We start from the raw sequence: 141579 nt of genomic DNA on the forward strand, positions 1-141579 counted from the left end.
GCCCATTTATTTCTCTTCCTCAAGAGAAATGTTAAGTCTTAAAGTCCTATTAAAGTGAAATTTTTCTTTTAAAACTTTTGACTCTTCTATATTTCCCTCCTACGGAAAAATAGAACTTTGGGAGAGAGGTGTAAGGAGCTGCTATTTCTTAAGAGTCTATAAATGTATATTTAAACAATATGCCAGGACAGTCTGGAAGAGTCTAAGCAGTTTCTGTCTTCTTTTTGCTTATCTGTATCATCAAAGTATGATTTTAATTTTGCTTATCTTTAGGTTGAATGTTCAGTTTCCTAGATGAGGCCGAAGGACCCCGAGAAGCGCGCTCCCCAAAGGGCCAGCGCGGTTCCTGGGGTCGCGGCTCTCTCTGGGGCCTTCTTCCTCGGGAATGCGTCAGGGCTTCCAAGCCTCAGTATACTTAAGGGCGAAAACGCCATCGTCCAATTAAAGTGCAGAAGTTCAAGAACTCTTTGCAGGCGATTTCGTCACAGCGGAGAGCGAGGTCTGAAGGAACCCACACGGAGCGCCGCGGAGGAGGATCTGCCGGGGTGAGGGCGGGCCTGCCGGGAGCTGGGGGAGCGCGCATGCGTGGCGAGGGGGCGGGGCCGGCGTGGCCTCCGGAGCGGCGGCGGCGGCGGCGGCGGCAGCGGAGGCGGGGTCGGAGCTGCAGCGCGGGCTGCGGGTTCGCGGCTGGGGTGCGCCCCGCGGGCCGGGACAGGGACCGACACCTGGAGCCAGACCGCAGCCCAGAGGCGGCTTCGCGACCCAGAGGCGGCGCTGCTGCTGCGGGGCTCGGGCGCACGCCCCGGCGGGACCGAGGACGGCGGGGACGCAGGGCGCGGGCGCCGCGGGCCCGGACGCGCCAGGTAGGTGGCCGGGCCGGGAGCATCGCGGCGGCCGGGAGCCGCCGGAGACCGGGATGCTCCCAGGGCGGAGTGGGGGCGCGGCGCACGTCTCGACGCCGGGCGCGCCGGACGCGGACGGCGCCCGCGGTTGTCATGGAAATCGTACAGCCTAGCGGTTCCCGGGCGGTGGCGTCTTTGGAGAACAATCCGACCCCAGCGACCCCCAGCCGGATGACGCCTCGGGCCACCTGGGGCTGAGGGGAGCGCGGCGCTGGAGTGGGCGGTGGGGAGCCGGGATGCGGGGACGCGGCGCCCCCGAGGCCAAGCAGGTCGCGGCGCCTGCTTGGTGCGTCTCCAGGTCTGGATCCAGTAACTCCAGACGCCGAGGCCTCGCGGTGTTTCGGGTGTAAACAGAACAGGGTTAAAATAAACATGCCCCTCGATGTAGGAAATCTGGTCCCATCCTCCCAAACTCTGACCTTTTCTGCCGGTTCACAGCCCCCGACAACATTTCTGACATCTTTGCTTTTGATATTTTCTTTCTTCATGGCTTTGCTAGTCAATGAATTGAGGCCTGAAAGACCCGCAGGGTTTCTGTGACCGGCTGTTGAAAAGCCAGTCCTGAATGTGTAGGCCATAGGAGATTGAAACACTCAAAACGTCAGCGGTAGTTTACGTCTTTGTGGGCTAAGGGAGCGGTGATGGGGTCTGATGGGCTCGGCTCTCCCTCCGCTTGTCGCCTGCCCTCTGACATTACATAATCATGTATTCCTCCTGCCCTGAGTTCATCCATAATGACAGGTCTTGAAAATAATTCTCTGGGTAAGAAAAAAGTATAGGCAGTTGTAAAGCCTATCTTGTCTTCTTGCTTTGCCACTGAATAGGTTTTGTGTTGGGAGACTGCTAAAGAGTGGAATTTGGTTTGCCACTTGCCCATTTGGGCATCTAAACCGAGGGAGCAGGGGGTGGGGTGGCAGTTTGAATGTTGCAGTGAGATTCTGACTGATTCATCTCTATTCACGGTGGATGGTATGGACTGTGGGCAGTAGGGTTGGCGATGGAACGAGCTATCTTGTATGCCAGTCCTGCATCTGCCAGTTGCTAACTGTGTTTTTCAATTTTCTCATCTCTGGAAGGTGAGAACAAAACCTACTGTGCTGAGTTTGTTTTGGAATCTGGGTGCTGTTGGCATTGGTAAGTGCACATAGGCTAGCTATAGGTTGTCCTAGAATGAAGCCTAATTTTTATTTGAAAACAGACTTTCTTTATCAGGAATTTTTGCCTTTGGATTTAGGCTAGGACCTTTGTTTGGGAGGGTTCTTTGTGGAAATGCTTATTTCTGGAAGAGTCAATTCACTGGTTTCTTGGAATAAAGTTGAAGTGATGGTGCCCATGTGGGAAGGTTGTGTAGTTGTGTAGAGGTTTGGTGTCAGGAGGCCGAGGTGCTGTCCCAGGGGTGTCATTGCATGTGAGTGGAGTCCACAAGGCCTTGTTCTCTGTGGTGTCTTATAAACAAGCCAGAGTTACAGTTATAAGGAGAGTTTACCCTGAAGACAGGGCTTAAAGAAATAAACGCTGGAAAAATTCATAGAAAGGAAGGCTGTTTTTCCAGTGAGATCAGTGGTAGAATCATTTGTACATGTTTTACTAGCTATTTTATTTAACTTTTTCATTAGGCTTAGGCCATCTCAGAATGTCAATTTGCTCAGGTGCAAGTACTGCTTCCCACCTAGACCCAAAGCTAAGAGTAGACATTATATCCTATTGTTTTTGGAAACTGGATAGTTTGTTGTATTGCTGGTAGACTTTAAGCCATTAGTAATTTAAAAAAAATCAATTTAGGGAAAGGATGAAATCAAATAATGTACATGAGAGGTTGTAAGCGGTAAAGCACTCAAGAGACAGGTTGTATCTGATGGAACTGCTGGCCCTTCAGGTCCCTTTAGGCAGCTGCCTGCCTGGGAGCATTGTCCTCAGCCAGCAAATCTACAAATGCGACCAGGGAATGGAACTAAAAAGCCCGTGGGACAGACTGAGCCTCCCACCCCCAACCCATGGCGTAACATGTCAAGAATTCAGTGAAAGTAGAGGTGGAGACATGGGACCAAGACTATTTTATCCTGGTTTCTTATGAAAAACTCCTTTAGAGATGATGTATTCCAGGAAGGGCCCTGTACCATCATCAGCTGCTCACAGCGTTGGGAATCTTTGGCTTTCACCGAGGAAAAGTAGCACACGTTTGCAGAGAAGGCAGCTTGATTACATCTTTGCTGCTCCTGTGGAACTTGATTAAGGAGCTAGTCCTAGTCTTAAGAGATCCTTCAACACAGCTTTTTCCAATGTCCTGGAGCAGAAGCTTTGTGAGGAAAGCTGATTCTGGGGAGACCAGTATTAACTCTGGGGCAGGCCGGCTTCATTTTGTCTCTCTGTACTTTTAAGAAAAATACCATCATGAACTTAACCCCGAGGAGTTTACCTGTGTTTCTGTGCATATGCACACATTGGTCTCTTAAAATCTTTTAATGTATTACTTCTGATTCGCTGAAAAATCGTGAGAATAATCCAGAGTTCCCCAATACCCTTTACCCAGATTCTCCTGATGTTGACATTTGCTTTATCCTCTCATGTTTGTGTGGGATCACTCTTCTTTCAGGACTTCCTAGGTGGCGCTGATGGTAAAGAATCCTGCCTATAATGCAGGAGACGCTGATTCAATCCCTGGGTGGGGAAGATCCCCTGGAGGAGGGCATAGCAACCCACTCCAGTATTCTTGCCTGGAGAATCCCATGGACAGAGGAGCTTGGTGGGCTATAGTCCATGGGGTCACAAAGAGTTGGACACTACTGAAGTGACTTAGCACGATGCACAGAGTCTTCTCTGAAATGTTTAATGTTAAGTTGCAGACTTGATACGCTTTTGCTTTTACTTTATTGTGTGTTTCATATGAAATAAGGACATTTTCTTACAGGACAACAGTATGATGATTAAAAATCAGGAGATTAAGTGTCGACGCAACACTAATCATCTACAGATCTTTTCCACGATCTTGCCAGTGGCCACTTTAGAGCAAAAGGAAATCCACGGTTATGTGCTGTGTTAAACTGTACCACCTTTTTAGTCTCCTTTAACCCGAAACAGTTCCCGAGTCTTTCTTTGTATTTCCTGTGTTTTGGAGACAGTTACCTGTGTTTTGGATGATGTCCCTCAGTTTGGGTTTGCATGCGGTTTCCTCCTCCTTAGATTCACTTTATGTACTTTTGGCCGATGCGGCACAGGGGTGATATTGCAGGCATCTTAAGTGGTGGGAGGCAGATGCTGTTGATGAGTTCCATTCTCTAGTCCTAACTTTCATGACCTGATTAAGAGGGTGTCTGCCTGTTTTCCTCACCAAAAGTTATCATTTTCCCTTTGTTGTTAGCATGTATATCATAGTAAGATCGCTTGCGACTATGTAAATATGCAGTTTTAGAATCCATTGATGATTCTTACCCAGATCAGTTATGATAGTTGACAGATGGTGACTTTCTAATTTCATGTTTCTTTCCATGCTTATTAGTTGGAATTATACTAAAAGGAAGATCTTTACTTTCTCCCTCATTTACTCTAATTTACATCTCTGCACTCATGAATACCTGTTTTATGCAACATAGTTACTCTCATTATTCATTTTTTAAAAATTTCTGGCTGTGCCCGCTCTTCATTGCGGCTGGTGGGCTTTCTCTAGCTGCATAATGCAGGAGCTGCTCTGGTTGTGGTGTGTGGGCTCAGTAATTGTGGTGTGTAGGCTTAGCTGCCTCCCGGCTTGTGGGATCTTAATTTCCTGACCAGGGATTGAACCTGTGTCCCTGCATTGGAAGGGTTATTCTTAACTACTGGACCACCAGACAAGTCTCCTCTTTCTTTATTTTTCTGCTTAAATTGTCCCAGACTTGGCCTGCAGGAGCCCCTTCCAGCTGGCTCCTAGGTCCTTTTGACATGTCCTTCTCATTCTTTGGGAACTTCTTCACTTTCTGGCCCCAAACTGCCAGGACTCAGCTTGTACTTTCTAGTCCTGAATTCAGCCATTTTCCCTAAGAGTTCAAGTTCCTTTTTTTGGAGACTGGAATTTAAAAACTCAGATCTGGGTGCTAGGTGTGCTCCTTGTTGCTTCTAGACCTCCTTAGTGGACGGATGTTCTCACTTATAAATGGAGACACATTATACAAAATTTTCTTTGATTTGCTTTAATGCTATGTCCTGGAGACCTGTATGTACTGACATGAAATGTTTGGTCTGTATTCCAGAGTGTGAGTACTTTACCTAACTATCCTTTTTGATTAACATTTAGGTTGTTTCCAGTTTTCTGCTCTAAAAATAGTGGGGAATCTGTGAACAACATCATTGTCAACACAAATGTTTCAGTCTTCTAGATTTCCAGAAGTAGATTTTCTGGGTTCAGTTCAGTCGCCCAGTTGTGTCCAACTCTTTGTGACCCCATGGACTGCAGCACGCCAGGCTTCCCTGTCCATCACCAACTCCCGGAGCTTGCTCAAACTCATGCCCATTGAGTTGGTGATGCCATCCAACCATCTCATCCTCTGTTGTCCCCTTCTTCTCCTGCCTTCAATCTTTCCCAGCATCAGGGTCTTTTCTAAGAAGTCAGTTTTTCCCATCAGGTGGCCAAAGTATTGGAGCTTCAGCATCAGTCCTTCCAATGAATATTCAGGACTGATTTCCTTTAGGAGGACTGGTTTGATCTCCTTGCAGTCCAAGGGGCTCTCAGGAGTCTTCAACACCACAGTTCAAAAGCACCAGTTCTTCAGTGCTCAGCTTTCTTTATGGTTCAGCTCTCACATCCATACATGACTACTGGAAATGACTTTTACTATATGGACCTTTGTTGGTAATATCTCTACCTTTTAATATACAGTCTAGGTTGGTCATAACTTTTCTTCCAAGGAGCAAGAGTCTTTTAATTTCATGGCTGTAGTCACCATCTGCAGTGATTTTTTTTGGAGCCCAAGAAAATAGTCTGTCATTGTTTCCATTGTTTCCCCATCTAGTTGTCATGAAGTGATGGGACTGGATGCCATGATTGTCATTTTTTGAGTGCTGAGTTTGAAGCCAACTTTTTCACTCTCTTTCACCTTCATCAAGAGGCTCTTTAGTGCCTCTTCGCTTTCTGCCATTAGGGTGGTATCATCTGTGTATCTGAGGTTATTGATGTTTCTCCCTGAAATCTTGATTCCAACTTCTGCTTCATCCAGCCCAGCGTTTCTCATGATGTACTCTGCATATAAGTTAATTAAGCAGGGTGACAATATATAACTTTGTCGTACTCCTTTCCCAACTTGGAACCAGTCTGTTGTTCCATGCCCAGTTCTAACTGTTGCTTCTTGACCTGCATACAGGTTTCTCAGGAGGCAGGTAATGTGATCTGGTATTCTCATCTCTTTAAGAATTTTCCACAGTTTGTTGTGATCCGCACAGTCAAAGGCTTTGGCGTAATCAATAAAACAGAAGGAGATGTTTTTCTGGAATTCTCTTGCTTGGAGAATTTTGAGCATTACTTTGCTAGTGTGTGAGATGAGTGCAATTGTGCAGTAGTTTGAGCATTCTACAGCATTGCCTTTCTTTGGGATTGGAATGAAAACACCTTTTCCAGTCCTGTGGCCACTGCTGAGTTTTCCAAATTTGCTGGCATATTGAGTGCAGCCCTTTCACAGCGTCATCTTCCAGGATTTGAAATAGCTCAGCTGGAATTCCATCACTTCCACTCGCTTTGTTTGTAGTGATACTTCCTAAGGCCCACTTGACTTCACATTCCAGGATGTCTGGCTCTAGGTAAGTGATAACACCATTGTGGTTACCTGGGTCGTTAAGATCTTTTTGTTTCTGGGTTAATGCATAGTATTAAATGCATAACTTTGCTAAATTGCCCTCCTCACCCCATCCCATTTCCTAGAGACTTTATCTCTCTTTACATCAGAGCACAGATGATGTGTGAAATCGCCTTTCCCCCTTTAATTCGCCCAGCATTAAACTGAAGGGTACAAATATTGTTAATTTTTGCCAAACTAGTGGATTAAGAATATGTTACTTTTTAAATTACATTTCCCAAATTACCAAAAGTATTGAAAATCTTTTCTTTCTAGTTTTTATTTTAGCTGTGAGTTACCTGGTCATATCCTTTGTGGGCTTCCCTGGGGGCTCAGATGGTAAAGCATCTGCCTGCAGTGCTGGAGACCTGGGTTTGATTGCTAGATGGGGAAGATCCCTTGAAGAAGGAAATGGCAAGCCACTCCAGTAGTCTTGCCTGGAGAATTCCATGGACAGAGGAGCCTGGTGGGCTGCAGTCCAAGGGGTTACAAAGTCGGACACGACTGAGCGACTTTTTTTCCATCCTCTGTGGGTTACCTGTTCACATCCTTTCCTTATTAGATTGTTTATCCTACTGTGCTGTGGAACGTACGATAAGTTTGCACCTTATTCATGGCAGCCTTCGACATCTCCTTTAAGGGCAATGCCATTTTCATCCTTAATGGAGAATGAAACCAACATTTCCTGAGCACCCCTACATACCAGGCCCCCGGCAAGGTCCTGGGAGAGGGCGGATGGTGTTGAGGGGGAGGCTAAGGTGAGGTGTGGGTAAGGCACCACCTGGGGGTGGTTATAAGTGGTTGAACTGGGGTTTGAACCCAGGTCTACCTAGATCTAGCACCATTTCCACAAAATTACACAGCTTCCTTCACAGGACTTTGAAATGAACGCCTCTGTGTGTCAGTGTGGGGATGAACATTAACTACCTGGAGTCCCCAGTAGCAGCAGTTTCTGTTTTTGATGTGTCAGTGAAGGATTTTTTGATTCGGTCCTGTTTGGTGAGCATACACATCTCTCAAAACCAACTATTTTATTCCTGGAACTGTTGTGGACCCTCCAGTTGGCTGTGTGACTTTGGGGAAGTGGTGTCATCTTTCTGTGCCTGGTTTTCTCATCTGTAAAGCTGGGCTGAAGGCAGTGGCAACCCCAGAGGCTTGTCGCAGGGGTGAATGAGTTAAGACCCGTCGGGTGTGTGGAGTGGCGCCTGACACCGGCAGAGCTCCCCGGGACTGAACCTTAGGGCCGGGTTATATGGTGAGCATGTGCGGGAGCCCATGTGGAACTGGAAATCAGAGCAGCCTCTCGTCGGGTTTAATCGCTTACCCATCCCTTTCGACATAACCCAGGTGGTAAGTGGGAGCCCAGGGCTCCTGGGTGCTCGCCTCCTCTCTCTGTGGACCTCGCCTGTGCCCCAGCCTAGCCGGCCCTCGTGTCTGCCCAGCCCCTCACCTGGGGCAGCTGAGACACTGCAGGCCCTTCCACTGGAGTTTGCTCAGTAGGGGTCACCTGGCGAAGGTGCCAGAAGCAGGCAGTGTCTGGCGTTGGGGGGGGGGGGGCATGCTATGGGAATAGAGATGAGTGTCCATTTTCTGGAATAGGTTCAGGAAAACAGATGGGTGTCCTCTGGCCTCCAGGAGGAAGGGAGGGGACCGCTGGAGGCGCCAAGAGATCCACTCCCCCCAATTTCCTTCCTGAAACCTCTCAGAGCCTTTCTCTCAGACAACTGGTCATTGTCCAGACCCTGAGACCCTGCATTGCCCCACCTGTTCCACTTGCAGGCAGGATGCTGGGGTCTCCTGAAAGCCTCTCTCTTCCCCGTCCGCTGCTCTGCACCTCACCAGTGCCTTTGAGCGGCTGTTACAGTAGTCTCTGGTAAAACTCCCTCACTCCCAAACGTGGCCCTTCTTTCCTTCCCTGTCCTTCCCTGCTCGCATTTCAGCAGTGCATTCTCTAGCCCATTAATTAGAGCTTTCAAGAAGGATGACCTTGGTGTGCAGATCCTGGGAGTATGAAGGAAAGGCATGTGCGCGGGCAGGTGTTTCTGGAGAGCAGGCCCTGCTAGGAGATGTGGACGCCCAGTTCAGGAGTCTTCCTGGGGTTGTGGATTATGGGCCGAGTCGGTTGGAGTGCTGTCGTCTGCCAGATAGACAGTAAGGACGTTGAGTGTCTCAGCCGGAGCCCTCTCTAGCAGCAGTTTCATTGAGGACCTAGATTCCACATCCCAGGGTCAGCCTCCCAGCGGTTATGAGATGATCCTTAGGGCCAGCGGGACCGTGTGAAGGAGGCCTGCCAGCCGGTCCCCAGCCCCGGCGTCTGCCGGTGGGAGCGGTGAGGATCGCACGGACTCCCCAGACCCAGAACACGGGGCTGCGGGCTGACTGACCTAGCTGTGCTTCTCTGAGCCTGGTCTCCAGACCGGCAGCCCCAACACCACCCGAGACTTGTCTGACATACAGTCCCAGGCCCCAACCAGCCAACCGAATCAGAAACTCAGGGAGGGCCCTGCTGTCTGTTTATAGACTAGCCCACCAGGTGATTCTCCTGTAAGATCAGGTATGAGAATTGCTCTCTCAGACTGATCAAGGCCACCTCCCAATCCTCAACTGGAAGTGGGGCTGGCTGCTGTTTCCAGAATCCAGAGAGGAAAGTTCTCAGAAAAGGCGGGCAGCAGAGAAAAGTTGGGAGATCAGCCTGTGGTGTCAGCCAAGGGGCGTGCGAAGTGTCTAAGGAGCCTTGCCTTCCTTGGCCCCCCTGCCCCAGTGTATGGACCTGGCTGAGTGCCCAGCTCCTCCCGCAGCCTCTCTGAGCGAGACCCCGACCTTCCTCCAGGATGGTGTTGACGACAGCAGCCCCCGAGGGCGTGGGGACCGGGGCCCTGCTCACTCACTTCCCCCAGCAGGTCCCGGAGCGCGTTAGGTGCGTGGGGTGTGCACTCACTGCCGCTTCTCACTCGATTAGGAAGAAACGGACCCGTGCCATTCGTAGGGGCTTGGGGACTGTCGGAGGAGCTGGCCTGCAGGGGCGGTGACCTCGGGGGCCCTCTGAATGGTAGCAGGTCCTCTCCCTGGCGCCCCCCATGTGATCAGCGTTGTGATACCCCCAGGCACAGCCCCGCTGCACATCTGTGTGAGTGGAACCCCCTCCCCCGCGGGGTCCAGGTTTCTCCTGGAGCTGGAGAGCCGAGGTACTTCTGGATTTTCTTGGCTTCACCGGGCTTTCAAGGTCCATCCTAATATGTAAAAATGATGTACGGGAGCCGACTGAGGTTAAGTGCCACTGCTTTGGTGCTGATGGCCGAGGGCGGAAGAGCGGCTGAGGGACCAGAACGTGTTTGCAGATGCAGTGGTTGGTGAAATCAGCCTGAGATTTAAACTTTTCTGAAATAGAATACAGAATATCCAGTATCCAAGTAGATTTCCTACAGGGAGGGGAAGCTTTTTTTTTTTTTTTGATAAAACATCTAGTTATTTGCATATGGGGTGTGAGTGGGTATTGTGATCGTTTCTTCTTGTGGTTTGTTTTTTTTAAAATAAATCCAAGAGTCAAGCACAGAAAGCAGAGGGCGCCTCTGGACGTGCACACACACGGGGTCTCTTCCTGGGGAGGGGGCTCGGGGGGCCATGGCTCACCTTGGCTGGAAAGCCACCAGTCTGAAACGAGAGGGGCCTTTCAGTGGTGTGGGGGCGGTTGTGGAGCTGGCCACCCGAGGACCGGCCTTAGGCAAGGGCCTAAGCTTTCTGGTCTTACTCTGGTTTATTTTTTGTGGTGTTTGACCCTCCTAACAATGCTGGGGGTCATCAGCAGGGCCACGCGGAGACCAGAGCAGGGTGGGGTGTGCGGAGGCAGTGGCAGGGAGCGTTTCAGCTTGTCAGAGGTCCAGGATTTGACTCTGGATGCCTGACCCATCCTTCCAACAGGGCGATCAGCATATAGTGGCCTGCCAAGGGAGGGAGGGAACGGGGATGGAGGTAGAGATGGATGCGGACAGGTATTAGTGTCCGCCTTGTTTTGAGGCCAGCCCCACTTTGCCTGTGACACCCCCTCACCTTTGTGGCTTGACAGTGACGGGACGACGCCTAAGTCACCGTGGCTGCCATTGACAGCGTCACGGTTATTTCAGCAGGGGGGAATCTGATTTGTGTCACAGCCTCTGCACTCATGTCTTCGGGCCGTCTGTGTCTGGTTTTTGAGCAGGGCAAGTTGGAATGTGGGAAGAGAAAGTGCTGGACAAGAACCTGAGTCAACTCTCATGTGGCAAATGGGGAAGGCGCCTGGCTGATGGGGATAGGCTGGGGAGTGGAGTAAATAGTACGGGCAGGAGAGGTCTGTGCCCTGCAGCTCTGGGCCAGCGCCCGACCAGGGAAGGTACCTTCTCGCAGGAGGCCCAGCATCTTTGCAGTCTTGATAACCCCTTTTCCTACCGTGTCCCTGTTCTAAAACATGTATTCAAAAGGCTGAAGTGTGTCCCATCTCTTGAGTTCTGCTCAGGGCACCTCTGAGGGGAAATGTTGCAGAAGAAGGAGGTTTTGAGAGGCAGGGGACTGCCAGCAAAGGTCAGAGGAGAAGGATGTGGGCAGGAGGAGGAAGAGGGAAGTGGGGGAGGGGTCTGGACTCCTAGAGCTTCAGTCAGGTGGTCACTGACCCAGCTGTCTTCTGCTGACACTTTTTTTTCCCTAAAGTACATAGAAACTTGTGATTGTGTGCAGTGGAATGTTAAATATTTTCACATTTCTTACTGATTGCTTTGACTGTGTTCTGCATAAACACATGTTAAACAGTGATCACATTGCATAATTAGGTGATAATCAAATGACCTATAAAATGGAATCATTGACAGAGTCCAGTTAGAATGGGGCTGTGTGTCAGGAAATATCAAGATGCCCCAGATTCTTCCAGACCTTGTCACTGCTCTGGTTTGGAGGAGGAGAGGTGGCTGAGCTGGTTGGCCTTGGGGAAGCACCGAACTGGTCACCGCCCACCTGGGGTGGAGGCGTGATGCGGAAAGTTCAGCTTCTCTGCGCACTGGTGCTGATTAGAATCTCAAAGACAGTTTTGGGTGAAGTAGAAAAGGATAGCATTAGTACCTTGCCAGGCAAAGGGGGCTATAGCGGGCTAATGCCCCCAGAACCCTGTGTCCCAACTTGGGGCTGACAGTGAGAAGTTTTATCGTTACCGTGTGAAGAGGGTGTGATCAGCTTGTGGACCTTCTTCTAATGGGTTGGTGATGAGGTCAGTAGGAGTCAGCATCATCAGCCTTCAAGTTCAACTGTTCTGGGTCTACATGCTTGTGGGCTGCATACCGTCATTAATTGTTAATTTTTTCCACCTGGAGTGGAGTTCAGTATTTACAAAACAGCTCCAAGGTATGGTTGTGATACCCTTTGATGAGGAACCAGGACCTTGCCCCAAAGCGCCTCTTGCCTGTTGCTCCCTGGTCTTGCATTCCCTCTCCCTAATAACTGCTTGAATCTTCCCGTTGGAACTCAGGGAAGGTCATGGAAGTTGAGTGAAGGCTGTTTCTTATAATCCTAGAGATGTGGGACCCAAAGGCCTTGTGCCCAGGAGCCCCACAGGGCCCTGAGCGGGCAGTTGCGTTTTGCCCTCAGTTTGCAGGTGACTTGGTGAAGCTGGGCCTGAATCTTTGTCTCCTCCTTCCTTGTGCATATAGTGAAGGTCATTCCCAGCATTTCTGCCCCGTGGCCCCAGTCCTGCATTGTGGACTGTGATGGTGCCTGAGGGCAGTGTGGGCGAAGTCTTCTGTGTGCTTGATTTGGTTGGCCTGGGGCTCAGACACGCATATACATACAGTCTATTTAGGGAAGTGCGTCTTGAGTCTGTGGCCTTGGAAGTCCACCTCCTGCCTTGGGCTCTTTGACTCTCCCACCCCCTGCAGTGACTCAGCGGCAGCTTTCCAGAATGGAGAAGCTCCGTGTCAGAGACGCGTGTTAGTGGAGGTGGGAGCTCCCTGGGCACCACGCAGACCAGACTCCTCCTGGCCCATGTGGAGCGTCTGGTTCCTCCCTGCCTCCTCCCCCTGCGCCCTGTCCCGACACCGCAGCACAACTGCGCTATGTGTTGAAGCCCAGATCCTTGTCATTCTCTTTGGAGACCACTCTACTCCCTAAGAGTTTCCTTTTCTCTGATAATTTATGGACAGTTACTGTCTCATGCATCTCTGGATTCTCTCTGGCAGTGTGACATCCTTCTCTGACTTCTCCGACCTCCTTTTACTCTCTTTTTGGGCTGTTTTATTTCTTAGTAGACATTCTTGACCTTTAACTCAAAGGGTACATGGATTTAAAGTTACCAGTCAGAGCACAGGCTGATTGAAAAGAAAGAGCTTCAGGTGGTTACAACTGTAGGAGGACTGTCCCTTCTGGAGGAGCCCCCCTAGCTCAGGGCTGTGCCCGCTGGTGAAAGCTGTCACACTCTTCGTTTGCGTGTCTTCCTGAAACCCTGCAGAGCTGACGAGGACTGGACGCCATCTCACTTGAAAGCACTAACAGTCTTGGAAATAGTTGGTGCTCTTCTAGGACACGCGCTTCGTGATTGTCATTTAGGTGCCTTTGAACTGTACGGTATTTTGAATAACCCCAGCAGAAGGAGGGAGATCTTTGGATTTTGAGTCGACTTAATTGTTTAATCATTCTTTAATTAGTCAAATATCTTTACCGAACTAGGTATTCACCTTGTTGATCAAAGACAGAGGAAAAGCCAGCAGATGGGCTGGGAAGCAGCGAGGAGCCTTCTGCAGGGTTGGTTCACTGGCTCAGAGAGAAGGTATGCTCTATGATAGCAGGTTAAGGAGACCCAGGTTTTAAGATTACTTCCCGTCAGTTTCTAACCTGGGGCCACGTAGGCCTTTCTCACTGGGGACTAGCCGATTGGGCTGTGAGCCTGCGTGCGCCCTAACCCCGAGGCTTCTGGGGCTCCGGCCACACTGTCTGGTGTGCAGGTCTGTCCTCCTCACAGCTAGCACAGCCTCAGCCCCTTCTGTGGCAAAGAGGGTTCTCAGCTGTCGTCGATACGGTTCATTTCAAACAGGATCGGATGAGCTGTGATCAAATTCCTGGGATGTAAGCGCGGTCTCATTCCTTGGAACTGGCCATGGCCCGATCTGACCGCTGTCACACACCCGCAGTACCAGTGTGTTGGCTGCACGATAAACTGTTGGTGGTACCAGTGTTTGTCACGGCAGCTAGCAGCCCATGGCTTAGACTGAGAACCTGATTTAATGGATGAACTGTAATGAATAAAAACGAGGGCTATTTTTACCTCATAACCTAGATTTGTCTGTGCTGAATATGCAAGCCACGCTATTAAATGTTTGGGGCAGTAAACAGGAATTCGGTACATTAAAGCTTTTAAGCTTGCTACTCAAGCAGGCCTGGAAATAGAGTTTGTTACCTTTTTTAGGATTATAAGTGTTGGTTATGTTGGGAAGAAACTGTTCTATGAAATAATTCTAACAAAATGAATCTTCTTCTGCTTATAAGTTCTTGTGAGAATGTACTCACCCTAGCCTGGAGCCCAGGGTAAATTTGAGAATGCTTTGTCTAAAGTTCTCTTTCTGGGAAAATGGGACTGTTAATCAACTTAAATCTGAAATAGTATCCTTCCTCATCCCCAGCTCTCAGCACTCCAGGATGGTGACATTGTCCACCGTTGGATTTAAGTGGGAAATGGTAAAGTTGGTAAAGTTGTTAGAAGATTAGTGTCTAGCTGTGTGTAACGGCAGATCCGAAGGGAGAGAGGCTTAGTCAAAGGCGGTGTTTATTTCTCTCCTTGTACTGGAGGTGGGCAGTCAGATCGTGTGCCCTGCTGTCCCAGGGCCCAGCCCTCTTGTCCAGGAAGGCAGCTAGAGGCGCATCCAGCTTTGGGGCCTTCCAGGCTGCAGGAAGCTGAACTTCCTGAGAACTCCGCACCAAGCTCTGTCCTGGTGTCTTGTTGGCAAGAGCTGAACCCTTGACCATACCCAGGGAGGCAGGCGGCCCCATGCCAACCGAAGTTCAGGGTCCTGGGCCTGTTACTAAGGAGGAAGGGAAGAATGGACATTGGAGGCAACTCGCTGTGTCTTTCCTGCAAGTTGTTATCTGCTTCAAAAGGTAAGTTTTTGTGCTTATTGGGAAAGTGTTGACAAAATGTTGGGGAAATCTCTGTGGGGAAACGAGGTGTGGGCAGCTATTGTAACTAAACTCAAGGGCCTGAGACCTTCCTTTCTTTCACGTGGGTCTTAACACTTGAGCCTGAAATTGGTCCGGGATCCTTTGGCCTTAATTCCTCCTTTAAAGGACAGAAATGGTAGAGGTCTCATCTGAGTTCTCGGGTCACCGGGCGCGGAGGCTGCGGGCTGGATCTGCTTTCCCCACTAGGTCCTTGGGGTCTCTGGACCCCTGGGTGTGTCCAGAGGCTAGGGTTGCCCGGGGTGGGGCTTCAGGCAGAGTGTGAGATCCAACAAAGGCCAGTGGGCGAGATGCCCTGGGTGGGAAGGGGCCCGGAGTAGGGGCCCAGGTCGGGCGGACTGCTTCTCCCGCCAGGGCCGTCTCCCTGAGTTTGGGGGGCCGGCCTTACCAGCAGAGTTGAGAGATACCTGCGTCTGTTTGCATCTTTCCTGCCTCCTTCCTGCCTCATCCTGCTTTTCCTTTCAGAAGGGTGATCTCAAGTGCCCTGCTATCTGTCCAGTGAAAGGGGTCTGAGAATCAGTTTACTCTTGGTGACAGTGAAGTTGACTGTGTTCTGCTTTTACAGGTGTTTGCATTTCAGGAAGGATATATGTTCTTACTTAGTTGCTTCAGTCGTGTCTGACTCTTTGTGACCCCATGGACTGTAGCCCACCAGGCTCCTCTGTCCATGGGATTCTCTAGGCAAGAATTCTGGAGTGGGTTGCTATGCCCTCCTCCAGGGGATCTTCCCGACCCAGGGATTGAACCTGCGTCTCTTGTATCTCCTGCATTGGCAGGTGGGTTCTGTACCGCTGAGCCGCCTGGGAGGCGGGAACTACACTAGCACCGCCTACACCCAAAGCTTGTCAGATGGCAGACCCCAGAGTAGGAGAGGCCCCGGGGCCCTCCTTGTGCCACAGACTGCTGGGCATAAGCGTTTGTTTGCCTGCTGCAGGTCTGGTGTTGGCCAGACCCGCTGCTGCTGTTACCTTCCCCCACCCCGCCCAGCACCCGCGTGCAGTGAGTGCCTCTCACCTCTCGTGTGCGCAGTCAGCGCTTGCGCAGACCACTCACACTTGCACTTATATCTGCCGCTTGCACACATGGATACACACTCTTTATACACGCATGTGTACACAGCCCTCACCCCTTCACCACCCCGCACCAGGGAGGCTGTAGTCCCCGGAAGCTGCACTCCTGGGGGCCCCGTGTGTTGCTTTCTGGCTCATTGGAACCCCTGGGAACTAGGAGTCTGGACATGCACATGTTCAAGGATCTTTACCAGAAACATTCCCTGAGTTCATGCTTCTGAAATCAGGAGCTTCCTTTTGCGTTTCTAAAACTCATGATGAGAATCTGCTCATGGGTAGTAACAGCTTTTGCTTGCCTTTGAAAATGTCTTCACTTCCCATTTTGAAAAGGGAAGGACTTTGGCCTTTCCCACAGCCCTTCCCTGCCTTCTCTCCCTGGTCGACCCTGCAGGCCGGGGATGAACTCACCGTCTTTCCTCGCACCCCAGCATCGTCGCTGTGTGAGCTGGTGCTGATCTTCCAGATTGTTTTGCTGTCCAGTTCTTTCTCAGTGAAAACATAAATCTTTTTTTTGTGTTTGAGAGTAAAATATTCGAGATGCCCATCGAACTTCTCAGAACCACCTTTCCTCCTGGGCATGGATGGGAGTGTCCATCCCCATGTTATTTGGGACTTGCCTTCCCATTCCACAGGTGCCCTGGTAACCAGACGCTGCACCTGTGTTTCAGAGGAAACAAAGACTGCTGAGACACGCTGAGTGCTGAGTATTGCAGGGTGAATGGAAAGTGTGGCCTGGCCCTGAGGGAAGTGGTTCTGATTTCCAGGTTTCTGCTCCCACTCTTAAAGGGGCAGGCACTGTCATAGAGTAGGCGGCGGGGGAGGGGGAGGTGGAGAGACCTGAAGCCCTCGACTGCAGTGCTGTCTGCAGAAGGTGGTGGCCGGGCAGCCTGGCCAGGGACATAGCACTGGCATATGCCTGCCCAACATAGCGGGCACTGGGGAACGTCCCAGTCCAAGATGGCGCCAGCACTGGCCCAGAGACACGCGGGTGTGAAGGGGGCCTCCAGAGGACTCGGGGTGTGGGCCTCAGCCAGGCGCGCGCGCGTCCACTGGGATGGTGCTCCCGTGGGGCAGGATGGGCGGTGCAGGGGCAGGAGTCCGCTGACCTGTGGGGCTGGCTCAGCGTTTCACCCCGAGGCTGGGGGACCAGGCACTTGGATTGCCTGGCACCCCTGCCCCTCAGGTTGAGAGAGGGCAGGTGGTCTGGTCGCTCTAGTGACGAGCAGGCAGCTCTTGTCAGGAGGGAAGGGAGCGAGTGCCGGGCGGTGAAGAGAAGCCGCGTCAGAGTGCGACTGTCTGCCGCGGGAGCCCTGAGGAGCTGCTGGGGGCGCCGGCCGCCCTGCCCCGCTGCACCCTGCCTTCTCGGTGCAGTTCCTTAGGACTAGCTCCTTCAGGTCTGGAGGAATTGCCGAGAGGGTCACTGCTGCCTACTGCCTGTGTGGGGGTGCTGTGTTCCGCGTGGCATTCACCAGTGTGACGATTGTTCTCAGGGCACGTGCCAGGAACCATAATGGATCTGGGGTGTCCTGAGACGTCAGTGTTCTGCAGGGCAGGGCCGGCAGCTCAGCTTTCTTTGTATCCCCAGAAGCCTCCTACCGTGCCTGGCACACAACCAGTGTGTAATTGATGTTTGTTGAATGAGTGAAAGGGAAAGTCACTACATCATTGTCTGAAGGGAAGGGAAAGCCTCAGGCTGTTGCAGGAAGACACCCGTTTCCCGGAGGTCACATTGAGATTCAGTCTAACTTAGGAAAGGAAGGTGAGGGCAGAGCCCGTGGTCGCCCCAGTAAGTCCTCAAGGTGAAGCTTGTCCCCCTGCACCTGCTGTGTCCCGGGCGCCTGGCCCCTCACCCTCACTGACAAACCTGGGGCTGCTTCTGCACCTCTGGGAGGAAGGAGCCACGCCTCAGGGCTTGGTTACCCTGGGTGTTTTCTCCCTGAATTTAATCAACCTGAAAGAGGAATTCTGTTTCCATGTCTGCAGGCTTGTGAGTAGACTGCTAGAGACCAGAAGATTGGGAGGAGCTGGGAGGCTGGGGCGCACAGGCCGGGGGCCTCACGGGGCTCCATGGAGCCACAGCCATGTCAGGGCTGTGGGTGGGGGCTTGGGCTGCGGGGTTCAGAGAGAAGTGTGGGCAGGGTGGGGGTAACACACCAGGAGGGAGGCTTCGGGAGGCGTGGCCAACCCAGGATTTGAGACTGCATTCATGGCACACTGGAGTTCCTTCAGACTTTAAAATTCTGTTTTGCTTTTCTCTTATTTTGCTTTTCTCTTACTGATTGGTTGGTTGGTTGAATCATTGTTATTGTTTTAAACGATGAGAGCATAGTCTTCTAAATGGTCTGAGGAGGCCCTTTCTCAGATTGCAGCGGTTGTTACGACCACTCCTGTGTGCTAACTGCTTTTGTGGGCCAAAGCTGGCGGCCTGGTCTCCGCTCAGGGCTGGGCAGCAGGCGTGGGCACCTCTGTGCCCTGAGCCCCGCGTGGCCCGACTCTTGGTGGCCAGGGTGCCCAGCCACAGGCAGGGTGCCCTCAGAGCCTGCGGTGGTGGCACTGAAGCCGTGTCCCTGAAATGATGGGAACGAAACCAGCCCTGGAGAAGAATGTGATAAACCGCCTGTGAAGACTGGGCCATGAGGAAGAGAAAGCACTGGGGTGTGAACCCAGAGACGTGTGTTCCTAGAAGTGGGTCAGTTGTCTCCGAGTCCTCTCTCTCTGGTGGAACAGCTGAGTGGCGGCTTCAGCCTGCTGAGCCTTCAGCACCAGGGGCCCAGAGCCGCCAGGAAACGTGGTTGAGCCTGTTGGCCAGAGGCCACACAGGCGTTTGACTTGCGTCTGGGAAGGCATGCTGTAAGGTCCTGGGGCTCTGGGACCCAAAGCGTTTGTGTCCCCGTGCTGTACACTGTCGTGATGTGGTCAAGCCACGCCAGAGGCGGCCAGTTGGAGGAAGGGCAGGGAAGGCAGAGCGAGAGGGGCTGGGTGTGTTGCCAGAGACAGGCGTGGCCCTCCTTCCCCTCACCTGTCTGGGGACGCCACCCCAGAGGAGGACTCCTTCAGGCCCCATCCTGTTCTCGTGGCATGCGGGGGTGGGGGTGGTGGAGTCGCTCCACCGTGGACTGCAGCACGCCAGGCTTCCCTGTCCTCTGTCTCCTGGAATTTGCTCACACTCATGTCCTTTGAGTCAGTGATGCCATCCAACCATCTCATCCTCTTATCACTCCCTTCTCCTTTTGCCTTTGATCTTTCCCAGCATCAGGGTCTTTTCCAGTGAGTTGGCACTTTGCATCAGGTGGCCAAACTATTGGAGCTTCAGCATCAGGCCCTCCAATGAGTATTTAAGACTAATTTCCTTTAGGATTGACTGATTTGATCTCCTTGCTGTCCGAGGGACTCTCAAGAGTCTTCTCCAGCACCACAGTTCGAAAGCATCAATTTTTTGGCACTCAGCTTTCTTTATGGTCCAAACTCAACTTGGTGGGAGTCTTCAAAACCACCCTGTTCTTGGCTTGACTTGTCAAATTTGATGACAACATTTCATGTTATGTTACACAGCAGGTATTCACTTTGGATAAATGATAAGGCCTGTTGGGGTATATGATAAAGTCAGCCTCCTATCCCCTCTCCAGCCTCCCAGCCCCCTCCCTGGAGACCCCAGCGCCATGGGCTTCTCGTGTCTTCCCCGCAGGTGTTCCGTGTGCGAGTCAGCAAGGGTGTGTGTGTATTATGTGCAGACATGGTCACGGTGACCCTAGTCCCGCACGGCTGCCGTCCCGCCCTTGTGCGCTGGCCCTCCCCTCCTCCCCTGACTGTACCCTGGTGCTCTCCACTCACGGGGACATAGTTTCTCTTTGTTTGGCCCAGCTGCGTGGGGTCCTCCTGCCAGGCTGTACTATGGATTCTTTAAGCAGGGCTCCGTTGATGGTTGCGGGCTTTTGCCAGCCTGTGCTTGGCACGCGTGTTAAGTGCCCTGCCCTGCCCCAAAGCGTGGATGGAATATCCTGGCTGGATACTCCAGCCAGGGGGCTTAGATGATGTTTGGACATTCCTCCCCATTTCCTGCAGTTCTCACTTGGCCTGTAACTTTTCCTTGGTCAGATACTGTCACCTGTAAGATAGGCTTCTTTAAAATACTGCCCTCTAGTTACATACAGACCTTTCAGACTAACCCGTAGCATCCTGAATGAGGCTTGTCAAGGCCACCCGGACCCAGCTTCTAGAACAGTGGTTCTGAAGGGCTCTCCTCTGCCTGGCTCACCACAGGGCCAAGCACCAGGAGCTTCAGAAGGGTCTGCAGGGTCTCTTCTGATAGCCGGACCGCACTGTGCCTGGGGAGAGCGCCGATTTCCGGCTGCAATGTTGTCTGCCTGAGGCTGGCCCTGGTTGGGCCCTCCCAGGGTTTCAGCCGCTCCCACCGTCAGGCTGTGTGTCTGGGAGGGAGGGGAACGACCTGGACGTGGGCACTGTACACGTGGGTGGTGGGTGGTTGTCGTCAGCTTCTCCGTCTGCGAGCTGGCCCGGGTGGTTTGCCCTGCAGTGGTTATGTGGTGACATCGCTGAGCAGCGGTGTACAGGCAGGGGCATCTGCAGGGCCCCCCTTCAGTCCCAGGAGGTGGGGTGGTGGAGGCTACTGGCACCTGCCTGCCTGCGCGCGTTCCCTCCTGTATCCAGTGGGCCAGGGATGCTCCAGGGAGAAAGGCGCGGGGACAGGCCCCCCTCAGGGTTGTCCCAGGAGTGTGTTATGGGAGCCTGCGTACAAGCCCCCACGGGATCTCAGAGGATCAGGCCAAGCTGCAAAACCTCCCCTGGCAGCGAGGGCGGGCAGGTGTTAGACGCAGGCGCCCAGAGGCTCCCCAGGCCAAGGAGCGCTGAGGGTCTCTCCTCCTGCCGGCTCAGCGCCAAGGCCGCTGTCCCCTTTCTGGCCTGGTGGTGGCTGGTCGGGAGCCCAGCCCTTGTACCTGTAGAGGTCAGAGAAGAGGGGTGCAGAGAAGACAGCTCGGGGGCTGGGAGGGCTGCGCTCAGGAAGCCAGTGGGGTTCCTCTTTCTGTTCATTTTTTCTTTAGAACGGTCTTGAGGTTTGGAGGCTCCGCCCTGAGCCTGCTGTGGCGGGCTGCTCGGCCCGTGAGAGGGATGGTCTTCACGTCCCTTGCAGGCTGGAGTCAAGGTGGGGGACTCCTGAAAGGGGGTGGGGAGGGCAGAAATACCCCGGGATCTGGCCTCGTCCGTGCAGAGCCCGGAGAGCAGCCGCCAATGCCAGAGGAAGTAGGATTGCACATGGTGCATTTCGAAACTGGGACCCACCCCATCCCCAAGAAGGAAAACTGGGAGCGGGGCGCCATGGAGCCAGGCTGCAGAGATGGAGAGCAGGGGGGAGGGGGCCCGGTGTTAACGCTGCATCCTCTGCGGCCCTGCTGGCCCTTCTTCCGGGCTCTCAGGGCGGGGGTTACAGGCCCCACGCCAGGGACCCGCCTCTGGCCGCTGCTTTGGCAGCTGCAGGGCTCATGGCTGAGGGAGGTGCTCCTGCTGCGTTTGTGGAAGGTAAGGGGCCTGATCACCGCTCATGGTTCCAGTGGTCGGGGTCCTCTTCGGTGAGGTCAGCAGAGGTCTCCTGTGAAACAGCGGAGGTATGGCACTGAGTGTTTAAGGCTGCCGTCTGTGGCACAATTTTGTATTTATGTAGGATGAGCTAAGGATTTGGGCAGCCTTGGAAACTCCCTTTGAACAGTCAAGAGAGCCAGTATGTGTGCAGGAGGCTTCTGAGTGTCGGCAGGATTGAGACAGCATGTGGCTGTGTGCGCAGCTCACAGGCTGGCTGGTGGTCCCGCGCGGGGGCAGGCACTCCCTCACTGACCGAAGTCCTTGACTTCCTGCCGCGTGCCCGGCAGTGTCCTGGTGGCCTCACCGTATTTCTCATGTCGTCCTCTACGTCAGTGTCCTAGGCTCGCTCTCACAACTTCCCACCAGCTTGGTGGCTGAAAGCAGCAGAACTTCATTCTCTCACTGCTCCAGAGGTTAGGAGTCCAATCAGCATCACAGGGCCAAGACCACGGTGTCAGCAGTGCCGTAATGGCTCAGAGAGGGGTCCAGTTCGTGCCTCGTCCGGGGTAGCTGCTGGCTCCCCTCGGCTCGTGGGCCCCCGCCCCATCTAGGCCGGGCTCTGTGGCTTGGCCTCCGTCTGCTGTGTCACGTGGCTCTCTTCTTCTGAAATCTCCCTTCGTGTCTGCCTTCTCAGGACGCTTACACTGGGTTTAGTGCCCACCACATAGTCCAGGATGGCTTCCTCCTGCAGGGTCCTCAGCTTAGTCATGTCTGCAGAGTCCGTGCCGTGTAAGTAGCACCCACAGGCTGCAGGGACTAGAATGGGGACATCTTTGCAGGGTGGGGGGGCGGCATTATTTGACCTCCCACATCCCACAGCAACCTGCTGAGGCCGTCACTGCCCAAGATGGCTTGGCAGGCTGAGGCTGTTGGGCGGCCGTGGTTCTTCCTTCTCCTGAACCTGTGAAGCTGCAGGAGGGTCATTTAGACACTGAGATGCACTCGGTGATCAGATAAGTCCTGTACTCTTCCTGAGATGTTACACTGGTTTGGAAAAGAATGAACTTTGGATCAGGGCCCGTGCTGCACCTTGCTGGGGGCATGTGTGTTGATGCCTGGATTCACTGTTTTTCTGTGGCCTGATGGCTCTGGGCAGCCTCATTCTCCTCATCTGTACATTGAAGACAGAACAGCTCGTGGGTTAGATGATGTCACCTGGGTGAAATGGCCCAGCAAGGGTCAGTGCATGGGTTTCTCATTCAGGGTGAGTTCCTGGTCCCCACAAGGAGAAGTCACATGAGCAAGGTCAGGAGACATGAGGATGGAGTGTGTTAATACCCAAGAGAAACTGCACTGAGAAGTGTGCAAATAATTGACTCATTGATACGACATACATTTATCGAATGCCTGCCTGTGCCAGGAAGCTGGGCTGGGGAAGGGAAGGAAGGGCAACCACACACAGCACTCCTGCTGTGGAGGAGGGGAGCCAGACAGACATGTGAACGGTCACTTCCAAGTTGTGGGCTGAAATGAGGAGGAGTAGGAATGCCTCTCACACGTATTTATTTATATTTTCATAAGTAATGTGATGAAAATTCATGAGGGTCTCTGTTCCTGACTCTGTCCTGTATCGTCAGCTCATCTTCCGTCTCTCCCCCACTTGGTGGCTGGTCACGGGTCCCCAGACCCCTCAGTTCTTCCTTGTAGGTCCCTGAAGCCCCTCAGTGGTCAGTGGCAGAGCGGGGTCCACGGCCCTCTCTCCACACGGCCCCTCGCTTACAGAGCTGCACCAGACGGGCCAGCCACCGAGCTCACAGCTCGCGGGGACGCCAGCAGGTGACAGTCATCTGCGTTCTCCTGATGGGGACTCAGGGTTTTATTTCCCTCTCCCATCTCTCTCCCGAGTCCGGTCCCACAGCCCCACAGCGCTTACTCGAGTGTATTCCCCGAGCAGCCTGTGCTGTGCCCCCGCCCCCGCCCAGACCCCCCCCCCCCCCCCCCCCGTCTGCTTACCGCTCCCCACTCTGGGACCTGGATCTCTGCACCTCTCTCCTCCTCACCTTCCCTGTGTTAGCCGAGGAGACGGAGGCCTGCCAGCAGGGCCGGTGACGCGCCCACAGGGGCGCTGGGCGGAGGGAGGCCGGGGTCTCCCCCTTGGCGGTGAGCTGGACGGTAGGCTCCCTGCTGAGTGCTGGTTGTAAAACTTCTCTTCCTTGGGTGACAGAAATTTTGCATAGACCCCCCACATGGAAACTCACATGATTTTCTTGTATGATTATAACGTTTCCTATTTTAAATCTGTAAAAGAACAAATGTGTTAAGTGAGCATTTGCTTATTAGCTTGGAAACTTAAGTCTCATTTTAATGGTGATTTTATAGGAAAAGAAATATTGTCTAGGTTCCAGTTAACTTATAAATGGGCTTTAGGAAAGCAACCTGTTAGTTGAACTGCTTGTAAGTTTTTCACCTTGGTAGAATTCTAGAACTGAGGTTAAAATTCATCATCACTGGTAGTACTTTGTTTACTTTCTAATCCGGTGAGCTCATGAACTAATTTAACAGGTGATAACTCTTAAGTCAATGAGATAAATGGTACAATTTTGAGATTGGACAGAAAGGAGGTGAGAACCTTCATTCAATTCAGTTCAGTTGCTCAGTCGTGTCTGACTCTTTGCGACCCCATGGACTGTAGCACGCCAGACTTCCCTGTCCAGCTTACTCAAACTCATGTCTGTCAAGTCAGTGATGCCATCCAACCATCTCATCCTTGTAGTCCCCTTATCCTTCTGCCTTCAATCTTTCCCAGCATCAGGGTCTTTTCAAATGAGTCAGTTCTTTGCCTCAGGAGGCCAAAGTACTGGAGTTTTCAGCTTCAGCATCAGTCCTTCCAGTGAATGTTCAGGACTGATTTCCTTTAGGATTGACTGGTTGGATCTACTTGCAGTCCAAGGGACTCTCAAGAATCTTCTCAAACACCACAGTTCAAAAGCATCAATTTTTCAGCACTCAGCTTTCTTTATAGTCCAACTCTCATCCATACATGACCACTGGAAAATCCATAGCTTTGACTAGACGGACCTTTGTTGGCAAAATAATGTCTCTGCTTTTGAATATACTGTCATAGCTTTTCTTCCAAGGAGCAAGCGTCTTTTAATTTCATGGCTTAGGTGAGAGCCTTAGATACCTCATCTCAGTAAAGAAAATAGAGAATTTAGAGGTGCCAGGAGGGAAGGGTGAGGATGGAGGGAGAATAAAACCAAGTCAGTTCTGTGTGGGGAGGGGCTGGCTGCTCCCTTGCCTGCTCCTCAGACCTGTGGCGTTCGTCTTTTGATGGTCTCAGTCCTGACCCCAGTGGGATGTCACAGGTGGATGGTTCAGGATCGAAGGCTCACAGGTGTACATAATTCAGCCGAGATGGACACGGAGCTCCTCGAGGGCCCGGGAGACCTCGCCACGGGGACCTGCAGTGAGATGGCAGAGGAGGAGCTGGTGTGGCAGCACAGACGTGGGAATTCCCAGGAGAAGGAATTGGTGAGGTGGGGATTGGGGGGGAAGCAGAGCAGTGATGCGAGCCCCCGCCCCCGCCCCCGCCCCATCACACTCACCTGGGGCTTTCGAGGAGGAGGCCTGCTTTCCACTCCCTTGCCTCCGCCCACGGTTACCAGCCAGTAACGGGGGGTGGGGCCAGCACCGGTGTCTGTCACCTTTTCCACTCCATGACTCTCAGTTGCAGCTGGGCCAGAGAGGGCTGGGCCCCAGAGGTTCCGAACTGGACCGTAGCTGCGCCGAGCCCCACCGCCCCACGTCTCAGAGGCTGCTGAGGAGGGTGAGTGATGTGTCGGGCACCAGAGGCTCCATGGCAGGAGAGGCTGCCTGGTGTGAGAGGGCCGGTGGCAGAGGGCCTCCTGTCCGCTCTCCCTGCAGGCTCTCACTGGGTCAGACCACAGCCCTGGCTGTGACTGCTGCTTGGCGCAGTAGGAAGTGGCTGGAGAACCACAGCCACAGAGGAGGGTCTCTGAATTCACAGCCGTGGCGTGCCCGGGTCCATAGCTGGCCTTGGTGAGGAAGGAGGGTATGGGATCCCACCTGGGCTTGAACCCAGAGCTTCCTACAGCCCCTTCAAAGCGTGTCCAGAGTGGAAAGGTCAAGGGTGTGGACATCACAGGTGGTGGCACCTGGAGCCTTGGTTCCTAAGGCTGTTACGTACATGACACAGTTACACCCTGTCAGGGCATTTCTACCTGTGGCCTCACTCAGACATCACATGGGTGTGGAGAGAAAACCATGGTCCTCTCTGGTCTTCCCGCTCTCCTCTCTGGAGGTCTGACATTTCTGCGCGTCATCCCGTGGGTACCGTCTGCCCCATCTAGACGTACGTCTCTGAAGCGTGCATTCAGTTAACGAGGCTTGTTTGGAAGGCCATGTGCACAGGGTAATGAATCACTTGTGGTTTTCATTTCAGTCTCCTATTATTTCCCTCTTCGTATTCATGGTATCTGATATCACCCTTTTAAACTTCAGGTCAGCCTGATGCTGGGTGTCCGTGTGCAGTGGGGAGGGCTGCCTCCAGCCTTCTGGGGGTAGGTGAGGTCTGTGGCACATTTTTTATTTTTATTTTTTTAAATTTTTCCATTTATTTTTATTCGTTGGAGGCTAATTACTTTACATCATTGCAGTGGTTTTTGTCATACATTGACATGAATCAGCCATGGATTTACATGCATTCCCCATCCTGATCCCCCCTCCCACTTCCCTCTCCACCTGATCCCTCTGGGTCTTCCCAGTGCACCAGGCCCGAGCACTTGTCTCATGCATCCAACCTGGGCCAGCGATCTGTTTCACCATAGATAATATACATGTTTCGATGCTGTTCTCTCGAAACATCCCACCCTCGCCTTCTCCCACAGAGTCGAAAAGTCTGTTCTGTAAGTCTGTGTCTCTTTTTCTGTTTTGCATATAGGGTTATCATTATCATCTTTCTAAATTCCATATATATGTGTTAGTATGCTGTAATGTTCTTTATCTTTCTGGCTTACTTCACTCTGTATAATGGGCTCCAGTTTCATCCATCTCATTAGAACTGATTCAAATGAATTCTTTTTAATGGCTGAGTAATATTCCATGGCGTATATGTACCACAGCTTCCTTATCCATTAGTCTGCTGATGGGCATCTAGGTTGCTTCCATGTCCTGGCTATTATAAACAGTGCTGCGATGAACATTGGGGTGCACGTGTCTCTTTCAGATCTGGTTTCCTTGGTGTGTATGCCCAGAAGTGGGATTGCTGGGTCATATGGCAGTTCTATTTCCAGCTTTTTAAGAAATCTCCACACTGTTCTCCATAGTGGCTGTACTAATTTGCATTCCCACCAACAGTGTAAGAGGGTTCCCTTTTCTCCACACCCTCTCCAGCATTTATTGCTTGTAGACTGTTGGATAGCAGCCATCCTGACTGGCGTGTAATGGTATCTCATTGTGGTTTTGATTTGCATTTCTCTGATAATGAGTGATGTTGAGCATCTTTTCATGTGTTTTTGTGCCGTCTGTATGTCTTCCTTGGAGAAATGTCTGTTTAGTTCTTTGGCCCATTTTTTGATTGGGTCATTTATTTTTCTGGAGTTGAGCTGGAGGAGTTGCTTGTATATTTTTGAGATTAGTCCTTTGTCTGTTGCTTCGTTTGCTATTATTTTCTCCCAATCTGAGGGCTGTCTTTTCACCTTGCTTATAGTTTCCTTTGTTGTGCAAAAGCTTTTAAGTTTCATTAGGTCCCATTTGTTTATTTTTGCTTTTGTTTCTAAAATTCTGGGATGTGGGTCACAGAGGATCCTGCTGTGATTTGTGTTGGAGAGTGTTTTGCCTATGTTCTCCTCTAGGAGTTTTATAGTTTCTGGTCTTACATTTAGATCTTTAATCCATTTTGAGTTTATTTTTGTGTATGGTGTTAGAAAGTGTTCTAGTTTCATTCTTTTACAGGTGATTGACCAGTTTTCCCAGCACCACTTGTTAAAGAGGTTGTCTTCACATTTTTTATTTTTAAAGCAGGTTGCCTGAACAGAAGAGTGTACTCCCAAGGGGGCTGGAGTTGAGGGGTGTGGTGTGCGGCATTGTGCTCTGTGTGACCTGGAAGTGCTGCAGAGATCTGAGCACCTCTGAAGAGCCCCAGGAGCAGGGAGCCCTGACCGGTCTGGCCCAGCCCTTCGACACAGAGGTCACCTTGGGGGCCAGGGTGAATCAGTGGCCTGCTGAGGGTCTCCTGGCTGGTGAGTGCCTCCGGGCCCGGCCCTCTTGTGTACGGCAAGCCCCCGGGGGGTGGCAGAGCCCATGTCAGCCAGACCACTATCTCTCCGACAGGTTGCAGCCCCAGCACCATTAGTATCATCCTAAGTGAAGTGCAGGAAAAGCAGTTTCATCATTTCATAGTCATTTTATTTTTTAAGGTAATCTTTTTCACTGATAGAAAGCATTTCCAAGTAATTTTTCTTCTGTGCTGAATTTTTCTTGGGGCACTGTGTAAGCTTTTCTGTCATGCAGTCTTTTAAGGAAAGCTAGTTTGGGGGTTTTTCAACGGATCAGTTTTGTGCTCAGTATGGAAGGGTTAGAGTTGAAGATGACGCAGTGCCTCTCCTTAAGGAGCTGGGGGAAATGGATTTGCAGTGTGTTAAAGGTGTTTTCTTTGTGGTATACAGAGGACTGTATCATTAAGAGCAGAGAATGTTTATTTCTGGCCTTGAGAAACTTCACAGAGGAATTGCTGTTTAAACCTGTCTTGAAGCAGAAGCATGAATTGCCTGCAGGACAAGAACAGAAGGGCATCAGAGGAGGGGACAGCCTGAGCAAAGACCAGGAGGCCTTCTTGAGAGCCTCAAAGAAGCAGTCTGTAGGCATGGTTCTCAGAACCCTGGGGAAGGTAGGTAGGTCAGCAGGCCCCACCTCTGGGGTGAAGGACCTTGGACTGCTTCCTATTTGTGCTGAGAATGCGGAGGAAGGGATTTAAGCCAGGGAGTCAGTTCCTCAGATTTCCAGGTTACAGAGAGTCTGCTAAAACCTCATGGTTCAAGCTCCAAAGTCCAGGTATGTAAACTCATCTCTGTGATCCAGGATGATAGATGAGATGGGAGAGAGAGGCTGGCCTTGGACAGAGCAAAATCATGGATAACATGGAAGGAGTCAAAACTTGGTACAAAATGAGTTTGATCTGCCTAAAATTATGTGTAAAATTTAGCAGCATGTTGAAGTTTTACAGATATATTGTTTTGTACTTTAAGCCTCAATATTATATTACATGACTGAAAATGGTCCTGGTGGCCTGTCATTGGCTGTGGGGCAGGAACTCAGCAGCCCACCCCTGAAGCCATTTACCTCAGACTGGGACTCGAACCCAGCCACAACCCAGTTTGGGACTTGATCCCACGAGGCCAGGACTCAGACCTGGCCAGAACCCTGCTTAGAACTTGAACCGACACGGCCAGGACTCAAACCCAGCCAAAACCCACAGTCTTCCAACTGAGATCACAGACCTGGTTTCAGGACCAAATGAAATTCAGGTTCTTGATGTCTCATCGCAGAAACAATTCAGTGAGAGACTAAGTGATAGGTAAGAAGTGGATTTATTCAGAGAGACACACACTCCACGGTAGAATGTGGGCTGTTGCAGGGGTGAGTGCAGCCTGTGTGGTGTGGTTAGCGATTATGGGCTGGATAATTTCATAGGCTAGTGAGGGGGAGGATTATTCCAACTATTTTGGGGAAGAGGCAGAGATTTCCAGTGGTTGGGCCACTGCCCACTTTTTGGTCTTTGATGGTTGGCCTTGGAACTGTCATGGCGCCTCTGGGTGTATCATTTAGCTTGCTGAAATGAGCTTGTACTAAGGATCAAGATCTAGTCAAGTTGACTTGTCCCGGTTCTGGACCCATTTGGTTCTGTTCAGTTTATGTTGTGCCCTCGGGCCGTGTCATTCTTTCAGAGGTTGTGCCCTGCCCCCTTCCCTCCTGTTTCACCCCTCCTCACCACTTCCCCTGCGACTGGGGTGGTGATGGGAGAGATGGCCCTCTATAGGGGGCCCTGTATGTCCCCCTTTGTTGCCAGTAATTCCAAATAACAGTATGGAGTGCCCTTACCATGGTAATTCCCCGCCCCCCGAAAGTGTATCCCCCCCACCCCCGCCCCACACACAAATGCACTGTCTTCTCATTGTTTACCAAGGCTAGTCCAGCAAATGTTTAATCCACCCACCAGTAGTCAAGGTTTGAAGGCAGAATCTTACTAAAATCAACCCTAAATAGCTTGGTGGTAACCAGCCTTCTTTGCAATGAGATTTTGCCCACGTTTCTCTCCTTTAATGTAATGAGTCACACTTGCCACTTGAAACATTTTTAATCTCAGAACTTTGTAGAGAAGTTAATTAGAATGGGCGCACAGGACAATGAGGATTCATAGTGGAGAAGCTTTTTAAAAAATATTTGAGTTTCGATAGTTTCTGGAGCTTGACTTTTGCTTCTTCGGGGCCTGGTTAGATAGGTAGCCCCGAGATTCAGGTCGGGTCTTGCTGGGACAGGTGCCAGTGCTGACTGCCTGCTCGCAGTGGTGTGCCCGGCTCCATGCTGAGTGGGGCGCCCTGGAGCGGGAACCCTCTGTGCCCTGGGGATGAGCCTCTTCCTTCATCACCACTCACCCTGCCAGGTGTCCAGTCCCCGGCTCTGGAGTCCGGGTGGCCCCACTCTGGGTGGAGGGGGTCGGGGAGAGGCTGCTGCAGCAGGAACCCTGGGGAGGGCGGGCTTCCCTGGGAACTCCTCTGCTCACAGGGGAGTGGGGCCCACCAGGTCTGAGCTCACGGTTACCGAGGTGGCCCCGTGGTGCCCTGTCACGGGCCTGGTCACGGTCGCCTGGCCTCTCCACTTCCTGCCGTCTGCAGGTCCTCATGGGACTCGGGGCCATTCCTTTCCGGGCCAGGTTGTCAGTGCCGGCTTTGAATAGAAATGTTGCCCTTCATCGAGGGCTCACTTCCTGCTGCAGGCCTTCCTGTTCTCTGTACTCTGAGCCCCTCCGTAGTCCTGGATCCAGCCGCTGGGCCTGAGCGCTCCCAGCACCTTGTTTCTGAAGGGCTAGGAGTCCCCGGCCCCGAGGGCGTGGGCCGGGCTTGCCGCTGTGCTGGTGGTGCTGATTGTCTGGGATCACTGGGCGACAGATGACAGACAGCCCGAGGCAGAGTTGCTGGTTACCCTGGGGTCAGAGGGGAACTGAGGAGCAGCGGGTTAAACGAGTTACCCTGACCGCCGAGAGGCAGAGCCGGGGCTGGAGCACAGGTGGCCTGGCTGCGGGCCTGTGAGGCGGGATCCCTTCCAGGGCGGGGCGGGCCTCGCTCCAGCTGCCACACCCGCGCCCCCGCAGACAGCCCTTGTCCCGAGCGGAGCCGGTGTGGAAGCACAGCCTGGATGGGAGGCGCCGGGGCCCACAGCGTCCCCGCTCTCAGGAGGCGACTGCTCCAGGCCCGTTGCCAGAATCGAGGGCGTTGTCCCTGTGGCCTCCGTCTGAGGTGCCAGAATCGGCAGGCCCAGGACCCAGCCCCCCGGGCTAGGGCTCGGCTCTGCCCCGTGTCCGGGGGTGGGGCGCTCTGCCCGGCCGGAGCCCAGGGACGGCACTGAGTCCCAGGGGAACGGCCGTCCCCGCCCTCCTTGGGGGTTGACTTCCCAGCCCAGTGGGGGCTCTGCCCCCCACACCCTCCTGTCCCTCCTATTTCCCTGTGCCCGTCCTGTTGGGACCTCAGCTGGAGGAGGGGAGAGGCTGAGGGCCCCCTGACTTGGCAGCCCGGCCCCACAGCGGAAGGAGAGGTCAGGCTGAGCAGGGACGGCTCAGGTGGTCCTGTAGCCGCTGGGCCTGGGAGTGGGCTGCCTGGAGGTGGTCCTCCTCTCTTATTCCCCAGTCCTGATCTTCCGGACGGGGGGCTATTTTGTGGCCCATTTAAAAGCTGCCTTTAATCTTCCTAAAATAAGGTGTGCTATTTTGGATGTTGCTGTCTGTGAGAGGGATGTGTGTTTAAAGCTAAAATAGGCTGTGCTTTTTAATTTGTGGGTGTTTCCTTTTTCCATGTCAGCCACATGGTGTCTTAAGTCACGGTGCCACCGTGTCCTTCCCCCCACCTGAGCGGGCAGCCCCAGGCCACCCTGAACCTGCAGACCCGGCTGCTGAAGGCACTTCCCCCTCAGGCCCTGGGGCTCCTGCTTGTCAGGGGGGCTTCTGCAGTGTCTCCCCTTCATGCCCCTGCCCGGAGCACCAGGTCCTTTGTTCAGGAGCGTGGGTGGGCCGAGGGCGCTCTCACAGCCCAGCTGCCCGTGGCTTCCCCCGACCTGGGCTGCAGCGAGAGTCCACTCGGGGTGGGCAGGCCTGGCCCCACTGTGGGTGCATTGTGGACAGCTGTCGCGTGTCACACACGTGTACACACGCCCGCCTTGCTTGGCTTTTATGCAGTTCATTTTGGCTGCACTTGGCCATCTTGCTGTGAGCGTGTGCGGGCCTCTCTTCGAGGCGACTCCACTTGTTGCCGAGCGTAGGCGCTAGACTCGTAGGCTTCATAGTTGTGGCCCTCGGGGCTGTTTGCCCCTCAGCGTGCTGGATCTTCCAGGACTGGGGATCGAACCTGTGTCTCCTGCATTGGCAGGTGCGCTGTTCACCACTGAGCCACGAGGAAAGTGCCTGTCTCGGCTTGTTTTGGTGGTCCCCAGCGGCTGTAAAGAGGGAGCCCGTAGGGGAGGTTGAGCTGGGTAGGGGTGGGAGGTTGGCGGGACTGCCGAGGACGCCACGTGACTACGCTGGTCTGCCTGCTCACTGTGTGCAGTCCTGCTGTCACTGCTGGCCCACACCCTGCCTCTCTGCCCTGGAGACAGTTTTCAGTTTATTGGAGAGGGAGGCCTGAGTTTTCGTAGAGCATTAGGAGTTAATTGGAGGCATTTGTGTGACGCTTCCGCCTCTTTCCGAGAGCAGACCCGATGTGCTTCCCCCAGCTTCAGCTCCTCCCAGTCACCTGGAGGACCTGTTCCAGGCCCTGCCCTCAGCGAGCTGTGATAGGTCCCGCCAACGCTGATGCTGACCATCCCTGGACCTTACTTCACGCTGTCCTGGAGTCCTGGTTCTGTCCCATCCCCCACTCAAGATACTAGCTTATTTTTAGCACTTTCCCTAAACTGGGCTACTTCTTTTAGTGTTAATTGATAGCAGCCCTGATTCAAGGACGGTGGGGAGGGCTTCCTGTCCCTGCTGTGATTGGCAGCAGTCCTCATGGGAGGGGAGGGGAACAGAACCTGCTGTGCTTTTGCCAGGAGCCCCTGTGTGTGCCCCAAGGCTCCCCCCCTCAGTGAGTTGAACAAAATGTTATAAAATCCAGGAGCCCCGATGTTTCGCCATGATGATTACATGCCAGAGCCTAGTTTATGGAGCCTCGGAGATCAATGAATGGTTTGATTGGTCTGGGGATCCCTGGTCTGAACCAGCTTGTCCCAATCACGGGGACTAGAGCCGTGACCCTGCTGTTTATGGCTTAGGATCTTCTCAGGAATGTCAGGAGGCCTGTCAGCCACGGTGTCTGACTGGGCATTGTGGCTGATTGGCAGGACACCATGTGGACAGTGTGTGAAGCTAAGGTTCCAGTTGGCTTACCTTGACTGAAGTGTAAAACGTCAAAGGCCAGCTTCTCTGAAACAGCTAACCGTTGCAAATGGACTTTGGGGGCAGAGGATAACAGACTTGTCCCCCTGTCTGTCTAGTGCAGCCTCCTCGGTTCCTGGTCAGCTGCTTGTGCTGTTCCCATGGGATGCTCTTTGGAGCCCTTGAGCCTGACCGTAGACTGGGCCCCTTCTTCAGGGTCTTCCTCACGCTGTATTTGGGTCTGAAACTGCCCCAGTGTGGGGCTTCCCAAGGCCGTAGGCATTGTCCCCTGACAGCCCGCTGCGGGCCGGGGCTGCCCCCAGGGCGTCTGGCTGAGGAGCTGTCCTCCCCGCCCCTGCCCGCTGTGCTCTCCTCTGGCCGCAGGCAGCGCCTTGGCTGACTGCCCAGCCTCTGCCCCGGCAGAGAAGCCTGCTCCCGATTCTGCAGGCCCCAGTGGGGCCCCCCTGGGGGCGGGGTTGTGGCTGTCTTGCTGTCTCACCCCAGAGGTGGGCTCACAGGCCAGTTGTTTTCAGGGACCAGTGTCTGACCCCCAGCACCCGAGGAGGTGGTTACACTCACTCCCCGTTGCGGGGACAGGGAAGGGCAGCTCAGAGAGAGGTGCAGGGGCTTGCCCAGAGTCCCCGGGTCCTGTCTGTGTCCCCTGGCCCACTGGGGCTCTCAGGTCACGGATTGGCCTGGGAGGAGCATTGTCACTGGCTGGGCCCCCCTGCTCTGTCAGCTCTGGGGCATCTAGGCCGGCTCACCCGGGATCTCTGCCCTCTCTGGCGTCCCGGCCTTGGTGGGTTTGCTGTGCGCTGGAGGGTAGACGGCCCCAGCGGCCGGCAGCTCCTGTGCAGAGCTGAATGCTCACTCCTGGCTAACGGATGGACCTCTCACGCAGCCCCCAGAGTGCCCAGCAGTCTCAGGCGCCCGCCTGGCCGGCTGCGGCCCTGGGAAGCCCCTGACTGTCTGCCCAGCTCAGCTCCCTTGCTCTGGACGTGGAGGGTGAGTGGTGGGCAGGGCCTGTGGGCCCCCAGCCACGGGAACAAGGAGAGGTGTGCTCTGAGCCCCATCCTCAAGTGCCAGTGAGGCCGGAGCTGCACTGGGGGCCCTCTGCAGCACACCCCTTCCCCACGTGCAGATGAAGGGACTGAGGCCTGGGAGAGGAGAGCAGAGCCCTGGAATCGGCAGGGTTAGCTGGTCTCACAGGTCTGCTCTTTGGTACCTGCTCGTGACCTTTCAGCCTCAGAGCGCTTTGGAGGCAGGGGTCCTCACAAACAGAATGTAACCAGTGAAATTTTCCTGCATCTGGTGCTTCTATCACAGGGTCATGGGTGTCGCTCAGTGTGAGCCCTCACCCCATGGACAGGTTGGAGGTCATGAACAGCAGGGGTCGGAGGGTTTTCTGGAGACCTGGTGGGACCTTCTTAGTTGGGGGAAGACATCTTCCTCTGACCTGCCCAGGAAGGGGAAAAGGGCGTGCCTTTCCCAAAGCCTGGCAGCTGGTTCAGTCACCTGTCGTGTTTGAAGTGGACCACTCTCAGCAGCTAGAACCATTTCTGATTGCTAGTGGCTACTGGATAAGCCGGTGGCTTGGCGAGGGTGCTGACTTCTTTATGGAGCCACATTTGGCTGCGTGTCTGGCATGTGCCCTACCTGGTGGACGTGGGTTTAGGTGTGAAGATCCAGTGACACAGTGCGCCATGTGATTTAATGCCGCAGGTCTTGGTGTGAGATGATCTTACTGCACTGAGCCTCATGAACAGACTTCCGGGGAGGCTTTGTTGTATCTCCAAGTGATATGGCAGGCTTGTGTGTGGGGCAGACTGTAAGCATTTGACGGTTCCCCGGCACACGGGGCCTCACAGAGCCCAGGAAGACTTGGGAACCGCCCCAGCCTGCAGGCTGGCGCTTGGCTGGACTCGAGGGTGCACCTCTCCCCCACCTCCTCCTCCTCCGGCTGGGCTCTCTGTTCTGTGGCGAAAGGTCTCGTCATTGGTACTTTCTGCTGCTTTTCCCTTAGCGGGACTCTGTTGCGGTTTAGTTAGGTTGTGATGTCCTTCTCTGGGTTAATAGCTCAACACTGTCTTTAAATGTCCTAAACTTTCAAAACTTGAAAAGTTTAAATAGGCAGATGCGGTGTTAAAGAAGGTGGCATGGCAGGTGATGTGAGGGGCCCTGTATTCCGGTCCCTTTCCTCTCTGCCTTTATGCCTGCAGCTGCTGCATGAGCAGATTTTAGGGCTAAGACTTCAGAGGTCTGGGCGAAGTCCCCACCAGGGACCACAGGTTGAATTGTTCCATTGACCATCTTGGACAGGTGTGGTTTAGCTCCTTAACACACGTCACGGGGGAGCCTTGATGGATGTCAGGAGTCGGCCACACATGGTTCAGGGGTGAGGACCCTGCAGGAGGGGAGGCTGGTGGGCCGCAAAACACGAGAAGTGGGCCCCTCTAGACAGGGGTGACCAGCTGTCCTGGGAGATAGACGGGGCAGGCTATGGGCAGCTGTGAGGGCCCCCACCCCCAGCGTGTCACCCTGCCTGAATGGGGTTGTCCCCCAGGGGGCCTGTCTCGGGGGATGGGTGCCAGCCTGTGCTGACGGCAGGAAGGTGTGCTCTGCATCCAGGGATGCGATGAAAATGATAGGTGGCCTCTGATCTAACCGGTAAAAAATATTTTTCTTACACTTACTTTGCTTTTTGATGTAATTTATTTTTATTACAGTAAAAATACTTAATGAGGTGATACCTCACATTGAAAGCCACAGGAAGAGTAATACGGTGAATGCTCACTCAGCTTTACGACGGTTTCACCTCCAGTGCTTTGAAACTTCCTGGTGTTGGGCTTCCCTGGTGGCTTAGACGGTAAAGAATCTGCCTGTGATTCGAGAGACCTGGATTCGATCCCTGGGATGGGAAGATCCCCTGGAGGAGGGCATGGTGACCCGCTTCAGTGTTCTTGCTGGGAGAATCCCGTGGACAGAGGAGCCTGGCGGGTTCCAGTCCGTGGGGTCGTGAAGAGTCAGACATGACTGAGTGGCTAAGCGCACACCCTCCCTGGAGTGCTGCTCTTGCCCTTGACTGCCTGGGGAATTCCAGCATCAAAGGCAGGTCTGTGTGTGATGTTGCATCACCCCTGTGTGATATCCTGGGACGCCAGCCCTCTGTGGTGAGGTGATCCCAGTGCATCCCCCCCTGTTGAAACTATACCCCTTCACCCTGAGGTTGCCATCAGCCTCAGTTTGCATTTTATTATTTCCATCTGCTTAACTCCCTGTATTTTGTGACCCAGTCTTTGCATATTTTTGTGCTGGGGGATGGGAAGCAGTTAATTCTCAGTTTCAGGCTTGGGATGCTTATGATCAGAAGCAGCTGGTTTTTGGAATTTAGGCTTGTTGCTCCCTGCTGTGCAGTGGTACGGGAATGGTCAAGGTCAGGATGGGGCCAGCTGTGAGGCTGGGGCCTGAGGATTGTGCTCCGTCCCCGTCTTGCCCCTTTGCCTGGCTGTGGCGTGTGCCGTGGTGGGCGGGCAGGCCTGGTTCCCAGCGCAGAGCGCAGGCTGCTGCGTCCACCTGAGCTGTAGACTTGGCTTCATGCGGCCAGGCAGTCTCTACCCTAGGGCATCCCCATGGTCTCTGCTGTAGACACCTTGTCGTTAATATCGCTCAGGAGCCCAGTGATTGCCATTTCGAATGTCTGCATAGTATACCCCCCACCCCCGCCAACATGACGAACCATGATTTATTGTTTTCTTGACATGCATTTATTTAGTCCGCTACTAAATCTTGCAGTGTATGTTATAAGACACGATACAGCGACGGTAATGCTGTGGCGGGCGTCCTTTCAGCAAACATCCTACCTCTCCCACCCCCCACCCCTGCCAGTGGCTGAGAAAATCCAGCTGCTGCACATCTGTCTTGTGGATGGACGGCCAGGCCTGAATGGGTGTGACCTCATTCCACGAAGAGGTCTTGCCTTCCTGCTATTGGAGACCATCCGGCCACTGCTAACCACAGTGTCCTGGGTGCTCTGCCAGCTGCCACATGTTATCTTGTTTGTTAGGCATAGTTAGGTCAAAATTTTTTAAAATGTGTGTGAAGAGTTGCTGTAGTCTTGAAAATATGATAGTCATCCAGCTCGGCAACAGCATGAACTATGTTTACAATTTAACAGTCAAGTGAAAAAGCAGGATACTACACTTCTGTACCCGCTGATCTCATCTATGTAAACTATGCAAATAAAAAACGCTGACTTTAGTTAAGGTGTGATTAAGGGTGGGGTTTCCCCTTTACTTTCCAGGCTTTCAGTGAGGGAGCCGTGGTGGTAAATTTTCAAGTTTCTCTGCTGTCTGTCCTTGGCCAGTACTGAGTCGGATTCCTTGAAAACCCCCAGGACGGTCTGGGGGTGACTTGGCTGCCAGGCAGGCAGAGTGTATCTGGTTGTCTGTGCACTTTGGGCCAACCATGGCTTGGGGACCCCTGCTGCAGCTCTTGCGGGGGTGGGAACCCGACTGTGGGGTCCTTTCTTTGGTTGATTTCAGGGTTGTCAGCGTCTTACTAACTTGAAAGTGTTTTATTGTAAGATGTTTGTGTTGCAGTGTGGTTGATTCACAGCGTTGTGTTAGTTCAGGCGTGCAGCATAGTGAAAGTCACACGGACTCGTGTAGACTCTCAGATTCTCCCCGTGCAGGCCGTCAGAGTGCTGAGCAAAGGCCCTCGGGCGACTCGGTGCTAGGTCCTGTTGGCTTTCTACTTTATGGATAGCAGTGTGTTCTTGTCAATCCAAATTTATCCCTCTCATGTATTTTGACTTTTAAGTGAGAAGTTTGGCAACTACTTCATTCATCTTCCTTTGAATAGTTAATCCAGAGTTTTTTGTTAAGAATCGAATGCTCTTGTCCTGAGGTAAATCGGTGGGCTTCCCAGGTGGTGCTGGGCAGAATACCGGTGGTGGTCAGGAATCGTCCTGCCAGTGCAGGAGCTGTGGGTTTGATCCCTGGGTCGGGAAGAGCCCCTGGAGAAGGGCATGGCAGCCCACTCCAGGATTCTCGCCTGGGAAAGCCCATGGACAGAGGAGCCTGGCGGGCCACGGTCCATGGGGTTGCAGAGCTGCACAGAACTCGGCACACACGCACGCAGTAATGTAACTGAGAAAACAGAAGTCTGTCGGAAACACCTTGTCTAAGGTACCTCAACTCGCTGTTTGCTAGCCACCTCCGTGAAATATTTCTCTTCATAAAGTTTTCAGTTCTATCAAAATGGTTATTACTTAGTAAAACAAGGGGAGGAGGCATCTTGATGAGAAAGTTAAGTTAGAAACAGGACTTCTGAGAAGTTTTCCGTCTCTGCCTTCAGCGAGAGGTGTGCTGTGGTCTTGCTCCATGGACCCCGGCTGATTCCCAGGGTCCCTGACCAGGCAGTTCGTCTTCCTCATCGCCTTCTCTAGTGGAAAGCTCAATTTCTAGCCTTTCCTCTTTTTTCCCTCTGGGTCTGTTCTTGGGTTACCGTAATTATGTTGATGGTTTGTGTTGTTTCCTAGAATCTCATTAGTAAGTTAGTCCGAGTTTAATGGAAAAGCGCATACATTGTGGTGCTTGTATAAGATGGTTAAGAATCGTATGTGTCCCTGTGAAGTTTGGGAAGCAGCGTGAATCTCCTGGGTTCCTAAAAGTCCGGGAGGTGTGACGCCTCTTCCTCAGTGTCCAGGCTGGTCTCCCTTCTTTCGTCTTATCTCCTCCTTTCCTTGCCCCTGGTCATCTTCTGAAAGAGGAGACCCTCCCGCTTCTCCTGCCTTTCTCATCAGCCTGTTCATCCCTCCCCTACAAGGCGGTGGTGCCTCCAAGGCCTAAAGCAGTTGGAGATGCTCAGAGCCGCCAGAGGAGGGGAGACCAGATGCGGGCAGGCGGGGTTCCGGGAGTTGTTCAGAGGCCCTGCGGTGCAGGTGGGTGAAGCCGGCCCAGATCACAGAGCTCTTAGAGCAGGGGGTTCCTGCAAACGAACTCTGTCAGAGTCTGGGACTAGGAGTCGGGTCTTAGAAGGCGGGGTGGTGTGAAGGGCAGGGCAGCTCTCTCAGGTGCCTCATTGCTCTGCCTCTGCCTAGAGGGTGCTGTCCTGCCAGGAGTCTGCGCCAGTGACCTCAGCCAGTGACAGGGAGTAGGCCTGGGGGCCTGGACGCTGAGTCCTCTCGGGAGAGAGAGCATGTAGAGTGTAGCTCACCATCTTTGTGCTTTTTAAAAAGAACAAGAAGGAAAGGCTGATTGATTCATGGCTAAGGTCATTTTTAAACTTCTGCAATAGCTTGGGATTTACAAAGACAGCAGAGCGAGTTCCCTTACATCCCTCCCCGTCCCCCAGCCTGTGCGCCCCCGCCCCGCCCCGCCCCGCCCCGTGTTGCCATGTCCTACGCGGCGGCGCTTCAGTCACAACCGATGAGCCCACACTGATGTATCATTCTTAAGTCCAAACTTCTAGATTTTCCCATTTTTTTCCTCTTGATTTTTTTCCTCTTCCTTTTCTTTTATTAACCAAATGTCGTTTTTCTGCCCTGGGACACTCAGTTATGCTTGTCCTATTTCCTTAGGGGCCTCTTGGTTGTGAGCGTCCTTCCTTATCTGTGGTGACCTTGGTGGTTTTATGTAGTAACGGTCCGCACTTGTAGAATGCCCCTCCCTCTGGGTATGTCTCGTGGTTTTCTCATGATTGTGCTGAGATGATCAGTTTGGGGGAGGAGGACCACAGAGATGCAGTGCATTCTGGTCACATCCTCGTAGCATCCACTCTTCCATCATGACTCGATCTGAGGTGCTGTCTGTCAGGAAAACTGTGAAGTTTCACTCCCACCTTCCCTAGAATGTTCTGTTTGGAAGGCAGTCACGTGCAGCCCCCAGGTAAGGGGTGGGAGTAGGGCTCCACCCCTTTGAGGTGACAGGGTTGTTCACATAAATTGGAATGAGGTTTGTTTCTTCTCCATTTATTCAGTCACTTATTTATATCAGAGTGGACTCTTAGATGTCTATTTTTCTACTTGGAGTTATAATTCAGTACTGTGTTATTTATTTGGTTGGTTAAATTGTTCCAGCTTTGGCCACAGGCACTCTTTCCGTTGGCTCTTATGTCCCTTTGACATGCCCCTATCATTATGGGTTTAAAAAAAATTTTTTTTTTTTTAGCATGTCTGTTCTTTGTTTTGTTTACTTTTTGGCACTGCAAGATGCCCTGGGCTCTTCTTGTACCTTTCCTGCCCCAGTCCTAGAATTGGCCATTTCTCCAAAGACCTCTCACTCCTTTTATTGGAGAATTGAATTAGAAACCAAGACCTGGGCACCAAGTGGTTAAATTATTGTTATTTCAGTGTCTGTGTCCTCAACTGAGCAATGAATGCAAAACACATACGTTGTGATACTATCAGGAAATAACTGAGAATGTGCATTACTGGCTCTGCCCCTCCTAGGGCTGCTCAGACCCCGTTCCACAGTTGTTAACCTGACGTGCACCTCATTCTGCATCCCGTCTCTGTAGCGGTGATGCTCTTACGTGCTCTCTCACTGTGACTCTGAAGCCATCCACTCTGCCCTTTCATGGTGGAGATGCAGTAAGCAGATCTTGAATGAATGCTTCCTGCTCTCTGAGTCCTGTAGGGGCTCTTGGTCAAAAGGAATAAAATCTTAAATTTGAGAAAAGAACCTGAGGGAAGAGAAGTTTGTGTGGACAGGAAGTACTGCTGAGCTCCTTAGAGGGAGCTCTCCAGCCTGAGGCTGGCGTCCAGGGAGACGATCAGTAGATGGGGTTGGAGCTGGTCCTGCAGGTGGAGTGGGTGGGCTAGGTGCGGGGGTGTTGTGGGAATCGTACTGTGGCAGCTACAGGTGCAGGGGGCCAAACGGAAGCTGTCCTCCCCGACCTAAAGACCCTGGACCCTCGCCTTTAAGTGAGAGTGTGCATGCATGTGTAAGTCCTGTCATCTTTGCTCTCAGCCCCCCTGGGAGGCCAGATCACAGCTTGTTGCCTTAGCCCTGTGTGGGCTGGCAGTGGGAGTAGAGAAAAGAGGGTTATGAAAGCAGAGAAATCTTGAAAGGAGAGCGGTCGGAACCCAGTGAGTGCGCAGTGTGCCTGACGGTTCGGAAGCCGTGCCAGAAATGTTTGAGCTCCTGAGAATGGTGGGCCTCAAAGGGAGAGGATGCAGGAGAAGCCAGTTCTGAAGGGAATGTGAGCTCAAGTTGCAGTGGGTGACTTGTTGACTTAGAAATGCTGGATTTAGCCTCAAGAGAGGAGGGGAGGGATTTGGCCATCATGTCCTGGCTGACTCTGTGGCTAAAAGTGTCGAGGTGCAGAAGGATGCAGGCGTACCCCGAGGACGGGGCCCGGCCTGCCTGTTGGCACGGGGCGCTGCCCTCATGCTGAGTGACGGAGGGACTCAGGCTCGCCCAGGCACCACGTCAGTACTGGGTGGTTGGGGGTCTTTTCTCCTGGGGCTTCTGTGCGCTGTGCTGGAACTCCTTTGACAGTCTCCTCCTGAGGGGGCTTTAACCCCAGTGCTCTCTGCCTGGCAGAGCGAACCCTGCTTCTCCCTTTGCTGAGGCTGAGAGAGTGCCTACGAATGTGCCCCCCACCCCAGCTCCGCATGTGACTTGTGTCTGGGAGGGAGATGGTGTGGGGGCATCTTGAGCTATTGAGTTTTGTCTTTGGATGACGTGGTATTTCGTGTAGGGCCTTTCCATCATTGCTCCCCTCAGCCGCCTAGCTCTGCCTGCCCTCTCCACTCCTGCTGTGTCTAACTAACATCTTTGTGGTCCCCACGTGCCTGTGGGCTGACGTGGACAGTCTAGCAAGGCCCAGGGTGATGGAACTTACCCAGAACTCGTGTGGCTCTGCGGGGGCTGTGGTGAGGGTGAGACGTGTTCCAGATCTGGGCGGGAGCGGGAGGGGCTGAGGTTCAAAGCAGGGAAGGCGCCCTGCTCCTGGCATAAGCTGTGTAGAGGGTGGGGTGCCGATGCTGAGATGGAGAAGACTGGGGAGAAGCAAGAGGGAAGCCGGGTCGGCGCCCATGGCCCCAGGGAGGGGAGGACATCCTCCTGAGGGGCTGGGTTATCCGGCCGGCTCCCTTTGTCAGACTGGGCAGCGTACCACACGGGAATCTGTAAAAAGAGAGGAGAGTTTTGCCTGAGTGTTGTCTTGGGGTCTGTGGCTGGGGGCTCATGAAACCCTCCTGTGTTAGGGAACCAGTTTTGAAGTCGGGAATGAATGGTGCCTGCTCTGGAGAATGCAGCCCGCGTGGGAGGGCCCGGGTCCCCCCACAGCAGTCGTCTCAGTTGGCCCTCACGTAGGCCCCCCGTCCCTGGCCTGTGGCGTCATGGTTACATATGAGGAAGAGCTTGGGTTTCGGGGAAGGGAGTTGGACACCTCACTGGTCTGACATGAGGTGCTTCCAGAGGCACTTGGGGTCAGTCCAGTCCTGACTTCTTTATCATCCTCATGGAGATGCCTGCCTTCTCTCATCATATTTGAAACTGGGACTCCACATCTTCTTGCCCTAGAATCAACATTAACCCTTGACACCAGTGCCTCCTAGTCAGTGAGATGGGAACCTAGGATGCTTCACCTCCTGCCCCTGTTGGGGGCAACAGCAAAGTGGTGGGTGGAAAGATTGGGCTTGCAATGGCTGAAGAACACATTGACATGAAATATTTGGTACCTTGGGTGACAGAACAGCTCATGGAGGGCTTGTTTTCCAAAATTATTGTTTTATAGTACTGTGTACTCTTAGAACAAAATAAAACTTTCCAAAGAAGAGAAGCATTTTTATGCCAACTTATTAACTAAAAAAAAAAAATATGGTGGTGGAAAACAAAGTTGCATTTCCTTACGTGATGGAGAAAAAAAAAGCCCAAACTGGATCACATAGACAATAGCAGGAACAGTGAGTGCCATCCATAGCTAATTGCAGCTGAGACCTAGTTCATCACAAACAAGTTGTGTTCCCACGAGGGAATGGGACGTGATCTTTGTGCACTTCCAGAGGTTTTTCACACATGGTTGTAGTCACGTGGCAGGGCTGGTTCTTACATTTGAGGTCAGGCCTCTGCTTTCAGAACTCATTCCCTGGCACCGGAGTGTTTCATGATCCCCCAGCCACAGACCCAGTGCTGGGTGGGGCCTGGACAGCAGTAGACGAGTGCCGTGGGCCCCCACGGCCTCACCCAGGGGATGCTCTCCTTTGAATGTGCACACACACACGATCTCATCTGGACAGTACACACACGATCTCAGGACAGTACACACACACACACACACAAAATCTCATCTGGACAGTACACACACGATCTCAGGACACTACACACACACACACACACACACACACACACACACACGATCTCATCTGGACAGTACACACACACACGATCTCAGGACAGTACACACACACACACACACACACACACAATTTCATCTGGACAGTTTGGTTTCCAAGCCCCCTACTGAGGGAGAAGCAGCAGATTTCGGTTGACAAGACCACTGGAAGCTGCTCAACCTGACTGTAGGTGAAGAGAGCAGAGTCAGCATCACAAGCAGATGTAGCTGGAAAAGGAGCAGTGAGCTGGGTGTGTTTCAGATGGAAGCAAGCACTTGGGCCCCAGGTGGGAGGCCCCTTCGAGCTCAGTTATGGGCATGTTTAGTGGTGATCATCCTCTTCCCCGCACCACAGACGGGATGGCAACTCCAGGGCTGTTGCAGGGTATGCAGGTTCAATCCCTGGTCGTGGAAGATCCTGCATGCTGTGTGCTGCAGCCAAAAAAAAAAAAAAAAACAGTCAAAAGCTGCTGCCCCCACCCAGCACTCCATTCATAGTGTGTGGGTCACTGAGAGAAGTGAGCCGCTGCCCTTTGACCCCAGCCCTGAAGCAGGGACTCAGACTTGCTGAGGAAGAGAGGCTGGCTGTAAGGACAGAAAGCTCTGAGACTCTCCCCAGAGGCCCTGAATTTATGTGTAACAGAGCATGGGGAAGTTCACATGTAAGCATGCTGTCAGGAACAAGACAAGGAGATCTTGGTTGTCAGTAGAAACAAGAGGCCAGTAACTCCATGTTAGCAACGGCCGGAACTGGAGCATAGACCAGAGAGAGCACCAGCAGGAGCCCTCCCGGGGTCAGAGCAAGCCACAAACACTGACCTCCAGAATCATCCCTGCAAAAAGGCCTTCGCTTAACTGATCAGCTGCACAGCGATTGATGCCCCAGGATGTTGTCAAAAATAATAACCAGCCAGCAGTTCGTGGATCCTTCCAGCTGGGTGTAATAACCTCAGAGGGCAGGGAGCCTCACAGAGAGAGCAGAGAAGAGAAAGCAAGCCTCATGAAACCATTGTCGTCCCAGGGAGACTGTGCACTCCCAAGGCCATGTCCCTTGAGGAGCACCATCAGAGGCTGCACACTGGGGGAAGCAAGGAGTCGTGAGGGGATAGACTTGACTAAGCTATTAATAGTTCAGCTGAGTCACTGGAAAAATAAGCACTCAGAAACAAGCCCTGCAGGGAGAAGATCAGTATTCAGAACTGCAGCTATATATTGCCTACAAGGTAATACTTACCTTGTAAATATTAGGCAAGGTCTAATTTTTAAGAGAAAAGGATAACTTGCAAAGAAATAGGTAAGTGTGGTTTTTTTTTTTAAAGCATGAGAAATTATGTGAAAGAAGGCCCAGATGTTGGGTTTAACAGACAAAGACCTTTAAAGCAGCTGTTGCAAATATAACAGAATCCCCCTGAAATGTAGGAGACCTGGGTTTGATCCCTGGGTCGGGAAGATCCCCTGGAGAAGGAAGTGGCAACCCACTCTAGTATTCTTGCCTGGGAAATCCCATGGACAGAGGAGCCTGGTGGCCTAGTCTGTGGGGTCACAAGAGTTGGATGCGACTTAGCAACTAAACCACCACGAAGGGAAATCACACTTAAAGAAATAAAGAAAGGTTTGATGACAGTGTTTGATCAATTTGAGAATACCAGTAAAAAAAAAAAGTATAAAATGAACTAAATGGAAATTCTGGAGTTGAAATGTAAAATAACCAGGATGAAGAATCCACCAGAGGACCAAACAGTAGATGTTAACTAGAAGAAAATAGAATAAGTGAACTTAAAGATAGAGTGATAGAGATTATGTAGTTCAAATGATAGAAAAAAGTGAAGAAAATGAACAGAACCTCAAGAAATGTGGGACACCATGAAGCTCAAGAAAGTGCACGTAATACAAGTTTCGCGAGAGGAGAGAGAGGAACAGAAAAAAATATGAGAAGAAATCTTGTTGAAAACTTCCTAAATTTGATGCAAAAACAATCTCCACATCCAGGAAACATAATGAACTCCAAGTAGCATGAACATAAAGAAGTCCACACCCAGGCACATCATAGTAAAAAAAAAAAAATGTTGGAAAGACAAAGAAAAAATCTCAAAGAGCATGAGGAGAAGAATGACTAAACTGTACTGAGAATCTCAGTGAGGTTAACAGACTCCTGTCACTGGAAACAGTGGAGACCAGAGACAGAGTTGTGGATGGCATATTCAAAGTCCTGAGAGAAAAAACAGAAGCCAGCCAAGGATCTTATATCCAGAAAAAATGTCTCTCAGAAATGAAGGTAAAATAAAGGTATTTTCAATGGGAAAATAAACCAAAAAACCCCCCAGAGAATTTGTGGTCAGCAGACCCACCTTACAGAAAATATAAAGGAACTCCTTTGGGCTGAAAGCAAATGACCACAGATAATTTTTCAAATCCATATGGGGAAGACAAAGAGTGCTAAAGTATATAATTATATGAGACAATGTAAATGCATATATCTCTCCTTTCTTAACTGATTTAAAAAAACATTTTTTTTTAAGTAAAATGTATATAACTTTGTTCTTGGGCCTAGGACATTTAAAAAAGTAATATATTTGATAGTAATAGCATAAAGGCAGCAGATGAGAACAAAACTGCATTGGTATAAGAAATTTCCACAGGACAATAGGAAGAGAACCAGAAATAGTGAATAATAAGGTGAATGTAACAAACTCTGTAAATGTATACTTGCTTCCCTTCTCTCACTTCTTTAAAAACATGAAATTATATAAAGAAATGATAGCAATCTATTTAGGAGATTGTAATATATATAAGAATAATATGTATAACAGTAATTGAACAGAAAGAAAAGGAAATAGAATGGTATAGAAAGTGTTTCCATATCTCACTGGAATTAGGTGGGTAGAGGAATTAAAGATTACACTGGAGAACATTCACTTAATATGAAGGAAAGCAGTAAATGAGGAAGAGAGGAATGAAAAAGCCAGAGACGCCTATGCCCTTGCCACCTTCAAATGGTGTTTATTATAAGGGTATAAACTAAATATTAGAGCTTGCCTGTGTTTCTTTAATTCTACATGAAAAGAAATGTTATTAGCTTTCTCTGGATAGAGCCCTCCTCTGTCTCCCATTTATCCTGGGTCTTTTGGTCAAAAGTGTATTTTAAATGTGTTCAGAACATGTGCGCGCCTGAGCAGGAGGCTGTGAAGATGAGGGGAGCAGCTCTGGAGTGAGGGAGGTGCTTGGGGCCTGGAGTTTATGACCTGGGGTTGGTGTGACCTTGTGCCCTAGTATTGGTCACGTTTCCATCTCTGACAGTGGGTTGAAATGTTAGAAAGGTCACCTTGAGCACTCAGATAATGGCTGGGAAGTACTTAACCACGGCTGCCTGCTTCCCAGAGGTCTGACGTGGGGAGGAAAGAGCGGGGATTCAGGATCTCTGCATCAGTGTCAGGGCTGCACCCTTTGTGAGCAGAAAGGGGGTGGGGGTTGCTATACCAGGTCTGGTCCGTGACCTCTTCCTGGCAGCACCCTCCAGCGTCGCTGCTGGGTCCCTGCAGTGTATTAGACCAGAGAGTGCCAGGTACCATGTGGTGTGCAAGCATGTTGTTACAGACTGGATTGTGTGTCTTCCCCCCACCCCCACCAGATTCACATGTTGAATTCCTAACTCCTAAGGTTTGGAAGGCAAATCTGGCATTCTAAAATAACTGCTGCCAGGTGACCCTGTTCTAGGTCCATCACTGTGCACACCAGACCCACAGCCGCTCAGAGGCTTCTACCAGGCTGGTCATTAAGTAGAGCTGAAGGAGGACAGGGAGAAGGCCATTTCTGGTATTTGGAGATAGCATCTCTAAAGAGTTAATTAAGTTTAAATGAGGTCATAAAAATAGGCCCTAATCCAGTTGGATTGGTGGAGGAGGAAATAGCATCCCACTCCAGTTTTCTTGCCTGGAAAATTCCCTGGACAGCGGAGCCTGGCAGGCTACAGTCCATGGGGTTGTGAAGAGTTGGACATGACTAAGCACGCACACACACCTTATAAGAAGAGGATGAGACGCCTGGGAGATGCACACAGAGAAAAGTCCATGTGAGGACACAGGGAGAAGACGCCACGTGCGCGCCAAGGAGGGGGCCTCAGGGGAACCTGCCAGCAGCCTTGCTCTTGGACGTCCAGTCTCCAGAGTGGCGAGCAAACGTGTCTGTTGTGTAAGCCCCCCGTCCTGGGCCACCCGGGCAGACTGATGCATGGCCAGTGAGGAGTCTCAGGGCTCTCTGTTGACCCCCACCATGTTATTGCCAGATTGGCCCACTGAGGACCTGGGAAAGGAGTCCCACTCAGAAATACAGACGTGCAAGATAATTACGAGGAAGGAGGCTGCTTGGACACAGTCTTGTCTCTGACCTCCTTCAGATCTATGTAATGACCAGCCTGGGGGCAGAAGCCATCTGCGTGATTGAGCTGTGGGCACGGTAATGCACCCAGAACAAGGTCGGCTGGCAGCAATTATCCCAGAAATGCCAGGTTCGCCTTGCGTTTTGATCCCGTTTTTCTAAAACTGTGGCACATAGTATTTTTAGAGCTGCTTTGCAGTTTCTCTTTGTGAACCTTTCTTTGGGTACATCATTTAATCCTCTCATCCAGCCTTGTTTAAGATCTGCAGAGTGCTATATTTATTTGACTTTATTTGAAATTTCAGGGCTTTTCAGAATGTTGCTCCAAGAAAATCGGATGAATACGGAACTCTAGAATTTATGCCTTAAAAGGCTTAACTGCTAATTCGTGTGTACATTATTTCTCCCTCTCTTTTTCTAGGCCATCTAGGGCAGGGAAATTAAAAACTCCCTTGGAGTTAATGTCAGAAGATCTTTTTTAAAAAAATTAATTCTTTTTTTTAGAGCAGTTTTAGATCCGCAGCAGAAAGTACAGAGCGTCCCCATGTGTGCCCCATCCCCACAGAGAGAGCTGTGACTTTTCAAGGACGAGAGGGACAGATTCTTCTTTGTAGAGAAGTAGTGTCTTTCTTGGCAAGACCCATGACCTTCAGTGATCAGGTGGAGGTTCAGACCACCCCCTCAGGCTGTGGCTTGAGTGAACTTGGACCTGACGCCCAGCAGAATCTTAACACGACTGCCATGGGCCCGAGGGAGCCACAGGAGGTGTCACTGGCCAGCCCAGATCTAATTCCTGGGGAAGCCTCCCCACTGCTCACAACCGAGGCTGTGTCATCCTCCAGAAAGAAGGTGTCAGTTAGAGATTTAAATCTTAACTCCTACCTTTTCAGTGCATTTTGCCTTTGTATCTCATTTGACTCTTAGCAAGGCATAGGGCCACTTAAATCTAACTCGTGATCTACAAAGCCTTTACACACACTTTCTGTTCTGTTTCTTTCTTTTTTAATAGAGATACGGTCATTGATTGCTTAACATCTGACGGACGAAATGACAAGATATTGTTGTTCAGTTGCTAAGCGTGTCCAACTCTTTGTGACTCCATGGACTGCAGCTTCCCTGTCCATCACCGTCTCCCAGAATTTTCTTAAACTCATGTCCATTGAGTCAGTGATGCTCTCCAACCATCTTATGCTCTGCCACCCCCTTCTCCGTTTGCCTTCAGTCTTCCCCAGCATCAGGGTCTTTTCCAGTGAGTTGACTCTTCACATCAGGTGGCCAAAGTATTGAACCTTCAGCTTTAGCATTGTGTCCTTCCAATGAATATTCAGGATTGACTTCCTTTAGGATTGATTGGTTTGATCTCCTTGCAGTCCAAAGGGACTCTCCAGAGTTTTCTCCAGCACCACAGTCCAAAAGCATCAGTTCTTTGGTGCTCAGTCATCTTTATGGTCTGTCTCTCACATTCGTACATGGCTACTGGAAAAATCAAAGCTTTGACAATGTAGACCTTTGTCAGCAAAGTGATGTCTCTGCTTTTTAATACGCTATCTAGATTTGTCTTAGATTTCCTTCCAAGGAGCAAGAGTCTTTTAATTTCGTGGCTGCCTTCACCATCCACAGTGATTTGGGAGCCCAAGAAGATAAAATCTGTCACTGCTTCTACTTTTCCCCCTTCTATCTGCCATGCGGTGATGGGACTGGATGCTGTAGTCTTAGTTTTTTGAATGTTGAGTTTTAAGCCAGCATTTTCACTCTCTTCTTTTACCCTTATTGAGAGGCTCTTTAGTTCCTCTTCATTTTCTGCCATTAGAGTGGTATCATCTGCATATCAGAGGTTACTGATATTTCTCCCAGCAATCTTGATTCCAGCTTGTGCTTCCTCCAGCCCAGCGTTTCTCATGATGTACTCTGCATATAAGTTAAACAAGCAGGGTGACAATATACAGCCTTGCTGGGCTCGTTTCCCAATTTTGAACCAGTCCGTCGTTCCATGTCCTCTTCTAGCTGTTGTTTCTTGGCTTTCATACAGGTGTCTCAGGAGACAGTGAGGTGGTCTGATATTCCCGTCTTGTTAAGAATTTTCAACAGTTCATTGTGATCCATATAGTCAAAGGCTGTAGCATAGTCAGTGAAGCAAAAGTAGATGTTTTTCTTGAATTCCCTTGCTTGCTCTATGCACAGCATGGCTCGTAGCTTCACATAGTTATGTAAGCCCCTTTGCCATGACAAGACTGTGAACCATGAAGGGAAATGACAAGTTGCCTTCTCTCACATGGATGGAGACTGGGCATGGTGCCCACAATGAAAGCTCCCAGTTCAAAGGAAGAACCAGAGACCAGGTTCACACAGCTCTCATTACCACCTGCTTCTTAATAGTGGAGAAAACGCCTTTGTCCGCTGAGTTGTCTTTCCTGAGTTTCATCATCTTGGAGGGTCTTTCTCTCTGCTTTTCATCCAAGGTAGGCAGTGGGGGTAGATTCTGTTCAAGCTGTCTTATATTTGTTTTACTTAAGTGATTTTCAAAGGGAAGGTCCCACACATGGCAGAATGCCTGCTCAAGGCACACACACTTCCTTCACTGAGATCTGCAGCAGGCCTCTGAGGTGGGGTGTGTCCCCAGCTTGCTGTCCGAGGACTGGGGCTCTGAGAGGAGCTGCCCACAGCCCAGCGGCGGGTGCGGGCAGGGCTGAGGTGCCTGGCTCCAGGCCCTGTGTCTACTAAAGGGGCCTGTCTGCCCCTGGATGCCAGCCTTGAATCTGAATAAATTCGTTTCTATACACTTGAATATTTAACTAATTCAAGATGTTATGTGTGGGAAATTTAAGTTAAAACACTTATTTAAAGAAAAGCCTCTGAGTGTAGTGCAGTCATGACAGAAGTCACCCCCGCCCCAGCCCCGAGGGCCTGCTGCTCAGGGGGTGCTGTGGCCCGTGCCGTCTCTGCGAGGGGACCAGAGAGGGGCCGGAGTCCTGCTATGTGGCCCAGACTTGTTTCTTGTCCTCAGGGTGATGGGGAAGATGCCACTCTTCTCTGCCCCGTGGTGTCCTCGCCAAGGCAGGCATAGTCATTTCCCCGGGGCTGGGGAAGGCTTTGTTGTGAGGAGCTCGTGACAAGCGGAACACACACAGTTATGCAATTGGGGCAGCCTAGCGTTATGGGATAGTAGGTTGGGGAAGAAGGGGTGGGGAGGCCGGGGCCTCACCCAGCAGGAGGGTCACACAGTTGCCCAGAGTTTGGGATTTGCCTGAGGTCTGATGGCTGAGTTAAAACCCAGAGCAGCCGACACCCTGCTCTGGGTCCCTTGTGTTTCCCCGAGTTTCTCTGCTCTTGTTTGTGGTTGGTGAGCGTCTGACGCTCCGCGCACTGCTCAGAGGCGTGGTGCTGGCAGCCGCACCGCTGCTGTGAGCTTTGGCCCCACGCAGGGTGTCTGAGGGACCCCAGACTTCAGATGGATGCACTGGTGCCTGCTCCCTTTCGGGTCCATCCCTGCCCGATGGGTGTGCATCTGGCCCCTTCCCGAGCTGCTCTCCTTACCCTGGGGAGTGGGTGGGATGATGGTCCTGGGGGTGTTCAGGTGGTGCCTGTGTGGGTCTGGCCGAGTCACCCAGAGGAGGAGGACATTCCATGTGGTGGAGGCCCCGGCTCTCTGCCAGAGTCCTGTCTGCTCCCCAGGGATCGGGGCCTTAGGTGTCTTGGAGGATGTACCTTGCTCTAGGCCAGCTTTGGGTTTTTAGTTTTTCTACACATTTCTTCTAGTGGGAGATGGGAATAAATCTTGAATTTTGAAGGCACATTTTCCCTGATCTCTAGTATCCAACTCCCAAGAATGTTTAAAAAAAAAAAGTGAAAACACAAGTAGAGATTTTAATTAGTTTTCACTGTCGCTGCTCTTGGTGATGGTAATTTTACATGAAGTATGTGCCAGGGAGACACGTTATGGGGGCCTTTGTTCTCAATGCATTCTCTACACCATAGAACTCAACTGTGAATTTCAGAGACAAAGAAATAACCCGAAAAGTTATATCCGGACTGTTTTCTTATTATTACACAGCTCTTCTTGTTAGCATTGTTTTTCTAAACAAAAAGCACAACCACCCTAGGGATCTTTCTGGAACAATGGGACAGTGAAAGAAAGGAAAAATGGCTCTGGTAACTTCCTTGAGGGTTCACATCCCTCTTGGCCTAGGGTGAGGTCGTGGAGGAGGGCTCTCAAAAGCGAAAATGGCTCTGGTGTAAGGTATTTGCTAATAGACCAGAAATTGCTTGGCCTCTTCAGTTACTAAGTGGTTTTAGTTCCTTTTGTGGTTGTTGCCTTGCTGGGTTTCACTTTTTATTTGCAGAATTGAATCGTGCTTCCCTCAGAGCTAGGGAGCCTGTCCTGACTCTCCTTGTCCTGATGACTAAATGGCCTTTGGACCCCCTGGAGACCTGCTGGGATAGAGAGCTGTTCTTTATGTGTTGGTCCCCACCTTGGCCTAGTCTTAGGAGGCCTGAGATGGTATGTACCGAGAAAGCAAAGGGTTTGTTTTCAGAAGCCCAAGACTGGAGTTCAGGAGTGTGTAGGAGAGCTCTGCATCGCCTGCAGTCTGGGTCCCGGCACTGGGGTCTGGTGTCGGGGACTCCCCAGCACTGACCCCCTGCTGGCCCTGCAGCCCGCGCTGTCCGTGCCTGGCAGCACAAGGCTTCCCTGTCCCCCTGGAGGGATGGTCCCTGAGTGAGCCTGGGCCTTTGCAGTCAGCACTATCCACGCTGCATCTGGGCCATCTCCCTTCCTCACCACCCCCACAGCCCAGGGCCTGCATCTCCTTTTGTCTGGGTATTGTCTGAACGTCTCACTCCTTTGTTACATTGCTGGGTGCTTGTAGGCAGGGGCACTTCTGACTCACCTGGTGTCCCCTCAGAGTGCCTGCCTCGGCACCTGTTGGACCCATGAATGGACAGCTGCTGTTCCAGGTTGCAGGCTCCAGGATCGCTCGGTATGGGGGGCGGAGGTGGTCGAGGGCCCGTGGGCCAGGCCTGCCAGTGGAGGGCAGAGCTGCTGTCTGCCCCGGCCCCGGTCTGTCCCTGGAGGTTGGGCGCGGTGGCACAGCTTGCCCGTGTGCTGCTGAGCATGAGCTGGGTGTGGACGGTGCCTGACCTGCCTGCTGGGGCTCCTCCAACCTGTGCTCGGTTGGGGCAGCATGCACCACCCTGAGAAACAGCTGGGTCTCCGGTCACTGCCCTCGTTCTCTTTCTAAATCACCTTCCTGGGTTCTCATCATCCCTGCCACTGTTGGCTTTGCACTCAGAGCCATGGCCAGACTGCCGTGGGAGAGGCCCCTGGAAGGCCTCAGTGAGGCTCCTCTTTGCCCTGGTCAGGATGGGGGTTCCGGGCCATCTTTGAGGGGTGGCCTGTGAAGGGAAACACAATTGGTGGGGCAGCCAAGGGACCTCTCCCCGCACGCGTCTCCCCCTCAGCTCTGGGAGGGAAGGATGGGGAAAGGGAGACTGGGAGGGCAGCCCAGGGAGGTGGGGGCTGCTGACCTCTCTGTTGGCCGCACCCCCTCCTCCTGGCCCAGGTGCCCGGGTGACGTGTGGGCAAGAAAGGATTCTCCCATGGGCCACGCCCGCCTCCCTGCCCATCGGCCAGAGCGCGAGGCCCTGTCTCCGTCGCACCGCGCCGCAGCTGAGCAGCTGAGGCTGGGGAGGCCCCCGTCACCGAGGACTGCGCGCCCGGTGTTTCCTGCTGTGAACCGGCGCCCTGCAGTCCTGTCGGAGCTCGCGCTGTGCCCTCCACCCGGTAGTGTCCGTGGAAGCAGCTGGAGGAGCAGCTGATACCCCTGCCAGACCCACACGTGGTAACGCGCGCGGGACGAGCACCCTGCGGTGCGTTCTGCAGCGTGTGGCCTGGGACGTCTCCCTCCCATTTGGGTTTGTTGGCGCAGAAGGTGAGCTCGGCCTGGTTGGGTGCTGCCCACTGGAAGGCCTGGGGCCGGCCGGCCATCCCAGTCTCCTGGCTCACTGCCTTGTTCCAGAAATAACTCTGTCTTCCCGGCATTTCATTGATCTGTGGTGATGCTTCGCATTTCTAGCCCTTTATGGAATAATGTTCCTGCTCAGAAAGTTTTGAATTCTCTCATGAACAGAAGGCCAACTTTGATGCTTCTGGCTTAGAAAACAAACTCTCCTAGTGATTATAAAAATAAACTGAAAAAATAAGCAATGAGCTGAACCCACCCTGCTCGTGTCATCTGAAGCACATGGGACTTTCCAGTTATGGTCGGGCCCGCTTTGGCTGTGGAGGTCCAGAAGGAAATGTGGGTGACAGTGGCGTGGACCTGCCGTGCCGCGTCAGGCCCACACACCATGCTGCAGAAAGTGCTGAGCGCGGAACCCAGCAGGAGCAGGTGGCGGCGGGCTGCCCGTGCGTGTGGCTGATCAGAAGCGCCGTGTGGTCTGAGGCCAGCGCACAAACCCCAGAACCTGAGGAGAGCCTGAACCCTTCTGATGGGTCACCTCTGGGAGCTGAACCCGCCTGTGTTTTCCCAAAGCTCCATTACAACTTGTTTTCTAGAGAATGGGACCAAAGCCTGGCTTTCTGCTTGCTCACTCACCAGCTGCGTTGGGTTGGGCCTGGTGGGGGCATCCAGCCTCTCTGCTGGGAGTGCGCTTGGCCGTTAGGTTTGTGAGAAATACCAGCGGGTCTTTGGGACAGTCGTGTCCCTGGGCGGGTTAACCTGGTCAAGACCCGTGTGTCTCCACGTTGGGTCCGCTGCTTTCACATGTCAGGCCACTGCCTGAGTGACAAGCTGGTTCACATTCCTGGGAAAAACTCGAAGGACGTTGTGGGCATTTTGTAAGGAGGGGGAGGAATGTGTATTATTCTTCAGTTGTGGAGTGTGTACCACCAGTGTGAGCTGGGGACAGCCTGGTGACTATCTCCCCAAGCTCCTTGGCACATTCTTCACTGACTCAACTGGGACATTCTGTAGCGAACGAATCAAACCTGTTGGAGGCAGTACAGAGAAGGAAACCACAGTAGTCCTGCAAAGAGCAGAGGAACCCCTGCTCATTGTGTTAATGTGTCAGCACCAAAGGGAGGTCTGGAGTGATGACTTGCTGATTTCGGGGTCAGTGTATTTTTCATCCTACTTTCCCACTGAAATATAACGTGACTTTATGGTATTCTACAAACTCTGTCTCCACTGTCAGAAATGTGCAACATTTTATATATATATATATGCACATATATATATGTATACATACACACACACATATTATATTTTAAATTTCAGTATCGATATTGTTGGCTAGTTTTGTCTGTTCATCCTGCTCACTTTGTGTTTTTTTAAGTACTTTATTTTGAAATATTTTGACAAAAATAAGTTATTTTTGTCAAGAAGCTTAATCTCAGCTTAGGAAAAGGAGCTCAAACATGAAATTATTGCTCCCCCCCTCCAAAATAAAAGACACTGTTCTCATCCCAAAGTTCTCTCTTGCCTTCTCTAAGAAGATCCGTTTCATTGCTCGTGTCTGTGGCGCTGACCGACGGCCAGACACGGGCTCAGGACTGGTTAACCAGAGAAGGCACTTGTAAAGAATGCAGCTGGTGACAGAGAAGGAAATTCTGTTTAGTGTGTCTTGAATCTGAAATATTTTCTTCAAAGGAGGTCCTGAAAAGGGATGGAGTAAAGGAAGTAATATTCCAAATAAACCTTGGAAGATGAAAATGATAGCTTGTGAAACAGCTTGAAGATCGAGGGCCTCTGTGAGTGGACAGGCTTATGCCTTTTGTTAGCGTTTGTTTGTAGCTTAAATTAGTGGCCCTGCTGCTCTGTGTTGCTTTTGGGAGAGACGGAACGGGAAAGACCTGTCTTCTGGTCTTGACTTCCCTCTGTAGCTCGTGGCCTTGGACAAGCCCCCGGCCCCGTGAGCCTGGGTCCTGTCTGTCCCGCGCCGCCAGGCAGCGTGAGCATGGCCGCCTGCACAGGCGTTTTCTGCCTGAGGAGGTTCTCTTCCCATGGAGCCCAGGTGAGGCGGGTGAGCAGCCGGTGGGGGGGTGCACTCTGGGCTGGCAGACTGTGGTCTTCTCCTCTCTCGAATCCTCGCACGTGTTGAAAATGTTACGAGAAGCTTGGCCTTTTGTGAGAATCGGGCAGCAGATACCAAGGCTCGGGGGAGCCTGACTTGGGCGAGGCGGGTGGGACAGACAGTGGGCCGCCCGACGCAAAGCGTGCCCCGTCCCACGGCCGCTGTGCTTGGCCCACCACGGGGCCCTGAGGGTGGTGCTGGGCACTCGTTCTTACACAGAAACCTCAAGCCGTGTGTTGCACTTTTCCCTGCAGTTCTCTTGATTTCATGTAAGAAAGCGAAACAGTATCTTGGGGTGCTCTGCCATCCCTGGGTCCCCACGCACAGTCCAGGGAGTGTGGCTCCATCCCCGCCCTCTGCCCAGCTCAACAGCTTCCTTTTGGGGACCATGGCTGCGGGCCGCCGTTACTGTGACCAGCCAGCTGCTGGGAAAATCTCAGTAGCCACTGCAGGCATTCCAGGCCTCCGGCCAGGCAGGGATGGGGTGGAAGGTATGGCAGGATAGTCCTTCCGGAGTCGCTTACGGTCTTGTCTGGGTGATGGTTTTTGTATAGCAGCCCCACCTATCATGTTAAATTAAGGTATACTTGAGTTTGTGTTGGGGTTCTGTCATTAATTTGTGGATCCCTTTTAGCTTTAGTTGAAGAGTTCCAAGAAGATCGTTTATACCTAATTCATGTTTATGGTATCCATTTAAAATCGTGTAAAGACAGCGAACACTGCGAGCTCCTTGACTCTCCCCTCTGAAGGTTGGAAGCACTTGCTGTAGGGTCTCTGTTCGGCTGTGACTTGAGGCCGTTTGGTCCAGCCCCCGCCTCCCGCCTCTGAGTGGGAACTCCCCACAGGCTCAGGTGTCAGTGCTGCAGCATGTCCCCTCCAGCCAGGGGGCACCAGCCCCCAGTGAGGCCTTCGGGTCACCTGCCCTGGGGGAGAGCTGGGGTGGGGACTCGGGGAGGATCCTTGCGTTGACCTGTTGGGTGGCTCCAGCCGGAGAGTTGAAGGTGGGGGCCGTCAGAGGGACGTACACATGTTTAAACATGTGTATTCCTTCGGCTGATTCAAGTTGATGCATGGCAGAAACCAGCACAGTATTGTAAAGCAGCCATCCTCAAAGATGAATTAACAAGTGGGGACTGTCAGCCGCCCCACATGCTCTGGGTCGTCAGTAGCCGGGGCGGATAACACGGAGGGCGAGATGGGGGAGGAGAGAGCTGAGAAGAGTTGTCCGTCCTGCCGATGTGGGCTCCACAGGCCAGCTCAGCCGTTTTCCTGCCCAGGTTTTGTAAGTCAGCCCAGAACCTTTATGAAGACGCGCCTTTTCTGCTTAAACCATTGGCATGAGATCCTCCAACTTGCAGCACAAGGCCCTGCTGTCAAGTGTGGTTTTCGGGCCAGGGTAGGAGCCCTGTCACTGAGCCCCCCAGTGACAGGGGGAGGGCGCTGCTGCAGCTGGGGTGTGGGCCCCCGCCCTGGGAGGGCCCCCGCCCTGTGCACTCTGGCCCCAGGAGCCTTGAGCAGCTGTGACCACACCCACGTTGGCGCTCTTCACTGAAAGCACCCTCCTCTCCCGCAGGGGAGGAGCACAGGAACAGGGTCGGGGTGGTTTCCACCGCGGCGGCTGGGGGAGTCAGGCCCAGCCTCCAGGTGGCCAGTTCTGGGGGGAGGCAGAGACAGGCGCAGGCCGGGCCCTGCAGCCTTGGGTTTGGGTGCAAAGAGAGAAGAGAAAGCGTCTCAGGCAGAGAACAGGGCAGTCCAGCGCTGGAGCCAGATTCCCTGCCAACTGCGTCTAGAACCGAGCTTTGAGTGAGTGCCTGGGGGTGGGGCCTTGGATCTGTGATGACACCTGCCTTCATTGGCTACAGACAGGCTGAGCGCCGGGTCCCAGGGAAGCCGTGGTCCGCCCCTCTCTGGCCCCTGGGAGACACGTGTCTTCACGGACACGGGAATCAATAAATACTGGATGGTTTCTTCCATGCTGAACACGTGTATTTGGGGATTTCTGTGGTCTTGCTGAGAGGCTTTCATTTAATTACGTGAGGGCTTCGAGTGGCCCAGATGACAGGAGCAGGTCGTGAGGCTGGTTGCGGTCGGGGACCTTCTCGGGAGAGAGGAGTGACTTGTCCCCAGCACCAGCGGTGGCTCTTGCGGTGGCCTGTGTGCTCGGAGCCGCGCTGTCTTTGTCCTCGGTGTCCTGGGGAGCTGATGTATAATCAGACGGCACGTGGAGCCTGGGGCGTGGGGTGAGGGGAGTGACGGACACGGGGTCAGCTCATCCCTGGTTCAGCACCCACGGTGCCCCTGCTGGAAGCAGGGGAACCATCCAGGGAAGGTCTTGGAAGACGTCCCACCAGCGTGGCCCTCAGATTGTCCACCACTCGTGTTCTCTGTGATTCGTTTTCTGAGGGCGCCTCCTCTTCATCTCTGGGTCCCCGAGACCTGGCCCATGTGGTGTTGCTGACGAGATGGTTGGTTTACAGAGAAGGAACCCTGTGAGGTGGAGAAGCCGGAGCGGGGCGGTGCCTGAGGGACGCGGCTGGAGTGAGGGTCGGAGGAGAGGGCGCTCGTCGGGGCAAAGGGGCCACCGCGGCTGCTGGTGCTGCCCCCATGAGCCGTGAGCTTGTTGTGAAACCATGTCTCCTCTCCCATCTAGATGTGAGCACCCAGGCCTGCGGTGCTCAGCATAAGCGCGCGTCAGCCCTTTATTCACAGCAGCTTAGTTTCAGGTAAGTTCCTGCAGAAAGTCCCTTGGAGGCTCGTGGTTTGCAGGCGGGTCACTGGGGCTGAGCTGCACCCTTAATTCGGGCTGTCCCCGAGCCCCCTGCAGGAGCTGGTTTGTAGGAGGATTCACAGGAGGCAAGGGAGCTGCCCTGTTGCCCAAGAAAGAGCGGCCTTACAGAGGACAGCTGACCAGGACGTATAGAGCCAGGAGGCCACAGGCCACAGCCAGAGGGTGGGAGGGGCCACGTGCTCGCGGGGACAGAAGGGGCTGCAGGGGGCTGTCACGCCAGGGCCGCGGGGCAGATGTGCCGAGGCGCGTTGATGTCTGGACCTCTGGGGAGGGTGCTGCTGGCACGAGTCACTGATGGGTGGGGTGCAGCGTGAGAGGAAGAGGTGGCCAAGCGCCCACACTTGGCTGGAGCTGGTGGAAGGATGGAGCCGTGCTGACCGAGGTGGGAGAATTGAGGGGCCGGGCGATGCGGGGTGGGGAGCAGGGACTGGAAGGGCCTGGGCTTGTCCTGCTCAGGGCTCCCCCACACACACCCAGTCCTTCAGAGCGGCAGTCACCAGCCCGTTTGGCACCAGGGATCGGTTCCATGGGAGACACTTCCCATGGAACAGTGTGCGGTAGGGGCTGGTTCTGGGATGATTCAGGTGTGCTCCACTTACTGTGCACTTTATTTCTGTTGTTACATTGGCTCCACCGCTGATCATCAGGCATCAGACCCCTGAGGTTGGGGACCCCTGATTTAGAGGAATATCCACGGCCCACCCAGAGCCTCAGTCTTCGCACTGGAGTCCAGAGATGCTCATTTCAATGTAGGTTAAGGCGCTGAATCCTGTCAGCTGCCGTGTTCCTGAACTAACGAGGCAGGTCAGCTCATTACGTCGGGTGAAGTTGCTGCCACGCTGTCTGTGCAGTGCCACTGTCAGCGAGCAGGCCTTGGGGAAATGGGCAGACGCAGGAGCGGGTCGGCTGTCCCCTGCTGAGTGAGCGCAGGCCCCGTGGGGCCCCGGGTCGGCTTGTTTGGGTCTGCAGGTGAGAATGTCCACCAACTACGGCACATTTCTTGTTTCCCTGTGCTTGCCTTTCTGAGACACGTCACTTTCCAGCTTTTAAATACCAGCAGCCCCAAACTACTGTTTTGAAACTCACTCATGTGCTCGGCCTTGTTCTTAGGGCCCCAGTCAAAGCCTGAGCCCACCCCCTCCCTGCTCCCCTGCTCCGCACAGAGGCTGGAGCAGAAAGTAGGAGAGATCCGGGTCCCTGCTCCGAAGGGGAAGGAGGAGGCGGCCTCCCTACAGGCTTTCTCCAGCACAAAGGGACCGTGGGGCCACCCCCTGGAGAACAGGATCCAAGGCTGTCTGGTCCTAGGGCTGGGGTGGGGTCTTCTTCAACCCTCCCCTCTGATGGGGGAGAGGGGCATGGATTCCTCCCGCTAGCAATCATATCCTCATCTTAAAGGAAGGTGGCTTGTAGAGATGTCATGGCTCCCAGTGGCTGACCAGGTCTGACAGCGGAGCCAGGCCTCCCCCACCAAGCCCCACCACCTCCGAGAACAGTCCTCCATTCGCCAGTTCCTTCCCAGCGGCCGCTGTTAGGCCTGAATTTGTGTGATTCCGTTTGAAACTGTGACCGCTCTGGGCTGAAGCACAGCAGAGTGTCAGGGACCTGGGGGCGGGGTTGTGGCTGGAGAGCCAGGGAGGCTGGGGAGCTGAGACTCAGCCGCAGGGAAGGCCTTTTGGGCTCGTAGATGCCCCAGGACGAGAGCGGAGCAGACCGGATGAGTGGGAGACAGGGGACGCCTGGGGGAGGCATGCAGGTGTCACATGGAGGCTCCACTCTGTGGGCTGTCCCGGGTTTCTTCATACACGTGCCGCTCCTCGGGGCGTCCCGCGGTGCTGCTGTTCCTGATTTACCGGTGGTGAAAGCGAGGCTGGGAGAGGCTCTGTCACTCTCGCAGGAGGAGGGGTCTGGAGTAACACTAAACCAGTGGGTGCTTGGGCGCACGGCCCGGCCCTGGGCCTCTGCCGGTTGACCCAGGCTTCCAGGTCCTGGAAGGGCTGGTGGACCGAAGTGTTTGGGGCTGGTGGAGTCGAGACCAGAGCACAGGGGCCAGGCCTCAGGCTTGCCTGTGTGCTTGCTGAGAGCCTCCCGGGGGCCCCGCTCAGGCCCCTGTCCCTGGGCCTTCCGGCCCTACCTGCCCGGTCACTCCCCGAGCCTGTGCCTCAGGCGGCCTTCCTGGCCTTTTGTGGGAAGGACGCACATTTGGCTCAGAAGGTAAAGAAGCTGCCTGCAGCGCAGGAGACTGCCTGTGTGTTAAGGGTCCTTACTCAGGTGAGGCTCAGGGTGGGGAGGGGGAGGGCTCCGCTCCTGCTCCACGGTCGCGGGGACCTAGTTTCCTTCCATCCAGTGACTCCACCTTCCCTGGGTGTAGAACTGCCCACCAGGCCCCTGTGTGCAGCCGGGAGTCCAGGGAAGTGAGGATGCCATGACCACTTCGCCATCTGCCTCTGAGCTGGTGCGTATCCCTTCTGCACGGGTCACCCGGCTCTCTCTGCCCCTGCGAAGGGGCTGGCAGGACCTGCAGGCGGGTGAGGTCCGTCTCGGGCCTTGGTGTTTTCTTACTCAGCAGGTGCTTGTTAGACCCCTGGTCTGTGTTTAGGATTGAACTCCACACCCAGGAGGATATGGAGGAAGCAGGGACTTGAGGTCTGGCCTTCACAGGACACAGGTGCCCGGCTGGTCATCCCACCATCACATAGGAAGTGGATCATCCCGATGTGCAGACTGGCTGGTGGATTAGGGAGCCTCTGTGAAGGAAGCGTCACCAGGTTCAGCTGCTTGACACCTGAAAGCCAATACTTGAGAGACAAGTGCTAGTGGGAATGGAAAGGCTGCTTTATTTAGCAGGCTGGCAACCTGGGGGGAGATGGCAAACTCAGGTTCATAGTGAAAGTGAAGTGAAAGTCACTCAGACATGTCCGACTCTTTGCGACCTCATGGACTATACAATCCTATAGTCCATGGACTATATACAGAATTCTCTAGGCCAGAATACTGGTGGGTAGCCTTTCCCTTCTCCAGGGGATCTTCCTAACTCAGGGATCAAACCCAGGTCTCCCGCATTGCAGGCGGATTCTTTACCAGCTGAGCCACAATGGAAGCCCCTACAAAGATTCTGCTTGACTGTGATAATTTTTAAAGCGAGAATCATTGAGGGGGTGGGGAGGAGGTCATTCATTATCTTCCACTGTGTGCAGACTTTCTTCTGATTGGCTGATGGTGAGATATTGGAACAGTGCTCCAGGAGTCTGGTGCTCAGCCTGAAGTCCTCCCCTTGGGTGAGGGCCCTGGTTCCTACAGAAGAAAATTTTGTTAAATATATTCCTTGAGGGGGATCAGGACCCTGCCCCAAGGCCACACTGTTGTTTCTTGCTCCACCCCATTTTTTGTATCCCCTTTCTGATGAGCAACTTTTGAATCTGTCCTTTGGAACTCAGGGAAGGTCACGGAAGCTGAATGAAGCCTATTTTCCTACAACCAAGAGACAAGGGACACGGGAAGGACTTTCACCCGGGAGGGGCCCACAGGGTCCTGCTCTGCTGCAGACAGGCTGTTGGCTGCAGGGGAGGCTTCATGCAGAAGGGGCAGCCGTCCCTTCTTGGGTTATAAGCAGTAATTTTCCTACCTGTGAGCTGTGTGACACCTCATCCATCCTGGATGGGGATATGAGAGAGCACTTCCTCCTTCTGATTCCTGAGCCAGCCTCCTCGTCAGGGGCTGTGCTGACTTGTCAGGCCTTCCCTGGCCTTCCTTGGAGAGCACAGTGCCAGGGAGTTTGGCTGCCTGCAGTGACAGCGATAGAGTGCAGAGGGTTGGGATGGAAGAGGGCGTGGCCGCAGTTGGTCTCGGGGCCTCTTGCTTTGGGTTGAGGCTGGTCATTCATCCTTTACCTCCATGTGACCTTGAGGAAGTCACCCTGCCTGGGTTTCTCTGACCACATCCATGCAACTCCTAAATTTTTAAGATGATTTTGAGAAGACCCTACCCCCCCCACCGCCCCCCGACCGGGTGTTCTGACAGATGCCGTGGGGCCGTCCTCCCCCTCAGCTCCTGCTCAGTAGAGGTTGTGAGCCAGAGGGGCCTCCAGACCCTTCCCAGGCCTTGTTCTATGGAAGGGGGGGTGGCGGGGAGGCCTTCCCAAGACCAGCTCCCCCAGAAGCAAAGCTGTGTGAGCCATGGGTCCTCCCTGTCCTTGCCCACGTCTCCCGCCCCCAGTGGTGGAAGGGACCTCTGATGGAGGAGGTTACACGTCTCTCACAGAGTGAGGAGCCGAGGCAGTTAGTTTCAGGAGTTCTTGCTTCTTTCCTAAAAATTCATGTCCTTCTAAACAATTCCCCCGCCCTCGCTGTCCTCTTTAAATGTAATTTTTCTTGCTAATGAGTGCTGGTCTTCAAATGGGGCTAGGAGGAAAACCAGGGACCTTGGGAATATCAGATCCTAGGTGAATTACCTTAAATTAATGAGATTAATAAGGGAAGTTGAGTTTAGCTGTGCAAATTAGCTTCGTGTTCTGGGTCTCGATGACTTAAATTGCCGGTCTTAATTAGATGCCCCCGCAAAACCATGAAGCGGCTTCTGAGATCCCTTTGACCTAAAAGCTTCTCTGATCCGTTCACTCTGTCAAGTGTAAAATTAGCCTATAGATGTTCCTCTTTAAGCTGTCCCCAGAGTCTCACAGGGCCTCTGGTATCCGCCACCCTCCAGGGGATGGGGCTGGAGGGTGGGTGGGGTAGGCACCCTGCAAGAGGCAGGGCTAGGGTGGTTGAGGAACCTTCCTGGGGTGGCAGGACGTCGGGGTGCAGCTGTTGTCCTCTGTTCGGTGGCCTGTCTCCCCTGTCCTGATAATGAAGGGGATGATGCAGCTGACGCGCTGCGCAGGCAGCCGGGCGGAGTAAGGGGGTTTCTGGGTGCCTCCTCTGCCTCTGGCCAGTGTGGGTGCAGTTCTCAGTGATTCAGGAGGATGGCAGTAAGCTGAGAAAGAAAATCCTTCTGGCACGCCCCCAGACATGGCCATCGCTGTGATGTGTTCCCTGACTGGCTCTGTCCCTCTGGGCCCTTCTTTTTAAACATCTTTGGCCGGAGCACAGGTAGAACATCCCATGAAAACCCACAAGATGCAGAGCTGATATAAACACTTCTCCATGATGTGTTGTTTTTATTACAGCCATTAAAAGAATCAGCCTTTTTATTGGGTGTAAAGACCATTCACGTACCGCTCGGTGAATTTTCCCACAGTAAATCCACTCAAAGAACCATCCCCTCCAGCAGGAGCCAGAGCGCTCCGGAGGGCACCCCCCAGCAGCCTCTGACGCCCTCCGCGGCCAGCTCTGCCGCTCAGAGATACTGATGACGCCGTCCTGACCTCGGCCACCGCACGCTCGCTCGGCCAGTGCTTGAACTTCATCGAGACGGGGTTGCCTCAAACGTGCTCGCGTGGGCCTGGCTTCCCCCTTGACGTTGTTCCTAGAGTCATCTGTGTTGTTTTGTCCGTTCTGCTGTTGACGGACACTTGGATTGTTTCTGGTTTTTTGATATAGAAACATCCGTGTGCTCTACTTTTAATCAGTTTATTTGCGTCAGGTCTCAGTCGTGACGTGTGGGATCTGCATTGCGGCTTCCGGCTGTGGTGCGCAGGCGTGGTTGCTCCGAGGCTTGTGGAATCTTCCCGGGCCGGGGATCGAGCCCGCATCCTCTGCAGTGGCAGACCAGTGCTCCACCGGGGAAGCCCTCTAGTTTTTGAATATTACAGATGTCACTGCTTTAGGTGTGCTTTACACACGTTTTGGTGAGCCCAAGTGTGTGTTTCTGTGAGCAGTTGCGTGTTCAGTGTGGGCAGACCCCGCGGCGTCCCGGTACCGCTGGACCATCTTACTCTCCAGCAGCAGGGTGTCGGGGCCCCGTTGTCCCACGTCCTTGTCAGCGCTTGACACTGCCTGTCTGTCCCAGTCTGGCTGTTCTGGTGGGTGCACTGAGGTATCTCATGGTTACCATTAGTGTTTTCCTGATGACTAATGAGGTTGAAGAACTTTTTCTGTATATGTTGCCTTTATTGTAATCATTTTAGCAGCCAGATAATAGTGTGTCTTACAGATGTTCCGAAATGCACTTACCTGTAGCTGGGCATTTAGATTGCTCCCTGTATTTATCATTACAAATGATGGGCATCTCTGGACCCTTGGTGAGAATTTTGTATTGTTTACAGATTTTGATAAATAATGTCAGATTGCTTTCTAGAGTATTCAGACCTTTCCAGAATGTTGTCAGTAGTATAGGAGAACCCTGTCAAGTTTCCCCTAGGTCAGCAAGCAAAGCATATTCTCATTAGAAGAACAAGCAAAACCTCTTTAAGGAGCCTACTTTAGATAACTCTAGGTGTACTTAGCATTCTTTCATTATTATGATTGTTTGGTCACTTTTCCAAAATATTTTCTGTGAGTATCCCTCTTGTATGAATGCACACGTTTTGCCGCTTGCGTTTATAGTGAGTTTTTTCCTGGTCGGTGTGTGTCAGTGCTACTGTAAAGTACTGGTCTTAGCACCGCAGGCTCTTTCTGCGCCTGCCCCACTGTCGCCGCGCAGCTTTGACCTGAGGCCGTTTGATGTCAGCGCACTGTTGAGCCTTCCCCTCCCTGACTTCTCCGGGCGGCCCCCGCCAGGCCACTGCCCTTCTCTGGTGTGCCCAGGCCCGAGGTCCCTGGCACCTTGGAACGCAGCCCGCAGGGGAGACTGGGTTTGCCTGAGGGCTGCACGCCCCAGACCCCCGGCAGTGTCAGACGCTCACGCTGGACCCTGAGGTCCGCCCGACGGCCCTGGCGGTGCTGCGCTGCGCTGGGGGAGGCTCGGGCCGGGCAGCAGTGCCTTTTCAGTGCCCACTCCCGTCCTCGCACATGTGCTTCTCACTGCCGCCCCGAGAGGTGGGTACAGCCCCCCTTGTCTTAGTCACAAGAGGCAGAGGCTCCGACGTGCCCAGCTTCTCCCAGAGCCTGACATTTGTAGCAGGAAGCCTGGGACTCAGCCTCTTGTCTCCTCCTTTCCCTGGGCCACACCCCAGCTCCCCAGCAGGCCCTCCAGGGCTGGCACCCCCCCTTCCCCTCTGTCACCACAGGAGGGTGATAGGAATGAGCACTGACTGTTTCTCATTCTTTGGGGCTTTGAGCAGAACATCTGTTTTTGAGTTAAACTTTTAGATTGGTGTATGGAGCACAAAGGAGAATATAGTAGTGCTGGGCTCCCCTCCATTTTTAGGCATGAAGATAATAAAATACATGTTATAATAAGCATTCCCTAGAACTTCATGTCTGCTCAGCTTGTTAAGTTTACACTTTTCTGTTTTTAGGTGATGGATTTGGATGTGCTTCTGTGAAGAGATGCCGCGTGTCTCCACTGGCCCAAGGACAAACATGTCCAGTAAGTTGCCGGGTGAATTAACCCAAGAGTGGGAACTCAGGCCCTGCAAATAAATGTAAAGGTGTTCACACCCTTTGAGAAGACGGGGTGTCTGGATATATGAGGACCTTTGAGGGGATTTTTTTAAAGTTATATTTATTTATTTTTAATTGATGATTGCTTTACAATTTTGGTTTGATTTCTTTTTTGAGGCCTGGAGTCTTCTGCTATTGTCTAGAGGTTGCTCTGCAGGAGCTGGTCCATATTTTGATGAGTTATTGATGTATTTGTGGGGAGGCAGGCCATCTCCCTGACCTTCTCCTCTGCTGTCTTCTTCCATTCTCCGAGGGGATGTTGTAAACCAGCCTGATCTGACTATTTGAACTTCTGAAGGTTGGTTCCTTCTAGAGATAGCAGGAATGGCAGCATAAAGGGTTGGAAGAATTTGGAACTCATTCCTCGCCGAGTACGCCACGTCTTAGAGCAGAGCGTGAGCTCCACGCTGGCCGGAGCGTCTGGGCGGCTCAGCCTGTGGTGGCTCTTTGCCCAGCACTGTCCCCGGAGGCACAGATTGTCGTGCGTTTCGGAAAAGAACGCCCGAGAGACCCTCATGACGTTCCCGTAGCTCCGACGGACGGAGAACAAGGCTGGGGACGCACCGTCGGTCCCCGCTGTTCTGCTGTGCTGTTTTGGCCAGTGGGCGGCAGACCTCTTCCCCCACCTCTCACCCTTCGGACAGGGATGGTAGTGAGCTGATCCATAATTTTAAAGCTCCTCTGAGATTTGTCAGTGGGAAATCATAGTAAAGCAAGCCCCAGCCATGGCTTATGGTCATGTCTGAGCCACCATTCAATGTGGCGCGTCTCTGTGGGAGAGACCGTGATCTCTGTGCGGAGCCCCGTGGGTGAGAGCAGGAAGGAGGCGACCAGACAGGGCCTGGATCGTCAGACTCTTCCCTCCTCACCTGCCAGGGACCCTGGCTCCCCCGGTCTTGCCCGGGTAGGTCGCATGCCCTGTCACCATCCCATCCTCGTATTTTGAGTTTCTGTGTTTGTTTTAAATCAGCGTTTGTTCCTGTTTCTCAGGACAGCTGCCGCCTTAGGGGACGAGGGCGTGGTGGCGGGGCTTCTGGGGACTCCGGCGTGGTCTGACCCAGGAACAGGAAGTCATCCTCACCAATGACATCATGACAGCAAGAGAGCACAGCCCTCGCCATGGCGCCAGGGCCCGTGCGATGCAGCGGGCTTCCACCATCGACGTGGCAGGCGACATGCTGGGCCTGTCTCTGGCAGGTGAGCCTCAGCAGGCTGCCTGCGGGCCCTCACTGTGGCAGTGCTGGGGGTGCAGGGCCTGGCAGCCCCCCGTTTGGACTGGAATAGGGAAAGTCAGCCCTCTTCCTGGGACCTTCGTCCCCTGGAACCTGCCCGCCAGGGGCTCTCCAGGTTGCATGGGCACCTCCAGGGCTCGCTGGCCAGTAGGTAAGGCGGGAGTGTCCGCAATGTCTGTGTGACAGGTGCCCAGACCGCAATAAAAGCCCTTCGCATTGTGGATGTACAGGCCCAGGGGGAGGGGGTTTAGTCTCAGGGTCCGCAACTTCTTAGGAATCACAGATCATCTCATAAAGCAGTTTGGGAGGGAACGGAAGGCAGAGTGTTGGGTCACCCCATCCCATTTTATTGAGGAGTAATTGACATATCAATACATCACTGTAAGTTCAAAATGTAGAGCTTACTGGTTTGATGTATGCATACTGTGTCGCCACTGGTGATTGGGCTTTTTGCATCAAATCTGAAAGCAGGGAAAAGTTGATTAAGGCTGATTTTTTTTCTGTCATTTCTTTTTTATCCAGGAAATGTACAAGATCCAGATGAGCCCATTTTGGAATTCAGCTTAGGTAGGTGTCTTTTTAATTTTTTGTGTTAATATACATGTAGCTTGAGAACAAAAACAGAAGCACCACAACTGGCAGGAGTTTGTACAGAGATCTTGTCTCTGCCACCACGGCTGCCTACGTGCTTCTGAGACGGGGAGGCCGAGAGGCCGGGGGAGCCTCCTGCGGCGGGGAGGGACCTCGAGCTGCCTGGCATGGGGCGCCCTCCCCTCTGCATGTGCTCCATCCAGGCCAGTGGTGGGGAGCGGGCAGGAGAGGGGCCCCCAGAGATGCAAAGTCAGCCTCCCGGGGAGCGGAGGACAGGTGAGGACGTGGAGCTCAGGGCCGCGTGCTTCTCCTTCCCTGTGGTGTTGCTCTCTAGCGCTCAGACCCTTGCCCCACGAGCAGAGGCTCTGCCGCCTGTGTGCTCCCCGCCTTGAGCATCAGTGAGCACGTGCCGGAGTTGGCAGCATGGCTCACCGTGGGCTCACCACTCGCTGGTGTTCCTCCCCTCGCCCCGTCCCTGAAAGGCTGCTGAGTGAGGCATGCCCACCTCGCCCTCCCCACCCTCCTCTTCCCATCCTGATTCTGCCTGGCTACTCCTCGAGGCTGGAGGCTGTCTCTGGCGAAAGTAAACTCACTCCTCCACAGAGATGCAGAAATGCTGGCCTTTGGAACCCAGCTAAAGCAGGCAGCTGGCCACCCGGTTACTGTCGGGGAGCCTGCCCAGGCCAGCACGCCCCGCAGCCTCCTGAGACTGCCTTCTTGGAACCAAATGTATGTTTGCTTGTGCTCAGAAGGACGGCGCGTGTGTGTTGTTGCAGTCCTACCCGTTATAACCAGCACTGGGAACGGCGTCCTCCAGCTGGAAGGTTAACTCTGTTACGTGCATGCGGGGGATGGGTGCTCAGCTGGGCAAAGGGCCGCGTCCCTGATACACCCCTGGGTGCGGTCAGACGGGTTGTGGAAAGTGAGAGAGGCTGTGACAGGCCGGGTGTTGTGTGGTTCCACTTACGTGACAGTCAGGTGGACGAGTCTGTAGTGAGCACACGGGTTAATGCCTACCTGGGGGGGAGACAAGGCCCGACGGGGCAGGGAGCGCAGCGAGCCCTTTGGGGCAACGGAGGTGCTCCCTGTGGGGCAACAGTGGTGGGTCTAGAAGTGTGCACGCTGATCAGCACTCAGTGCTACACTTAAAGTGGGTGTGTTTTACATACAGATTATTCCTCAAAGGTGATATAAAGCAGAATGAAAGAATAGATTGCGGGACGTTTGTGGAAGGCTCTCAACGTGAAAGAAAGCAAAGATTAGAAACAATAGAACTGGGGCTTCCCTGGTAGTCCGGTGGTTAAGAATCCCCCTGCCAGTGCAGGGGACAGGTCCGATCGCCGGTCTGGGAAGGACACCTGCGTCGTGGGGTGACTAAGCTGCGTCGCAGCTGCTGAAGCCCGTGTGCCCGAGCGCCCATGCTGCGCGCTGAGAAGCCCACACACCACACCTGGAGGGCAGCCCCCGCTCGCTGCAACCAGAGAAAAGGCCTGCACAGCAGTGAAGACCCAGCTCAGTCAGAAATAAATAAATAAGTCAGTACCAAAGAGGGAGTAAACTGAGGAAGAGGAAGATCCAGGGAACGGAGCCCAACACAGGAGAGAAGTAAAAGAAACCCTTAATGAATAGTGTTTGCCTAGCGTTAATAATATAGGAGACGGATGTAATGAAAACGTTGAGTTAACCTGACTATAGAGAGACAATGGGAGTTGATATAACTCCCATATAAAATGATATAACATCATTTTATAGCGTGATAAAAATCTTCACGCTATAATAGAAATCTAGAAATCAGGACGTTTCTGAATCTGACAAGTCAAGGGCAATAATATAGTCATATTAATTAGACAGACGGAGGAAGAAACAGCTTAAAAAGGTGAGGGAGAATTGTATGTTAAATGAATTTTACTACACTCACACACAAAAGAGAAGGTGAGGAATAGGAGCCAGATAATTGAATGGTCAGATATTTTATCTTAAAAACAGAATTTAAAACTGAAAAGCACTCATTTAAAAACCTTTATTAGAGAAAATGTTAGAGGGAAAGAAAACCCTATTGGAGAGACTCACAGTTAGCATTTTGGTATATATCCTTGCAGATATTTTTTTACACCCACAGAGTGCTATACAGAAATTTTTTATGATTTCTGGTTGGGGAGGTGATAGAATTATTTACAGAATTGTTATCCTGGTGTTTTTTAAAAGTCATTAAAAAAAATCTTTATTAAATTTGTTAATTCCTTCTGTTTTATGTGTTTTGGTTTTTTGGCCATGAGGCATGCGGGAATCTTAGCTCCCTGACCCTGCATTGGAAGGCAGAGTCCCAGCCATGTACCACTAGGGAAGTTCCATCATCCTAGTGTTCTTAATGTGGTTTTTTCATGTGGCAGGACATCATTGGCATCCTTTCATTTTAGTCTACGTGGGTCTGCCACCTCATCATTTTAGATGCCTGCATAGAGTCTGCTATGTAGCTATCCTGTATTTATTTTAGCCGGTCTCCTATTGCTGGACACTTTGGTCTTTTCAGTCTGCCATCATAAACACCAAACAGTGAACGTACTTGTGCATAGGTCTTTCACATATTTTGTTGATTCTTTCCTTAGGATATATAGTATCCTAAGGATATGAGTCAAATGATACACACCTGAAATGTGTTTTACCAGTTTACCTCAATAGCATTTATTCAGCTGGGACTACAGATGCTTTGGTTGGAAAGACACCACATACATATCAGGGATTAATGGTTTCTATGGAAATATGCCAGAGGAGTTATGTAAGTGATAAACAGGAGATGTGAGTGTGGGCCACTGAGAGGAAGCTTCAAGAAAGTCATGGAACTGAGCTAGTGATTAAACCTTGGGTGAGATTTAGACAGGTTGGATAGGGACAAGGCCAGGAGAACATGTCACTTGTAGGGAGGTATTTTCTGAGAGTGGCAGTTGGCCCATCAGCCCTTAAGCTGACATCAGTCTTTCCAGCCTCGGGCCACTTGCTGTATCTCAGTCTACCTGCCATCACTGGGCTTTGAGAGACCCAGGTGTTCTAGCCTCACATGATGAGAGGGGCAGGCCGAGAGAGACCAGGCCAGGGTCTCCGTGGGGTGTGGCTTAAAGGAGGGAGAACAGTGGAACAGTCATATCTCTGATAGGGAGGCAGACATCATAGAAGTAGAACAGAATTGAAAAAGACAGCAGGGCTTCCCTGGTATCTCAGTGGTGAAGAATCCCCCTGCCAGTGCAAGAGACATGGGTTCAACCCCTCGTCCAGGAAGATCTCACATACGGCGGAGCAGCTAAGCGCGTGCACCACGGCCACTGGGCCTGTGCTCTGGGGGCCAGGAGCTGCGGCTGCTGAAGCCCACACGCCTGGAGCCCCCGCTCTGCAACGAGGGAAGCCCCCTCAGTGAGACGCCCGTGCCCCACAGCTGAAGAGTGGCCCCTGCTCTCTCCGCAGCCAGAGAAAAGCCTGCGCGGCCACAGAGACCCTGCTCAGCCACACAGAAATAAATAAAGGTGTGCTTTAAAAAGATGAGACGACCTTAAAGCGCCCGGAAGAGAAGAAACTGAAGAACTCGCAACCACAACTTCGGGTTAGGCAAAGGTTGACTGCTTGGCAGAAAGTACTATATGTTTTAGTTTTCTATTGCTGCTGTAACAATTGCCACGATATAACACCTCCAAGCTAGCCAAATTTATTATCTTACAGTTCCCCTTAGGTCAGAAACCAAAGGGCTCAGCCAGGTCTCTACTTAATCCTATAAACACCAAAGTCAAAGCATCAGCGTGGCTGCGGTCCTTCCTGGGGACTCTGGGGGGAAGGTGGCTCCTTATTCATTCAAGTTGTTGGCAGAATGAATTCCTTGTGGTTTGAGCACTGAGGTCCCTATTTCTTCGCTAGCTACCAGTTGAGGCCTGTCCTCGGCTTACAAAGGCTGCTCACGTTCCATGCTTGTGGCTCCTCCCTCTCTCTCCGCAGCCAGCAATGGCAGGTTGAGTGCCTTTCATGCTTAGAACCTCTCCAGTCTTTTTTTTTTTTTATTATTCACATCTTTGTAACTCACCCTTCCATCTTCCTCTTGTACTTTTAGGAGCTCATATGATTAGATTAAACTCATCCAGATAATCTGCAGTAATCTTTCCATGTCAAGATTTCCTGACCTTAGTTACATCTATGAAGTCCTTTTTGCCTGTATTATAATATTTTCAAAAGTTCCTGGGATGAGAATGTGGGTACTTTTTGAGGGGAGGGACGTTTTTATGCCTGCTAGTCCCTAAAATTAAAAATCTAAAATAGAAAATTCTAGAAATCTTTGAGAAAATGAATAAATAGACCACAAACTGGAGAAAAATATTTATGTATACCTGACAAAGGACAGATCTAGGATAAAATGCTTACAAACTGACAGTAAAAAAAATCAGTTTAAAAATGAGCAAAAGACTTGAGCAGACTCTTGACAGAAGAAGTTATAAAAATGAACAATAAACACGTGGTGAAAAGATGCTTGACATCATTAGTCATCGCAGAAGTGCAAATGAAAACACGTTCTTTAGAACAACTAAGGTGAAGGCTAACTCCACCAAATGTTGGTGGGGTTCAGAGCTACTGGAATTCTGGTATGCTGGTGAGATTATAAAATGATGCAGCCACTTTAGAAATCTGTCAGCTTCTTACAAAGCTAAGCATATTCTTCTCTGCTATAACATAGAAGTTCCACTCATAAGTGCTTATGCAAAAGAAAACATGTTCACAAAAAGATGTCAGTTATTTATAATATTTCAAAACTGCAAACAACCCAGCTGTCTATTAACATACAGTGACTGGTAAGTAAATTTTGGTATATTCATACAATGCAATATAATTCATCAGTTTTTAAAAAGAAGAATGAATTATGAGTATATAAACAGTACAGATGAATCTTAAAAACATTCCATTTATGTTCAAGAAATTCAAGGACAGACAAAAATGGTAAAAATCAGAAAGTGGTTGCACAGGTAGGGGAATTGACTGGGAAGTGGGAGGGGGAGCTTTCTTGTCTGATGGAGAAGGTTATCTTGTTTTGTGAGTGTGTATGATTGTCAGAGCTCATTGAATGAAAACCTAGGCTCTTTGTATCTTCTTATATCCAATAATAAATGAAAATCCATAAAAATGTATGAGAACATATTACAAAGAGATCAATTTTCAGAAGATTAATTTGCAGAAGTAAAAATCAGTTTCTGAATTTTAAATCCCCAGTGAGCATTTGAAAAATAAATGAGGATGATGAGAACAGGAGTAAAGACCTCTAAAAATCCTCTCCTCCATAAAGGCAGTGAAAAAATGGTGCAGATCAATTAGATGCTGAAACAACCTAAGTGCCCATCAACAGATGAATGGATAAAGATGTGGAGGGTGTGTGTATGTATCTGTTGTATGTGTGTATATGTACATATTGTAGATGTGAGTATATACATACACACACAGAAATATAAACAATGGAATATTACTCAACCATTAAATATGGATGAAATTTTGTCCTTTGCAGCAACATGGATAGACTTGGAGGGCATTATGCTAAGTGAAATAAGTCAGAGAAAGATTAATACTGTATGATATCACTTATATTCAGACTTAAATTGAAGAAAGTGGGGAAAACCAATAGACCATTCAGGTGTGACCTAAATCAAATCCCTTATGACTATACAGTGGAAGTGAGAAGTAGATTTAAGGGACTAGATCTGATAGACAGAGTGCCTGATGAGCTATGTATAGAGGTTCGTGACACTGTACAGGAGATAGGAATCAAGACCATCTCTAAGAAAAAGAAATGCAAAAAGCAAAATGGCTATCTGAGGAGGCCTTACAAATAGCTGTGAAAAGAAAAGAAGCAAAAAGCAAAGGAGAAAAGGAAAGATACACCCATCTGAATGCAGAGTTCCAAAGAATAGCAAGGAGAGATAAGAAAGCCTTCCTCAGTGATCAATGCAAAGAAATAGAGGAAAACAGTAGAATGGAAAAGACTAGAGATCTCTTCAAGAAAGTTAGAGATACCAAGGGAACATTTCATGCAAAGATGGGCTCAATAAAGGACAGAAATGGTATGGACCTAACAGAAGCAGAAGATATTAAGAAGAGGTGGCAAGAATACACAGAAGAACTGTACAAAAAAGATCTTCATGACCCAGATAATCACAATGGTGTGATCACTCACCTAGAGCCAGACATCCTGGAATGTGAAGTCAAGTGGGCCTTAGGAAGCATCACTACGAACAAAGCTAGTGGAGGTGATGGAATTCCAGTTGAGCTATTTCAAATCCTGAAAGATGATGCTGTGAAAGTGCTGCAGTCAATATGCCAGCAAATTTGGAAAACACAGCAGTGGCCACAGGACTGGAAAAGGTCAGTTTTCATTCCAATCCCAAAAAAAGGCAATCCCAAAGAATGCTTAAACTACCACACAATTGCACTCATCTCACATGCTACTAAAGTAATGCTCAAAATTCTCCAAGCCAGGCTTTAGCGATATGTGAACCATGAACTTCCAGATGTTCAAGCTGGTTTTAGGAAAGGCAGAGGAACCAGAGATCAAATTGCCAACATCCGCTGGATCATCGAAAAAGCAAGAGAGTTCCAGAAAAACATCTATTTCGCTTTATTGAGTATGCCAAAGCCTTTGACTGTGTGGATCACAATAAACTGTGGAAAATTCTGAAAGAGATGGGAATACCAGACCACCTGACCTGCCTCTTGAGAAACCTGTATGCAGGTCAGGAAGCAACAGTTAGAACTGGACATGGACCAACAGACTGGTTCCAAATAGGAAAAGGAGTACATCAAGGCTGTATATTGTCACCTGCTTATTTATATGCAGAGTACATCATGAGAAACGCTGGGCTGGAGGAAGCACAAGCTGGAATCAAGTTTGCCAGGAGAAATATCAATAACCTCAGATATGCAGATGACACCACACTTATGGCAGAAAGCGAAGAAGAACTAAAAAGCCTCTCGATGAAAGAGGAGAATGAAAAAAGTTGGCTTAAAGCTCAACGGTCAGAAAACTAAGATCATGGCATCTGGTCCCATCACTTCATGGCAAATAGATGGGGAAACAGTGGAAACAGTGGCTGACTTTATTTTTTTGGGCTCCAAAATCACTGCGGATGGTGATTGCAGTCATGAAATTAAAAGACGCTTACTCCTTGGAAGGAAAGTTATGACCAACCTAGACAGCATATTAAAAAGCAGAGACATTACTTTGCCAAAAAAGGTCCATCTAGTCAAGGCTATGGTTTTTCCAGTGGTCATGTATGGATGTTAGAGTTGGACTGTGAAGAAAGCTGAGCACCGAAGAATTGATGCTTTTGGACTGTGGTGTTGGAGAAGACTCTTGAGAGTCCCTTGGACTGCAAGGAGATCCAACCAGTCCATCCTAAAGGAGATCATTCCTGGGTGTTCATTGGAAGGACTGATGCTGAAGCTTATAATCCAATACTTTGGCCACCTGATGTGAAGAGCTGACTCATTTGAAAAGACCCTGATGCTGGGAGGGATTGGGGGCAGGAGGAGAAGGGGATGACAGAGGATGAGATGGCTGGATGGCATCACCGACACAATGGACATGAGTTTGAGTAAACTCCGGGAGTTGGTGATGGACAGGGAGGCCTGGCGTGCTGCAAAACATGGGGTCACAAACAGTCAGACACAACTGAGCAACTGAATTGAGCTGATCACTTATATATGGAATCTAAAAAATACAGCAAACTAGTGAATATAACAGAAAAATAGACTCACAGATATAGAGAACAAACTAGTGGTTTCTAGGGGAGAAGGCAAGGAAGGGGCATATAGGGCTAGGGGATTGAGAGGCACAAACTCCTGGGTGTAAGATGGCATCAAGGATGTATTGTGCAGCATGAGAAATAGAACCATTATTTTGTAATAACTAAATGGAAAGTAACTTTTAAAATTCTATAAAAAATTAAAAATTTAAAATAAAAATAATCAATTGTTTCAGAACTCTGGGAATTAAGCAAAGGCTTTCAGCACTCTGTGGCATGTTCATTGCCTCTCCAGAAAAACCAGTTCTTGTTATTAGTTTTGGACTTTGATTTACCATATATTTCATCAGTCACAAGGTGGATATCTTTCTCATCTTTTAGTATCTCTTTAGTCAGAAAGTGTCTTACAGTTAATGGCTAATCATAGGTTAATGGCAGTGGGCCTTTTTTTCTTTCATAATGCATTTTACAATAGATAGCACATTAGATTCAAAGAAATATCATTTTTCTTGTGGGTCCCTTCTATGATTGACTTATCTGAGTCTTACAATCTATTTCAAAATGCTTAGTGCAGTACATTTTCTAATTGAAACAGTTCAATGAAGTGTCTTTAGTTCTAAAAAGGCACATGTTTAGTAATCTCACATCTGATATGAGTCTTATAAGGAAAATGAATGAACAATAATTTTCTTAAAAAGAAAAAAAAACTTTATTTTGCGATAGAATTTTGATTAGCTTCCAACATAGGTCACACACAGACCCAGGGATCCCGTGAGCTTAGGAGTGCAGCAGCCCTGGATGCGGGCGTGTGTTGCTGGGTCTTGATTTCATAGACTCTGTGGCTGCTTAGCTCCAGTTAGTTATTAAGGTCAAACTTCATGGGTCAGACCTTTGTTGTGTCATCCATTCTGTGGACGGAGAGAGCCTTCCGTTGGCAGTTATGGCATTGCTGTCCTGAGGGCCGGGAAAGCTGGGAGGAATGAGAAGGGATCATTTCTAATTTAAAAAGTCTCCTCCCTGTAACAACAGTCAAGAGCGATCATCTCATTCCGTTGTGTGGGTTTTACTTCTTTTACCTTCTTTGGTTGTGTTTGGAACAGAGAACTAACTGAAGTCTGATTTTTAAGATCCATTTCTACTTTATTCATTTTATTTCTATTCTGTTTTAATTTTGTAGCCTGCAGTGAGCTGCATACTCCGTCACTAGATCGGAAACCAAACAGCTTTGTGGCAGTGAGTGTGACCACCCCGCCCCAGGCTTTCTGGACGAAGCACGCGCAGACAGAGATCATCGAGGTGGGTGCTTCTTGCCGCCGGCGGCTCCGCGGCTGCTGCTGGTCCTGGAGGGAGGTCTGCTCAGCAGCGTGAGCACCCGCAGCCGCAGCCGTGTTCCTGCAGATTGTCGCTCTTCTTTCACGGGTGTTCAGCACACTGGTGTCTTTCATCACACTTACTCATCCGGGTGGTAGTTTTATTCGCCATGTTGTTTATGGTTGCTCAGTCGTGTCTGACTCTTGTGTGGCCCCATGGACTGTGGCCCGCCAGGCTCCTCTGTCCATGGGATTCTCCAGGCAAGAGTACTGGAGTGGGTTGCCATGCCCTCCCCCAGGGGATCTTCCTGACCCAGGGACTGAACCCAAGTACGCTGCATTGGCAGGGGGCTCTTCACCACATGGCCATCAGAGAAACCCTTTGTTTGCCATATCCTGTATAGTTGTTGATTATCTGTTGGCTGGCTGCTTTTGAACAGTGATCCTCTAAGGTTGATTGCTTTTTAAGAGGTGAGACCTCATACTCCCTTCTCATCTCTAGTTGGCTGCTACTTTTGGACACTTGGGGTCTTTAATCAGAGTTTAGAGAATGTTAACTATCAACCAACCCTCTTACTGGCCATACTTTTTATTGGTTTCTATTTTTATATCCTTTTTTGAGTTGTGTGTTATGTATTTACTCTTTACATGAAATGAAATGATACACAGTCACCTTAGGAGTTTTACCAGATTTCTTTAGATAATTGAGCACGTTATGTAAGTTATGAAACTCAGTGTAGGAGGTGGCTGGTGTGAGCTCCTGTAAGATTTTGTTGGTGATGTGAGTTTCTGTGTGAATGTTGCCCTCCCTGGCAGTCTCCCGCAAGCAAACTGCATTTCTCCTTCTTTCCAAGTTTTATATTTTGCCTGATAGACCCTCTCATTCCGTTGGAAATTTATTTCAAGTTGAAGCCAACAGTTCCGGTTTCTAAGCTTTTGTCTAGCACTGCCTGCACACGAAGCACAGCATTGGGAGCTGTGGATGCCCCGGGGGCCCTTGAGCCCCCGCCCCTGCCCTCAGGGAGTCTCCCAGGCTCCATGCAGACGAGCGGAGTGGGCCGTGTGAGAGCGGAGAGACCAGGACAGTGCCTGGGGGACGGGGTCCTGGCCGCTCACTGTGCGGGTTATACTGTATCGTGTGTGCTTGAGGCACCGCAGGGAAGCAGGGGGTCTGGCCATGCCATAGCTGGCTGGTCTACAGGTGTGCTTGAGGCAGGCCCTGGGGGAGTGATCTGGGGCCTCACCGGCAGCGGGGAGGGATGGAAAGAAGGGGGCGTGAGAGGGAGGCTCTGCAGGTGGAATTTGCAGGGGTGAATCGTCCCTGGGTGGTTCAGACAACAGAGAGGGCAGCAAAGCAGGTGCCTAGGTCTGGAGCCTCCCTGGAAGGAGAGTCGGAGGGAGTCTGAACCAGCGGATGGAGTGGTTGGGTGGGGCTGTGGCCCCGACAAGTCACGGCAGGGTGGGGGTCGGGAGGCATGGGACAAGACTGTCCAGCAGGTGTTGAGACATCAGATCTGGAACTGCAGGTACAGACAGGAACCGCTAACAGTTTGGCTGAGATCACTAACCACCACCTGAGGAAGCGAGTTTAATGTAATGGCGTTTGAGGTCAGGGCTGGGCTGCAAAGAAATAGTGATCTATGATCTAGAGACTCACAGCTCATCCTCAGAAAAAGACAGCCTTAAAAAAGCCAGACCTCCATTGTTCCAAACCCAGGATTCTAGAAATAAATAACTCTGACCATTCATTTCCTCTTTCATCTTTCCATCTGCCTCAGCTTAAAGGAATAGCCTGCGGTAGTAGATCCAAATACACCTCAAGTCGTAAGAGTAAGAACACATGGGGATATTCAGCTCCTTTCAGTTACAGAAAGTCTTTCCTACTGGGGGGAGGAGCTCTTAGGGTGAGCTTGTGAGCCCGGCGTGTGGTGGTCTCTTCATGGTATCTGGGCCCACAGGCTTTGTCTTTCTTGGAAGGCAGAGTTTGGCTTGTATGCATCGGTATAAGAATATATTGATCCAAGCTGGTAAGATATTAGTTAGTTTCTCCTTCTAAGAATGTTGGTGTATTTCAAAAGCAACCACTTAAGAAAAATGCAACTCTGTGTTCTGATTGTTTTTTTCTATTGTAGGGAACCAATGATCCTATATTTCTAAGCAGCATTGCCTTCTTTCAAGACTCTCTCATCAATCAGATGACACAGATCAAGCTGTCCGTGTATGATGTCAAGGACAGATCTCAGGGAACAGTTAAGTACCATGTTGTAGTTCGTGGGATATTCTTCCCTTCTTTTTTTAAAGCTACATAATTGTCTGAGACGTGAACATAAGACTGACTTTACTCCTGGCTTGCGAATTAATGTGCGGGTGCATCTGTCTTTGGGAACATCTTTCTGAGCCTCCCATTGGGCTCCTGAGATGAAGTCAAACGTGTTGAGAGAACCAGTCAGCCGGGCCCACCCCCAGGCCTGAAAGCTGGGGCGTGTATACTAATGCTGTCTCCCCTCTCCCTCAGATGTACTTGCTGGGGTCTGGAACTTTTGTCGTCAAAGATCTGCTCCAGGACAGGCACCATAGGTTGTATTTAACACTAAGGTTGGTATTTAATTTTGTCTGTCTGCAAGGATCTGGAATTAACAAGGTCCAGGGACGGATGGGGAAGGTCCGACCCTATATTGAGAGAGTGTCTTACCCTCAACCCCCAACCCCAGAAGCCAGTCTTGGGGGAAGGTGGTTGTCATTGAGGAGAAAGAAAAAAACTCAGCCTGTCAGAGGGCCTGTCATGCAATGGAAGTGTGCACTGTTCATGGGAAGGATGCAGACCTAAAGCAAAACCTTTGTGTACCAAATAATACCAAATGTATTTGGATGTCATCTGTCTCCCCCTAATAGGATGTGATCTACCAGGGAGCAGGTATCCCAAGACTTAGAACAGTGTCTGCTGCTCAGGAAATATTTGTGGAAGGAACAAATGAGGGGAGGGAGGGGCCGCCCCCACTGTGATGGGGTCAAGATGTCAGTCCTTCCCAAATTCATTTTAGGGGCAGGTCCCACCCTGATGTAGTATTCTTTCTTTCTCTCTCTCCATCCTCCCCCCCCCCCCCGCAATAATGTAAAAATTGGGAAAACAGTCCAAAATAGCAAAGACAGTTTCGATGTAGGAGATGAATTCCTGGCCAGTAGTATGGCATTCTGAAGATGTGGAGATGACAGCGTTGCAGGTGTTGGGGAGGGCTTGCCCTGCAGTGATCCTGTGTGTGTGGAGAGCCTGGCTCAGGATGAGAGAAGGGTCTTGGGAGAATGGGTGGATGGGAGAATGGGGAAGGATGGTTAGAGGAAAACACTCAGGTTCATCCATTGCCTGAGCCGATTCTGGTTGGACATCATCCTTTTTAAAAGCAGCTAGAGATGATCACTGAACAGTGTGACTGGGGTTGACTTTCCCAGGCATGAGAACCATGAGCATGAGTCACAAAGGATACGGTCGGTGGATGGATGTGACCATGCAAAAATTTAGAAACTGGCTAAGTCCTGCACCTTAGATAAAAAACCCAAGGCTTCACAGTATTGCTTTATGAATCAGAGACTCACCAGAGCTTCCCTGGATGAATCAGATGGGCCCAGGCAGCCGGCAGCCACAGTGAGGGGTCTTGGGGTGAAACTGACCAGGGATAGAGGGGCCTCAGCTGTATCAGGAAGGATCCAGAGGCTTTGGGAATTCCCACGTGACCTCTGCCAACTGGGGTCCAGGCCTAGGCTTTGAGGCTAATCAGAGCTTGAGGATGGAGTGGATGGAGCAGAAAGGGGTCCTGTGCCAGAAGAAGATGCTCTGGGTCCTGACTCTGAGGTGTGCCCCCGTCACTCTCGGGGGAGGAGCAGCCCAGGGCTGAGGGGCCCCTGCCTCCCAGGCGGGTGGTGGCTCCTCCCCTCCCGCTTTACTGGCACATCTGTGCTTCCCTCTGGGGCATCGCCCCCTCCCAGCTGCAGTCTTCCCTTGTGGCCCCAGCTTTCCTCACCTGCTGCCTTCAGAGCCCCTGCGTGTGGTCACTGCTGTTGGACCAACTGGTTGGCCCCGTCCTGGTGCCCCCCAGGACCCCTAGACCATCCGGGATGCTGAGCTTTGCATTTAGCAGAAGATGAAGCACAGTCACAGCACCAATACCGAAGTGCATTGCTGGTTGCAGGTCTGCAGAGAGTGACCGCGTGGGCAACATCACTGTGATGGGCTGGCAGATGGAGGAGAAGTCAGATCAGCGGCCCCCAGTGACCCGGTCTCTGGACACCGTTAATGGGAGGGTGAGCCCAGCATCTTCTCCCTCTGGGTGGACTGGTGGGCCCTCCTAACGGACGTGGCCTCTGAATACAGGGGAGGGGACAATGGGGCCCCTATCAGACATGCCTGTGCCCCCAGGCACTTATCCGGTAGAGAGGAGGCGTCCCCAGCCTCTGTTCACAGGTCACAGCTGGCTCTTCTATAGCGGGAGCTGCATTCGGGAGGGAGAGGTGGCTTGCGGGTGTGGACTGAGACCCAGGTTGTGTCTGAGGGTGGGTTAAGGTCTTCCTCTGCCAGACACTCCCTGCCCATGGCTGCCTGGGCCCCCTCACACACCTGCGTCCCCCCCAACCGCCACCTCTCCCTGCCCCCCACCCCATGCACAGCCGCTCACACAGACACTCTCAAACAAGAGTTCTCCTGTAAGAGCCTAAATACTGATAAGTAGTCATTGTAAAATACAGAGATCGCTCATTGTACCCAAAATAAGACTGAGACGTTAGCTCTGGAAACCCTCCCGGGCCTGTTTACCAGCGCCCTTTCATCCCACACAGCAGACACTCAGAGACAAAGGGAAGTGGCTCGGTCAGAAGAGTGCATTTCTAGAAAACCGTGTGGGCGGAGGGCGCTCAGTGTCCCGGCGGTGGCTTCTCTTGGTTGGGGCTGGGGCTGGCTGTTTCTCATAGCGTTAACTGTGGATGTTAGTTTCCAGGAGTCTTATGATCTGTGATACACCCTGGTGTCATCCAAGTCAGTTTCGTCATGCTTGTGTGTATGTGGTTTTAGATGGTTCTGCCTGTTGATGAGAGCTTGACTGAGGCCCTGGGGATCCGATCCAAATACGCTTCGTTGCGAAAAGACACTTTACTGAAATCGGGTAAACTGCTTCCTCTGTGGGTACTCTTGCCACTTTTGCGAGTGTCCACTTGGGCCCGCGGTCCCCTCCCTCACCTGCTCTGACTGTCACGGGCGTGTCCACCAGCGGTACCTCTCTGCACGTCAGCATGCCATTCTTTGGTTCAGCATATTGGGAACTGATGACCCTCCAGGGAAGGGACTCCTCCTTTCTTTTGCCCTGTCTTGATGACTTGATGACCAGTGTCTGGGATGACAAGACTGCGTGTCTCAGGGCAGGAGCATTGAGGCTCAGTCCCTCGGTGGGCGTGGGTTTAAGTGTTCTGATTCCCTGGGGATAAACAGTAAGGAGAACTGGGGGTGATGGCACCATCCAGGCTGGGGAGCAGGGCCACGGCGGCCTGCACCCACTCACTGCAGCCTGTCTCTCCCGCCTCAGTGTTTGGTGGTGCCATCTGCCGCATGTACCGCTTCCCGACCACCGAGGGCAACCACCTGCGAATCCTGGAGCAGATGGCAGAGAGCGTGCTGTCCCTGCACGTGCCTCGGCAGTTTGTGAAGCTCCTGCTGGAGGAGGACGCAGCCAGGTGAGGCCCAGGGCGCCTGCCGTCCGCCCCTTCCCACAGGAAAGCTCGTAGCGGTGCGGGTGAGCGCGGACCTCAGAGGGGCCTGGTCGCACACCCAGCCCTGCCGCCTGCCTGCTCCTCGGCCTGGGCTCAGAAAACAGTTTGCTCAACTGTGTCCCCCGTTTGTGTGCGAGGAAGTCACAAGGTCGCGCGCCCGACAGACCAACTGTACCAGCGCCAAGCACCCGTTCCCCCCTTCAGCATTCCTTTTGCTGATTTAATAATGATAAAATGGTATGACTTTTTAACTTCAGATAATTTAGTAGATTCCTAAAAACATTTATAAAATTAGCCCCCCAGAGGAAAAAGTGCATAGGGTAAAAAGTGAAAGAGTGCAAAAAGACTTTTTACAAAAAAACGTAAGTCTTGAGATGCTCAACCTTTCTTGTTTATTTCCCAAGAAACAGCCACTTCAGCCATGTCAGTGTTTTCTACTGTATTTCTGTGTATATGCTTAGAGCACTCTTAGTCAATTTCAGGGGTTAACTCCTGATTAGGAAAGGAAAATCCTCATAAATGATGAGGCCTTTAGGTCTTTTATACTTTCTCCCCAGTTTCCTAAAATGGTTATCCTTTTTTAAAAATCCATTGTATGTGTTCATTATTCTGGTTATGTAGCTGTTATTTCCTGCTGAGGTGAGATTATATATCATTTCTGTTTCTTCGGCCATGCTGCGTGGCAAGCAGGATCTTACTTCCCCAGCCAGGGATTGAACCCATGGCTCTGAAGTGGAATCGCAGGTTCTTAGCTACTGGACCACCAGGGAGGTCTCATGTATTTCAGTTCTTAAACAGCTGTCATTTTTGTGGAGATCCTAAGTCCTCTCTTTCTTGTCCTCTTCTCCCCTCACCCCTACACCTTTTACATCCAGGCAGTTCATCCCTATGCAGACAGTGACGGGAGCGATGGCTGAAGTTGCCAGTTTCCCAGGGTCCTTGTCCCAGACCTGGAAAGGATGCCAGTGAGACTCAAGGGCCTGGCGGCTGTGGGACCCCCACTGCTGAGCAGCCCACTGCAGGCTCGTTGGACAGCCTTATGTTCTGCAGCTCTGCCTGGGAGGGCAGAAAGGCCCATGCTTCCCAGAACCCAGGGGGCAGTGACAGACCGTGGTGGGGGTGAGGAGAGGGGAGAGGGTTGCCCTCAGGCTCCAGTCCTTTTGTGGTCCGGGATGGTCGGACTCAACGCTCTTGTGGCCTCTGGATACGTGCATGGTTACAGGGGCCATGGCAGAGCCACTGACCTCCCCAGTCCTTCGCTGAGTTTTCCCTGAACATCTGGGTTCCTACGAGAAGCTTGTCTGTGCGGTTTCCACGCGGCCAGCGGTTGGCCACCTTTCTTGGAGCCGCGTGTGGAGCCATCTGCCGTGCTGTGCTGCTACTGGCCCTGCAGACCCACCGGGCCTTCCCTGGGCACCAGTGACGTGTCCACGGCCATCTGTCCTCCTGGGTGCTCAGGGCTCCTGAGCCTCTGCCGCCGGGGAGCGGGCACCATGGCCTGACGTGCGTGTTTTGCTTGCAGAGTGTGTGAACTGGAGGAGCTGGGGGAGCTGTCCCCATGCTGGGAGAGCCTCCGGCGCCAGATTGTCACACAGTACCAGACCATCATCCTCACCTACCAGGAGAACCTGACCGACCTCCATCAGTACAAAGGTGGGCGCCCACTCTCATTTCCCAGCTAAAAACCCGGAATCCAGGGTTGCTCACATATGCCCATGGACAGAGGCTCTAATGGATTTTTAAAAACAGATTCTCATATAGATGTTGGTTCTTTCAAATATGGAGTTTTCAGATCTTAATTAAGGCAAATGTGTGAATTGCATCGAAAGTTCCTTCCGTGGAGTCACCTGCCAAGACAAACCACTGTAGGATGAAAGTGAGGAAAGACAGTCCCAGGCTGTCGGTTCATGTGACTGCCTCATTTCGGTCCTGCGTCAGTGCAGTGCCCAAAAGGATGTAGGCCTTTTGCCTTGAGACCAATCAAGGCAGAGTTTTCTAGATTTCCTAGTTTAACTGTTTGGTGGTCCTTACGTTGATATATGGGCTTCCCAGGTGGCACCAGTGGTAAAGAATCTGCCTGCCTGTATAAGAGACGCAAAAGATGCAGGTTTAATCCCTGGGTCGGGAGGATCGCCTGGAGAAGGAAATGGCAACCCACACATGTATTCTTGCCTGGAAAATGCCATGGACAGAGGAACCTGGTGGGCTACAGTCCATGGGGTTGCAGAGTCAGAAAAAAACATGAGTGTACACACACACACACACACACACACACACACACACACACTCACACACACACACACTCACACATACTGTCTGAGTGGAGCTCTCCATTTTAAGGCTTAGAAGAGAAAATGAAATACAGACACCTCTTATTAAAAGGTGCCACTTGATTTTTCAAAGCATGTTCAGGTAGATTTAGAAAACGATGATAAACTCACTCCTTTTGATTCCAATGGAATGATGTTGGTTTTCTATTACTTTATTCTCCAGATTCTTCCCTTCTTCCCCTTTTTATAATAGAATTTCAGGTTTTCAGGAAAGTCATAGGCCCTTAATGTGATTCTGACACAGAACGTAGGAACCTGTCCGTGAACTTGATTGAGAAGAAGCCAGATACAGCAATGATGACCAGATGATGGTGCCCTGGGTTTGGTTTGCGTCTGAAGAGATCTAAGTGTGTTTCTGCGAGAAATGCAGTGTTTTCCTAAAGGGACGTGGGGACCTGCTGGTGCTGGTTGCTTGTTACCTGGGGGAGTCTGAAACCCGCACATCTGGGTGTTTCTGGAGCAGAGCTTCTGAGATGCCATGGTGCATCTATGTCCCCTGAGAACCTTGTGAACAGCAGATCCGGGGTTTGGTTTCTAACAGGCTCCCAGGAAGCTGGTGTTGCTGGTCTGTGGGCCCCCCCATCAGTAGCTGAGGAACAGTTTCCTGGGCAAAGCGCGGAGCAGATGGTGTCCAGTCTTCATTTTCTATGCTGGCAAAATAAACATGCCATTTTTCACTAAATGAAATGTTTATTTCTCCTCATTGTCACCGTAATTTATAATCCCTTTCTTTTCTTGCCATGTAATTCTTCACTTAGTTAAGTATTCCAGTTATAGAAGTAAGATTGTGAATATCTTGTTAGAAAACACGGTCCAAACTCCTGAGCCACCCAGGGTGTACGCGAGGATGTGTGAGTGTGTGTTCCACGGCCAGACTAGGTGCCCTGTGGTGTCTGCTCACCTTGACTGACCTGGGGTGATGAGTAGACCTTCTCATCACTTTTCAGATTTGAGATGTGTCGCTGTCACGAAGCTTCTTAGATGCTGGAAAGCTCTGCAGTGGGAACAGGCACTTTCTGGCACGGGCCCACCTGCTTTTTATAGCAGTGCTGACAGCGTGCCGCATACAGTCCCATCCCTGAGTCAGACCTCTCGGCTGAGAGCTGGTGTAGGCAGGTCTGGTGTCGTTCCTCAGCTTCCAAGGGTGGCTCCACCTGCCTCCACTCACCCAGACCAATCTTCTGGCCAGGAGCTGCTGTCCCTCCATGTTTCATACCCCTGCCATCAGGGAAGGCACTGTGCTCGTGGGCAGCTTGGAATCTCGAGGCCTCTGCCGACACACACCTGCTCACGCACAGCAGTATCCTCACGGCATCCCGTCTGTGTGCGCTTTTCTTGCGTGCTGGGTACGGGCTGACCATCTTTACCTTCTCTCCTTCCGATCCTTAGGTCCCTCGTTCAAAGCAAGCAGTTTGAAAGCAGATAAAAAGCTAGAATTTGTTCCCACTAACTTGCACATACAAAGGATGAGAGTTCAGGATGATGGAGGAGCAGGTAACTGTCACGTGAATCATGTTGCTTCTTCCCCCCACTGGCGCTTGGTCCCTGAGCTGTCCCACGTCTGTCTTGTATGTCTGCTATGGCGTTGGGCTGAGAGGACAGCGCGGGGGCCTCCAAGGCCTTTGTGAGGAGCTCTGGCACCTTCCTCTCGTTTGTCCTCCCTCCAGCTTCCCTTGCGTTTCTGGGGCAGAAAATGGCCCACAGGTCATCCTTCTGAGGCTGAGTGTTGCGGGTCGCTGTGTGGCCCCACCCTGAGACCCACACAGGCCCCTCTGAGCCAAGATGAGGGTCCTGGGCTCCAGAGGCCCTCGGGCACCCGGGATGGTGGGACTAGGGTTGCCACAGGCTGTTTGGAGCTGGGCTGGCAGGGGACCCCAGAGCTTCGTGCATATCCCCGTAGCCAGCTTGTCCACAGGCCTGAGCCAGAGTAACGGAGGAGAGCTTTCTGTCATTCAGATCAGAACTATGACATCGTCACCATCGGGGCGCCAGCAGCACACTGCCAGGGCTTCAAGTCAGGAGGCCTCCGCAAAAAGCTGCACAAGTTTGAAGAGACTAAGAAACAGTAAGTTCTCAGAGGGTGTCTGTCTTCCTTGTTCTGTTGTGTCAGGCTTCCTAGATTAAAGAAAAAGGTCACAACGGGGCGCAGAAACGTCCACCGTCCGATCTGCTTTTGCAGGGTGGGGGGAGCTGCCTGAGGACCCTGTGCACGTCCAAGCGGGGCGGTGACGAGTGCCTGAGGGCCTGTCCCTGCAAAACGGCAGCCGATTGAAAAATCTGCCTGGAGAATGGTGCCTCCGGCCCTCGCGGACTTGGCAGGCTCCCCTGCCCTTAACCCTGATTGAAGGTCACAGGGTGTGAGGCCTGGGAAAGATGATTTCCTCTCCTGGAGGACATTGGTGGTCAGTGTCCCCAGGATCAGAGAGGCTGCAGGTGCTGCAGGGAGTGACCAATCAGAGCGGGGAAACAGCGAGGTGGGCGGGGCACGTGATAAGGGGCGGGGCCCCGGGCGGAGCTCCGGCGAGAGGGGCAGGGCCACGAGAGCCGACAGGTTGAGCCGGTAGGTCGACACCGGTGCTAGGAGCCTGCTGGAAAGAAGGCGCAGGGGTTGCTGCAGGGCAGGGGTCCAGGGAGAGAGCACTAAGTCGAGCTGTCGTGTCCGACACCGGGAGGCATTGGTGATCTTCCCGAACATCACCTGGCTCTACTTAACCTTGACCAGAGGGCTCGGGTGTAGGAAGTAGACGGGATGCATGTAGGTGATGCCATGGGCTACTCGGACCTAGAGGTGGAGGAGTGGGACCAAGACAAGCTTGTCTCAGGCTGGTAGGAGAGATGTGGCAAACGAGGGGAGATGGTGGAGGACACTGATGGAGCGAGGTTCTAGAGAAGATGGGGAGGAAGGACCGGGCAGTGATCCTGGAAGGGCTAGGAGAAGAAGGTGGTGTCTCAGAGAAAGAAGATGCTGGGGCCACAGCAGAGCAGCCTGTGCAGAATGTGGAGTTGAGGGGCCAGAGCAGAGCGCTTTGAGGGGCTCCCACACCAAGGTCCACAGTTCTCAGGAGGACCCACGGAGCAGGCATGGAGCCCTAGTGACTGAGTGCACACACAGTGCTGGCCACAGCCTCAGGCCAGAGCCTGGCTCTCTGTCCTGGGCGGGTGTCAGGACAGGGCTTGAGCAGGTTGACCTTGGACTGCACGGGCTGGGGAGAAAGGACTGGTGCAGTGGGCTGTGGGCTGAGGGGTGAGCAGGCGGGCAGATAGCACCCAGGGAGTCAGAGTTCAGAGCTGTCCCCAGGGCAGAGGGTGGGAGGTGAGCCTCAGACTGGGCAGCATCTCTGGCATCCTGCCCACCTTCCTGCAGCCCCCTTGACCCTGATCTGGCCCCACCAAGGGCTCTTCAAACCAGGCCACCAGACCCACCTGAGGATTCGCCAGCCTGGTGGTCCCCTGGGACTTAGGGCAAAGACAGCTTCCGCCGCTCTGCACAGCCAGCTGATGTGTGTCGCTGCACTGCATGTGGCCGTGTGGAGGTGTGAGCGTGCGACTCCAGCTGGCCTGGGGCTCTGGTGGAGAAAGCCAGTCATGGGGCTGGCCCTGTCCCAGGAAGGTCGGGGTGTTGATGCCTAGTTATCCTGCATGTGAACTTCAGGACTCTTATTCCCCAAAGGCTTTTGTAGTATTTTTCAAATGTATAATGTACATGTTTTTGTATTTTCCTACTAATGGCATAAAACCACCTGCAGGAATGGTTTGCACCAGGGGAGCTCTGCTCGGCGCAGGTGCAACCCACCACATGGGGCGTCTCCCTGGGGCTCAGGTACATGCGCAGACGCTGCTCTGACCAGGGAGCATGCTGGGCTCCTAAGCTGAATCCTCCCTGTAGTCCGGGCCTCCTCAAGTTATCTCCAGAATTTTGATGAAAGAGAACTTGGTTTTTACGGTTTTTGTTTTGCATTTGCCGTTTGCTAACAAGCTGCTAATATTTCGTCTTGGTTCTTTTCTTTAGCAGTTTTGAGGAGTGTTGGTGAGTTTTCTGTCTGTGGAGAGTGTGCGTTTGGGTCTTGCTCTCGTGCAGAGAAAGCCTGTCCCCTCCTCTGTGAGGTGCTGCCCCTGCCGCGCCCCTGCAGGCTCCTCGCTGTAGCCCCGTAGACAGAACTCTCCTTCCAACTGCAATGTTCTGTGATAATGAATAGCCCATCTCCAGTCTGCTGTTTCAAACCCTCCCAGTCTGGCTGCGTCACTGGGAGCAAAGACCCAGCTCTTTCTCCATGACGAGGAGGAACCTAGGCCAGGCAGGTCCCAGGTGCTGAGGCTTCAAGCCAGTGCAGTGGTGTGTTTGGGAGTCCCTTCCTGGCTTCTTTTACTGCCATCTAAGGCTCTTCTGTTTTTACTTCCCCTTCACCTATCACAGGAATGAAACCAGCTTACTTTTTTTTCTTTGGCCATGCCTCACGGCATATAGGGTCTTAGTTCCCTGCCCAGGGATTGAACCCCTGCCAATGAAGCACAGTGTCTTTACCGTAGACCAGCAGGGAAGTCCCCAGCTTACATTTTTCGATTTAATGGTTAATGGAGATTTGCAAAACAAATTACTAGGTCAGTTTTACCCCTGGAGGGCAAACCAGGGGTTAATATAACCAGATACCTTTCTCCACCAAAGAATGAGATGGCAGCCGGAATCCTGGTGCCTGCTGACCAGGGTCCCCAGGTGCTGCTCCAGGCCTCCCCAGGCTCACCCAGAGCACAGCCCCAGTCCAGAACAGGGGATTTTGCACCAGAACTCGTGAGGCTTCTGCTCCTCTCGGAACTGCTACCTTTACGGAGCTGGAGCAGCCCAGGGCCCCAGCCAGGCGGGCCAGGGTGCCGCGGGGACATGGCCCTGTTCCCCAGCCGAGGCTCTGCAGCTGCCCCATTTTTAGTCTTTGGTTGGGCTCACACGATTGCTGTTCACAGTCGTCCATGAACAGCTGCTGTTTGAGGCATGTCCTTTCTCACTCCCGCCACGTGTCCCCTCCGTGAGCCCCAGTTACTGATAGGACTTGTGTGTGAGGACTTGTGGTGAGTGGGGAGGTGATTCCTCTCCGGCTGGCTGGAGGCTTTGTATTTGCTGAAGTGGACACACCATTCCACACACACACGAATGCGTATCTCACGTCACGTGTGTTCTCTCAAGACTGGGGCCTGGGAAGAAGAGATTTGAAAACTCCCGTCCTGAGACTCGACTCCGCTGAGTGGCAGCTATTCACTGGGCAGAGGGATTGCAGCTTGGAGAGCAGCGTGCACACCTCATGCCGCGTGGGCCTGATTGCGGCCTGCTGCATGGGCTTCTGACACCTCCATCGTTTCCCACTGTGACGTCTGGGCTTGGGGTGTTGTTTGTTCTGGGGTGCTGTGGTTTTCGTGTGTGCATGCTGACCCCGTAGTCTGTCAGGGGGCAGGGCAGGGCCGTTTCTTGGGGACCCGGCCTCGGGTTAGCCTGGGAAGAGCCCGGTAAGGAAAGGCCTCATCCCTGACCACGTGACCCTCATCTCCCAGGGCAATGAAGGAGTGTGTGGTCCTCCACCTTCTCTCTCCTCCCCCAAAGCCAAAGGGTAGTTCTTTGAGGGCATCAGTCAAGACCCCTCATTCCATGAAAGATGGGTGCCTTATATGTTTTCCCCCTGCTTCCCTCGTTTCCTCAGGTGGTCTGAAAAATAAGTTTGTAATATAGGGTTGATTTGGCATTTTAGCCAAGAGACATTCAGTTTATGTCCCCATCTAGAAGGTCCCACCAGAGGCTGGTGTTTGTGCTGGGCAGGGGCTGAGCTGTGGCTCTGACGTTACATCCCAAGAGGCACACACATGTCGCTTGGCGGCAAGAGAGAGGGGGAAGGGCCAGTCTCCTAAGTCCCTGAGGTGGCCGGGCCTGGCCTCCAGTTCGGCACGTTCTCCAGGCCCTCTTCATCCCTTGGGACAGTACTTTTTAAGCTAGGCAGTCCCAGAGCAGGAGAGAAGGGACAGAAGCCCTGTTTTCTGGGGACTTGCCGAGGTAAACACACAAAGGAGGGTGTGGGTCTATGCGTAGGAAGTTTGAAGTCCTCATTGGCCAAATGAGAAACCAGGAACCTTTTGCAAAGTCCAGCCCCCACTGAAGTCTCCTTGCACTGTGGCATGACCCCCTCCAGTATTAGCTGACCCCAAGTAACACTTAGAAACTGACGAAAGAGGTTCTTAGGGGAAAGATGGTGGGTGTGCAGATGACCACGGGCCTCAGTATCTGTACACGCGTGTGTAAACACAGAAATACAGATACGTGGGAATGTAGATAAAAGACTTAATTGTATTTTAACATTTCAAGCCTCTACCATATAGACAGGATGGATCTCCTGAGATTTACTGTTGCCCATCAACAACTAGACTAGCCTAGTAAAACACCCCTGAGGAACAGGATGCTTCACCTTGCGTTGGGTGCGGGCTGGGGTTGGGAGGGTGTCTCCAGCCTTGTCAACTTGGGAGAACCCTTTTGAATCTGTTTCAATCCTTCCTAGCACATCATCCAGCTGCCAGTCCATCATCTACATACCACAGGACATCATCAGAGCTAAGGAGATCATCGCCCAGATCAACACCCTCAAAACCCAAGTGAGTTACTACGCTGAGCGGCTGTCGAGGGCGGCCAAGGACAGGTCCGCCACGGGCCTGGAGAGAACACTTGCCATCTTGGCTGACAAGGTAAGAGGGACTCCCCTGCTGCAGGTGGGGTGGGGCCCTCGGGCGTCTGAAAACCCCTGGACACCTCACACTTGCTGAGAGCTGTCCACACAAGTGGTGACATTGGGATGACCTTGAAGGTCTGTCTGCCTTCAGGTCTGTTTCCCACATGGCCTGGAGTGGCGGTCTGGGACTAGCCTATGGTCATAGACCTGGAGGAGGGCAAGGTGGTGACGCCCAGGGCTCAGGATCCTTGGTGACGGCTCACGCCCTTGACTTCGCAGCGAGTGCCAGGGGGCTTGTTGGAGCTGGGATGGTTCCTCTGCCTTCTCAGTAATGGCCTGCCCAGCACGGTTTGGGTGCTCAGAGGCTGGGTGTGCGTGTGTCCCTGCAGACCCGGCAGCTGGTCACCGTGTGCGACTGCAAGCTGCTGGCCACCTCCATCCATGGGCTGAATGCCGCCCGACCTGATTACATCGCCTCCAAGGCCTCGCCTACCTCGACTGAGGAGGAGCAGGTGATGCTGCGGAATGACCAGGACACCCTCATGGCTCGATGGTCGGGCAGGAACAGCCGGTCTTCTCTGCAGGTGGACTGGCACGAGGAGGAGTGGGTGAGTCCGCAGTCCCCCCACCCCCACCCCCACGCTGAACTGGCCTTGAAAACGCAAGGCCTTGCTCTCTCGCTGGCTGTCGGCCCTACCGGGCTGCATCGTCCTGGAACTGAGGGACCGAGGACTTGGGAGCTGTGCTCTGACATCGTGTCATGCTGCTCCCGAAGGGTGGGCTCCAAGGGCGGACCTCTCCCTCTTGTAGTGACATATCACAAAGCCAGCTCTGTCCTTGTTGGTCTGCTCTTCAGAGGTACTGGGCTCCTCCAGCACCACCCCAGCATCCCGCATTCTGTCTGTGTTCCTGCAGACACCCCCTTTCCAACCTATGTGGTCAGCAGCTCCCTGCAGAGGACCTCGGTCTCCTGTGACGGTCGTGTGAGGTCTGCAGTGGATGGAGGAGGGGACGAGACTGTCCCTTCTGCCTGCTTTGGCCTCTGGGATAGTGACTGGCAGACACTCCACAAAACAGGACGTTGATTTGTCCTTGGAAAAGCAAATGCACCTGTAATAAGGAGTTGTGAATTATCTTGCTGTTTCTAAATTGTGGGATTTAGGGAGCCTGGGACTCAGGTGGGGATCCAAGCCGGGAGTGTTGTGGCTTGTGTTCTGTTCCGCCTGCGGCACTGACCCTGTGCCCTTGCTCTGGAAGGAGAAGGTGTGGCTGAATGTGGACAAGAGCCTGGAGTGCATCATCCAGCGGGTGGACAAGCTGCTGCAGCGCGAGCACCTGCAGAGTGAGGGCTGCGAAGACGGCCTCCCGGGCGCCGGCAGCGGCTGCAGCCGGAAAGGTAACCGGGGCAGCCGGGCCTACTGGATCCGACCGGAGGACGCCCTCTGCGACGCCCCCTCCTCGCCATGCCCCTCCGCTGCATGCTGCCCTCACCCGACCACACCCACACGTGCGTATGCAGCCCGGGTCCCACGCATACTGTCCGTCTGTCCGTGTGTCTCTAACTCCATGACCCCACGCAGACTGCAGGGAGGCCTCTCAGCAGAGGGGGTGCCGCAGTGCCCGGAGCAGCAGGCGGCGGGCAGGGGGCTCTCCGCGTCTTCACGGCTGGTTGGCCCTCAGTCGTCCCGGGTCCCCCTGCCGCGTCTGGGAGGGTCAGGCTCCTAAGCATCTGTAGTTTGTCCACCCACCTGGGAACCTGAAGGAGGTGGAACGGTAGGCACCTTTCTGATGAGATTGCCTGTTGCGTAGGGATGAAGGAGCAGGCACAGCGTGCAGGGAAGAGAGAGCTGGTGGCAGGCCCAGCGCACTTGTCTGTAGAGGCTGGTGGTCGTGGGCTGGGAGCCCTTTTATCTGCCGCAACCTGCTGCCCTGGACCGTGCTGGTAACTCAGAGGGTGGGTCCCTCTCCCACGCCTGGGGCCCAGCTAGGTTATCTGTTCAGTGCCACCTCCAGAATGGGTGTCTCTGTGGATGGCAGGACAGTGGCCTGGAGCAGCCTGCTTCATAAAGAGTCCCCTGTCTGTGGAGACGGAGCCTAAACCAGGCACTTGGTCCTGCTGGCTCCTAAAGCTGGGGTAACGTGCTTTCTGAACATGCGGGTGCTTGGTTCATCCCTACAGCTCCGGCCTTTCCTAAGAGCTTGTGAGGCCGCAGGCCGGGCCGCTGAGACCAGCCGCCGCCGCCTCCTTGCTCCGATTTGGGAGTGTTATGCAGTGGGAGCTGAGGCGCTGACGGGCCTCTGGCAGCAGGACTTGTTTCTACAATGGGCAGCATTCCTTTAAGACAGTCAGGCTCCTTTCTGAGTGTCCTGGTTTATCAGATGCCCTCCCCACTCCAGCCCTCCTGCAGTCTGTCCCCAGACTCTGTCTGCAGTCTGTCTCCTCTTCTGAAGAGCGTGTGTCTCCACGGTGTCTGCGTCCTCCACTCGGCCATCTGTGAGGGCTTCGACTCTCAGTTCCCTAGACCTGTGTTTAGTTCATGGAGCTGTTTTGTCGTCGTTTGTGCTCTCATTTTTTACCGTAAATTGTGTTGCTTTTAACAATCTTCTGAAAGTTCATTGCTCGTGTCTCTTTAATATTGTCCTGCTTGCAATTTAAACATTTTTCTGGATATAAAAAAAAGTTACTGATTGGAGTTTTAAAAAATGCAGGAGATAGTTTGTTTGATCAGGTATACTGTTATATTCAAAACTTATTAAATGTCCTCTTTTTCTAGGAACATCTCATAATGTTCAAACATACAGACAAATTTAAGTGCAGTTTTGAAGTGACTTAAATGAGCATTGATTTGTGATATCTAGGGCTTGATGGTACCTGTGTGTGCCTGACAGATCAGCTCTGTTGTGCTCCCAGGAATAGGAAGTGTTCAGAGAAACATATGAAACCGTGTGCCTCCAGAGTACCTGCCCATGACCCTAAGCATAGCCGGGAAGCCATCAGACCCCAGCGTGATGAGGGTCAGGGAGAACCAGACTGAGGCGTTTGTCCTGCTCTGTCTCTCGTCCTCCGGGCCAGAGCCGGGCTCTGTCATGCGTCCTGATGCCCCTCCAAGTTCCCAGGGCAGTCGTTACAGCCTAATGAGCAGGTTGGGTTCACACCAGTGTATTTATTACCTGTGAACGACAACTCCTGCTTCTTGGAAAGACTTTATTATCCCTTTTCATTCCAGTTCTCCACCCCGTGCTGGGTCCTCAGTTTTCATCTTTGATCAGGAAGTTGCCCTGCCTCAGCCTTGCCTGGTGGGCGGGGCTCAGCGGAACCCACTGGCCAGTCCCCACCGGCAGGAGCCACAGAGGCTCCCTGGGCCTCCTCCTCCTCCTGGCGGTCTCCCCAAGCGGCCCGTCTTCACCCCTCCCCACCAGCGCCCCAGGATCTGCTGACTTCCACCACATTCCATGCACACACACTGCTGCTCTCCTCGTCCCCAGAGGGTTCTTCAACCTTGGACCTGCTTTCTGTTAACCCGAGGTCCACGGGTCACACCCCGGGCCGTGTGCCCTTGAGACCATGCGCTGCACGTGTGTGGAGCAGTCCACTGTGGTCAGCAGGTCTCAGGGGACTCAGAGCCTTAAGGCCACCGGAGGAAGTCCCTCCCTCTCCCTGTTACTGAAGGTGAATTTTCCCAGCAGGTTTAACCCCTGACCTCTTCTCAGGTGTAGTCCCAGCCCAGCTGCTTGGGATCAGTGCGGATCCTGAAAGCAGGCTCCTAGAACCTTCTCCTCACGGAGATCCGGGATCTCAGAGGTTGTGGGGAGGCAGGAGTCGGCATTCTTCCCGGGTCTGAGGAAGGTTTTAACCAGACAGACGTTCTGTGTCACACACCCCGTGGCGGTTTCCCTCCTTAGGAAGCAGATGGTCTCGGGAGGTCTGAGCTCTGGTGAGGACACTGAAATCTTCACCACACACAGCTCTTTAATGTTGCTCTGTTTTCTGTCCCACTGGCCAGTTTAAGAAGTCACTGCCAAAGACAGTCATGGACAAGTCATGGACAAAGATCCTGGCCACCGCCCTCCTGGAAAGTCCAGGGTGTCAATCCCCATCCAGCTGGTTCTGTCTGTTCTTGGGGATCTGAAACTGCCTATTTCAGGATCTGAAAACATTCTTGGAAACCAAAAGTTCAGACAGAAAATAAGCTTTTACCCCCAAATAATCCCTTTTCAAACTTGTTTCTTAATAAGTGGCACACACAGTTAACCAGGAAAATTTTAGAGTTTTTAAGGGAAAAGTGAAATTGAAGTGAGTACTTCCCGATGCTACTCACTGAGGGTGAATTCAGGTTCAATTTGGTATCTTTAAGGGACCCAAGGGGGCATTCCAATTGTAGTCCTCCCTCAATCATAAAGGTTTTGTATTCGGCTTACATGGTAAAGATTGGCACGGACGTGTTTGGTGTATGGGTTTCCTGACCGGACCCCAACCTTTTGGACCTCAGCAGTTGACCCGTGAGGGCAGTGGGCTCTGAACTGGACGCTTATTTAGGGGTCAGTCTCTCTACACGTCTGCTCCCAGATGTTGTGAGTCAGCATGGGCTATGGCACATGCCATGCGGTGGACGTGGGGGCGTTACCGTGTTGTGACACGTTAAGCCGCTCTTCCTGAAGAGCGTGTCCTGTTGAAGTGTCAGCAACATGAGTGCTGATGCCGGTGTGTTGGGCGCTGTGCTCCCAGCGGCCCCACCACTTCCGCGGGACCCCTCGGAAGAGGCGGGCAGGCCCCCTGCCTCTTCTCCGCCCAGTTTAGCCAGCTTACTGGCAGCTGCTGTTGCAGTTGCTCTAAGCGTTGAGTTGTTGGTGTTTGAACTGTGTGCGTGCCTTAATCATCCATGTCACCTCCATTTCTGTGCAGATTGCAGCCCCCCTCCTGAAGAGTCCAGCCCAGGTACGTGGTTTCCGTTCAAGGCTCTGCAGATCTCTTCTTAATATCCAGGTCATGTGTGTAGCTTCACTGTCAGATTACGTGTGCTCTCAGAGTTGGGAAAATACTCTAGGGGTTTCTTCCTTGTGAGGGATGTAGCAGCCGTTCTTAGGTGTGGGGAGGGGCCAGGCGGGCTGGGCCCTGTGGCATCCTGCACCCTTTCAGACAGTTCGTGTCTGAGTGCTCTGGGAGTTCTGAAGTTGGGGGCCTGGTTAAGACAAGTTCATGTTTATAAATGATGTTTCCTCATTCCACCTGACCCTGCAAGCATCCCGTGGAGACAGGGAGGCAGGTGCGGCGCAGCTGCCCAGGTGCCATGGTCTCTCCTTCTCGCTGCATCCTCTCTTGAGTCTGGCTGCAGCCTCAGACTTCCCGTCAGACACTGCTGGGGTCTCAGGTGGAGTTAGTGCTAGAAATGGAGTCCTTTCTGCTTCATTTGCATGGAGGAATCGGTGCTTATGACTCTAGTTCAGGGGTCGGCTAGCCACAGCTCTGAGGGAACCCTGTTCAGCTAGATACCATTTTCCTGAAATGAGTCACACCCGTTGGTTCACACAGTGTCCACGGCGGCCCTGGGGCAGCACCAGAGTCCAGCAGTGGCAACAGAGACCCTGGGCCTTCAGAGCCTGCAGTACAGACTGTCCAGTGCTTTACAGGGAAAATGTGCCGACCCCTGCTCTAGTTCATGCTGAGTTTCCTGAATGTGGCTTGTGGCTTTCCCAGAGGGAGCATGAGACCCCCAGATACGATGTTTGTTTTGTTTTGTTTCCCTTACAAAAGACAGCCACCCGGTCAGTCTGAGGATTACATACCTCTGACTGCACATGTAAACATGGCAAGACACGTGCTTCTTACCTCGAGTGCAGCCAGCCAGGACCGGGGGGGCTTACCACCCTGTTCCTGTGGGCACCGGGCACTCGGCTCTGCTCACGGCGGCTCCCCCAGCGCCCCGTGCGCTGTTGGCTCCGCAGTGGGTGCTCTGACGGGGCGCCTGGTAACTAACCCACCAGTCTGCCCTCAGCCCCTCAGTCTCTCTCCCCCCGTCCTGCCCGTTTGGTCTGGCTGCGGACAGGTCTCGACCACCAGTCCCCTGGGCTCTCGGCGGCCTGGCAGCTGCTTGGGCAGTTACCTCGGCGCCCCCTCCCCAGCCTGGCCCCAGACTCCCAGCCCCGCCGGGCTCACCTGCATGGCAGGTCGGTGCCGTCACGCGGCGCTGTCTCCCCAGGCTCTGTGGCAGTGATGGCCCCGGAGATCAAGGCCAGGGGAGGCGGTGGTGGTCCTGGAGCAGCTCGGGCTCGCCTCCGCTCCGCGCGCCCTGCAGTTTGCGGAGCTGACGGGCAGCCCTGTGCGCCCCAGGCAGCAAACCGCCGGGCTCGTGCGCGCTCCTCGTCTCCTGTCAGCTCCACCACTGCCCTGACGCGCAGGTGGCCCATCCACAGTTGACGTCAGACGAACGCAGACGGTCCCCTGCCAAGAGCTCCTCAGCCTTGCTCACAGAGCTGTGTTGAGTCTGAGTTAGAACACGCACATTCTTTTATCTCCCTACTTCCTCCCTTCCCGCCCCTGTCAGTGAGAACACACAAAAGCTCAGCTGTCTGAAGCCGCGTGGTCCCGGGCTGGGCCCCTCAGTGGGTGTCTTGGGTGAGCAGGGAGACAGGGGCTTGTCCCACAGGGGATGCTCCTTTGTCACTGGTGTTTTTTTCATGGCCAGACTTTCTTGATGAAGGAGGCCAAGTAGCCTCTGCTCACTTACGTAGTCAGATGTGTATACAAATGGCAGTTCTTTTTGTGTGTCTGGGAAAAGACTTAGCCGCTGTTTCCTTACCCGTAGGACCCGTAGTCAGCCCCTCTGTGGAGTAGATGAGAAAACAGTTAAAAAGTGAGGTCTCACAGGTCTTCACTAAGGGTTGGTCGACACTCTACGTGAACCCTGGAGCCACCCAGACACGCCGAGCCCTTCTCTGGGCAACGTCAGGCTTATCTCCCGTTCTGGGCTATGCCTCTTCTCTTTGACAAATTCTGGGTGCTTTATATTTTTTTAAACCATTCGTCCAATACTACAGTTTTTTCCAGTGATTTTTTCCCCCTCTAATGTAGCAAAACTGAGCCATTCTTATGTGAATTTTGTTTAAACAGAAGTAAGGCAAAGTCAAAAAATTGTATGCAGACAGCTTGTTCAGTCAAATAAGACCACTTGTATATTCTGCTGATTTTCAGGTTAAAACGATCATAAATTTGCATATTACACATATATATTCCCATTAAGTGGAAAAGTCAAGCAAAGTTGGCAGCGTTTGCTCTCAGAGCATTTACTTCTTAGGTGAAGGATGGTCTGAATGCCTGCCTGCCTCTCCCCACAGGACTTGACTGTTAAAACTTAATGACTGTTGGTCTTTTTTGATAGTTGTTGAATATAATTGACATGGATTCAACAGAGTTTTTCAAAGAAACAAAGCACGGCCTTGGAGAATTTTAGAGGAAGGAAGAGACGTGGGTGTCCTTTTACTGAAGCTGTCCCATGTTGCTGCAAAGGCCCTGTGGCTGAGCGGTGGGGCCTGTGCCCGGCGTTCACACTGCCGCTCAACAGCAGCCGGGCCCGGGGCACAGGCTCTCCACTCCACCCCCCATCCACTCCTTCCAGGGCTCCCCCCGGGCTCCCTGTCACCGCGCGCTGCTTACTAAGACCTGTCCGAAATTTAAACCTGCGTGTTTTCCATGACAGACACAAATCCTCATGCATGTACAGTGCGCCTTGCATGCACACCTAGATCATTTCCAAATTCTCAATTGCTGTGTAGACTTGAAAATCTGTGTTGACCATACAGGGAAGTCCTTTTGTAGGTTTTAGCTGTTTCTCTAAATTTGTTTCTCAACACAGTGTGATGCACACACAGGGCAGAGCTGTGGCCCCCTTTTCTCTTTTTTAGATTCTGTTTATCTGAGACAGAGTTGACCATCCTGGTAGCTGCCCTGCTCACCAGGCCTGGGGCCTGTCCTGAGCAGGGTGATGGCCATGGGCACCCAGTGACCCACACCCCATCCCAGGAGGGCACCCTGCCTGGGCCACACGCTGGATTCTGGGGGGCTTACCCAGTGGTAATGAGCCAGCACCTGTTTCTGGGCTTGGTGGCCTGTTAAAAGAATAACTGATGGGGGCATGGCTTCTGTCTGCCAAATGTCTTCTAAATAGAAAAGACAAAAAGAGCCAAGGCCAAAATACCTTTCACTCTGTTCTTTTTCCCCTGAGCATCTATTTATAAAAAATTGTTTTGGTACAGGGTCAAAGTTTCCTTATATTCCAAAAAAAGAAAAAAAACAGTACACTAGGAATAGATGACAGGAAGATAAGGATGGGGGAGCAGGGACGCTGAGGGCTGAAAACGTGGGATGCCTTGGGAAGGGTCTGTCCCAAGACATGGGCCAAGGGCCTGAGCCCGCTGAGCAAAGGCTCAGCGCGGGTGGGTTGACCTTGCTCCAGAAACACGGGGCTCCCTGCCCCGCTGCCTGGATCAAGAGAACCAGGTAACAGGTCCCCCGGGGGAGGGCCGGTGGCACCCTGGGAGGGACTGGCCTCAGCAGACACCACGTGTTCTTGGAGCCTTTCTGTCATCCTCCTGGGAGGGAACAGTCAGGAGTGTTTGCCTGCAGAGTCCCCAGCGGTTCAGGAGAGTGGGCGGGCACCCCCCCCCCTCCCCTGGAGACGCCTCAGGCTAGAATGGCGGAGACGGGCTGCACGGGGTGCCAGCTGTGGGCCTCCTGGAGTGGGGAGGTGTGGACAGGGTGGCGGGGCTGGGCTGGGGCCTCCTGAGCGCCGCCTTCTCAGCCGCCCCTCCCTTGTGCCAGGTGAGTGGAGTGAGGCCCTGTACCCACTGCTGACGACCCTCACCGACTGCGTGGCCATGATGAGCGACAAGGCCAAGAAGGCAATGGTCTTCCTGCTCATGCAGGACAGCGCGCCCACCATCGCCAGCTTCCTGAGCCTGCAGTACCGCCGCGACGTGGTCTTCTGCCAGACGGTACGTGCTGCAGTGAGCCCGGACCCGGGCCTGGCCTTCCTGCACCCTGGAGGAAGCCAGCAGGGCTGTGCCCTCCTGCGTGTGGCTTTGCCCGTGCGGCCCGCGGCCTGGATGTGGGCGTGGAGGGCAGGGGAGGGGAGCTGGAGGCTCATGGGTGTTCAGGGGACGCCACCCCTGCTCCCCCGAACCTGCCCCCAGGGGCCTGGGGTCACACAGGCATGGGGTCAGCTTGTTTCTCCCTGCGAAGAAGGCGCACAGTCTGTCTGTAAAACAGCAGGCGTTACACCTGCCTAGGCACCGCTCTGTTCTGTCCTGGTGATTTCCCTGCAGAGGAGGCCGAGCTTCAGTGAGCACCCCCAGTTTACAGATGCCAGTGATGTAGTCAGCAGCGGGAACGGTGGCAGAAGCTGGGCGGGTTTGTGCGGTTCCTATCCCCTCAGGGCCTGGGGTGCCTGCGAGGGTGGGGTGTGTGATGGGAGCCCCTGCCCAGGAAACTCTCGAGGGCCCAGTTCTCTGCTTGTGCTCCTCGTCATGAGCACCCCAGTTTCCATTCAGCACCGGACTGGATCTGTGGGCATAGAGGGCCTTTCCCGCACCGTGGGGAAATTGTTCTGGGGTTCCAGAAGGTTCTGACCCAGGAGTAACCCCAAGATTGGGTCAGGAGCTGAATCAAAACTAGACTAACCTCTAGAAGAAGCAGGCCTGGAGCGCCTTCCCTGCAGCCTCCATCCCCCATGGGCTCTGCGATCCTGGCTCCGGGCCCCGAGGGCGCGGGGCTGCTGCGGGCAGAGTGGTGCGGGTACAGGATGCGGCCGGGCCAGGAGCGAGGCGAGGCGGTGTCTGTCCCCGCAGCTGACGGCACTCATCTGCGGCTTCATCATCAAGCTGAGGAACTGCCTTCACGACGACGGCTTCCTGCGGCAGCTCTACACCATTGGGCTGCTGGCACAGTTTGAGAGCCTGCTAAGCACCTACGGTGAGCCGGGGGTGGGGGCCCTCTTGTGGGACCCCTCCTGGCCCCCTCAGTGGCTTTCTGAAGCACGGGTAATGCATGCTGAGTAAAATGTATCCAGAAAGCTCCAAAATGTATAACAGAGGACTGAAGTCAGCCCTATATAGTTGTACACACACACACACTCCCCCGAACACACACACCCCTGTGTTGCCTCTGTTATGCATCTTGAAGGTTTTTCTAGTTGAGGATAGATGGCAATTTTTAAAGCAATAACTTCCTGTGGAACATTTGGGCCGTTTCAGAATTGTTCCTATTAAAACATCTTTGCATATTTTTGTGCAGTTTTGGCCCATTTTCACACCCACTAAATCATTTGGAAGGAAAGTTGGTGGGTCAACAGATAGGAGTACTTTAAAAATCTGGTATTTCCAAATTGTCTTAAAAAGGCTTTCTTCCCCTTACCTTCATTTTCTGTTTATTTCTTCTTAGATGGTAAAAGTAGGCAAATTTTTTTTATTAATGTATCTGTTTATCTTTGGAGTTATAAGCCATTGAAGAAATACCTAAAGAAATCCTTTAGATAGAAAATCTAAAGAATGTGGAAAGATTAAAACATCCAAAGAGATGAACTTGTTCTTGAAGTTCCCCACATATGCGTCCATGTCCCTGCTTCCTTCACCAGGAGAGGGCCAGGAATACGGAGTTGTGCCAGCTGCCCTTCGTAACGTGGCCATGGGACTCTCATGGTGGGGTTTGCTCACGGAGAAGCTGGCAGGCACTTGGGAAACCTCGTCCGGCTCACCTAGCCTCAGCCCGCGTCTCAGCGTCCTAAGCCCAGCACCTGCCTTCCATGGCTGATCTGAGCGCAGGGCCCCTCTGCTTGACAGCCCCCTCCCTTTCTGGCCTCCAGGGGAGGAGCTGGCCATGCTGGAGGACATGAGCCTTGGGATCATGGACTTGAGGAACGTGACCTTCAAAGTCACTCAGGCCACTTCTAACGCATCCACTGACATGCTGCCCGTCATCACAGGAAATCGGTAGGCCAAGTTTTCGGATTCTCAGAACCAGCACAGTGTTTTCATTTGTGTTCATCACATGTGACACGCTCTTCATTTTTGCTTTCTTCTGTATCATTCAGCTGCTCACAACCCGCGACACTCGTTTCACAGCCCTGGGCCGGTCGGTGCCCAGCCACTTGGAGGTCCCCGAGCCTGGCCTGCCCTTCCTCTCCTTGCTCACCCATCTCCTGGTCACAGGCCCCTCTTCCTCTCTGTTGCAGGGACGGCTTTAACGTGCGGATCCCGCTGCCGGGCCCCCTGTTCGATGCGCTGCCCCGGGAGATCCAGAGTGGGATGCTGCTGCGGGTGCAGCCCGTGCTCTTCAACGTAGGCATCAACGAGCAGCAGACGCTGGCCGAGAGGTGCGGGCCAGGGTGCAGGCGCCGGCACTGGCACAGAGCGTGTTCTCAGTCCTCTTCAGGGCTCTGTGGACCCGCCTTCAGGTTCACACCAGGCCCGTCTGGTGGTGCCGGGACACAGAGATGAACCACATATGGTCCATGACCCTAGAGGTGGGCTGGCAACAGGGAGTAGTGCGCTCGTGAGGTCTGAGAGTGTCTGAGGGCGCTTCCTGGAAGTGGGTTTTGAAGAGTAAGTAGGAGTTGTTCATATGAAGAGGTAGAGGAGAGACCTGGGGTCTCAGGCCGAGAAGCCTGAGCAGAGGCAGGTGGGGAGACGCCACATGAGGCCTATATGCCAGGTGGAGAGCCATGCCTTGATCCTAAATCCTGTGCCTTGTAAATTCCTTCAGGGTCACCTGGCAGAGAGGACGTGCACATGCCCATGCATGCACGCATGTGTGCATCTGTGTTGGAGAGGAGGGGGTTGGGTGTGTGTAGCTGCTGATGACCTTCTACTGGTACATGAACACCTTTCCTGTTCCATCATTACATGCATGTGATACGTGTGGTTTAGAATTAAGAGCTATCATAAAGCACCTACTGATAAGGACATCTGGTCTCCAGGATGATAATTCCTCTCGGGCCTCGTGAGCCCAGTGGTCAGTGTCCACTGACCCCCAGGTAAAGGGTCCTCCCCCCATGGTCAGAGATCTTTTAGTGGGACAGGACAGGAGCCAGTTCACATTTGAAGACGATTACCTGCTGGCCACGTGATGGAAAGACATGAGGTCTGATGTGACGAGGTTGTTCAGAAGAGTCCGGGCCAGAGGCTGGGTCAGGCCAGGAGTGTATATGGGAGGACCCGATGGAGCTGAGCCATGGTCCCCAGCAGGGTGGGTGCGAGAGCCAGGCCTCCCTGTGGGTGGCAGTGTCCACCTCAGGGAGCGTGGGCAGCCTCAGGGCCCCTGGCAGGGAGGAGACAGCATGCTGGCATCTGCAACTACTGTTCCTGAAGCGATAGTGGTTTCTAGAAGAGGTGTGTCTGGAAAGGTTTCTGCAAAGGGTTGAGGCCAGGCCAGATGGGATGACGTGGCATGCACAGAGGGAGGTGGGAGCAGGGTCTAAACCAGCACAGCCCCCCCGTGTCCCGGGGTGACCCCAAGGGAGCCAGGGACTGGAGGAAGGGCCATCATGGGCATCTGGGTGGGCGGGTCGTGGTGGACCCACGGGAGGGTGTCCTGTCCCAGGTTCGTGAGGATGACCCGGGACCGGGACAAGGCTGATGTGCACGGAGGGCCCTGGGCAGGAAGTACTGGGGGCGGGGGGGGGTTGGGGAATGGGCGTCCAGGCCTGGGGCTCCAGAGCGGTGCATCCGATAGCACCCGCGGCTCCCTCGTGGGTGGCTTCCCCCCACTCCCTGCGGGCCTGGTGCCTGCGTGGAGAGAGGTGGACTCTGTCCAGCAGATACAGCCGGTTGGGTCTGGTCCCACAGTGGCAGATTCGAGGACAGGACTGTCGTGACTCCCCAGCCACAGCCCTGCTGCTGTCCTGCTCTGGGCACCTCGGGGATGGGAGCACCTCAGCAGAGCAGGGGGCGGGGCAGGGCTGCCTGGGGGCCTGGCTGCCTCTGAGGCATGTCTGTCCCAGGTTATGCCTCCTGCTGATAAAACATGTTCAGACTTGTCACCAACATGGACAGATGACCGTAAGCTTAGGGGGAGGAATATGGCTTCAAATTTACACATAAGGATTGAGAGAATCAGCGCTGTTGCCTGTAATGCAGTCACTTGGTGCTAGAAGCAAGTCATGTTAGCAAACTGATGGTGTCCCCTTGTGACTCCAAAGGTTCGGCGACACGTCTTTACAAGAAGTTATCAATGTGGAGAGCTTGGTGCGGTTAAATTCCTACTTCGAGCAGTTTAAGGAAGTTCTGCCTGAGGACTGTAAGTTTTTTTTTTTCCTTTTCACCCACAGCAGGTTTCACCCGCTGTCTTTTGTCCCCTGGGGCGGCCCAGCTCCACGACCCCTTCCCTGTTCCAGGTCTACCTCGATCCCGGAGCCAGACATGCCTGCCGGAGCTTCTGCGGTTCCTGGGTCAGAACGTGCATGCCAGGAAGAACAAGAACGTTGACATCCTGTGGCAAGCCGCCGAGGTACATGCCGTGGTGGGGGGGGATGTTCACAATAATAATAATAATGCTAAAACAGCAGCAACAAATTAAAGTCTCAACCAGGAGTGGGGACAGATTTCTCCACAAGAACACAGGAGAATCCCTGGATGCGAGACACTGAGAGTTGCCTGTGAACTGCTTACGCTGGGACTGCCTGAGGGCTGATGAGCGTGACTCAGAGTCTCCCCCCGGGCATGTGGTGACCAGGCTTATGAGCAGGTTGTCCCCGTCTGCAGCCTGCACAGTCCATATGTGCTAAAACTCACGGCTCACTGCGCCTTTAAATAGGTTCAAAGGGAGACCGCCAGGACCTGTGTCGTCTCTTTCAACAGTGTTTCCGGTACACTGCTGTTCCAATCTCCTCATTTCTCCTGAAGGGAAGTCCTTATATGTCAGATGTTTTCTCAGGAATTTGTTTGTGGAGCTCCAAATCCCTGTCTGAGCCCTGGGTACCAGGGCCATTTCAGAGCTCGTCATTCACTCACCCCTGACAAGGGGACATGTCCACACTGGTTCTCACATGCAGAGCTGAAATATTAGGCCTAACCCCTCATGAGAAATCTGTATGCAGGTCAAGAAGCAACAGTTAGAACTGGACATGGAACAACAGGCTGTTTCTAAATCAGGAAAGAAATATATCAAGGCTGTATATTGTCACCCTGCTTATTTAACTTATATGCAGAGGACATCATGTGAAATACTGGGCTGGATGAAGCACAAGCTGGAATCAAGATACTGGGAGAAATAGCAGTAACCTCTGATATGCAGATGACACCATTCTAATGGCAGAAAGTGAAGAAGAACTAAAGAGCCTCTTGATGAAAGTGGCTTAAAACTCAACGGTCAGAAAACTAAGATCATGGCATCTGGTCCCGTCACTTCATGGCAGATAGATGGGGAAACAATGGAAACAGTGAGAGACTTTATTTTGGGGGCTGCAGATGGTGACTGCAGCCGTGAAATTAAAAGATGCTTGCTCCTTGGAAGAAAAGCTATGACCAACTAGACAGCATATTAAAAAGCAGAGATATTACTTTGCCAACAAAGCTCCGTCTAGTCAAGGCTATGGTTTTTCCAGTGGTCATGTATGGATGTGAAAGTTGGACTATAAAGAAAGCTGAGCACCGAAGAATTGATGCTTTTGAAGTGTGGTGTTGGAGAAGACTCTTGAGAGTCCCTTGGACTGCAAGGAGATCCAACCAGTCCATCCTAAAGGAAATCAGTCCTGAATATTCATTGGAAGGAGTGATGCTGAAGCTGAAACTCCAATACTTTGGCCACCTGATGCGAAGAACTGACTCATTTGAAAAGACCCTGATGCTGGGAAGGATTGAAGGCAGGAGGAGAAGGGGACGACAGAGGATGAGATGGTTGGATGGCATCACTGACTCCATAGACATGAGTTTGAGTGAGCTTTTGGAGTTGGTGATGGACAGGAAACCTGATGTGCTGCAGTCCAATGGGGTCACAAAGAGCTGGTCGCAACTGAACTGAACCCCCTCATTTCACACATGGGGAGACCCTCCAGTGCTCCACAGTGGCTGTTAGCCTACCCAGGACTGGAGCCTGCAGCCAGACGTGGGCAAGGATGTACCTCGCACCTCTGGCCACTCTGACTACCCTCCAGAACCTGTGGTGCTCAGCTGCACCACCTGTGAATGTAGCTCTCTTTGACCTGTTTGTAGTTCTGGCTTGTGCCCCACATTTCAGTCGTGAGCTCTCCAGCCTGTGGAATTCAGCGATATTGTCCATGTTCACCCTCACCTCATCAGTTACGATTTTATGAATTTGGGTTAATTCACTCTTTCCCTAACTCAGGGGCTGCTCAGTCTTAGAGTCTTTTTTAAAATTTCTTAAATTTTTTGTCTGCTCTCATAAGACACCCATCTTTCTCCTGATGGTTTTGGCCAAACTTGCTTGGGTCTTCTCTGTTTTGTCCTTCTCTAGACAGAAAACTAAGATCATGGCATCCGATCCCATCACTTCCTGGCAAATATATGGGGAAACAGTGTTTTTTCTGGGCTCTAAAATCACTGCAGATGGTGATTGCAGCCATGAAATTAAAAGAAGCTTACTCCTTGGAAGGAAAGTTATGACCAACCTAGATAGCATATTAAAAAGCAGAGACATTATGTCAACAAAGATCCATCTAGTCAAGGCTATGGTTTTTCCAGTAGTCATGTATGGATGTGAGAATTGGACTGTGAAGAAAGCTGAGTGCCAAAAAATTGATGCTTTTGAAGTGTGGTGTTGGAGAAGACTCTTGAGAGTCCCTTGGACTGCAAGGAGATCCAACCAGTCCATCCTAAAGGAGATCAGTCCTGGGTGTTCATTGGAAGGAGTGATGCTGAAGCTGAAACTCCAGTACTTTGGCCACCTGATGCAAAGAGCTGACTCATTTGAAAAGACCCTGATGCTGGGAGGGATTGGGGGCAGGAGGAGAAGGGGACGACAGAGGATGAGATGGTTGGATGGCATCACCGACTCAATGGACATGAGTTTGGGTAGACTCTGGGAGTTTGTGATGGACAGGGAGGCCTGGCGTGCTGCGATTCATGGGGTCGCAAAGAGTCGGACACGACTGAGTGACTGAACTGAGCTGAACTGAGACGTGTGTTGGCCTGCACTCTGCCCTCTGCCGATGGCACCTCTGCTAGTAGCTGCCTGGTCTCACCTGAGAAGTGGGCGTGGTGCCGTCTACCCACAGCGCCTCTGGTGTTTCTCTGAGAGCAGCACGTCCTGGAGCCCACTGGCACATGGCTTCTGGTAGAGGAGCGGCCTCTCATGAGACGCTCATCTTGTTCTCACAGTGCATCCTCTTATTACAGGCCTGGAGGTGTTTATCTGAGGCTCCCGTGGCCAGGTATTTTAGAATTCATAGGGCTCCATGCTTCAGAAAGGTGGTACAGTGTGTGCACAGGTATGTGACAGAGTCATCTGTGTGGAACGTGGTACATATGGATGGTTTCACAGTCCTGAGGAGTCTGGGGTCTGGAATCAACCCGCTGAACACTGCCTTATTGCAAAGTATGAATTAGGGAGTTTCCCAGGTGTCACTAGTGGAAAAGAACCTGCCTGCCAATGCAGGAGATGTAAGAGACGTGGGTTTGATCCCTGGGTCAGGAAGATCCCCTGGAGGAGGCCATGGCAACCCACTCCAGTATTCTTGCCTGGAGAATCCCTTGGACAGAGGAGCCTGGTGGCCTGCAGTCCATGGGGTTGAAAAGAGTTGGACAAGACTGAAGTGACTTAGCAAACTATGAATACTTATACAAAGTGGGATAAATAAAAATTATAAGTAATTTGACATTCCCTCCGATCTGGTCATATTGCCAAGTATGGCCGCCACAAACTTACCCCAGAAAGTCTTTTGTTCTAGGGCTTTCTGGACCTGGAAGTGTGTATCTGGGGTTGTGCCCAGCGGTGCAGAGCTCCTGCTGCTAGGCGCTCTTCCCATGGGGAGCGGAGGTGCCCCAGGGTGAGGGGCTGCCCGCCGTGTGTGCCCCCTGCTTGGGAGGGGCTGGCGCCTCACCCTGCGCGGGGCCTCCGTCTCGCTGGGGGAGCCTGTGCGTAGGAGGTGGCCGCAGGGAAAGTGGGTCTGCTGTGCCGGCCCCACCTGTGTGGATGAGGAGGTGCGTCGAGACTAGCGGTCTGTGCTTTGACTTCCAGAAAGGCCTGGAAACCCGGTGGGGCCGGGTATCCTGGGAGCTGTGCTGACCTCCGCTGAGGGTCGGGATCAGCAGCAAAGGGCCCGTCCTGGCGGAGTTGGGAAGGGGGCAACTGGTCAGCTGGGTGCATGGACGGCGGGGCCTCCGGGAGGAAGCCGCCTTTTGTGGGGAGACCCCCGCCCAGGGCCACCCCGGCCGTGGCCTGTCTTGCAACCAGCTCCTTGGAGCCAAGGCTGGGCCTGGTGCGGAGAGGTCGCCGCCACGCCCTGTCCCTGGGTCAGGCCCTTCCGTTTCACTCCAGGCTGCCCCTGCTTTCCCGTCGGCAGGTCTGCCGCCGCCTCAACGGGGTCCGGTTCACCAGCTGCAAGAGCGCCAAGGACCGCACGGCGATGTCGGTGACGCTGGAGCAGTGCCTGATCCTGCAGCACGAGCACGGCATGGCCCCGCAGGTGTTCACGCAGGCTCTGGAGTGCATGCGCAGGTGGGTCCCGGCCGCCGCCGCCGCCGCGCGGTCTGCAAGGCCACGCCCCTGGGCGGTCCCGCCGGTGTTCTTCCAGTCAGGGGGCGGGGCTGCGGGAGGGAAGCGGATGCTCCGAGGCGGCCGCGGGCCGTGTCCCCAGCTACCCCTGTCCTGAGCGTCTCCCAGGCCGCTGCTGTCCCCGTCGCGGGAGGCGGTGTCCGCAGGCTGCAGGGCCCTGCTTCTCCCGGCCGCGGGCCGGGTTTGCTTTCCTGAGCCAGCGTCCAGTGAGCCTCTCCTGGCGGCTGCCCGCCGTCCCCGCCGTCCCCGGCCTTAATCGTGTTCTGATTCCGAGGCCGCAGGCGCGTTTGCAGAGGGAGCCCCAGGGACTAAAACTGCCCGCTGTCAGCGATGCCTTGTTTCCAGCCCTGCGGGGAGCCCCTCGCCTCACATACCTAAAGAAAGGATAAGAAACCTGCTTTCCCGTCTTCTTCCGTGTGGCCCCCAATGCTGTTCAGTCTCGTTTTTCCGTCACCTCTACTGAGTGTTCTCTACCATTTGTCCTCTCACCAGACTCTTCAGAGCGTGATTCTCTTATCCTTTCTGTATGTCTCTGCCGTTTGACCTTCTCACAGCCGTGCGCCAGAGCGAAGCCTGAGCGCCTGCCTCCTGACAGGAGCGTTTAGTAAAAAGGCAACCGTTTTGTCCTGTTTCGTCTTTCCACGTTCCCCCAAACCTCGTGACCTCAGGGCCGCTTACCGACGCACTTCTAGAAAGTTCACACTGTCCCTGCTTCGGCATCCCCGGCGCCGCCAGCTATGAGGTGGTGGGAAGGACTCCTCTGGGGAGACGTAGGCCCCGGCAGCAAGGAAGCGAGAAAGACGGAGGGGGCTCCCCTGTCCCTGTCGGAGCGTCTGCTCCATCAGAGAGACCAGGCCTGAGGCGGGAGTTCCGTTGATACCGCGCCGTCCAGGCCTCCACACAGTCTGGCTTCTAGAACACGTCTGAGGAAACAGTAGTTGATCCTGACAGCATCTGAGCACAGGGGTCTCAGGAGGCCAGGGGGCGTGTGGCTCCTTAGGTATGCACGCGGGCAGCCCACCCAGCACAGGTTACCTGGGACAGCTTCTGACATGCAGAGCACTTTCACACCTTCTGTCACGTGAGTGATAGTCCTTGAGGGAAAACGGGAATACAAATAAGCCCCTGCTCCCGTGGTTCCCACACCCGCCCCACACCCCACTGAACAACTCTCCATGTTCTTGCTGTTGCAAGGAACAGTGCTGATAGCACCTTGACACGTAGCTTAGAGCCAGTTACATACATACATATGGCTGTGAGCACGGTTAGTCCAGCACTGGCTAACTCCGCTAGTCCCTGAGTAGCAGGGAACACATGCAATTACAGATGCGATTCTGCCCTTGGTCTCAGCCTGCCTTTCTCACTTGACTGTCTTGTGAGCATTTTGGGGGGTTAATAAATGGAGGTCTCACAGGTCCTTTCCTCATAGCTCAGTTTGTAAGGAATCTCCCTACAATGCAGGAGACCCTGGTTTGACTCCTGGGTCAGGAAGATCCCCTGGAGAAGGGATGGGCTATCCACTCCAGTATTCTGGCCTGGAGAATTCCTTGAACTGTATAGTCCATGGGGTGACAAAGAGTTGGACATGACTGAGTGACTGTCACTTTCACTTTAAGTGGAAGTCTTACCGTTTTTAGCACACTATAATTTATCAAGCTTACTGTCGTTGAATTGTTCATAATGGTACAGTGTCAGCACTTGGAACAGGGGTGCAGTGAGCACCCTTGTTTTCCCCTGCCCACGTCTGCCCTGTTGAGTCCCGTGGTTAGGAAGTGCACACCTCTGTAAGGCTGTTCATGCAGAGTGACAGAGCCCCCAGACAGGCAGCCTCCCGCCCTCTGCGCTGTCTCTCGTGGCACTGTTGTGAGAGCGCCCGGGTGCCCTGCGTTACGGGCAGGGACCCTGAGGCTCTGCGGGGAGGGGGCCTCCTATTGCGGGCAGGCCTCCTTGCCTTGCCTGCCTCTGCTTCTTGGAAGCCCCGCCTGCCTCCAGTTATGAATGTCCTCCTGTGTTTCTTATTTGTGCTTTTCTGAATTTTATAAAATCTCCATGGTGAGCGTGTTACCGTCACACTTGTCTAAGAAGTTAGTGAGAACAGCCCGCCTCTGCTGCCCCCGGGACCCTCACAGCTCCAGCCCCCGGCGCTGTGCTCGCCGCCCCCCGTTTGCCTGACCTGTGGGCCCTGGGCACGTGCACGTTTCCATGTCACGGTGACCCTGCCTCCCGTTTTCTGGGTTATCCCGCGTCGGGAGACGTGTCTGTTCACAGGCTGCAGGTACACGGTGGCGGGCCCATGGTCGGTGTTTCTGGCTGTGGCATGGCTGGGACCCGGGGCCAGCCCGGCACCCTAAGGAGGTGGCAGGAGCTGTGTCCATGTCCATCAGCGGTCCCCTTGCTTTCCCGGTTGCATCTTATGCGATGCAAGCAGCGGGGGTGGCGATGCACGCAGTGGGGGTGGGGCGGATGGAGCTGGGCTGGCGGACACCCAGGCTGTGTCCTGGAGGCCCAGGGTGAGCAGTGGCCAGCGCTGTGCTAAGTGTTTGACAACCAGCTCTCTCCCCAAACAAAACCAACTACCCCCCGTGACCTGTCTGGTCTCTCCACTTCTGCGGCATAAACACTGTCACTGGGGCCTGTTTCAGGCTGCCGAGCGACACCAGGGCCCGGAGAGATGGGCCTGCTTGGCTCTCGCCAGCGGAGCCAATTACCGCGCACCACCGGCAGTGCCCCGCTGTCCCCAGCGCAGGGGCTGCAGTCCAGGATCGGCCTTTCTAGGTAGCCCAGCGACCCCCGAGACTGCTGGGCTGGGGCCGTGGCCACCGGTGCTCACAGCCTGAGAAGTGTCCGCCGTCCCGTGGCATCCGGGCTCCTCCAGGAACCTGCCCTCCGAGCACTGCTTCTGTAGCTCCAAAGGGGGACGCACCGAGCTTCCCGTGAGCTGGGCGCTTGGTAGATGCCGTCTGATAGAATACGGCGCGCTGCCGCTGCTCAGCCTGAAAGCCACGGCGGGTCCCTGTGGGCTCTGCCTCCAGGGCAGCTCGAGGGAAGCGGGTGTCACCTGGGTGCTTCATCAGGAGGCAGCCGTGGCGGAATCAGTTGCATCCTGCCACTTGGGCATCTGTGAGAAGGTCAAACGCCCCAGTGGTTCTTCATGTTCAGCCTGCTTTCTGGAGTCCATGTCCAGCCGCATGTCGAGCATGGCCGGGCAGCATGGCGTGTGCTGGGCAGCCCCGGGGGCTAACATGGAAAACCATGTAGTCAGCCTGCATGTGTGTGTTTCCAGTAGATTGCGGTATTTTTTTCTTATTTTCACTTCTCTTTCTCTCTTTTTTCTTGTAACTGTGCTCGTTTTGTTTCGGTATCCCTCTCACACCCGTTTCTGCATATCATCTTTTCTTTTTATTGTGGCTTCATTCCATTTTTTTTTAAATCTTATTTTTCTGTTATCCTCTTTTTATTCCCCCATACTTTTGGAAAAAATCCATTGCATGTGTCTCTTTTTTCTTTATTTTCCCTTTTTCTTTTCCTTTCTCCCAACCTTCTTCCTTTTCACAGCATTGGAACTCGGGAGGTAGTCACGCAGAAGAACTTGAGCGGCCTGGTGCCCGTCCGAGACTTAAGACTAGACCCCAGCCTCCTCTGTTCCATCCCTTTACTTGCTCTGAGCCCCAATTTACTGATTGTGTGGCTCTTTCTGAGCATAGCGTACCTGGTGGCCAAATTGCGTTGCAAATGAGTGTCTTGATGAAAAATTAGTAAGTCACAAGAAAAACAAAAGTGCCAGAACTTGTCCCGCCGCCATGTACCTAGCAGGACAGAAGGAATGTGTCAGAGCATGGTCCACCAAGAAATATTTCATGCCTTACAGTTTGACATTTTGTTGTTATGAACTGTAAATACCTGCCAATTTATTTCACCAGGAGGACGTGTCCGTTTCAATTCTGTAGAGTTTTCAGTGCTTGTAACATGTTCCTGCAGAGCCTTGTTACTGCTTTGTTTAGCTGGCGTGGAATTACTTGTATCAAACCTCTTACCTTCTGATGTAAAACTCTATTACCTGTGTATTTCATGTGCCCTGTTTCCTAGAGAGGAATTCTGTCAGAAGAGAATTTGTATATTTGATACTATTCTTTAAATGTACTGCTAACCTTTCCTTTCCTTCTGAAGAGAAATGAAAAGGGTAGATGCTTTCTCACTGGCTCATCTAGATACACCTATTCAATAGGACATGTACTTTCTGCTTTCATTTCAAAGCGTAGTCCCTAAAATAACAGTAGCAAACAGTTTGCAGAATCATCACATTCCCTTATGTTATTCCTTTCAAGTTGGGATGACCCAAAGCTGTGAGTACAGTAGCTCATTGTATCAAATCAGGCACATACAGGCACATAAAGATACCATGTTGCACGTGGCTTTAGAATTACTCTTTTAAATCTTTAATGGTCACTGAACTGTTCTGGAAATTAATGCATATAGTAACAAAAGGCTTTTAAAGTTAGATATATTTATTTTTCCTGAAGTAGCAGTTTTCATTTAAAAGTTGGATATATTTATATTTCCTAAAGTAGCAATTTTCATTTAAAAAAAACTTCATTTTTAGTATTTTTAATTTGTTTCAAGTCCTGATATCGTTTCTCTCTTACAAATCAAACGTGGTTAATAACAACAACAAAATCAAACTTTACCAAAGCATGAGACCTAGCTTTTGGGCAGCTGTGCCAGATAGAGTGTGAGAGAGAGAAGGCTGCTTTGGTTTCTGTTCTCATTGCTCCTAAATTTTGCATGGGGGGTGCACCTCAAGGCTTACAGAACCTTAGTTCCCTGAGCAGGGATCAGACCTGGGCCTCGTGAGTGAAAGTGCTGAGTCCCAAGCACTGGCCTGGTTGGGATGTCGTCACTCTAACACGGCGGCGTCTGTGAAACTTGTAGCCTTGACATCCCCGTGTGGAGAAGGCTGGCTGGACGCCTCCGAGGACAGACAGCAGAGGGCTGGGGGAAGCCCCACAGAGCCTGTGTGAGCAACGGGCCGTGGCCTCTCGCCTTCCCAGCGCAGGCCGTGTTGTGCTTCTGTTTCGGCCTCCAGCCGGCTTCTCCCTGCACTGCATTCTGCGGGAGTGGGTTTCTCTTCACCACCCTAGAAACACGCGGGAATTCAGAGAAGCTGGCTTTTCCAGAAGCTTTCCGTAGGCATGCACATAGCCCGTCCACCAGAAAATCTGGCCTCTCCACTGCCTCCCCCAGACTTCTAGAAGTTACTCTGAGGTTTCTCTGGTTTGGCCTCAGATCTGAGTCTGGGTTCTGGGAACAGCAGAGGCAGATGTGACTGGAGAAGCGGGACAGCAGACGGCAGACACAGGCTTTCGATTCTAGGGTGACGGGGCGCCCTCCTCGCACACGGGGGCGGGAGGCCCCCCCCCCCGCCTCTCCAGAGTGAGGGCGGCAGCGGCCCGTGACACAGCTCCCGCCCTCCTTCAGGACAGAGCCACTCTGCTGAACTGTAGGAACATGGCCAGCCTGTGACCCTGGGAGAGCTGTGTCCTCCGCCTGTCCCCTCCACGCAGAGGGGCGCGCTCTGAGTCCCCGTGCTTTCCTGAAGAGGGCAGGCGGCGCCCACAGTCCCCTGCCGGGCTCCCGGCCCTGTGGCGGGCGATGCTCTCCTGCTGCCCCTGGAGTCCAGGCCAGCAGAGGCCGTGTGTGGATGAGGGAGGCCCGTCTGACCACACGGCCGCCCTTCCCCTTCCCAGGCGGGGCCGCCGCCTCGCCAAGGGGGGCTGCAGCCCGGCGCCTAGACGAGGCCCCCACGGGAGTCTCACGGACACCGTGGCCCGCCCCTGGATGCAGTGTGGCCTGCCAGGCCTTCCTGCCCGCTGGAGGCTTGGCTGCTAAGATAAGAGAAACAGATGGAGGGCCAGAGGCTAAGATTCGTGATCTTTCTTTTCAGGGGCCAGTGAGAAGGCAGTACATTCTCACTGCAGTCATGAGGCCGGATGGAGAGAGGAACCACAAGATCAGCTGAGGCTCTGGGTGGTGGTGGTGGTTTAGAACATCTGAGGACAGAAGCCCAGTGTGCCTTGGGGCTGAATTTTTTAATGTCATGAAGGCCTTGTGACATCAGGCTAAATATATACGTGAAATCTTCTCTGCTTTAGTGAGAAACAGGCAAGATCATATAAGATGGGGAGATGGTTCAGGAAAGGGGAGTCACTGATACACTTGTTGATGGTTTTAGGTCGATTCTAAGCTTAATGCTAGCTCCAAGGCAGTTTCAGCACAGGTGACTCTAGGTGTTCAGAATCACCAAGACACTCACGTGTCCAGATAAGTTCTAAATTCTAAAGGGGAAGATCCCCTCCAGAAAACAAAAACCAGAGCCATCATTAAAACGAGTTGCCATGTGAGGTTTCAGTGCTAATTTTTTATTTAAAAAAGTAGATGTTCTTGAAATAATTTGTCAATATACTTAAAAAATCATGAAGCTTTGAAATAATTAAAGCCCTCTTTCTAAAAATCTTTCCAAGACCTTCTCAGTGTGCACTATGGATTTCTAAAAATTATGCAGCCATTGTGATGGGTTAAGTGGTTCTAGCTGAGGATGAGGCAGGCTGGAAGTGCCAGTTACCGCTGCACAGAGCCGCCCGTCCACACCTGAGTGCCCGGCGCCTGGCCGAGCTTGTCTAAACACTGGGTGATAGAGCTGGTGTGCAGTCAGCCTCGTCAGTCAGATTTTGTAAATTCACACCAAATTCAAACAGTAGACACGACTTACAAATTGAAGTGTAACCTTGCCTGTAATTTCAAGTGTATTCAGCCAGCTAAACCAGTAATTAGCCTCTTTAACATGTAAATAAAAGGTAATGTTGAAGTTCACAAATTATTCTTTGTTCCTCAAAGCAGTTTGACATTTATTAGCGATAGGTGGTTTCCAAAAAGTGTGTATATTTCTTTGTAAATGGAGAAGCCATATCTGAAATAGTCTGATAATGAAAGTTTCCAAAGATTAAAGAACCTCTATAGCTTCTGCTTCAAATAGAATATTTTTATCCGATTACTGGATGTTAAACCAACATAATCTTTACTTCCACTGGGGGCTCCCTGCTCATACGGCCCTGGCACTCAGCACAGATGAGACACACCTGGCTGAAGGCTTGGAGGCTTTGTGATGAAGCATATCTGAGCTACTAAATTACTTCGTAACAAACAGGTGGATATTTTTCTAAACTACCTGCATTTATCTTTTGAATAAAATTGCTGTCTTACCAAAATTATTTTACATGTTCTTGATAATGAGATTGTCATTTTCACCTTAAAAGGCTTGAGCAATCGCCACTGATATTTTTTTAAAATGCATGACATAATGGTCTTCATACAACTTGAAATACTTTTTTTAAAAAATCACTGTTTCTTCGTAACTGCAAATTTTGCATCTCATAAGGGGATTTTGTACTAAATTTGATAACTAGTTGAACTGTTAGTCTCAGGATAATATAAAACTATCAACAACTCCTACTGTGCTACAGGAAGTCATTCCTGTTTGCAATCGCTTTTGCCTTTGGATCTGTTAACCAGAACATCCCCCAGAGAGCTCCCCTGAGGTCCCACTGGGGACATGAGGCCTGTTGGAGGCTCATCCTCCTGCAGAGTATCTGCTCTGCCCACTGGGTTGCCATGACAACCTGTGATCAGTGCAGCAGGAGAGGCTGGTGGCAGGTTCTCCAGGGACGGGCCCCCGCAGGCTCTCACTGGTTCAGTGGAGCTCTTCAAAGAGGTGACTTTGGTGGGGTCTCCTCTTCAGGACGCCCCAGCACCAAGAGCTGTGCGGCCACCGCCCAGGCCCATGGCATGGCTGTGGGCCCAGGATGCATCTCCTAGGTGGCGGCAGCATGTGAGAGCCACCTTCTGAGCCAGATGGTTTCACTACATGTTAAAGGAAGGAAAATAAGCTTTTTGAATTTGAGACCATTAACAGCCTTTGCCCACAGAGAAAAATGCAGCTTTTTATAAAGTCTTTCAGCAGTAGCACTGTTCCCACTGAATTTTCTGTGTGACAGACCCTGTGAACCACTAGTTAGGATCGACTTCTCAGATAAACCAGATGTGAAATACATGAAACCATTTATGTCTTTAAAATGTATGTACCTTAAATATATTTTATTGCTAAATGTTAACTACCATCTGACAATGCAGTATTGTCACAAACTCTCAATTTATAAAAATACAATATCTGCAAAGCACAATGGAGTGAAGAAAAAAAAAAAAAAAAGCCATTCTCCACTTGGATACATGCTGCTTTCGGAAGGGCAACCTTGCAGTCCCAGACAGGCCATATCCATCTCTCTGCTTCTTAACTACCTTGTTCAGAAACCTGCCATCTTGTGTGTATTGTCGTAAATGAGTCTGGCACCCACTTAAACTAATCAATTTTTTTTTTAATGCTATGAAAATAATCATTTCATCTGAGTTTAAGTCTTTTCTTTTTTCCTTTTTTCCTGCTGTCATTTCTTGTGCTTGTTTTTTTCCCCAGTGAGGGTTGTCGAAGAGAAAATACAATGAAGAATGTTGGAAGTCGCAAATATGCGTTTAATTCCCTGCAGCTGAAGGCTTTCCCCAAGCATTACAGGCCTCCTGAAGGGACTTACGGAAAAGTTGAAACATGAACACACGGTTTCCTCTAATTAGCTGTTACGTAATAAATGTGGGTACCCTCTAGTGTCATACATGAATTCTTCAAGAAGACCTGAAGGATTGGTTTTTACTTTTGTGTTTTTAAAATATTTCACTAAAGAGTCTATGGAGCATGTGTTTTTTTGCGTTGGAATCCATAGCAGGTATTGTCGGGCTCACTACTGTGGATAGTGACAACTGCCCCTTCAAGTAGCCTTCAGCCGTCACCACACGGATATCGGTAGTTACCTGTATGAACCAAGCCAGGTGCATCTGAAATGCTGAAACTTTTAAAAATGCCCACTTAGGCAGCTGCTCACCTTATTTTTCTACTGAGTAAACTCAAACTTGAACAATGATTTACAACCTACTTTTTAAAAATCCCCATGGAAAATAGTAAACAGTAGTTTAAATGGTTGGATCCTGGGCAGACCACTAAATGTGAAATGTTAAAGGGAAGTTTTGGGGAAAGAAGCTTGCTGTCTCATGCAGGCAGGGCAAGTGCGTCTGATGCATCAGCCCGCCAGTGCCTCACAGGTGGAACCAGCAGTTGAAGGAAAGGCTGACAAATCGGCCTGAGGTAAGATGTGTCAGAAGACAACACCTGCAAAGCCACCCATGGTGGGGTCACCGCTGTCCCTTAGGGAACAAGGTGTCTGGGGAGGTGGGGAGGCCAGCTGTCTCTTGCCCTGGCCCCAGGACCGCTCATGTGGTATGTCTGATGCATAGAGACAGTGGACACCTAAATATCTTACAAGTAGGTCTCTGGTGGGTTTCTCAAATTTTTTTGGCCTTCGAGAAGATAATACAATCATGTTTGAATGTCTGATGAAAGTGTCTTTAAGTTTGCAATAATTGTTAGTATCCTCTACTCAATTCTATTATGTAAGATGGCTGTTGAGAAAGTTGAACTGTCTCCTGAAATGAGATTTTGAAAGGGATTAATGGGCCATAAGACTTAGGAATTTCATAGAAAATTATGTTTGGTCATCTATTCTAAGATGATGAGTCATCTGCACAGAGCAGAGTTTTTTCTTGGTTTGTATGTTTTCTCAATTGTTTTTTATCCTTATGTTTACATGTTATTTAAAAGGCTGTAAAAGAAATACATACGGCGCATATTCATCATACTGATCCTAAAGGTTTGTGAACCCTTAAGAAGTTCCTGTGTCTGAAATTCTAAATGTTATTCTTCGGGCTCCATTAGAAATACCACCGGGCACCAAGTAAGCGACTTGGGCCTGGGGAGCACAGGCAGGACCACCCGTGCAGGGATGGAGGGTGGGCATCAGGTACGGGTGAGACCAGGTGACCTCACACACCCCCTCCTCCTCAGAGGCCAGTTCACATACACAGCCTGCTGTTCCCCGACGCCCACTGGTGAGTGTGAACTGGCGTGGAGGGCGAGTCAGTGAGGCGTGTGGAGGCAGAGAAACTTGCCCAGCAAGCCCACTGTACCGCTGGTGTCAGCTTCTCCCGCTGTGTCCACCCCTGTCCAAAGATGGCTTCATGATGGCAGATTTAGTCTTTCACCTCCACCATTCATTGTCTAGTTATCTCTGCATTTCCATCTGTATTCACTTTAACGTCACTACCTTTTAAAAAATTTCCTTGAATTTTTAATGTTATTCATACAACTTTCAGATTTTTCTTTGTCTGAAGAGCATTACCTGCATTTATCAAAAGGGAATACAGCAAATGCTGTGTCATCTGTGTGCAGTTTTGCATGTGGCACCTTTTTGTGAACATTCTCCTAATTTTGTCTACACATTATGGGTCACCAGAAGAGTCTAAGCCTTGGCCAATCACACAGGAGATACTCTGGTTGCAGTATTCCCCGAGCGTGGCTCCCTGGCTCCGGCGTGACAGCGGGCCTCCCAGCGGCGCTGGGCACGCTCGCTGAGGGGGCTGCGCTGCCCACCGCGACAGCCGCAGCGCCTCAGGTCACATGGGCGCTTTGGGGTTTCCCGCTGCAGAAGACAGGCAGTGGTCCAGGTTTCTGTAAAACAAGGGTTCCATCCAGTGTTCTTTATAAGGCTCCCACCTAGAAATGTTGAGATGTACTGAAAACTCGGGCTCTGTCAAAGCGTCTGCAGCACAGCTGCCTTTGGTTTCCTTTAAAACATGTACAAACATTGTACAATAGTTTTGTCCCTACATAATTGTATTTGCCAAGCTTAGTGCATTAAGATACTTTTATTTATTTGTTTTGGACAGTATTAATAAACATATAGTTACTGTTTTATATATTCTTAGCTCATTCAAAGCCATGTATGCTATAACTGTGCGAGTCTTTAGAATGACAAATAATAAACAACTGACAACATGAAACCTGGCCTGAGTCATTGTTACCTGAGGACGGTCCTGGGGCCCGCACCTGGCCGGACCGTCCCTGACGGGCACTGCATTGTGTGTGGTGTCTGCAAACAGATTCTTGTTTGTAGCCCTGTTTGCGTGTCAGATTTTGTGTGCACCCTATGAGTGGACTTCCTGCAATTAAGGCCTGCTGGCTTTCAAGGCCAGATGCTCTGGGGGCTCCTTTTCCCAAAGCTGGAGCCCCAGGCTGGGGAGCTGACCTGGGGCTCAGAACTCACTCTCACGGGGAACCTCTGCAGTGTGTGAGCTGCGGGCTGACCACCGGGACGTGCGCTTTAATTGTGCTGCCAGTGCCCCTCCCTCCCCGTCTTGCTGCGGCTCCTCCTTTGTCTGTGCCCGTGGAGTGTCTTCTGGTTCTGGTCTCATCGATGGCGGTTCAGCAGGCAGCTGTGGTCTGCGTGTGCTCGTGAGAAGAGGTGAGCTCGAGGCCCTGCTGCCCTGCCCTCCTGTCCCAGGAACCGAGGTCACTGTGCCCTCCACCAGTGGACCACGTGTGCACAGTGAGTATCAGAGAAAAAGCCCCTCACACCTCCAGCAGGACGCCTCAGCTCTGTGTTCAGTGTGGACGCGGCGGGCAGAGGGGAGGGGGCTGGCGTCACACCTTTCTGAGTGGTAGCTCGCTCTGCACGTGTCCGCCCGCGTCCACGAGTGTGGCCGGCGGCCGTGACTTGCTGGAGCGCCGCCTGCGGGCTGGTTGCTCGCTGCGTTGCACCTTGTGCCTGGCACAGCTGACTGGGGTCCCTCTTGGACAGACTCCTGGCAGCAGAAACGTGCAGCTAAAGGACAGACGTTCTCAAGTTTTTGGACTTTTGATATTTCCACAGTACTCACAGAACGCTAACCTGCCGCCTGGAGCACCAGCCTTTCCTTCTCATCAGAGCTGGAGATGGCACCTTGTCTCACTTCTGTTCCTCTGATTACTCTGAAACTGAACAGCTTTTACACTATATTCACGCTTCTACTTTTATAACTTCGACTGTTGGTCTTTTTCACATGCCTGTTTTTAATACATACTATATTCTTGTCATATTTTGTAGTTTTTTAAAAAACCTATTTGTCAGTTGTCTTTTGGTTTCATTGACGGTAGGTATGGGGGCTGCGTGCTAAGCTGCTTCGGTTGTGTCTGACTCTCTGTGACCTATGAACCATACCCTGCCAGGCTCCTCTGTCCACGGGATTCTCCAGACAATACTGGAGTGGGTTGCCGTGCCCTCCTCCAGGGGATCTTCCTGACGCAGGGGTCGAAGCCCCAGCTCTTACGTCTCCTGCACTGCAGGTGGATTCATTACTGCTGAGGTACTGGGGCAGCCCAGGTAGGGGTCTACCGAAGTGAAAACATCCTATGTGATGATGTACACCTGTCTTCATTTTGCTGCTTATTCTGAAATGAGTCCTGGCTTCCCCAGTGGAGGTAACCACTGGCCCCATCCTTGTCCACGAAGAGGCTGTCATGCTGGGTCCTCACTGCAGGAAAGCACTGTGCTCGTCTCCTTGCACACCCACAGTTTAAATCCATCTGTGGTTCCTGCCTTTGCTCTGATACTGAGGTTATGTAAAAAATACTCACCTGTTCTTACTCTAGAACTCTGATGGTTTGCTTTACATTTAGAGCAATTCATCTGGAATTATTTTTGGCATAAGGCATGAGTTGTATTTGCGGCAGTCAGCATGACTCCCTCTAAGCCAGCCCAAGTGTTGCTGCTTTAAAGAGAAGGTGAGAAGTTTTAAGACCCTGGCCATGGTCACCAGGCACTTCCTGCTGCCCCTCCTCAATGCCACCCTGGGTTTCCATTCTAGCCTGTAGTGGGTGACTTGGTTCAGCTGGGCTGCTTGGTTCTAGGGGCAGTGGACCAGGGAGGTTCTGATCTGAGGAAGCTAAGAGGAACTAGCTGTTGGGAGTTCCTGTTTGTAATTTTGCTGAGGACAAAAACAATCCTGTTGAAACGGTGCTTTTGAAAAGGCCCTTCCTTTTATAACTTTCATGAAGGCTGTTCTAACCAGTCTCCTTTTCTAAAAACTGTTTTGACACAGCTGATTTACAATGTTGTGTTATTTTCTGGTATACAGCACAGTGACTCAGTCATGGATCTGTGTATAGTCTTCCATCTTTTCCACTAGAGGCTTTCACAAGGTACTGAATATAGTTCCCTGTACTGTATATAGTAATGTGTATATGTTAACCCCAAACCCCTGCCCCTCTCCCCACTTCTCCTACAGTAGCCACAGGTTTTATATGTCAGAGTGTTTCTGCGTGTGCGCTTTTTAAAATTATGGCTGCACTGAAGCACGTGGAATCTAGTTCCTTGACCAGGGATCAAACCCTGGACCGCCTGCTTTGGGAGCATGGAGCCTTAACCACTGGACCATCTGGGAAGTTCCTATTTCTGTTCCGTAAGTTCATTTGTACCATATTTTAGATTCCACATGTAGGTGATATGTTTCTGTCTGACTTTGATAATCTCAAGGTCCACCCATGTTGCTGCAAATGGCATTATTTCATTCTTTTTTTATTCTGAGTAGTATTCCACTGTGTACACATACACACGCATCACATATTTATCCATTCATCTGCTGATGGACATTTAGGTTGCTTCCATGCCTTGGCTATTGTAAACAGCGCTGCAGTGAACACTGGGATGCATGTATCTTTTTGAGTTAGTTTTCTCCAGATATATGCCCAGGAGTGGGATTGCTGCATCATATGGTAACTCTATTTTTGGTTTAAGGAACCTGTGCACTGTTTTCCGTAGTGGCTGCACCAATTTACATTGTATGTTCTTTGCTGAAATATCAACCAGTGAGTTGGAGCCATTTTTGACAGCTCCTCGCAGTGTCCACCCACAGCCTCAGGCGCTTGTGTGCTGACGTCCTGAGGCTGTGCTTCCTGCACAGGGTGACCCCCCGTCAGGGGGCCGAGTCCCAGCACTGCCTTCTGTTCTGTGCCAGCAGAAGGGCCGGGCCTCACGTCTGGACGTCCTTTAGGGAGCCAGCACCTTCTGGCAAGAAGCCCTTGTGAAATTCTCCATGTGGAAGTGAACCAACTCTTCCTTCCCCCAAATGTCTTCCCTTACAAGCCTCTCGAGTTTTTAACTGCGGGTACGGCTCTGCAGTAAATGAACCCTAGGCCAGGAGCACAAAGCTCCCTGAGACAGCACAGCTCAGGGTGCTGACCTGCCCCACACTGCTCAGGGGGGCTGCCCTACAGGTGGTGATGACTCTCTATATACTTTTTTTTTTTTTTTTGCCTATATACTTTTAAATGTACCCTCCTCTCAGAGGCCCTTTCCAAAAGGAGGAAGTAATTACATTTACAGTGGATCAAATCGAGTATTTGAGTAAGGAAAACAGAAATGAAAGTTCAGTCCCTCAGAGGTAAGATCTGCCTTTAATTCCCACGAGCAGCGCAGGCACTTGAGGTGGGGAGTGACTGGAGAGATGGAAACTTCTATTTAGCGCACTCCATGCTCCCAACAGGGTCCTGGACGCACAAGAGCACTGGCCGGAACAGACCAGCCAGTGCTTTGTTTATGCTGACTGTGGCCGCTGACACCCACAGGCCGGCCCGAGGGTCAGCCCACACTGTCTGGACGTCAGGTGGGGGGTCCAGTGGGGAGCGCAGGTGGGGCCCTGCTGTGTCCTGAACTGCAGCAGGGCCCCGTGAGGGGACTACAGAGGGCGCCTCCCGTGCCCACAGCCTAGCCTGTGCCCCTCGGGGGAGAGGCCTCTCCCCAGTCTGAGGTTGGGCAGATGGGTAAGAACTTTGTCTTCTTACCGCTCTCACTACTCAGGCTCTGACACATTCCACACTCCCAAGTCCCCCACCTCGGACCCCCTTTGGGCTCTGCACTACTTTGCACTGACTCCTTCCTGCATCAGATTTCCAGTGGGCCTTTTTGGCCAGTCCAGGCAGGTCTATATTTATTCACTCTCTGTTGTGCCCTTTAACACACAAGCCAGGCTGAAGAGAAGAGGAGCTGTGCTTGTTCTCAGTGAGGAGAGGTGGAGGCAGGGGTGTGGCACTGCATCCCTGCCTCCCCGGCGCTCACCTCGCTCTTGGCCTCCGTGGCTCCCTCCCCCTCCTCCTCTGCCGCTGACCAACCCTCCTCACTTCCATCGGCTGTTGGCCCCACCAGTCACCAACACTGTGGTGGTCCCTAGGTTTCTTCTATACACTTCATATGCTCCTCCTGGAAAATCTTGTTAGTCATTCATATAGAATCAATTACCAATTATTTGGTAAGCAGTTACTGAATAATTTGCTAATGACCCTCAAATTTCCAGATCCATCCTAGACCCTGCCCACACTCATCTGAACATCAACCACATGCCAGCCATTCTACCTGAGTGTCTCATTGGTGTCCCAAATACAGCATGTCAACACTAAACTCCCATTCTGTCCAGACTAGCTGAGCTCCTAGGATAAATGACCTCCCCTTCCACCCTGGGTCACCTTCTTCCCTATCCCTCCACATCCCATTAGCCACTAAGATCCTGTCTCTTCAATCCATCCCATCATTTCCATACACATAATCACAGCCCTGGTCCATGTCTTCAGTTCATTCTGATCTAGACCACTTCCCCTCAGCTCTCTTATTCCTCTTTTCAAGGCCCATTTCAGACAAATTGCCCTCTTTTATGGTTATTTCTATCCACAAAATGAGCTGACCCTTAAAAAAAAAAAGTTCCCCTACTCAGTCTCGAATATATACCTATTATATTATGCATATCTCGTTCATCATGTTACTTACCTTTTACTTTGTCCAGCACGTTACTTTGAGTTACAACAGCAAGTATAATGCCTCACACAGGAGCTACTCAAAAACGTTTACTCAAGGGAAGGATGTTTTTGATCAACTGAAATCTTACCTATTACTATTGATTTTCTCTATATAATCAGCTAAATACATTATAAGGAATCAAATTCAACAGGCTCAAGGGAGAAGGCAAGCTTAACAGCATACATGACAAACATCAGGACAGTGGTTTTCTCTGGGGGTGAGCAAGAGGGTCTCTGAAGAATGTCAGGCAATACCGAGGGTTCAGACAATATTCCACTGATCTGGATGCTACTTATGCATGATGGCCTTTATAGTTAATTGATAAATTATAAAAATACCCTTATTGGGACGAGCCTCACACACCCAGTGGGCAGGCCCCAAAATTCTGCAAGAAAAAAGGCAGTGGCACAATATATTTAAAGTGATAAAAGGGAAAAGCCTACAAACTAATAATAATCTACCCAGCAAAGCTTTCATTCTGGTTTGATGGAGAGATCAAACGTTTTACAGACAAGCAAAAGCTATTTAAAGATTTCAAGCACCACAAAACCAGCTTTACAAGAAATGTTAAAAGAACTTCTCTAAGTGAAAAAGAAAAGGCTAGGAGGAGAAAAATGAGAATCACAAAAGGAAAAAGCTCACTGCTAAAGTCAGTAAATTAACACCAGGGAAATTTTGCAGAAACTAACGCCTGTGGCTGGTGATTTGTTATGTAAGTAAATGCTGAAATGTCTCTGGTCAGTCTGTAACCTTTGGGTAACAAAAGACATGTTAATGTGTCTCTAGTCAATAATGTATTAACCATGTACAAAGCTAGTAGGAGGTTAAAGTAGTAAAATCATCTATATCCTCAATAAGTAGTTACTGGTTACATAAATATTTAAAATATGAAAACCGGCAGTTGTTGAGGGAGAGGAGCAAAAATGCAGGGTTAGTTACAATGCATTAGAAGTTATGAGATTAGCAACTTATATATAAAATAATGTACATACACAAAAAAATAATGTACATACACACAAAAAAAGAGGAATCATAACTCTGAAGACAGTTGTCAAATCACAAAGGAAGAAAACAAAAGAAGGAAGAGGAACAAAAAAGAACTACGAAAACAATCCCCAAACAACTAATGAGCTAAATGCTCCAATCAAAAGACAGTGATGGATTATTTCTTTAAAATCTGGAACTAAAACTGCCATATGACCCAGCAATCCCACTACTGGGCATATGCCCTTAGAAAATCATAATTCAAAAAGATAAATGTACCCCAATGTCCACTGCAGGACTATTTACAATAGGACATGGAAGCAACCTAGATGTCCGTCAACATATGAATAAAGATGTGGCACATATATACAATGGAAACTCAGCCATAAAAACACATTTGAGTCAGTCCTAGTGAGGTGTATAAACCTAAAGCCTGCTATACAGAGAAGTAAATCAGAAAGAAACAAATGTATCAATGCACACATATGTATATGGAAATCCAGAAGGATGGCACTGACATGACCGTGTGCAGAACAGGACACTGAGACACAGACTTGTGGGCACAGCAGGGCAGAGAGGCGGGATGCACTGGGGGCCTCTGTCACTGCATGTGAAACAGACAGTGGATGGGAAGCTGCACAACGCGGGGCACTCGGTGACAACCAGGAGGGGTGAGATGGGGTGGAGGGGGGAGGGAGGCTTAACAGGAGGGGACATATGTATATTCATGGCTGATTCATAACTGCTATAGTGCAGAAACCAACACAACATGGTAAAGCAATTATCCTCCAATTTAAAAGGACAAGAGTGGCTGAGTAATAGAAAAACAAGACCCTATATATATACATTGCCTATAATACACACACTTCTGACTTTAGACACACAGAGAAAGGAAATGGGAAAAGGTATTTCATGCAAATGGTAATCAAAACAAAGATGGGGTAGCAATACTTAGGCCAGGCCCCCAAAAACCTTTAAAATGAAGACTAACAAGAGACAAAGAAGGACATTTATAATGACGAAGAGACCAAGAAGATATGACAACTGTTATATATGCACCCAGGATAAGAGGGGCTTCCCTGGTGGCTCAGATGGTAAAGAATCTGCCTTCAATGCGGGAGACCCAGGTTCGATCCCTGGGTTGGGAAGATCCCCTGGAGAAGGGAATGGCAACCCACTCCAGTATTCTGGCCTGGAGAATCTCATGAACAGGAGTCTGGTGGTCTACAGTCCATGGAATTGCAGAGTTGGACATGACTGAGTGACTAACACTTTCACTTTTCACCCAAAGATAGAAGTACCTCAGTTCAGTTCAGTCACTCAGTCGTGTTCGACTCTTTGTGACCCCATGAATTGCAGCACGCCAGGCCTCCCTGTCCATCACAAACTCCGAGAGTTTACTCAGAACTCATGTCCATCAAGTCGGTGATGCCATTCAGCCATCTCATCCTCTGTTGCCCCCTTCTCCTGCCCCCAACCCTCCCAGCATCAGGGTCTTTTCCAATGAGTCAACTCTTTGCATGAGGTGGCCAAAGTATTGGAGTTTCAGCTTCAGCGTCAGTCCTTCCAATGAACACCCGGGACTGATCTCCTTTAGGATGGACTGGTTGGATCTCCTTGCAGTCCAAGGGACTCTCAAGAGTCTTCTCCAACACCACAGCTCAAGAGCATCAATTTTTTGGCGCTCAGTTTTCTTCACAGTCCAACTCTCACATCCATACATGACCATAGCCTTGACTAGAGTGACCTTTGTTGGCAAAGTAATGTCTCTGCTTTTTAATATGCTATCTAAGTTGGTCATAACTTTCCTTCCAAGGAGTAAGCGTCTTTTAATTTCATGGCTGCAATCACCATCTGCAGTGATTTTGGAGCCCCAAAAAATAAAGTCTGACACTGTTTCCCCATCTATTTCCCATGAAGTGACGGGACCGGATGCCATGATCTTAGTTTTCTGAATGTTGAGCTTTACGCCAACTTTTTCACTTTCCTCTTTCACTTTCATCAAGAGGCTTTTTAGTTCTTCTTCACTTTCTGCCATAAGGGTGGTGTCATCTGCATATCTGAGGTTATTGATATTTTTCCCAGCAATCTTGATTCCAGCTTGTGCTTCTTCCAGCCCAGCATTTCTCATGATGTACTCTGCATATAAGTTAAATAAGCAGGGTGACAACATTCAGCCTTGACGTACTCCTTTTGCTATTTGGAACCAGTCTGTTGGTCCATGTCCAATTCTAACTGTTGCTTCCTGACCTGCATAGAGGTTTCTCAAGAGGCAGGTCAGGTGGTCTGGTATTCCCATCTCTTTCAGAATTTTCCACAGTTTATTGCGATCCACACAGTTAAAGGCTTTTACAAAAAGGTGCAAATCATCATCAGTCAGTAACATAATAACAGTAGGGACTTTTATATCTCAACTTCATCAAGAGATCATCCAGAAAGAATATCAATGAGGAAACACTGGCCTTAAATGACATTAAACCAGATGGACTTAATATATATAGAACATTCTAGCCAAGAGAAGGAGAATGCATTCTTTTCAAGAGAACATGGAACATTTTTCAGGACAGATGACATGCTAGGCAATAAAGCAAGCCTTGGCAAATTTAAGAAAATTGAAATCCCTAAACATCTTTTCTGACCACAATTCTATGAGACTGGAAATCAACTACATGAAGAAGACTGCAAAAAAACATAAACATGTAGGGGCAAAACAATATGCTACTATTCAAGCAATGGATCACTAAAGAAATCAAAGAGGAAATCAAAACATAAATGGAAAACAAAAAGCACAATGATCCAAAATCTATGGGATACTGCAAAAGGAGTTCTAAAGAGGGAAGTTTATAGCAATAGCTTATCTCAGGAAATAAGAAAAATCTGAAATAAGCAACCTATCCTTACACCTAAACGAACGAGAGAAAAAACAAAACCCAAAGTTAGTAGAAAGAAAGAAATCATGAGGATCAGAGAAGAAATAAATAAAATTGAGACTAAGAAAAAAATAAAAATTATCAATAAAACTAAGATCTGGTTCTTTGAAAAAATAAAATTTATAAGTCTTTAGCCAGACTCATCTAGACAGAAGACCCAAATCAATAAAATTACAAGTGAAAAAGACATTACAACTGACACCACAGAAATACATACGGTCATAAGACTATACCACAAAGTATATGCCAATAAAATGGACAACCTAAAAGAAATGGAAAATTTCCTAGAAATGTACAATTTCCTAAGACTGAACCAGGAAGAAATAAAAAGTATGAATATGGAGAAGGAAATGGCAACCCACTCCAGTATTCTTGCCTGGAAAAGTCCCTGGACAGAGGAGCCTGGCGGGCTGCAGTCCATGGGGTCACATGACTGAGCATGTGTGCACGAGGGTGGAGGGAGATGGGTTGGTAGCAATAAACTGGTAGAGCTAAAAAAAAAAGAAAAAAAAGTATGAATAGACCAATTACCAGTAATTAAGTTGAATCAGTAATAAAAACTCCCAAAAAACAAAGTCCAGGACCAAATGGCTTCAGAGGTGAATTCTACTAAACATTTAGAAGAGTGTTAACACCCATATTTCTCAAACTGTTCAAAAAAAATTGCAGAGGAATGAATGCTTCCAGAATCATTCTAGCCAGCAGCATCACCCTGATACCAAAAGTAGACAAAGATATCACAAAAACGAAAATTACAGGTCAAAATCACTGATGAAACCATGTAAAAATCCTCAACAAAACAGCAAACTGAATTCAACAACACATTAAAAAGATCATACACCATGATCATATAGAGTTTATCTCTGGGAGGCAAGGATGGTCCACTATCTGCAAATCATTCAATGTAACATACCCCATTAACAGACTGAAAAATAAAAATTACATGACCAAAAAACAAAAAAATCACATGATCATCTCAATACACACAGAGAAAGCTTTTAACAAAATTCAACATAATTCATGGTACTCTCCAGAAAGTAGCTACAGAGGGAATAACCTCAGTGTAATAAAGGCCATATATAATAAGCCTATAGCTAACATCACCCTTGACAGTGAAAAGCTAAAAGTATTTCCTCTAAGATCAGGAATAGGAAAATGCGCAACTATTATTCAAAATAGTATTCAAAGTCTTACCCACAGCAACCAGATAAGAAACAAGATAAAAAGAGATTAAATTGGAAAGGAAGAAGTAAAACTATCCCTCTTTGCAGATGATATGACACTATATATAGAAAATTCTAAAGACACCACCAAAAAACTACTAGAGCTTACCAATGAATTCAGTAAAACTGCAAGACAAAAACATACAGAAATATATTTCTCTACACTAACAATGAACTTTCAGAATAAGAACTTAAGAATTCCATTTACCACTGCATCAAAAAGAATAAGACACCTAGCAGCAAATTTAACTAAGGAGATAAAAGGCCATTACTCAGAAAACTGTGAGACAGTGAGGGAAAAAACTGAAGATGACACAAATAGATGGAACTATACTGTGTTCATGGACTGGAAGAATACTGTTAAAGTGACCACACTACCCAAGGCAATCTACACATTCAGTGCATTCCTTATCCAAATACCAATGCCATTTTTGGTACTGGAATTCTCCAGGCCAGAATACTGGAGTAGGTAGCCTTTCCCTTCTCCAGGAGATCTTCCCAAACCAGGGATTGAACCCAGGTCTCCCGCATTGCAGGCAGATGCTTTACCAGCTGAGCCACAAGTGAAGCCTTTATCAAAATACCAATGGCATTTTTCATGAACTAGGACAATTAATTCTAAACTTTGTATGGAAACAAAAGACCCAAAATAGCCAAACCAATCTTGAGAAAGGGTAACAGAACTGGAGTTATACTACTCCCTGACTTCAGACTATACTACAAAGATTCGGTCATCAAAACGTTACGGTGCTGGCAAAAAACATACACAGCATGATGGAGCAGAAAAGAGAGCCCAGAAATAACCCCCCACACACATGGCCAATTAACCTATGACAGAGGAGGCAAGACCATACAATGGGGAAAAGATAGTCTCTTTAATAAGTGGTGCTTATTAAAGCTACATGCAAAAGAATGAAATCAGCACACTTTCTCTCACTGCATACAAAGATAAAATCAAAATGGATTAAAGACCCAAGTGTAAGACTGGAAACCATAAAAAAAAAAAAATCCTAGAACATAGAACACTCTTTGACAAACAGTACCAATACTTTTCTAGATATGCCTTTTAAAGCAAAGGAAAGAAATACAAGGATAAACAAATGGGACCCAATTAAACTTTTGCAGAGCAAAGGAAAATATCGACAAAATGAAAAGACAACCTTCTAAACAAGAGAAAATACTTGAAAATGATATGACCAAGCAGGGGTTGATATCCAAAATATATAAACAGCTCCTACAACTCAACATCAAACAAACAAATAACCTGATTTAAAAATGGGCAGAAAACCTGAATAGATATTTTTCCAAAGACAACATACAGGTGGCCAACGGGCACATGAAAATGTGCTCAATATCAGTAATCATCAGAGAAAGGCAAATCAAAACCTTAAGATAGAACTGGCATCATCAAAAAGAACACAAGTAACACCAACAAATGTTGGTGAGGATGTGGAAAAAAGGGGGACTCCTGTACATTGTTGGTGGGAATGTAAATTGGTGCAGTCTCTATGGAAAACAGTATGGAGACTGCTTAAAAAACTAAAAATAGATCTACCATATAACTCAGCAATTCCACTTCTGAGTATATATCCAAAGAAAATGAAAACACTAATCTGAAAAGATACATGTACCCTCATGTTCTTAGCAGCATTATTTACAATAGCCAAACTATGGAAGCAATGTAAGTGTTCATCAACAGATAGATAAAGACGTCATAAAGACACAATAGAATACTACTCAGCCATAAAAAAGTGACACTCTGCCATCTGTAACAAGGTAGATGAACCTGGAGAGTATTAATCTTAATGAAATAAGACATAAATACTATATAATTTATATGTGGAATCTAAACTCTGCTATCTGTAACAAGGTAGATGAACCTGGAGAGTATTAATCTTAATGAAATAAGACAAATACTATATAATTTATATGTGGAATCTAAAAAATAAAATGAATTAACAGAATAAAACAACCAGACTTACAGATATAATAGAGAACAAACTAGTGGTTATCCCTAGGGAGACAGAAGGAGGAGGAACAAGATGGGTAGTGGATTAAAAAGTACAAACTACTATGTAAAAAATAAATACATTACAAGGATATACCATCCAGCACAGAGAACAGAGCCAATATTTTATAAAAACTTTAAATGGATTATAATCTATAAAAATTCTGATCCCTGTGTTGTACACTTGAAACTTATAAAACATTGTAAATCAACTACACCTTAGTGAAGAAATCAACATCCTATTGACTTTTCTGATACATTTAACAGTAAAAATTACCTGTTAATCCATCATTTCATGAAAACTCTGAAAAGAAAAATTTTTTAAATTCCACTTACAACAGCATCAAAAAGAGTAAAATAATTAGGAATAAACCTAACCAAGGACATAAAAGTCTTATAACTCTGAAAACTACAAAATGTTGCTGAAATTAAAGACAGAAGTAAATGAGAAGACATCTATATGAATGGATTGGAAAACTCTGTGTTGTTAAGACATCAATACTATTCAAAGTGTAGAAATTCAAAATATTCCCCATCAAAATCCCATTGGTATTCATTAAGAAATAGAAAAGTCCATTCTAAAATTCAAATGGAATCTCAAGGGGCTCTGAACAGCCAAAACAGTCTTGACAAACAACAAAGTTGGAAGCCTGTACTTCTTGATTTCAAAACTTAACAGAAAACTACAGTAATCAAATCAGTGTGGCAATGGCATAAAGACAGACACATAGTGCAAAGGAATAAAGAGCCCAGAAATAAACCCTAGTGTTGATGGGCAAATAACTTTCAACAAGGAAGACGACCATTCAATGAGGAAACAACAGTCTTGTCAACGGTGTTTGGAAAACTGGACACCCATGTGCAAGACTGAGACCGGACCTTAACCTTACACGTATCAACTCAAACTGGAGGACGCAACTACTGAAGCCCGAGCACCCCAGAGCCTGTGCTCCACAAGAAAAGCCACTGCAACGAGAAGCCCATGTGCCACAGCTAGAGAGCAGACCGTGCCTGCTGCAGCTAGAGAAAAGCCCAAGCAGCAGTGAAGACCCTGGACAGCCAAAAATAAATAAAATCATTAAAAAAGAGATTAAGATGGTAAACTTTCCATCATGTAGACTTTACCACAACTAGAAATTTAAAATATAGGTACTAGGTATTATTTAAATGCATCACAGACCCATATGTACCCCAAAACTATGAAGCACTCAGATGAAAACAGGAATAACTTTCCACAAGTCTGGAATAGGCAGAGGCTTCCTTTAGATACACCAAAAAGAAAAATTGGAAATCATAAAAATTAATAACTGTTCTCCAAAAGACAGCATTAAAAAAGATAAACCACAAACTGGGAGAAAATGTGTTTTTCAAAGGCCAATCATTTGTCTTTAAGTAACTTGTATACATAATGTATCAAATAACTTCTTACAATTCAACAATAAAAAGACTTAAAAGAAAAATGGGCAGAGGATTTGAATAGACATTTTCCCAAAGATATACAAATGGCCAATAAGCACACAAAAACATGCTGACTATCATTAACCATTTGGGAAATGGCAGTCAAGATCCCAGTTAGATACCACTTCATATCTAGTAGAATGACCACAATCAAAAGGATGAAAAATACACTGAGGTACTCCTATGTTGGGTGCATGTATATATTTACAATCGTTATTTCTTCTTATTGGATTGATCCCTTGATTGTTATGTAATGTCCTTATCTTTCGTGTGTCAGTCGCTCAGTTATGTCCAACTTTGTGACCCCATGGACTGTAGCCCACCAGGCTCCTCTGTTTATGGAATTCTCCAGGCAAGAATACTAGACTGGACTGCCATACCCTCCTCCAGGGGATCTTCTCAACCCAGGGATCGAACCCAGGTCTCCTGCACGCAGGCAGACTCCTTACCAGAGTCTGAGCCACCAAGGAAACTCTTATCTCTTATAATAGTCTATTTTAAAGTCTATTTTGTCTCATGTGAGTATTGCTACTCCAGCTTTCTTTTGATTTTCATTTGCATGCAATATCTTTTTCTATCCCTTCACTTTCAGTCTATATGTGTCCCTAGGTCTAAAGTGGGTCTCCTGTAGACAGCATACATACGGGTCTTTTTCTTGCACTCAACATAGGAGCACCTCAATATACAAGGCAAATACTAACAGCCATAAAAGGCGAAATCAACAGTAACACATTAATAGTGGGAGACTTTAACACCCCACTTACACCAATGGACAGATCATCCAGCTAGAACATTAATAAAAAAAATGCAACCCTTAAATGACACACTAGACCAGAGAGACTTAACTGCTATCTTATGGAACACTCCATCTGAAAGCAGCAGAATACACTTTTTCTCAGATGCACACAGGACATTCTCCAGGGCAGATCACACCTTGGGTCACAAATCAAGTCTTGGTACATTTAAGGAAAGTGAAATCATATCAGGCATCTTTTCTGACCACAACGCTATGAGATTAGGAATCAATTACAGGGAAAAAAAACTAAAAAACACAAAGGCATGGAGGCTAAACAAAATAACCAATGGATCACTGAAGAAGTCAAAGAAGGAATAAAGAATGTAGAGACAAGTGACAACAAAACATTATGATCCAAAACCCAGAGGACACAGCAAAACCAGGTTTGAGAGTTTACAGCAATATAATGTTACTCAAGAAACAAGAAAAACCTCAAATAAACAACCTAAACTTATGCCTAAAGCAACTAGAGAAAGAACAAACAAAACCCCAAATTAGTAGAAGGAAAGAAATCAAAGACCAGAGCAGAAATAAATTAAACAGAGATAAAGAAAACAGTAAAGGTCAATGAAACTAAAAGCTAGTTCTCTGAGAAGATGAAATTAAACCTTCAGCCAGAAAATTGATAAACCTTTAGCTGGGTTTAGAAAAGGCAGAGGAACTAGAGATCAAATTGCCAACATCCACTGGATCACACAAAAAAATTCCAGAAAAACATCTACCTCTGCTTAATGGACTTTTACTGTGTGGATCACAACAAACTGTGGAAAATTCTTAAAAGAGATGGGAATATTAGACCACCTTACCTGTCTCCTGAGAAGCCTGTATGCAAGTCTAGAAATAACAGTTAAAAACAGACATGGAACAACAGACTGGTTCAAATTGGGAAAGGAGTTGTCACCCTGCTTATTTAACTTCCACGCAGAGTACATCACGCAAAATGCCAGGCTGGAAGAAGCACAAGCTGGAATCAAGATTGCCAGGAGAAATATCAACAATCTTAGATATGCAGATGACACCACCCTTATGGCAGAAAGTGAAGAGCAACTAAAGAGCTTCTCGATGAGGGTGAAAGAGGAGAGTAAAAAAGCTGGCTTCAAACTCAACATTCAAAAAACTAATAAGATCGTGGCATCAGGTCCCATCACTTCATGGCAAGCAGAAGAGGAAAAAGTGGAAACAGTGACAGACTTTTATTTTCTTGGGCTCCAAAATCACTGTGGATGGTGACTGCAGCCATGAAATTAAAAGACATTTTAAAAAAGAAAAGATGCTTGCTCCTTGGAAGGAAAGCTATGATAAACCTTGACAGTGTATTAAAAACCAGAGGCATCACTTTGCCAACAAAGGTCTGTCAAAGCTATGGTTTTTCCAGTAGACACGTATAGATGTGAGAGTTGGACCATAAAGAAGCCTGAGTGCTAAAAAATTGATGCTTTCAAGTTGTGGTGTTGGAGAATCCCTTGGACTGCAAGGAGATCAAAACAATCAATCCTAAAGGAAACCATCCTGAATATTCATTGGAAGGACTGAAGCTGAAGCTCCAATACTTTGGTCACCGGATGTGAAAAGCTGACTCACTGGAAAAGACCCTGATGCTGGGAAAGACAAGGCAAAAGGAAAAGGAGACAGCAAAGGATGAAATGGTTAGATAGCATCACTGACTCGATGGACATGAATCTGAGCAAATTCCAGGAGATAGTGGACAGGGGAGCCTGGCATGCTGCAGTCCATGGGGTCGCAAAGAGATACAACTTAGTAACTGAACAACTGCAGCAAGACTCACCAAGAATAAAAGAAGAGGATTCAAATCAATAAAATTAGAAATGAAAAAGAAGTTACAACAGATACCACATAAATACAAAGCATTTTAAGAGAGAATACAAGCAACTACATGCCAGTAAAATTGACAACCTAGAAGAAATGGACAAATTCTTAGAAAGTTACAAGCTTTAAAGAATAAACCAAGGAAAAAATAGAAAATAAAAACAGACCAATCACAAGTACTGAAATTGAAACTGATTAAAAATCTTCCAACAAACAAATAATCCAGGATCAGGTGACTTCACAGGCAAATTCTATCAAACATGCAGAGAAGAGTTAACAGCTACCCTTCTGAAACTCTTCCAAAAAAATTTCAGAGAAAGGAACATTCCCAAGCTCATTCTACCAATACAAGGCCACCATCATACTGAAATCAAAATCAGACCAAGATATCACAAAAAAAAATTATAGGCCAATATCACTGATGAACATAGAAGCAAAAGTCCTCAACAGAACATGATCATATTGAATCTAAAAACACATTAAAAGGATCATACAGTATGATCAAGTGGAATTTATACCAGTGATGCAAAGAGTTTTCAATATCTGGAAATCAATCAGTGAGATACAACATCAAGAAATTGAAGAATAAAAACCGTATGATCATTTCAATAGGTTCAGAAAAAGCTTTTGACAGAATTCAACACCTATTTAGGATAAAAATTCTCTAGAAAGGGGGCATAGAGGGAACCTGCTGCTGCTGCTAAGTCGCTTCAGTTGTGTCCAACTCTGTGCGACCCCATAGACAGCAGCCCACCAGGCTCCCCTGTCCCTGGGATTCTCCAGGCAAGAACACTGGAGTGGGTTGCCATTTCCTTCTCCAAGGCATGAAAGGGAGAAGTGAAAGTGAAGTCGCTCAGTCGAGTCCAACTCTTTGCGACCCCATGGACTGCAGCCTACCAGGCTCCTCCATCCATAGGATTTTCCAGGCAAGAGTACTGGAGTGGGTTGCCATTGCTTTCTCCGATAGAGGGAACCTACCTCAACATAATAAAGACCATATACAACAAACCCACAGCATTCTCAACAGTGAAAAACTGAAAGCATCTCTTCTATGATCAGGAACAAGACAAGTATGTCCACTCTCACCACTTTTATTCAACATAATTTTGGAAGTCCTAGCCATGGCAATCAGAGAAGAAAAAGAAATAAAAGGAATCCAAATTGGAAAAGAAGTAAAATCCACTCTTTCCAGATAACATGATTCTATACACAGAAAATCCTAAAGATGCTACCAGAAAACCACTCGAGCTCTTCAGTGAATTTGGTAAACTGGGAGGATACAAGATTCATTAACAGAAATATCTGGCATCCCCATACATTAATAACAAAAGACCCGAAAGAGAAATCAAGGAAACAATCCCATTTACCATCACATCAAAAAGAATAAAACACCTACCTAAGGAGGCAGAGGATCTGTACTCAGAAAACTCTAAGATACTGATGAAAGAAATCAAAGATGACACAAACAGATGGAGAGATATACCATGTTCTTGGACTGGAAGAATCAATATTATGAAAATGATCAACTACCCAAAGCAATCTACAGATTCCATGTAAACCCTATGAAATTAACACTGGCATTTTCCACAGAATTACAAAATATTTTACAATTTGTATGGAAACACGAAAGACCATGAATAACCAAAGTAATCTTGAGAAAGAAAAATGGAGCTGGAGCAATCAGGCCCCTGACTTAGGACTACAAAGCAAGAGCAGTCAAAATAGTATGGTACTGGCAATAAAAACAGAATATAGGTCAAGGCAACAGGTAGAAAGTCCAGAGATAAACCCATATACCTATGGCTACCTAATCTATGACAAAGGAGGCAACAATACACAATGGAGAAAAGACAGTCTCTTCACTAAGTGGTTCTGGGCAAACTGGATAGCAAATGGAAAAGAATGAACACCATAGACAAAAATAAAGACTTAAATGCAAGGCCAGATACTAAAAAACTCCTAGAGAAAAACATAGGCAGAACACTCTGACATTAATTACAGTAAGATCTTTTTCAATCAACCTCCTAGAGTAATGAAAATAAAGAAAAGGGACCTAATTAAAAATTTTTGTATAGCAAATGAAACCACAAACAAAATGAAAAGATAACCCTCAAAATGGAAGAAAATATTTGCAAATGAAGGAACCAACAAGAGATTAATCTCCAAAATGTACAAACAGCTCAATATCAAAAAAGCAAGCAACTCAGTTAAAAAAAAAAACAAAACAGCACATAAGATCTAAATAAACATTTCTTTAAAGAAGACAGATGGCTAAAAAGCACATGAAAAGATGCTTAACAATCACTAATTATTAGAGAAATGAAATCAAAACTACAAAGAGGTATCACCTCATACCAGTCAAAATGACCATCCAGAAACAATAAATGCTGGAGGAGGTGTGAAAAAAAGGGAACCCTCCTACACTGTTGATGGGAAAGTAAATTGGTACAGCTACTATTTTAAAGGAATTGGAGATTCCTTTAAAAACTGAAAATAGCAGGGCTTCCCTTGTAGCTCAGTTGGTAAAGAATCTGCCTGTTTGATGCAGGAGACCTGGGTTCTATTTCTGGGTCAGGAAGAACCCCTGGAGAAGGAAACGGCAACCCACTCCAGTATTCTTGCCTGGAGAATCCCATGGACAGAAGGTAAGCAAGAGTTGGACACGACTTAGCAACTAAACCACCACCAGCAACCATATAACCTAGCAATCCCACTCCTGGGCATATATCTGGAGAAAATCATAATTCAAAAATATACAAGCACTCCAATATTCACTGCAATGCTATTTACAATAGGCAAGACATGGAAGTGTCCTAAATGTCCAGCAACAGAGTGTGGATAAAGATGTGATACATATATACAATAGAATATTACTCAGCCAAAGAAAAAGAACAGAATTATGCCATTTGCAGCAACATGGATGGTCCTAGAAATTGTCATACTGAGTGAAGTGAGACAGACAAACAGTGCTATAACACTTATATGCGGTATCTTAAATGATACAAATGAACTTATCTTTAAAAAAAGAAAGTTGTAGACGTAGAAAACAAATTTATGGTTACCAGGGAGTAAGTGGGGAGGGAAGAAACTGGGAGAGTAGGATGCGCATATACACACTACAACATATAAAACAGGTGCGAAGGACCTACTGCACGGCACAGGGAACTCAACACTCTGTAATGGCGTGTACGGAAAAAGAAACCCACAAAAGGGAAACAGACACACACTCACAGCTGACTCATCTTATCGTATACCTGAAACTAACACCACACTGTGAATCAACTATACTCCAAAACAATTTTCAAAAAACAGAAGACTTAAAAAGTTATAATATAAAAAACAAACAAAAATATGAAAAATAACAACTGCTGGTGATATGGAGAAGCTGCAGTCCTCATACATTGCTGGCGGGGATGTAAAATGATGTAGCCACTGTGGTGGGAAGTTTGGCAGTTCATCAGTTAAAGCTGGAGTTATCATATGACACAGAAATAAAACATGTCCACGTAAAATTCATTCATGAATGTTCATATCATTAGTCATAATAGCCCCAAAGTACAAACAACCCAAAAATTATCAACTGATAAATGGTTAAATAAAATGTGGTATATTTATACTATGGAATATTATTCAGCAATAAAAAGAAATGAAGTATAGATGGATGTTACATAAACTTTGAAAACATGGAGAAAGAATCCAGTCACAAAAGATCACGTATTACATAATTCTAAGTTTATGAAATGTCTAGAATAAGTGAATCTATAGACAGAAAATGTATAAGTGGTTGCTAGGAACTGGGGTACCCAAGGAGAGACAGGAGTACCTGCTAATGGAGATAGGGCTTCTCTCTGGAGTGATATAAATGCTCTGGAATTGGACAGTGGTGATGGTTTCATGACTGTGACTACTAAGAGAAAAAAACTGAATTTTTACTTTAAGAGTGAATTTTAAGGTATTTGAATTTCTCCCAATGAAGCTCTCAAAAAAAGCTGTAACTAAGAAAAGATAGGGCTCTATAACATAATTTGAGTTTCTTAACAAACAACTTTTAATAAAAGTTGTGGCACTTAATATACAAGTTATTGAAAAAAAATCTATCATTTTCTCTTTCCCAATGAATAATATATAAAATAGACCTCAGTGATGTTCTGCAACAAGGACCAGTGCAGATGTAGAATTTTCACTTTAGGTGAACCTTTAAGAAAGCAAAGGGCTGCAGAATACCTTGACTGCTCTAACTCCAGTGAACTGCAGACCTATGAAGAGGCAATGGCTCTTCCATCATTCTTCAATCCTGAAAATACAACTGGAAACTAGGATGCATATCTGGCTCTACTATATTATGTGACTGGAATAAAATCACTGTGATTCTAAACTTGATTTCAAGTATTTCATAATTTTCAATCTTGCCTTCTGAAGTCAACACCTACTGTTTCAGTTTGCTCTGAATCCTTTCCTTTTAGGATAAGGCCCACCACTCAACCAAGGTGATTCTGGCATGCATCACCAAATACAGTGCATAATACCCAGCCCTGGCCAAGACCATGGGGTCCTGCCCCTTTTCCCACAGGGACTGGTCCAATTTAAGGGCAGGTGTTCCAGAGCAGACAAGAGTCCTTTTGTGGGATCTGATTAGTGGACCCCAGAAAAGGAGGTTATCTTTCTTCTTTTTGGATTGGAGACTTTAAGGATGTGTGCTTTGGCAGGGGTGGGGTGGGACGGGACACTGGCCTCTTCCTCATTATGGAGAGAGGGCCAGCCTGAAAATGAGGTCAGGAAACAGAAAAACTCAGGAGAGGGAGGCCAGAAGGCCTGGCTGCATAGTCCCAGCTTTGTCTAATGAGTGACATTAATGTTTCAAGGCTGTTACTGAATGAATCAGTGCAGGGGAAGCATTTCTTCACCAAGCAGTCAAACACAATTTATTTTGGAACTAAATAGTACAATCTGAATAAAAGAAAGTTTTAGC

General features: G+C 50.5%; 1 protein-coding gene across 12 annotated transcripts; it reads left to right on the forward strand.

Annotated features, from left to right (window-relative positions):
• Positions 1-590: 590 nt before the first annotated feature.
• INPP4A (inositol polyphosphate-4-phosphatase type I A) lies at positions 591-120561 on the forward strand. Of its 12 annotated transcripts, none has more exons than XM_070474650.1 (26): positions 591-863; positions 66034-66104; positions 67169-67375; positions 67933-67977; positions 76939-77057; positions 79204-79320; positions 79587-79666; positions 81256-81367; positions 82131-82221; positions 82639-82786; positions 84345-84475; positions 86542-86646; positions 87109-87217; positions 89162-89179; positions 91683-91866; positions 92240-92458; positions 93108-93357; positions 96754-96786; positions 100666-100838; positions 101691-101814; positions 102704-102830; positions 103073-103213; positions 105038-105135; positions 105233-105345; positions 109358-109512; positions 113125-118116. In XM_070474650.1, exons 3-26 carry the CDS (start codon positions 67270-67272, stop codon positions 113303-113305), a joined length of 2979 nt encoding a protein of 992 aa, XP_070330751.1. In that variant the 5' UTR covers positions 591-863; positions 66034-66104; positions 67169-67269; the 3' UTR covers positions 113306-118116. The 12 variants fall into 12 exon arrangements, with proteins under 12 accessions (XP_070330751.1, XP_070330761.1, XP_070330763.1 ...); XM_070474660.1 differs by having other exon boundaries at positions 93108-93246; XM_070474653.1 differs by having other exon boundaries at positions 592-863; positions 118091-120561.
• Positions 120562-141579: the final 21018 nt, after the last annotated feature.

The sequence above is a fragment of the Odocoileus virginianus genome, chromosome 2 (assembly GCF_023699985.2).
Source record: "Odocoileus virginianus isolate 20LAN1187 ecotype Illinois chromosome 2, Ovbor_1.2, whole genome shotgun sequence".
NCBI lineage: Eukaryota > Metazoa > Chordata > Mammalia > Artiodactyla > Cervidae > Odocoileus > Odocoileus virginianus.

Coding starts and splice junctions, on each gene's coding strand:
- INPP4A (XM_070474650.1), top strand. CDS start 67,270: ATGACAGCAAGAGAGCACAGCCCTCGCCATGGCGCCAGGGCCCGTGCG. Junction 102,831..103,072: donor CCCGTCATCACAGGAAATCG/GTAGGCCAAGTT, acceptor TCTCTGTTGCAG/GGACGGCTTTAACGTGCGGA. Junction 105,346..109,357: donor TCCTGTGGCAAGCCGCCGAG/GTACATGCCGTG, acceptor TCCCGTCGGCAG/GTCTGCCGCCGCCTCAACGG.